The sequence below is a fragment of the Prunus dulcis genome, chromosome 4 (assembly GCF_902201215.1).
Source record: "Prunus dulcis chromosome 4, ALMONDv2, whole genome shotgun sequence".
NCBI lineage: Eukaryota > Viridiplantae > Streptophyta > Magnoliopsida > Rosales > Rosaceae > Prunus > Prunus dulcis.
The window spans coordinates 22,776,897-22,881,822 of NC_047653.1; the positions used below are offsets into that span (position 1 = coordinate 22,776,897).

The window sequence follows — 104,926 nt, forward strand, 5'->3', positions numbered from 1 at the left end:
GTTTGAGAAGGTTCAATTGTCCGAAATGAATTTCTAGATCCGCGGATTTATCAACATCAAGCTCTAAAAATAAACAAATTTTTGTTGGCAATTATGTTATGTAATTATGTATAATCAAAAAAATTTTGCTTGTTTATATTCTTTCTTCTACCGGATTTCGGGAATTACTTATACCGCATTACTGGTCATAGTATATTGTGAAGAAGACTATTTGATTTTACTTAACTCTTCTTTATTTATTTGTTTTTTCAATCCAAATTCAAACGGTATGATATAGAACGAATCCATAGTTTTATATTTGAATAGAATCAAAACAAAAGATAAATAAGCGGAGAATATAAACCAAAGTATAAATGAGAGGAACAAAGGATTTTAGGGGGGATTGTTCGTCTACTAGTCCTTGACACAAGAAACGGAATTTTCCACAACCCTTTCTTGTGTCGAATTAATAATAATTCTTGATCCCGTTCGTAAAAAATTTCTATTTTTAGTTTAAATTTTTTTATAGGTTTATCATAATCTTTTTTAGATTTATTACGTAAATAGTGGTAGTGGACAAACAAAAATAAATATAGGTAAGTTTATTGAGCAAATAGAACTTCTTCAATTTCAAAAAAAAAAAATTTTTAACTTTTATTAGATTAAATATTTGTTAGATTAAATAGAGTAAGGTTCTATGCTATTAGTATAGAAAGGGTTTGCATGATATCTGATCGATAGAAATATATAGTATATATAATTGTGAGTCATCCAAAAAGAGTAAATAGAGTGATTCCTTCTTCGTTTTAAGTATTGACAGATACTATTGAGTAACAGATGTTCTGAATCCCTTAACGAAGTTAATTTTTCAAAAACATTATCAGAAAAAGTGGAGGTTTTTGAAACATCTATAAAAAAATATTATGATTATTAAGAACTCAACGGGACCTACCCCCTCTTTCCTTGTCTGATTCGAGGGGGATCCCGTTGAGTTCTTATGCTTTCATGTCTACAACTCAGTTCATCCGATTATTACAGGGATGAACCTAATCCAGAATAGGAACCATAAAAGAAAATACCGATTAAACCGATCACAAGAATACCCGCTACAGTACCTATTATCCAAAGAGGAATCCTTCCAGTAGTATCGGCCATTTGTCCTACTTTCCTCCACATTTTATCAAGTGGTCATGCTCGAGACATAAACAGCCATAGATAATTATGAGATGATATCTTTCCGAATGGGATAAGAGAATTCTTATATTCTTTTTTTTAATTAAAGAAATAATTGGAAAATAAAACAGCAAGTACAAAAATGAGTAATAACCCCCAGTAGAGACTGGTACGATTCAATTCAACACTTTGTTCGTTCGGGTTTGATTGTGTCGTAGCTCTATGATTCGGATTAGGTTTATCGTTGGATGAACTGCATTGCTGATATTGACCCTAAAAAAGAAACGGTAGGTACAGCTAGTCCGTGAACAGCCAACCATCGCACTGTAAAAATTGGATAGGTTCTATCTATAGTCATTGGGGCCTCCTAAAAAGATCTACTAAATTCATCGAGTTGTTCCAAAGGATCAAAACGGCCAGTTATTAATGAAATTCCTTGTCGGCTTTCTGTAAAATCCTCGTTTGGACGAGGGCTTCCAAATACATCGTAAGCTAAACCCGTGCTGACGAATAACCAACCCGCAATAAATAAGGAAGGTATAGTAATGCTATGAATGACCCAGTATCGAATACTGGTAATAATATCAGCAAAAGAACGGTCTCCCGTGCTTCCAGACATGCTGAGCTCCGCATATTCTTGTACAGTCAGGGGGGGGGGGGGGCGATTCCGTAAAAGATGAAATCAGTAAATGGAAATTCACTGAAAAAAAATCTTTGTGAGATCGTCAATATTGTACCAAGGGAGTCTTTAGAGTATACCGAATCAGTATAGCTATCCTTCTTCTGACACAGCAATGCAATTTCACCATCAGTATCGAAATGAAGTGTTAGATCATTTGTTTCTTTTTTTCTTGTTGCTTGTCGATGTAGAATTTTGTACCATTTAATAGAAAATTCCTCAAATTCCTGTAGTATAAGGATTTTCTTCATTATTGACTTCGGACTAGAAACTGAAGATCAGGTAAAAAACAAAAATTGTAGAATTACTTCAAAAAGGGATAATTCATAAAAGCAAGTCACCTTGGTCCTGTCTAGCTTTTTATGTTCAGAAAAATGTTGAATTAGAAAGAGGGGCCCTAAGATTAGTCATTAATTATAAACCCCTTAATACGGTATTCGAATGGATTAGATATCCGATCCCCAATATGAGAGATTTAATCAATAGATTAGATAAAGCAGTCATTTTCTCTAAATTTGATATGAAGAGTGGATTTTGGCAACTCCAAATCCAAGAGTCAAATATAAAACTGCTTTTCTTACCCCATTTGGTCACTGTGAATGGAATGTCATGCCTTTTGGTCTAAACAACGCACCTAGTGAATTCCAGAATATAATGAATGAAATATTCAACACATTCAGTGATTTCTCCATAGTTTATATTGATGATGTCCTTATTTACTTCCAGTCAATAGAACAACATTGGAAACACCTGTATAAATTCCTTCACATAGTCAAGAAAAATAGTTTAGTTATCTCAGCCAAAAACATCAAGCTTTTCCAAACCAATATTAAATTTCTTGGATTTAATATATGTCAGTCACAAATCAGCCCAATGGATCAAGTCATTCAATTTGCCAATAAATTCCCGGATCAAATTCTTGATAAAAGTCAACTTCAAAGGTTTCTAGGATCTCTTAACTATCTCTCTGATTTTTATCAGAATCTGCAGAAGCAATGTAAACCCTTATTTGATAGACTCCAAAGTAACCATCCTCCATGGACCTCTACTCATACAGAAATTGTTAAACAAATCAAAATCCATGTCAAAACACTACCCTATCTTGGTTTTCCTTCAGCCAATTCCTTCAAAATAGTTGAAACTGACGGCTCAGAAAATGGTTATGGAGGTATCCTAAAACAGAAAGTCAATCCAAATTAAACAGAGCAAATCGTTCGATTCCATTCTGGAATTTGGACACAGTCACAACATAATTATATACTATTAAAAAAGAAATTTTATCTATAGTATTATACATTTCAAAATTCCAAGATGACCTACTAAATCAAAAAAATTTAGTCAGAGTTGACTGTAAAAGTGCAAAACATGTTTTAGAAAAGGATGTTCAAAATATTGCATCAAAACAGATTTTTGCACGTTGGCATGCTATTTTAAGCATTTTTTATTCTGATATTGAATATTTGAGAGGTAGTGAAAATTCTATCCCAGATTTCCTTACCAGAGAATTTCTTCAGGAAAAAAACAATGGTAGAAAAAGAATCAAAAAAGCAAGGCAAGCAATCAGCCAGACAACTCCCAGCTTCAATGATCCCAGTTAAAACAGAACAACCTTTCCAAGTCATCCCTCATCCAGGATATTCATTTATTCAATAGGTTTACTACTTTAGGATCTATAGTCAGTAACATTCGTCCCAATTATCAGTCAGCTCTTATTTCCAGTTATGATCCATTTCAAGTCTTGACCCCCTCACCATCCTGTTCCCCAAATAGTCAGAAAAATCCTCTCCTTATTTCCCAAAAAGTAGTCACACCCTTTTTCTCATTGAACCATGCTTTAATCACTTATCTAGCCCAGTCAAAATAGCCAAAACCTATTTTCCCCATAATTTCCATTACATACCCCCATACCCTTCTATGTCACTTAAATATTATTGAGATATTCTTCTCGAAACCCAAACCTTAGAAATTAGACCAATCAAAGATAGAAATGACTCGAATATCATTCTCTACCACTCCATGTATAATCAAAAATTCTTAGTGAAACTGAATTGGGTGAACACCCTTACTCTCTTAAGACACTTAACTCCAGTCTTCAATATAATTACTATGATTACATTGAAGCATGGCACATTATTCTCCTCCACCAAACTGAGGATTTTAGTCATTCATGGTTTATCAACTTTGATTTGCTAGTGGGAAAAGCATGGTCCAACCCTTGAAATTCTTCCCCCCAACCTTAAAGAGTCAGTCATGTACTTTTCCAATAAATACAAATTTAAAGAAGAAAAATCAGTTTTTCCCAGAACTTTTAATTTTCATAGCCAAATACAAAGTCTCATGGATTTTAAAATGGTCCTATCAAGTCAACTAGTAATCCCGTATCCTCTTTAGGCAGATCTCCATCAAATGGTGGGACAAGTTCAAGTCAGAAAGAATTGTTGATCAGGTCAATATTGAATTCCCTCCAGTCAAGATCCTCAGTCAAAGCCTTCTTGCTGCGGCACATCTCATTCTTCCCTCCAAATTGAAGGAAGATCCAAGTCAGAAATAAAAAAATTGGCCAGACAATTAATGATTCAAGCCTCCCACCCAGATGGATGATGATGAAGATGCTTCCCCAAGGTCTCAATCCACTCAAGCCTCCTCTTCCAGTTAGACGCAAAATCCATCAATCAATCAAAAAGATTCCACGCAAAAATTAAGATGGGCCGACTACACTGACAGTCAAGAACCCAGAGATTTGAATGAAGACTAAAATAAAGTAAATATAAAAGCTAGAATAATGTCCTCAAGCCTCATGCCTCTACAGTCAATATTCCCCGACAGTCAAGCCCTGTGGCCAAACAATTAAATATTCTAAACCCTAATATTCCATATTTTTTATCACGGGGCTTGACTGTCGAGGAATATTGACTGTAGAGGCACGGGGCTTGAGGACATTATTCTAGCTTTTATATTTACTTTATTTTCATCTTCATTCAAATCATAGGGGTCTTGACTGTCAGGGTAGTCGGCCCATCTTAATTTCTGCGTGGAATCTTTTTGACTAATTGATCGATTTTGTGTCTAACTGGAAGAGGAGGGTTGAGTGGATTGAGACCTTGGGGAAGCATCTTCATCATCATCCATCTGGGTGGGAGGCTTGAATCATTAATTGTCTGGCCAATTTTTTTATTTTTGACTTGGATCTTCCTTCAATTAGGAGGAAGAATGAGATGTGCCGGAGCAAGAAGGCTTTGACTGAGGGATCTTGACTGGAGGGAATTCAGTATTGACCTGGTCAACAATTCTTTCTGACTTGAACTTGTCCCACCATTTGATGGAGATCTGCCTACAGATGATACGGGATTCCCAATTGACTTCATAAGACCATTTTAAAATCCAAGGGACTTTGTATTTGGCTATGAAAATTAAAAGTTTTGGGAAAAACTGATTTTTCTTCTTTAAATTTGTATTTACTGGAAAAGTACATGACTGACTCTTTAAGGTTGGGGGGGGGAAGAATTTCAAGGGTTGGACCATGCTTTTCCCACCAGGAAATCAAAGTTGATAAACCATGAATGACTAAAATCCTCAGTTTGGTGGAGGAAAATAATGTGTCATGCTTCAATGTAATCGTAGTAATTATGTTGAAGCTAGAGTTAAGTGTCTTAAGAGAGTAAGGGTATTCACCTATTCAGTTTGACTGAGAATTTTTTGAATATACATGGAGTGATAGAGAATGATATTCGGGTCATTTCTATCTTTGATTGGTCTAATTTCTAAGGTATGGGTTTCGAGAAGAATATCTCAATAATATTTAAGTGACTTAGAAGGGTATGGGGGTATGTAATGGAAATTAGGGGGAAAATAGGCTTTGGCTATTTTGACTGCGCTAGACAAGTGATTAAAGCATGGTTCAATGAGAAAGAGGGTGTGACCGCTTTTTGGGAAATAAGGAGAGGATTTTTTATGACTAATTGGGGAACAGGATGGTGAGAGGGTCAAGACTTGAAATGGATCATAACTAGAAATAAGAGCTAACTGATAATTGGGACGAATGTTACTGACTGTAGATCCTAAAGTAGTAAACCTATTTGATATTTGAATAGATGAATATCCAGGATGAGGGATTACTTGGGAAGGTTGCTCTATTTTGACTGGGATCATTGAAGCTGTGAGTTGTCTGACTGATTGCTTGCGTTGCTTTTTTTAATTCTTTTTCTACCATTGTTTTTCCTGAAGAAATTCTCTAGTAAGGAAATCTGGGATAGAATTTTCACTACCTCTCAAATATTCAATATCAAAATAAAAAAATGCTTAAAATAGCTTGCCAAAGTACAAAAATCTGTTTTGATGTAATATTTTGAACATAATTTTCTAAAGAGTGCTGCTAAACGAACCCATTAAATTAATTAAGTACACCCTACTATAAAAGTATATATTAAATTACTGATTTACCCTAATATAAAATGACCAAAAAAGATATATGGAATTATGAAACAAATATAATTTTAATAAGTATACCATACTAACCATATTCAACCCTAATCAAGAGATTGCTTGTCCTATTATGTTTTTAACAAAAGAGGTGGTGATTGCAAGAACTTAGAATTGTAAAAAAAGTGTTAACAATTTTAGTAGAAGCATAAATTCATATGAAACGTCAAAGATTTATAAACACTATTAAAAAAATAAAGCTGAAATTCAACTATAAAATAATGCTACAAGTATTAGGGTGTATTATGGGTATTTTTGGTAGTTTTATAAGGTGTACTTAGTTAATTTTATATTTGAATTAAAATATTATGGTGTTCTTAAATCATTGGGTGTACTCAGTTAATTTTAGGGTTCATTTAGCAACACTCTTTTCTAAAACATGTTTTGCACATTTACAGTCAACTATGACTAAAAAATTTTGATTTATTAGGTCATCTTGGAATTTTGAAATGCAGAATACTACATATAAAATTTCTTTTCTCATAGTACTATAATTACTTTGTGACTGTGTCCAAATTCCATAATGGAATCGAAGATTTGCTCTGTTTGATTTGGATTGACTTTCTATTTTAGGATACCTCTATATCCATTTTCTGGGGTCTCAGTTTCAACTATTTTGAAGGAATTGGCTAAAGGAATGCCAAGACAGGGTAGTGTTTTGACATGGATTTTGATTTGTTTAACAATTTCTGTATGAGTAGAGGTCCATGGAGGAGGATTACTTTGGAGTCTATCAAATAAGGGTATACATTGCTTTCGCAGATTCTGATAAAAATCAGAGACATAGTTAAGAGATCCTAGGAACCTTTGAAATTGACTTTTATCAAGAATTTGATCCGGGAATTTATCGGCAAACTGAATGACTCGATCAATTGGGCTGATTTGTGACTGACATATATTAAATCCAAGAAATCTAATATTGGTTTGGAATAGCTTGATTTTTTTGGCTGAAATAACTAAACCATTTTTCTTGACTATTTGAAGGAATTTATACAGGTGTTTCCAATATTGTTCTATTGACTGGAAGAAAATAAGGACATCATCAATATAAACTATGGAGAAATCATTGAATTGGTTGAATATTTCATTCATTATATTCCGGAATTCGCTAGGCGCATTGTTTAGACCAAAATGCATGACATTCCATTCATAGTCAACAAATGGGGTAACAAAAGTAATTTTATATTTGTCTGACTCTTGGATTTGAATTTTCCAAAATCCACTCTTCATATCAAATTTAGAGAAAATGACTGCTTTATCTAATCTATTGATTAAATCTCCCTTACTGGGGATCGAATATCTAATCCATTCTAATACCGTATTAAGGAGTTTATAATTAATGACTAATCTTGGGGCTTCTCCTTCTAATTCAGCATTTTTCTAAAAATAAAAAGCTAGACAGGACCAAGGTGACTTGCTTTTACAGATTATCCCATTTTGAAGTAATTATACAATTTCTTTTTTACAAAATTCCATAATTTCCTGACTCATTTGAATTGGCCTGGCCTTAGTAGGAATAATTTTTTCATAAAAGGCTTTTACATAGGGGAGACTGACTACGTGTTGTTTCCTGTGCCAAAAGGCATTGAGAAGATCATAACAAACTTCTTGTTTTAACTTTTCTTCAAATCTCTGAATCTGTGACTGTAAAGACAGATTATTAAGTTGTTCAATTCTTTTGAATTTGGCTTCTTCTTTAAGAAAATCTGGTTGTTTATTTTTATTCTGGATTATCTTCAATGTTTTCGAAATTGCATTTTTCTGCAGATCTTTTAAATTATGCAACTCAAGTTTAGTTAAAAATTCAAACTTGACTTCCTCTCCCATATGAGTGGATGTGACACTATCGTAATCTACTCGAAAGGGGTACAGGAGAGCTATGAAGGGTAGACCGAGGATGACTTTATCTGTAATATTTTTAATTAATACGAAAGAAGTTTTAAAATAGATCTTATTTTGACAAACATGGGCTTTTGAAATTTCGTAGTCTAAATGAAGTGGTTTCCCAGAGGCCGTGCCTAACGTTTCTTTTGACTTTTTGTAATATTTGGTGGGGATTAAACCTTCTTGTATACACTTGAGGGTTCATCATCTGAATTTGCTTGACTTTTAGATTGACTCCTAGAATTGGAATTTCTTCTTTCCATTAAATTAATTAAATCCTGTTTAATTTCAAAATTTTCATTTCGTAATTTATGACTTATTTGTCATAATTCTATTATCTCCTTTTTGACTGTTTTTACTTCCAATTGTAAATCTTGTAAAGTAACTTCTCTCTTTCTATTAAATCTTTATGAAGTTGTGTTTACGCTTATTTTGGGAAATTACTTTGATTTGCGTCTTCTTCTCCTATAACTTTTCACAATTTTCTTAGATATTCATATTTCAATTCTGGATTGTCAACCTTACTAATTAGATCTATTAATAACTCGTCTTGTTCTTCATGTTTCTTGAGCACACTTATTGACTTGGTTAAGGTATTACAACATTTATCATTACACCTAAACTGAATTTTTGGAGAGCTTGACTGAGAGTTTGAGGATCTATAGTCTTCTGTAATTTCACTAGACTCAGAACTTTTTAATTCTAAAACTTTGATCAACTGGGCTTTGTCTTCTTCTGAAATCTTTAACTGCTTTATTGTGTCTTTTACTTTGCATTCATTAGCATAGTGACCAAATTTCTAACATTTCTAGCACTCAACTTTTCTTTTGTCTGTATTTTTCTTAAAGTTACTTTTCTTGTCTTTTTTGGGTGTTTTTGACCAAAATTTTCGAGGGTTAAATTTCTCTTACCATAAAATTCATCATTATGTCTAAAGGATTGTTTCCTACATGAATAATGCCTATTTTTACTAGTTTGTCGGTCATTATTCCCAGTCTTGACCTTTCTAGAGGGAGGAATAGATACAAAACCGTATTGTTCACAAAAATCTCCTATTTCATATTTGGCTGACTTTCTATGTGACTGTATTTGTCTTCCTCTTTTTAAATCAATGCACATTTCCATGCCTGCTTGGTTAATCGTACTAATTATATTACCATAAGTTAGATTATCGAAATTTATATGGCCTTGGTCGTTGCTTAAAACTGTTCGAATCTTATAAGCAAACAAATTGGGAAGACCATTAATGAATTTTTCTTTCCATAATGGTTGATTACTATCATTTCTTAACATAACTCTAGAAATAAAAGACATCTTTATACCATCTAAAATCACTTAATTTGGGGCATCTGAGATTACTGAGCTGGTCATGGATTGGAACTCTCAGATATTGGTGGGATAAACATCTTACCCCTGAGTCTAAAAATCGATTCACATATGCTGTAAAACTTAATGAAGACGGTCTCCCTATATTTGACGAACAAATAGGTCAAGGTATAGAAGACGGTGTCAACACTCTGTTTTACACTATAATTGAACATTTCATTGGAACTCCTAGTAATACCACTGCTAGGATACATGATTAGTTGAGTAATCTTAGATGTCCGAAGTTGTCTGATTTCAGATGGTACAAAGATGTCTTTTTATCCAGAGTCATGCTTAGAGACGATAGTAACCAACCCTTCTGGAAAGAAAAGTTCATTAATGGTTTGCCAAATTTGTTTGCTCACAAAATACACACAACTCTGAGTAATGAACAAGGTCAAATAGATTGGAATAATTTGACGTATGGAAATATTATAAGCACGATTAATCAAGCCGGTATGAAAATGTGTATAGACTTTAAAATCAATAGACAAATCCAGTCTGATAGGAAGTCTGCCAAATACGAATTAGGAAATTTCTGTGAACAATATATTCTTACCAGTGTCCCTCCTTCCAGGAAAAATAAGCCTAGTCATCTTAGAAAAGGTCATTATCTGAAGAAACAATTTTTTCGAAAAAATGAATTTTATAAGAAAAGAAAGTTCTCCCCCAAAAAGAATTGGTCGAAACACCCAAATCGCCAGAAGAGTCGCCCTAAGAAAGATAAAAGCAAAGTCAAATGTTTTAAATGTCAAAAGTTCGGTCATTATGCTTCTGAATGCAAAGTAAAAGATGTTATTAGACAATTACAGATCACAGAAGAAGATAAAGAAAAGTTGATACAGGTTTTAGAGTTGCGAGACTCTGAAACAAGCTCTATTGAAACAATAGTACCCAGTTCAGAATCTGAGTCTATCCAGTCTTCAGATTCACAACCCAGTTCTCCTGAAGTCCAATACGGTTGTACTGACAAATGTTAAAGGTCCTTATGAGTCTATCCTTCAGTAGTCGCCCTTATGAGTTAAAGGTCCTTCAGTCAAAAATGCAGTATAATTATTCTGATTATATTGATGCTTGGTATACTATTTTTCTTCACCAATCTGAAGATTTTAGTCATTCCTGGTTTATCAATTTTGACAATAAGTTCATATGCTCTTTCCCATATTGGTTCCTCCACTGGTGGGAAAAACATGGCCAAGTTGACGAAATCCTGCCCATTTCAGTCCATGAGTTAATCCGCCATTACACCAAAATCGCCAAGTTCTCCAAAGTTAATTTATTTTTCCCAAAACAGTTGCTTTTTATTGCTAGATATAAGGTTTCATGGATCCTCAAATGGTCCTACAGAATCACTAAGGATGCCAGAATCTTTGCCCGCCAATTTTCAGTCAAATGGTGGGACAAATTTGAAGTTCAACGAATTGCCAAATATGTCTACAATGATCTCCCTGCTGAGCCCCAGGCAACTTCTCCCACTAGTTCTGTCCGATCTTCCCTCTCAGTCGAAGGAAAGTCCAAATCAGAACTCCAAGAAATTGCCCGCCAGTTGATCATTCAAGCCTCCCAGATGGATGATGATGATGAGGACAATGACTCTCCTGCATCGTCCAGCTGCCAGCCCATGCAAAATCCTGTCAAGCCCAAATCATGGTATGAAGATAGTCAAGACCCCTATGATGCCTACGATTTGCACTCTGACTAGGTCCTGCAGACAAAAGTCAAAAGTTGCTATAATTTCCGCTGATCATTGCATATGCCCTTTGCTTTTCGCCGAAAGTTGCCATCAGTTCAACCTACCTGAATGAAGACAAAATTGAAAGTTTAATCAATCCCCAAATTGCTTCAGCCGCCAACATCATTATTGCTTCAGAGCATCTGCTTTTTACTTTCCGCCGAAAGTTGAAAGTTGAATCAGGTTGCATGTGACTTCACTGCAGCAACCAACCACACCAGGAAAAGGGGAAATGAAACCTTCTACTCAGATGCTTAAACCAGCCACTTGGGCGGGGATGAGTAGCAGACTTAGACAAAGACCGTAACACTTACGGCTCTGATACCAGGAAAAGGGGAAACAACAGAGAAGAAGTGAAGAACTGGCTGAATATAAACAGAGAAGAACAAATAGTATTCAGATTGAATGCAACCTAAACAACTTTCAGACTAATGCAACAAAATAATGATAATGCATCAAAATAATGCTTTTCAGAAAATAGATAATTTGAAAATAACAACTTTTATTTATACTCACAAAGATTGCTACTGCAACTTCAAACACAACTGCACGCTATTTACAAGGATGATTTCTCCGAAGGATGTATCAGAGAGAATCTTTAAAACTGAAGAAAAGGAAAATTACATTCTGATTACAACTGAGGCCGAAGCCTGCTTATAAAGAGAAAATTAACTAAGGTTCATTCAACTATGGTAAACTAACTGTGGTTGGTTGCTGCAGTGAAGTCACATGCAACCTGATTCAACTTTCAACTTTCAACTTTCGGCGGAAAGTAAAAATCAGATGCTCTGAAGCAATTATGATGTTGGCGGCTGAAGCAATTTGGCAATTGATTAAACTTTCAATTTTGTCTTCATTCAGGTAGGTTGAAATGATGGCAACTTTCGGCGAAAAGCAAAGGTCAGATGCAATGATCAGCGGAAATTATAGCAACTTTTAACTTTTGTCTGCAGGACCTAGTCAGAGTGCAAATCGTAGGCATCATAGGGGTCTTGACTATCTTCATACCATGATTTGGGCTTGACAAGATTCTGCATGGGCGCTGCTGGATGATGCAGGAGAGTCATTGTCCTCATCATCATCATCCATCTGGGAGGCTTGAATGATCAACTGGAGGGCAATTTCTTAGAGTTTTGATTTGGACTTTCCTTCGACTGAGAGGGAAGATCGGACAGAACCAGTGGGAGAAGTTGCCTGGGGCTCAGCAGGGAGATCATTGTAGACATATTTGGCAATTCGTTGAACTTTAAATTTGTCCCACCATTTGACTGAAAATTGGCGGGCAAAGATTCTGGCATCCTTAGTGATTCTGTAGGACCATTTGAGGATCCATGGAACCTTATATCTAGCAATAAAAAGCAACTGTTTTGGAAAAAATAAATTAACTTTGGAGAACTTGGCGATTTTGGTGTAATGGCGGATTAACTCATGGACTGAAATGGGCAGGATTTCGTCAACTGGGCCATGTTTTTCCCACCAGTGGAGGAACCAATATGGGAAAGAGCATCTGAACTTATTGTCAAAATTGATAAACCAGGAATGACTAAAATCTTCAGATTGGAGAAGAAAAATAGTATACCAAGCATCAATATAATCAGAATAATTATATTGCAATTTTGACTGAAGGACCTTTAAATCATCATCCATCTGGGAGGCTTGAATGATCAACTGGCGGGCAATTTCTTAGAGTTCTGATTTGGACTTTCCTTCGACTGAGAGGGAAGATCGGACAGAACCAGCGAGAGAAGTTGCCTGGGGCTCAGCAGGGAGATCATTGTAGACATATTTGGCAATTCGTTGAACTTCAAATTTGTCCCACCATTTGACTGAAAATTGGCGGGCAAAGATTCTGGCATCCTTAGTGATTCTGTAGGACCATTTGAGGATCCATGGAACCTTATATCTAGCAATAAAAAGCAACTATTTTGGGAAAAATAAATTAACTTTGGAGAACTTGGCGATTTTGGTGTAATGGCGGATTAACTCATGGACTGAAATGGGCAAGATTTCGTCAACTGGGCCATGTTTTTCCCACCAGTGGAGGAACCAATATGGGAAAGAGCATATGAACTTATTGTCAAAATTGATAAACCAGGAATGACTAAAATCTTCAGATTGGTGAAGAAAAATAGTATACCAAGCATCAATATAATCAGAATAATTATATTGCAATTTTGACTGAAGGACCTTTAACTCATAAGGGCGACTACTGAAGGATTCTCGGCTTATGATTTGATGAATATACAAGGAATGATAAAGACTGATCTCAGGATGATCACGATCCTTTATCAGCTTAATTTCAACTGACTTGGTTTCAAGTAATATATATATATATATATTAATATACATATATATATCACATGCACAAATGAATACTTCAATTCCTTCTTACTCCCATACAGTGCCAAAAAAACCCTTATAATTCCCGCATGCAAACATGCATAAATTTCCAACATTTCCCATATCCAAGTAAAAACAAATATAAGTTTAAAAATACTTTTTTATGCATGAAATTTAAACTTTAAAACAATTCTTATTTAAAACAAAGCCCACTCACAGAAAGTCCAGGCTGGTACTGCCAGATGGGGGTCTCGCCTGCTCGCTAGCCAGAGCCTGAGCACCTATTGAAGAAATATCGAGATATGTTAAAAATTGTATTTCGAACACGAACTTTAAGTTAGAAACAAAACCCTAATTCCCGGGATTTAATGCGTAATTCCTGTTGGAAAGAATATGAAAAATAGGAGTGAGAGATGGATACCTGGAGAAGATTGATGAGAATAACCTATTGAGAAGATAGCAGAGAACCCTAGGGAGAAGAATGAAAAGAGCGTTTAATTTTTCATGGTAGAACGCGTGTTATTTTCCGTAGTCTTATAACTAAGCGTGTATTATCTAAACTGGAGTGTGTGAGTTGAATTAATTAGTTAGATAAGGAGAGTATTAAAAATCCAACCCGATTAAAATAGTCAGGTAATTAAATAATATAAGTTGACACCAACATAACATGGACTATTTACTCCTATCCAGAGTCTAATACGGTGTATCAAATGGGCCCTTGGTACTCTCCTCACCTGACTAACTAATACAATCCACATACTCCGGTTTAAATAATACATACTTAATTATAAGATTAGGGAAAGAAAGAACACACACACACACACTCTCTCTCTCTCTCAAGTTGATTAGCAACTGATGACTATTCTGACTAGCCTATAAACCCAACAGGTTGACTCTTCCTCCAGCCCCTAATGATCGAAATAATTTGTTGTGCCATAGACAACTCAATCAAATCCCTTCATCTCCAACCACAAATTCTCACAATTTTGGTTCCCTTTCAATTTTGATTGCTACCCATCTTAGTTTCAAGTATGTGTTGTTCAATATCTTCAATTGTGTGAGAAATTATTTGCTACACAGATTGACAGATTTGGTGGACTCTGGGTGTGGGCGTGGGGGTAGGGTTTAGGGCTGCTCATGGTCCAGATTTAGGGTTGGGTGTGTTGAGAAGATTTGGGGATGGACTATGATTGAAAGAAATCGAAAGGTGCTCCTACACCCAAAAACCTAGTAGAATTTGGTGAATCTGATAATAGAGGTTCAAAAATTAGATTTCTATTATTGGGTTGAGTTATTGATAACAGAGAAACATCAATTTCTATGGTTCTTGGTTGTAGGTGGTTCAACGCTCCCAATCAACAAGATAACCTTCCTTAGCGATGATCCAATTGATGAAGGCACCATAGTTTTCTTCTTAAAAATTCAACAATTTATGGAAAAAGAAAAAAAAGTGGATAATTGTGGAGGTCATAATGGTGTCAAAAGCAAATGGAGCCCAATCAACAGTATCCAACTGAGCACCAAACATAATATAACTTGTATTTATCCATAACAGAACAAAACGCCTAATAATATTATAGATAAATTGTTAGTACTCTCCAAAACAGTTTTAGTTTGTATTTGGTTTTGTTACAGCTAATGTTCTCTCGCTGATGGATAAGTTGGGCTCTACTTCAAAAGCAAACACCATGAACGACCTCAGAACCCTCGTGGCTGCACAATTGAGGATGGTATGCTTAATGATTTGCTTGCAAGCATTTTTGGTTTTATCTTTCTTTGTGTAAGTTGAAGTTGAGAATTCTTTTTCCGTTGTAGAATTATGTTGGATAGCAGCAGCATCAACAAGGGAGAATCGATGATGCTGTGATGCTAATCCCTCGACTTGATACTCGGATTGATGTCAATTTAAACTAAGGTGGTTGTTTTTGTTTATTTTAAGTTTGAACTAAAAATTTATTATTTTGATTTTCAATTGTAACATACAGAATAGCTGCGGGATACACGAATTTGACATTTTCGAGGAGCATGAAATTTTCAAGCCCTTAAGGATTCCATATTCCATGCTTAGAAAGTTCCACCTCCCAATGTTTGCACATTTATTTCTCTTATCTCACATAGCATCAATAAAGTAGAATTCTAGCGTTTTTGAGCGAGCTTATGTTTGACCTCTCATAACACATGTATTGATTAAATGATGACATAATCAATGTACTTTAATCATAACTAGGGTGGTCATACAAATGGGTCAAATTCAGGCATCTCTAAAACTGAAAAGGGAAAAAAAGGGGAATGCCAAGAACTTGAGGTCTTACAGAAGGCTGCACAAGTGTCTTTGGCAGAAAGCACTCTCGATTCTCTAGAAGAAAGTTAGTACTAATACCAGATGAGAGTGGGATTTTGTTTGTAGATCCTTTATAAACTTGTTATGTCTGCTACATTTAGTAAATGTTTGAAAGTATTTTGACATACAAATGTTTGAAAGTATTTTGACATACAAATGTTTCTCTAATTTCCAAAAGTAATTAGAGAAAATGATTGAGAAGAAATATACCACTACAAAGTTCACCCAGCATGGATATGTTGAACTGCTAGAGACCCTTTCTAAAGAGGAGCATGGATTGTGTGTTTTCTATTGGAATGTGTGCGTTAACACTACGTTTAAGATCAATCAATAATGAGTGAAAAAACTAATATAAAAACACAAAACTTTCATATTTATTCTTTTCTTTATGTAGAAGTATTATTATTTTAATATCAAAAATTCTAGGCAACACTTGCATATCTCATTTAATATGTTCCATTTGCAAAAGAATGACGAGCTCTATGTTTTGGCTACAAATGAGAAGCCTCTCTTATGGTAAAAAAGCTAGATGAGGTACAACTTTACTTTATGCAATAATACTTAAACACTTTGTCAATTAATACATTAACACTTGGTCACTTTTTTGTGATTTTTCTGTGCAATAATATTTAAACACTTTGTCACTTAAACTATTTCATTACATTTTGTAACTTTCTCTATTTAGAGAAAGTTGTTCTTAAAGTCTGAGTATTGGGCAACCTGAGATCTCAGTAGCAGTTGTTTCTTTAGACTAGTTAGATTTGACATATTTTAAGGATGCCATGCTTTGTGGCAAATTGAAGGATGTAACTCACCCAAGTAAAATGAAAATGGAGATAATGGATAAAGAAAGTCTGGAAGCTGTAATTGACTCGCTCGGGCAGGAGTTTCATTCTGATCTTATTGTTATGAATTATAGCTTCGTGAAAGAAGAAAAGGCTAGAGACAAGGTAAGAAACAACATTTTGATTTTATGATTGTTTTAGTTATTACTATTTCACTATGCGGACTCTAATGTTCTCTAACTACTATTATGATATATGGCAAACATGGATGAAAAGCTTGAAGAAAGAAGGATTCATTCTTTCTTCAAGCTTCAAGTGAAGAAAGAAGGATTCATTCTAACAAGTTTATAAAGGATCTACAAACAAAATCCCAATGAATCCTTCTTTCTTCAAGCTTTTCATCCATGTTTGTCATATATCATAATAGCAGTTAGAGAACATTAGAGTCCGCTAGTGAAATAATAATAACTAAAACAATCATAAAATCAAAATGTTGTTTCTTACCTTGTCTCTAGCCTTTTCTTCTTTCACGAAGCTATAATTCATAACAATAAGATCAGAATGAAACTCCTGCCCGAGCGAATCAATTACAGCTTCCAGACTTTCTTTATCTATTATCTCCATTTTCATTTTACTTGGGTGGGTTACATCCTTCAATTTGCCACAAAGCATGGCATCCTTAAAATATGTCAAATCTAACTGATCTAAAGAAACAACTGCTACTGAGATCTCAGGTTGCCCAATACTCAAACTTTAAGAACAACTTTCTCTAAATAGAGAAAGTTACAAAATGTAATGAAATAGTTTAAGTGACAAAGTGTTTAAGTATTATTGCACAGAAAAATCACAAAAAAGTGACCAAGTGTTAATGAAATAGTTTAAGTGACAAAGTGTTTAAGTATTATTGCATAAAGTAAAGTTGTACCTCATCTAGCTTTTTTACCATAAGAGAGGCTTCTCATTTGTAGCCAAAACATAGAGCTCGTCATTCTTTTGCAAATGGAACATATTAAATGAGATATGCAAGTGTTGCCTAGAATTTTTGATATTAAAATAATAATACTTCTACATAAAGAAAAGAATAAATATGAAAGTTTTGTGTTTTTATATTAGCTTTTTCACTCATTATTGATTGACCTTCAACGTAGTGTTAACGCACACATTCCAATAGAAAACACACAATCCATGCTCCTCTTTAGAAAGGGTCTCTAGCAGTTCAACATATCCATGCTAGGTGAACTTTGTAGTGGTATATTTCTTCTCAATCATTTTCTCTAATTACTTTTGGAAATTAGAGAAACATTTGTATGTCAAAATACTTTCAAACATTTACTAAATGCAGCAGACATAACAAGTTTATAAAGGATCTACAAACAAAATCCCACTCTCATATGGTATTAATACTCACTTTCTTCTAGAGAATCGAGAGTGCTTTCTGCCAAAGACACTTGTGCAGCCTTCTGTAAGACCTCAAGTTCTTGGCATTCCCCTTTTTTTCCCTTTCCAGTTTCAGAGATGCCTGAATTTGACCCATTTGTATGACCACCCTAGTTATGATTAAAGTACATTGATTATATCATCATTTAATCAATACATGTGTTATGAGAGGTCAAACATAAGCTCGCTCAAAAACTCTAGAATTCTACTTCATTGATGCTATGTGAGATAAGAGAAATAAATGTGCAAACCTTGGGAGGAGGAACTTTCTAAGCATGGAATATGGAATCCTTAAGAGCTTGAAAATTTCATGCTCCTCGAAAATGTCAAATTCGCGTATCCCGCAGCTATTCTGTATGTTACAATTGAAAATCAAAATAATAAATTTTTAGTTCAAAGTTAAAATAAACAAAAACAACCACCTTAGTTTAAATTGACATCAATCCGAGTATCAAGTCGAGGGATTAGCATCACAGCATCATCGATTCTCCCTTGTTGATGCTGCTGCTATCCAACATAATTCTACAACGGAAAAAGAATTCTCAACTTCAACTTACACAAAGAAAGATAAAACCAAAAATGCTTGCAAGCAAATCATTAAGCATACCATCCTCAATTGTGCAGCCACTAGGGTTCTGAGGTCGTTCATGGTTTTTGCTTATGAAGTAGAGCCCAACTTGTCCATCAGCAAGAGAACATTAGCTGTAACAAAACCAAATACAAACTGATAAAAGTTAGCATTGAGTCAGTATATTTTTGGTCGAGAATGAGAATTTTATTAGAAGATTACGAGGGAAACAAACACTAGCAAACAGCCCAAACAAAGAAACAAAAAAAAAGGCCAGGATCATACCAATAACACAAACTAAAACTAGGACTAAAACAAGACAAGGATGGATCCAAATCCAGCTGTGTCTGATGTTTCTTCCCCCAATAAAGAAAAAACGATATGCAGCATCAGCAGCACTACAAATAGAAAAGTCAACTACTAAACTCCAAAGACAAGAAGAAATTAATTAGCACAGGAGCACTTGATATTGAGAGAGAGAGAGAGAGAGAGAGAAAATACCAATGGCAACAAGAGCACAGGCATTGCCCTCAATCTTCTTCTGGTAATAAATTAGACTGTAGCGTCCCACAAATTCAAGTTCTTCGCTGTATATTCTCTTTTCCCAGGACGATGCCATTGTATATTATTGTTTGTAAAATAACTATAATCCCAAAAAAAAAAAAAAAAAAAACCAATAATTAATCTTCATTGATCACATAAACCAACTACAAAATGATGTACATGCATTATCATTAAAATATCAATATTAAGTGTCAAATCATGAGCTGATGGTATGCATTTATATGGTAAACGACACAACAAACAACAAAATGATGTTCGTACACTTTCATTAAAATATCAAAATTAAGTGTCAAATCATAAGATGATAGTATACATTTATATGGTAAATAATACAGCTACAAGATCACAAATATTCGAAGAAAAGCACATAATTCAATTTATTGAGCCAGTCTTGAACTTAATGCACCTTCTAAACAATTATGTAAGAATCCGTTACAAATGAAAATTCTAACGCCCCAAAAATATATAACATATCTGTTGCTAGAAATAGAAAAACTGGTTTTTAGCTTCCATTTTTTGTACTTCATAATGAAGTAGACTAATAGGCAACATAGGAAAACAGATGCACAGAAAGTGAGTAAATGTGTGTGTGTGTGTGTGTGTGTGAGTGAGAGAGAGAGAGAGAGAGAGAGAGTGAGAGAGAGAGTTCATTTAAACATGGAAGTCACAATTTTCCAAATACACTTGAAATCCTTTCCATTGACCAAAATGCAGGAATCAACATAAACTGCCAGACTAATTGTACAAAACCAAAAATAATACATTTGATCAGTTTCTTTTCCACTTCACACATCAAGATTCCATAACAATGTCAAGATATGCACGAAACATATTCCCAGAAATAAAAATGTTTACTTGTACAACTCCTCAGAGCTAATTACCAACTTGAAATCACAAAACCCATTAACAAAAGATAGAATGAGTTAAAGAACACCCATCATTCATTCTCCAACATGAAATTTTTCTACTTTGATGCCATATACAAGGCAACATGCATGACAAACAGCCAAGTAATTTTCCTCAAAAACTGTTGGACGATCATACAAATTCCACATTTTGTTTTCCAGTTACAGATTTTCTTCCTTTGACATAGAATCTTAACCGACAATCTTTTCATACACTCTTTAACTAGGCACCCTCTTTTCTTCAGAAATATTTGCCACCAAAATACCTCCTCAACCAAATATCAGGAAAAACACAGATCCACTTTATTTTTCTTTACCTTATTTTCTTAGAAACAAAACAGAGTGCAAAAAGAAGGTTGTTAGGAAAACATAAAAAAGTCCTAAAATTTTCACGAAGTTTTCATGCACAGAAATGTGACGGATCTAAAATTCTAGACAGAGAAGGTTCAAAAAGGGTTTTAGAGAGAGAGAGAGAGAGAGAGAGAGAGTGAAATTAAAAGCACAAGACGCACTGAAACAGATTTTTGTGAACATTATACTCCGATCTACATTGCTACAGCAAAAAAATATATTATTTAAACACAAAATCTCAAAATTACACAGATACTTAAACAAAGCTCGCAAGTACATATCTATTCAGAGAAGTGAAGCTTGAAGAGAGATTACCTGAGGGACAGAGCCGATCGTTGTCGGAAAATGCCGGAAACGGCGGGGTTCGCCGCAATGGATGGCTCAGGCGACTGAGAATCACGCGCTCGCCAACAGACAGAGAGAGAGAGAGAGAGAGAGAGAGAGAGAGAGTGAGATTGAGAGTGAGAACGAGAAGAAATCGCGTCGGACACATGTCTTCAGAAAGACCCCTTTTATTCCGAGTCAAGCCTGCACACTTCTCTTGGGTCCGGAATCCAAATTATTATGAACTCTCGTTAATTGAGGACGTACGTCGAGTTGTTTTTATTCCGATATTTTTATTTTTATTTTTGAGACTGTCCTTGTTTTCTTTTTCAAAAGTTGGGACGATCTTTTTGATAGTTTATTTTGTTTTATTGTTTTATTTTTCGAAAAAATTAGCAGATATGACACTATTAGTGAGTGTAACCCAACGAATTTTTCATAAACATGTCCATCATCACTTGCTTGCTACAACTTGACAACCACTTACCTAAACCCTATAAATCCTTTTGACATTAAAAAAAAACATATAAAAAAACATATAAATACTTAAATGGCCACGCTGCAAGAGTTTCTGCAGCTCATGCTAATCAAATCTTTTTATGATGATTGTGGTGCACTTGGGGGCTGAGGAAGAAATTCGTTCCAATCACCACCACCATCAATTCCAAAACCCCAATAACCAAGATTCAAGCCAAGCAAAACATGGAAGATAATGATGCGCTATACGAGATGCTCCTAAAAAATAACACAAGCTCTATATTCATGCTGTCAGAAGAGTGAACCCTCATGCCAGATCAAGCAATATCTTGATTCAACTCAACCATTAGATTATCCAAATCCAAACTAATCATGCCAAGCCAAATCACTTTTTTCCAGCACCTATTCCATGCCAAACAAAACATCCTTCCAGACATGCCATGTTTCAAATATCCTTCCAGCACATGCCCTATTTCAAACATTCTTCCAACACATGCCCTATTTCAAACATCATTCCAGCACATGCCCTGTTTCAAATATCCTTTGAGCACATGCCCTGCCCTTCCAGCACATGCCCTATTTCAAGCATTCTTCCAATATCTAGCTATCATGTCGCACGCTATCACCTTCGCTGAGGTTTTGTCTACCAAATTCAAGTGTTCTGGAGCTGGTGCTGTAAACTCAATACAAGACAAAGCCAAGCAATACGAAGAATACATGCCAATGCCATGCATCCAAGCATACATGCCAATGCCAAGCATCCAAGCATACAAGCCAATGCCAAGCAATACAAAGCATACAAGCCAAAGCCAAGCATACATGCCAATGCCAAGCATCCAAGCATACAAGCCAAAATCAAGCATACATGTCAATGCCAAGCATCAAGCCAAATACCAAGAATACATGCCAACATCAAGCATGCAAATCAATGCAACTCTTGCAAATCACAACAATGCAAAATCAAGCCTCTCTAGTCACTCAAGCAAATAAATCATGCAAGTTAAGTTATTTTGAGCTAATCCACCAAGCATCTTCTTCTTTGTCATGCCACAAAATAGGCCAACTCTTGGTAACTCTGGTAAGTGACCTCCAAAATTACAGTGTCTATGAAAATTCTTCAGGGCAACACCCTTGGTGTTTAAGAATGATTGGGTTTTAAGTGGGACTATTGCGACCCCTCCAACCTTCCCAGAAAAAACCTAGCTATAATTTCATAGACACTTAACTAGTCGTCCTTGAGTTGTTCCTAAACTCATGCCACTGCCATTTATTTTGGGCTGGAAATTGATTATTTGGGCCATTTCAATACACATTCATAGCCCTAGTAATCAAGGGGGATAATGTTGAGACCCAAAAAATCCAAGACTATGCCCAAATATATTCCTGATCCAATGCGATACCTTACCGAAAAGAAACCCAATTTGGGCACGTGAAAGTTCGTCATATACGCTTGCACACATGCCACGCCAAGCAAATAAGCAACACGCCATGCTACAAGCTTAAGTGGGCCTAAGCCACCCGAATGCCTGGGGTTTGTTGAGCGGTTTGTGGTATGAATGGTTACAAGATTCACGAGGCCCACTGATGGTCAAAGGAGTAGAAGTTTTGGGCTACTTGGGAGCACTAAAACTCAAGCCCGTTCCTTGAGCCCAAACATATGGGTAAGCATGAAAGAAAACCTAATAGCTCATCACCTTAAGAACACCTAATAGCCCATAACACATGAGAAAATCCCACATCAGCCAAAGCTTCTAGTAGTCTGACGAAATAAAAGGGAACTCACAAGCCGTTGGAAACAAAACAACCCAGCCCAGTACCTTATAAAATATTCAACGTCGTGCATCCCTGTTAAAACCAGATCAAAACCAAGCAAACCCATGTGCTGATCACCTTTTTTTACTAGCACCCTTACCCATTCTTTCCAAGCTTTGATTAGAAAACAAGAAGCAAAAGTGGGTGGCACCTCACCCACATGGAGGAGTCCAGCTGCCTGAGGACCTTGGAACCCCAAAAAACTGCGTGCCTATGGGTTCATGCTAGGGAAATTTTACCAAACAAGATTAAATGGAAGAAAGTGAAGAAAAGAGGGAGGGAGGCTTGACAAAATTAAAGTTTCCAGCGCCTATAAAAGGAGCCACTTCCTACCTAGCAAAGGAACTCACCTTGGTTGCTACAAGCCTTCCAGCAACCATGAGAATTCATCGAAGGCAAGCATCCACTCTGGAACCCTTCAATTTGATGCTTTGTTCTTCTAGCTTCCTCCTTTCTCTCTCTCAAAACCCACATCCAGAGAGAGCAAGCATCATCTCTCATCTCTGGAACCCTTCGATTTCAAGCCTTGTTCTTCCATTGCTTCCCATTTTCTCTTCTGTCAAATCACCCAGGAGCCTGACGAAGCTTTCATCAAGCTACTGGATATATGCTAAAGCCACACATGCTTCCATCTTCTTCCTCTCTTTCCATAAACACACATCCAAAGAGCAATCATCATCTCTCATCCCTAAAACCCCTGCAATTTCAAGCCATATTCCTCCATCTCCTCTCATATTTTCTTCTAAAAATTGCAGCTCTTTCTCTCGCTCATGCTAAACTCATGAATACTCAGCTCCCATACCACAAGCTTCTCATGCCAAGCCAAGAATCTATCTGTAAACGACTGTTGGTTTCATTGATGAAGAAGACCAATGTGTTTCTTAAGGCTCAGCTACCATTTCGAAACACTCTTGGGGTCTGATCCTTGAACTCAGACTCAAGGGGCAATTTCACACATTTGACTCTTTACAGCAGCTCAGGGCCATCAGTAGCTGCCAGAACGAAAAAGCCCCCTACACATTTATTTTAACCCTTCGCCTAAGTCACATTACAACCATATTATTTTAAGAACCTTTTTTTTTTTTTTTTTTTGCTTTAGAAAGGCTCTTTTTTTTACTAATAAATTCACTGACATATAAGTTTTTTTTTTTTTTTTGATAAGGAAAAGAAAAATTACAAGACAAAGCCTCGCGGGAAAGAACTGACATATAAGCTAAGTGCCTAGTATCTAAACTATTCTTCTATTAGTACATCCACGTACCTCATATGGCCTATACAGACTAGACGCTGTTCACAGAATTTTGGTCAATACATATCAAAGTACTTTTTTTTTGGGCCCGGAATACCTGTCAAAATACTTATACACAAACACCCAGTGAAATGCAAAAAGAGCATATAGGCCCTCACAAATTTCAATCCTCAAGCAGGCATCATGTGACACATTTTTCCCCTCAAGTGGTGGTGTAAGCCGCAGCCTTTTTGCAGTCGGTTGCTCTTGAGGTTCAGGCATCCGATCATCATCGAACATTTGCATATCATCACATGAGATTGTCCTGTTGTCTACCATATTAGAGTCTTGATGCGTTGGTATATCAGGATTTTCTTGGCAGGAAGAAAGTGGAGCTTCATTTTCATTGCAATCATGCACCTTAACACGATCTCGAGAACCTTCATTTTCATTCCCATCAGGCACCTTATAACAATCTCGAGATTATGAACCTCATTGTGTCTTGAGAACCTCCATTTTAATTGCCATCATGCACCTTATCAGGGTCTCAAGAACCTCCATTTCCATTGCCATCATGCACCTTATCATGCTCTTGAGAACTTCCCTTTCCATTGCCCTCATGTACCTAATCAGGGTCTTAAGAACCTCCATATCCATTGTTATAATGCACCTTATCATGGTCTTGAGAACCTCCACTTTTATTGCCATCATGCACCTTATCATGGTCTTGAGAACCTTCAATAATGAAAGCATCCGGATTGCCTGGAGCAAAAACAAGGCCATCTGTTAAACATGTGACATTTTCCATTTCTTATTTCTGGCTCAGACCCAAATCTTCCTCCCCAACTGGATGGTTTTCCATGTTTCCATTTTCTTCCCTTGCAGATATTCCCAAGTTATAGGAAGTCTCAGCTCCATAAGCTCTCGATGTGTACGGAATGCCACAAGTTTGAGATGTGATTCTAGTTATTTGCTGAAAACCAGAGTCTCATGTAGGCGAAAAAGCAAATGCTCTTCATTTTCTATTGGTGGTATAGCCTCCATTAAGAAGGTAAAAAGATGACTTTTGGTCAAATGACTGATATTGTCCAAATAGTGAGCCAGCGGTGGCCCCTGGCTCAAAAAATTCCCTGAGAACCAAGCCTGCATTACCAACACACTCAGAGTCAGAGCTCCTAAGAGAAGATGTGGATAACAGAGTAATTTCAATCCCCTGGCCTGCTTGAGAATTATATATATTTTCTTGGCAAGCTATAGCTAGACCACATCTTCCTGAAAATGACTGCACACCAGTTTCATGCTCATTGCATTCCAGAAATTTAGCCTGGTCTTCATCACTGGAAGCTGCTGAAGAGTCTTCTCCCGATAACAATTTTCAAGGAGCTCAAAAATTAACCTCTGGATAAGAGTACGCTTGAGAGAAGCCTCAGAAGGAAGAAACCAATCTGGATTAAGGAAGTTGGAGAACTTGGTTATTTTGAAAGGACTGAAATAAATATGAGATTCTACCATAAACAGCTCCAGATAGTGGAGCAAAAACAGGCCACAATCGAATGAATTTTTCCTGTTGCGGTAACTCATCAGTGAATTAAAGCTTCATGTCCATTTCTTCAGTGGGACAAACCAAGTTAAATAATACAGCAGCACCATGATCGGTTGAAGGGATTAATCATGCAACCACTGGGTCTGGATGACTTTCTATCACATCTTTAGTTTATACTGAAATAGACAATGCACACACACACATGCACACAAAATTGTGTGTCTCAACCAAAAAGGGTTATGCATTTACAAAAGACATGAGAGTTTTTTTCCTTCTAATAAAATAAATTTATTCAAGGAAACGAGAGTATACAAAAGGAACACCATATCTAAAACTCATACATTTATAATCAACTGTAATTGTAATCATTCTGTCAACCAAAGGGAATCTACAATTGAATTGACGCTAAAAAATTTCTTATAGCCAATATTTTCTCCAAGGGATCTTGTAACAAATTTAGTATACAAATTCTTAAGACCTTTAGATCTTTGGTGTTGTACGGTTTTCCTGTGGAGATGTGATATGAAGAGCAAGTTTATGGGGTTTGATTTTGTTTTCATGCATTCATTTTTCTTGAGTGAAACACTTAACTCAAATTTTGAGTGCTTTCTTTGTGAGTGACATTCCAAGTGAGATTTGCAGTTGAAGCTTTATTTTGCATATACCTGTCCGTATTGAGTAAGTTGTATTGATATTGGCTATTTCACACACTACACGTGAGAATGTTATGTGCGGTTTTGTTAACTCCTGAATCATGCTTAGAATTTATAAGTTGGTTATTTGATTCTTTAGAATTATATATACATTGTGCAATTCCGTTCAGACTGATATGTGAAAGCCCTAAAATTCTTTTGAGTACAAGTTTTGTTTTATTTTGCTCGAGGGCTAGCAAAATCTGAGTTTGGGGATAATTGATAAGCTCATGATTATATATCATTTGAATACTCTTTTTCTTAGTTTCTCTTATTTATTAGTTATTTAAGTAGATAAATATAATCAATGAAATTGTAATTGATACTTAGGTAAAGGGGGTAAACTAAAACTCCAATGGATAGAACAGACAAGCAGGAAACAGACAACAAGGGGTTCCTAATCAATATGTGACTTGCTAATTTCTAGTCACAAACCTATGAATGCAGACTAACCAAAATAAGCACATTCAATCGTAATAGTCATACCCATGTAGATCTAAAAGAAGACTACATGACAACCTATGCACTCAGAAGGACCAGTCAATCTAGTCATCCCCTGTGCTAGCAACAACTAGAGTGATAGGTGTGTGAACATTCATCAACATTTCAGATATAACACATATAGTATGACTAGGCATATAGATCAGAGAATCACACTAGAAATGTTTACTCAAAAACCCACCACTGGGACCAGACAATCCACTAACATGAAGAAATAGTTAGAGATCAACAGATACAGCTCAAGATTCCTAGTTCTATAAAGGAGCAGCTGTACCTCTCCAAGCTATCTTCTTTTTCTCAACAACGTTGCTTGCAGTTAGTCTATCATGACAATGGCAACTTCATCCTTCAGCTCAATCATTTCATGGCACCAGCAACACACACTACTCAACCAAATGCAATGATGAAATATAAATTTAAGAAAGGATCAATTTTCTCAAGAAATTGGAGAAAATCAATCTTAAAATCTAAACTCTAGATCTAAAATGATGTATTTGTTTTAGAACATCTAGATACATATTCAGTGAGCACAAGCAGATTTTATAAAAAAAACTAATTTTTCCTAAAATCTCATAAATGCAACCTCACAGTCCTCACAAATAAAAAGATTATGCCTGCAAACTTTCCAAAGAAGTACCAATGCTATTTTTTTGAAAGGGTGACGGCTCCTTAAAACTATTGCCTCCTTGTAGCAAGGAGAAGGAAAAGCCGCCCTAGGATCAAAGCTATAGATGCCAACAGTGTATTGGCTATCAAATAGGACAAATAGAATTTCTAGACAGAGGAGAAAAGGTTGGCAGAAACGGTAAAATTGTACCCGATTGTGACGTCATCCGATAGTCTTCTAACTATCAGGTGGGTCAGAGGCTGACGTGCACCCGATGGTGACGTCAGAGGCGGATCCACTAAGGCGCAAGGAGGTGTAGCTGCACCTTCCTTCGTCGAAAAAACCATTGTAGGTGCTTCAAACTGCCCCATTGCTGAACTGGTGTACAGATTACCTTATTTTCATTTTCAACATTTAAGTAAATGTCTTTGTCCTTTTACTTTAATTTATTTTTATATTACTCCATTTACTTAAGTTTACAATGTAAATAAGGAAGTACCCCCATTTGGATTCAAATAAAAATACTAGAAAATCAAATTCCTACCAAATCAAAATATGAAAAATCGGTTTTAGTGCAAAATACGATTTAGGCTAAAAATGATGGCTTATTAAGTCAATATATACTTCATACTAAAATCCCATAAAATCAAGTTTTCTTATTTGATGTGTAAGGAATAAAAGCCGCCAAAAATTATCTTGAGAAAATGATTATTCTAAAAAACCATTTTTCATACTTAATCAATTTTGCACCTCCGCTAAAAAATTTCTGAGTCCGCCACTGGGTGACGTCTTAGTGGATGGCCTTCTAACTGTGTTTTTCTTTGTTAGTTCTATTTCTCTTTGCCTTATTGTTATCTGGATGAGTGGAGGTGTTGTTCCCTCCTTCCTGGAGACTTTATGTTGGTTTCTCTTTATTTCAATGAAGCATCTATTTGACCCCCCCAAAAAAAAAAAAAAAAAAAGGGGCAAAATTGTACCATCCTGATGACAGGTCATTCAGGTGGACCAGCAGCACATAATGAAATGCAATGCATGATTTTACCTTTATTGAGTAATGCCAAAGCCAATCAAGACAGTTTTTCTGTGACGACCGCATTAAGCCAACAACCAAAAACTAATCTTAATCTTTTTTTAGCAAACTTATTACAACATGTTAAACAGTTTCAAGGAAAGCTAAAAACTAATAAATATTAAAACCTTACAGAAATTATTTGGGAGATTTTTAAGACAATTTTTTATGCATTATGCACATTTTCTCAGAAACTGCTTGTGTGAATCAACCAACTTTACAGAATAGTTTGTACTTTCTTAGGATTAATCAGGTTATGTTCCTTATATAGTTGGAAATCTCTGGAAGTCAGCTTTCTATATAATTTTACGATTTGGAATTCAATTTTTCTATAGGAAGTTATGAAGGTTTTAGAGTCAACTGGTCAGTCAGAGAAGTCTGCGAGGGAATTGTCGAGACACTTTACCATGTCGTCATGCCAAATCATTATTTTAGATGTTAAGGGAGATTAATGGAAGATTTTTTAAGAGGAAATAAATCCTAGACATTCAACCCTAGTCCTTGCCACGTTTTTCCTTCCAATTTCCTACTTGAAAAAGGTTTTTCTTGAGTCCTAAGTCTAAAAGGAAAATGAAATAAATCATATTTGAAGAGGTATTCCTACTTGTAGACCTTAGAGGCTTTGAAGCCTATTTATACCCCTTTTAGCCATACAAAGAAGGAAGACAAGCATACACAATATTCACCAAAGTACTTAGAGCGAAATTGCGAAGGAGTGGCTGGTCTCTATTTCATCTTCAGTCAAAGGGTGTAATATTATTTTTCTATGCTTATTTGTTGTGATCCGATGACTATGTCTGGCTAGGCCTCTTGGCCAAGGCTAGGAGGATGCCTTAGTTTAATTATTTGTGTTATTGAATATTGAGTTTTTTATCTAATGAGTTGTGTTGATAAATTTATAATCTCTACTTAAATTTATTCTAAATGTTGAATTCTTTTGACTGGCCATCTTTAGGGTTTGTATGTAGATGATAAGATGGATGCATGTAGACCTAATAAGTTGCATGTTTCAAAGCTTTTTGGGATTATGAATTGTGAATAATTTGATGCTCTAATAAAGATTAAGACTTTATATGATTCCTTGTTTTCATAAAATTAATGAATCTCATGTGTTTAATGTATGCCATAATATAGATAGATTACATAGTGAGATAACGATATATTGCATGGCATGTATGTGGAGTTCACATCAAAACTACCGTGCCGTGAGATTCCATCAAAACTTTTGTTAGATTGATGACATGGCATGTATGTGGAGTCCACACATCCAATAATAACATGCCACGTGGATTTGAATAAAAAATTTATGTTTTTGAAAAATGTTTATGAAATTAAAATTCATTAAAAAAAAACAGAGAACTAAATTTAAACCTAAGAATTATGTTTTTTTTAATGAATTTTAATCTCTTAATTTTTTAAAACATAAATTTTTATTCAAATTCACATGACATGTTATTATTAGACATGTCATCAATCTAACGGAAGTTTTGACGGAATCTCACGGCACGACAATTTTGATGTGTCATGTGTAACATAAAATACCAATAATATCACCTAAAAAAAGCATAAAGAACCAAAGATGATAATTTTAAAAACCTCAAGGACCATTTGTGATAAAAACCCTAAGCATTATTGTATATCCAGCCGCGGAATGTACAAGTTGAGTAAAATCTCTATGATAAAATATTGTTGGTAGCCCTTTCACAATAAAGGGAAGGTAGAGCTAAATATGGGGATTGCACTCTAGTAAAAAAGATAATGTGAGAAAAGTGTTGAGTACTCAAACTAGACTATGTATGTGTTTAAAAGGGTATTGAACACCCCCAACCCTTTTTCCTCCTATCTCCTAGGCTTCTTACTCTAAGTAGTCCACCACTTAAATCACTTTGAAAGATTATTAAGTAAAAGGATGAGACATTATCATGATTTATAAATCAAAGGAAATTTCATTATGAAAAAAATTATGATAATGTATAAATTGAATGGTTATACAATACAATGCATATGTGTTAATAGAATAAGTAAGTGAATCACTGTGTAATTACTATTGAAGAAGGTGATAATAATGAATATGTTTAGGCAAAGTGGAAAGTGAAATAGTATTCAAGGAAATGTGAAGAGGGTTTCCACCAGCTTCTTCAAGCAAGACTAAAAGGTTTTCCGAGGTTTTAAAGAAGGATCGAGGAACGTGGTACCTAAGAAACATAAAAATCAATGATAAAAATTAATAATGAATGCTAACTAAAAAAATATAGTGCGTATGAAAACCCAAATTTCTGCAACATGGAGCTCATTGATGAAACATATGATTTGTGCACAAAGAATTCTCACAACATGAAATTACAACGACAAAAAATTACGTGGGCGAAAGTGAACATTCATATTCAATGAAGGATCAATATATATATATATATATATATATATATATATAAAGTGTCATTGATACTTACATTATTTGCGAAGGCTTTCTCTTTGAAGTAAGAAATGAAACCCAGTAACGACCAATACTTTGCCCATTAATCCAAGCTTCGCCCTTACCCATTGAGCTAAGGTTTAAGGCGACAGGATCATTTCCAATAGGTGCATCGAAAAAAGTCTGCAAATCATCTATGTGTTAGATGTATAGTAATGTATATGAGTTGCACAAAAACATTCAAGGTATGCTAATTTTATACATCTATTAATTTTTCACTTAATAAATAGAAAATAAATTAATTAAATATTTTTTTCCATTAAAAAAAAATTAATATTTATGTACTCATAAATAGGTGTGACAATTGTAATAGCAATGCAGTGTTTTAAAGGTTCAGTAGACGCTAGGAAAAATGCAAATACTTGGGACCAATATGTTGCTAATTGTAATATGTATTTATTGTTTATGTTATTTTTAACATGCATGTCTACTTAAAGTCTATGTTTTTTTTTTTTTTTATGTAAGTTTAATTTGTTGTATAGATGTGACAACTATGCAAACTAAGAGGAAACATCTAAGATAACTTCTCTTGAAATACATCTTAGTCAAGAGCATCTTTACGAGTCTCTAAAGTTTAGCTAAAATAGCTAGAAAGTTCTTAAAATAAACTACTTACAAAATGAATGTTCCCTATTTTGGCTAATCTTTAATAATTTATTATTTCTCTCTTCTCTTCTCTAAATTAAGAGTTCATTAAAAATTCAAAAAGTAAGAGGAGCGAGAGGGTTGTGGGCCTAGGGAGAGTGAAGAGGAAGAAATTGAGAACCCTCAATTTCTCTCTTCTCCTCTAAATGTAAAGAGCCACCAAACTCAAATAGAGAGTTCTCCAAAATAGAAAGCCGGATAACAAGTCTGATGGAGCTGCATTTTGCCCTCATTCTAGCCAAAATGGCTAAGGATCAGAGTATAGCAACTCTGCTAGGGATAAGGATATAAGAAATATTATTAAGGTATGAGAAAACAAAAGATTAAGGAAATGAACGAGGGTCAAAGCAATCTTACTCGGATAGGAATGGACCAACTGCTAAACTTCGAAACGTTGAAAGCAAGAAACCCAAATAAGTTGGTGTTAAATGGTGTGTACAAGCACGAAATCTTAAATATAAGGGGGTAAGCCTAAGAAATCTCAGCCTTCTCCTTTACCATAACCTAAAGTAGAAGTTTCATCTACAAACTAAGAACCCTAAACATGTTGAAATTGGCTCACCATAGATGCAGAAGGAGTAAGAGGAAACGACAGAAAAAGGGGTTGCATATGAGTTTTTTCTGGGCTCTGGCGCTCGAGCGGCAGAGTAGTGATTTTTCGCTTAGTCCTAGGAGCTCGAGTGGTAGTGCAGGCGCTTGAGCTGACATCGCGAATCCAGCTTGGATCCTTGGTGGTTTAGGATAGTTTTTCCTATTATTTTGGGGTTTTCTACCTAATTTAATAGGGTTTTAATTTACTATTCCTAGTTAACTTGTAGCAAAAGTCATATGCATTGTAAATAGGACTTTTAGGGCTAGGTTAAAAATAGAGAGGAAAATTCAAGAGAAAGACACAAGAGAATTGAACGGGGAATTCTAAGATGTTTTTCAAGTGCATCAAGAGTTTTAGCAATGGTGAGAGAAAAGAGAGTTAGGGTTCTTATGAGAGCTACGGGGGGTTCTTGATTGTAACCAAAGTTGTTCTTATATACTAGTGAATTTTTCAGGTGGATGGACGTATGCATGAGGCCGAACCTCTATAAATCTTTGTGTTCTTGTGCGTATTTACTTTCTCTCTTCGGTGTGTGCGCTTTATTCTCTAAGGGATTTGTGTGTGTGATGCTGCATAGTCATCAGTTACAAGTTCTTGGAGTGTTTGTTCACAACAAGTGATATCAGTAGCCTAGGTAGGCAGCAAGTATTGGTTTATACCCAAGTGCTCTTACAATTTTAAGAGCGGTGGTGTGTTCACGATGGCTGGCGACAAGGAGGCAGTGGGGGATCTCTTTTCTACACAAGAGGTCCGGATGGCCCAAGTTTAGCATTGGTTGGAGCATCTTCTCACCTAAGGTGCGTTGAGGCAAGAGGTTTCTTGCCATGGTGGAGCTCTTGAGAATTACTATAATGATTTTCATGACGTTGAAGATGTTCTAGGGGTCAACAATTATCCATAGGTGATTAATGATTCACCAAGGTGGAGATTTTTGAAGTTGACTCACCATAGATGCAGAAGGAAGAAGAGGAAACAACTGAAAAATGGGCTGCAGATGAGTTTTTTCTGGGCTATAGCGCTCGAGTGGATGTCACAAATCCAGCACGGATCCTTGGCAGGTTAGGATAGTTTTTCCTATTATTTTGGGGTTTTTTAGCTTAATTTAATAGGGCCTATTCCTAGTTAACTTGTAGCAAAAGTCCTATGCATTATAAATAGGACTTTTAGGGCTAGGTTAAAAATACATAAGAAAATTCAAGAGAGAGACACAAGAGAATTCAACGGGGAATTCTAAGGTGTTTTTTAAGTGCATCAAGGGTTTGAGCAAGGGTGAGAGAAAAGAGAGATAGGGTTCTTGTGAGAGCTAAAAGGGTTATTGATTGTAACTAAAGTTATTCTTACATACTAGTGAAGTTCTCGAATGGATCACCAAAAGGACATAGGCACGAAGCCGAACCTCCATAAATCTTTGTGTTCTTGTGTGTGTTTGCTTTCTCTCTTCGGTGTGTGCGCTTTATTCTCAAAGGAGTTTGTGTGTGTGTCGTTGCATAGTCCTTCAAAGACAAGGTCTTGGAGTGTTTGCGCACAACAAAACATGCACAGGTTTCTAACTAATTTTAAAATTTCCCCAGATTGATCTTATATTAGTTATGACATGAAGCTCTAATACCACATCTAAGTCCCAATAAATATAAATCCATAAACAACATAAGTACTAACTCGTGCAGCAGACATCATGAAGGAGAAGTATGGTCTTCCTCACTATTCAGTAGGGGATCTTACTTATATGAGTGCCAATTAGGTTTCCACCCATCAAGAAAACACCTAATCCCAAGAATTTGTATTTAATTATAATTGCTTTGATCTTCTAAATTTAATTATAAATTTCTATCACATACCTTGTACCAAGTAAGTGGTTGATTAAGAGAGGTGTTAGCTTTACTCCATTCAACCATTTGTATATTTTCTTCTCTATATATTTGCAATTTTTCTCCAAATAGTCCAACCTGTAAATATTTCATCAAATACAACAATAAATTGATTTTTATTTTATTTTTTAAAAAAGCAACATTTAATCATATTTACTATATATATATATATATATATATATATATATATAAATTAAGCTTAAAAATGATGTACAAGATTTGAAGTCTTTGAAGATTTACCTGATATCCCCAAGCATAATTAGTAAAGTTGTAAAACTCATTCTTGCTACATTGAATTTCAACTCTGGTTAAGCCACTAAATCTTCTTTCAAGAAAAGCTCCTGAATCCTTTACAATAAATAATATATCTTTTTGAGTCAACATTTACGTAGAGAAAATTAATTCATAATGAAGAATTATAATTTGAGCAATACCGGTAGTCCAACCATAACGCCTAGCAGAGAAATATTGTTAATTTCATTGCTCAACACAACTGGACTCTGCATGATGAACTGCTTGGTATCGTGACTACCATGGGCATTTCCTGATGTAATTAAAAAGCTAATTTATATAAATAATAATTTAAAATAGTTTAATTGAGATGCTTTCAAATTTCTTTTCTATTTAATTATTTCTTTTCAAGCCATCTCCTGGAATTCCATAAGCCTCAATTTTACATTATATATATAGAAATTCTCCTATACAGACGTCTGGATGCTATTACCGTTATCATGTCGTGTTTTAGGTTTAGGAACTGAAAATAGGAAATTATCGAATTATTAATACATGTTATTTTGTTACCTATATAGATGTTGTTCACAAAAGCATGTGTTGCATGTCCTTTAGACTCAGCAACAAGTACTGGTTCAGCGCAAGAAATGTTGTGTTGAAACCTGTTACACATATTAGTTTGCTATATAAAGGATAAGATTGGAAAGATTAATTTTGCAAATAAATGAATGTACCTGAGAGTATACCACAGATAATCAGATACATCTTTGGTCACATTCATGTGCTCAAGTAATGTATCTGAATGTAGTGAAGTATTTTCATAGTTTGGAATCACATCTGTGTACCCTTGCCATCTATCCATCGAATCGAAGATTTCGGTTGTTCGTATGATTCTTTTCGTGTAATTTGTATTTACCTATGTATAACAAGAAATACATGACAACACTTAATCTACCATTAGTAAAAAAGAAACTACTGAAGAAAAATTGACAATACAAAACTAATATATTTTTTTTCTTTCTTTTTATACAAGCAATATTAGATAAGGGGGGATTTGAATTCAAGAACTCAAGTGAATGGATAAATACCCTAAACCCTGGCAGAGGGATAAGTTGGGATCAAAAAAAGACTTGGGTGAAAATATGTATGCCTAACCCAAAATTACAGTTGTAGCCTAATAAAAAATTTGTTTGTCACCAAGTGAAATTCTATAGTGAGGGTGCCATATACGGATCTCTTATGGGGACCTACCTATTAGTCACAGGATTATTTCATTAAACTTAAGTGAAGTTCCTATTTAGATGAATCATGTGGCTAATATGAATGTCCATATATGACACTTTCACCATGGCCAAAACCGGAAATCCAAATAACCTTTCCGTATTTGACCCAAAAAAAGAGAGTATCCTTTCCTTAAAGTGAAAACGAAAAAGTATATTTTGTTTTGACAAAAATGGCCCAAATTCATATATTTAATCCTTTTTTTCTTATAACTGAGTGTATAAATTTAAGACCTCGAATGCATGAGTAGATAGGAAAAGAAAAATAAAGAAACGAAAAGCTGTGCGAAATTCAGATAACTTACCGTTGCCGTGTTGAAAATTACTTTTTCACAGTCTGGTAGAATGCTAATTGACTTTGGCATCAGCTCATGTGATGCATTTTGGAACTGAACAGTAGCATTATTTCTTTCATCATTATTTATAAGAAATGCAACACATCTTCCTTCAGTTTCTTCGCGAAAGACATAGGCCTAATTACAAATGACAAATAATGTAATTATTATGTACGTACATTTCATTATTGACTGAGAATACACTACAAGAAACATTATAATCACTAATATTTATGGCATATAATGACGTGGTTTCGGTTGCATCCTTCGTGTTCATTGTTAGTATTCAGTGAGAAACCTAGTTGGGTTGTATTTGGTGAACTCCTGTCAATTTCTAATCGAAATTTAGTCTACGGCTCCCTTCCGTTGATTTCAACTCTTTGTCTATCAAAGCACTATTATTGTCTAATAGCATAATGGGCATGAATCATCGTGACTGTAGCTATTAGGCACCGACAATATACTTTTAGACACCTCATCATAGTGTCAGTGACTATTACTAAAATTTCCCCGTAGTAATAATTGGTGTTTAACTAATGAATTAGGTTAACTATATTAAACATGGAAGGCTATATGATCACCTCTTGAAGTTGACCTAGTGAAAAATTTGTTGGCATTCCCTGTAGTAAAGTTGTAGAGCAACTTTTGATTGCAGCATGCAATGCCTTAAGATGACCCCACTTGGGCTGCCGCAGCAAACCTAAATAATTTCCAAAAAGCAGTTATAAGTGTTCAATTAGTTGGTTGATTAATGCATAAAATCAAGGATTAATTATAATTCATATATGCAAATTTAAAATAATGCACTGACCGTATTCGTCGAGAGGAGCTTGATCATAATAACTTGTTATGACATATGAAGAGCTTGTTCTTCCAAAATTAGTTCCACCGTGGTACTAGAGAGATCAATTATAAATTACAATACACCACATGATTCTTAAATATATATATATATATATATATATATATAGTGAGAGAGAGCTTTTATTGAGAGATTCCTCAAATAAGTTTATATAAAGGACACCTTTGTAGGGCCTACTCTGCATTGTATTTCACAAATCCAAACCGTCTATTTTGTATATATTCATTCAAAAATCATCTCTACAAAAAATCACTTGAATTCGATATTATTTAATCACTCAATTAATTTATTGAAATTGTAGTACTTTTTTGAAGCACCGTGTTGATTGATTTTATAGGACACAATTATATGTCTAAAATGATTTCCGATTTGCGTAAATTTTTACAAGAAATTTACTGTTTTTCTCCCAAAACTAAAAAGGTAATTGCTAAAGCTAAAAGTCATACCATGTAATAGTTTACGTAGCTTCCATTTCTAGCTATAAAAAGTGCAACATGAAATGCAATGTCTTCGGCAGATCTTATGTATGGTTCTCCACCGTACACTTGATAGCTGAAAACAGAACATCATCGTTATACTCTAATTATTTTTTTAAAAGAAACATTCATAAATGAAAGAACGAATTAATAACTAAATAAAATAAAATTAGTTAGGTGTCTCATTTAATTATGATATATACGTAAATACAAAACTTATGTGTAAGAAAATTAATGTAGATAATCAAATTGTTGACGTGAGTTATCCTATTAAGGACATTTACTTCTTAAGTTAATTAGGTGATTTATTTCCTTTTTAGCATAGTTGACATATCCATATATAATTAGGAGATATTTCCTATTTATTCTATATATCTATTTCCTTGTAAAGTGCACATATAAAGCCCTATATATTCCTCTTTACATAGAAGAATACAATCATCCAAATATTCAAACCATATTCTTATTCTTAGCATGGTATTAGATCGGCCGATCTTAGGTCGTCTCTAAGCCCTCAAATCATATCCTCAAATTCAAACACAAACCCTAAATCAAATTCCTAAACGCTCAAATCAAATCCTCTTATCAAATCTCTGAACACAAACCCCTATCAAATCTCATATAGTTTCATTGTGATGTCAGAGGAACCTCTCTCGCTCACAAAAGGTTCTTCCAATTCCAACCCTCAAATTTTCACAATTCAGAGTGACAACTCCCTGCTCCCTACTAGAATCATCCTCAATGAGACCAACTATGCATTGTGGTCTCAAGTTATGGAGATGCGAATTGCTTCTAGAGAAATCGGGGATGCAGTTAAAAAGACCTTTTATGATAGGGGTGATGAAACTTACCTTTATGATCTAAACAAACGGTCGTTTACTATGAAGCAAAATGGTTCACCCGTTCATACATACTACAACCAGTTACAAATTATTTTTCAGGAGATAGATCATCGGAGTATAATCAGTATGCAATGTGCAGCTGATTTGACTACCCGCCAATTAGAGATAGATCGTCTCCGCGTTCATATTTTTCTTGCAGGACTAGACCTAGAGTTGATCAGGTTCGTGGGGAAATACTGCCCAAAGATCCAAAATTGGACTTTGAAAATACATTTGCCTACGTCGGTAGAGATGCTCAACAAAGAATGTCCATGAATGGTGCCAATGATCCTAAAGACACATGAGTCATGGCCGCTCACCATCAAAAGGGAGCACATAATTCTCCCGGTATCTCTGCTCAAAATAAGGCATCGAGAACTCGTCCAAAAAAGAAGTGCACACAATGTGGAGGTAGCAAACATACTCGTGTTGGCTGCAATGAGTAGATTGGGTATCCTGATTGGTGGGACCATTCCAAAGCCCCACGGAAGAATGGAGGAAAAGCACTACAAGTGTCTTCAGATTATGTCCTTGAAAGTCCTACTATTCCGGCTACACCGGCACTTGCATCTGCCTCTATATCCACAATTGGTACCAAAGGTTATGCTTTAAATATCTCATCTAGTAAAAAACACATGAATCATTGACCCGGGAGCGACTGATCATATAACATTTGATCCTAGACAAATTATTACTCACACAATGTCTTCCTAGTTGATGGTGTCTAATACTAATGGTATCCCTCCCCTATGATTGGGGAGGGTTCTCCATCTCTCTTTGACTCCCTAAATTCGGATTATGTGTTGATTGTTTCATCTTTGAACCATAATTTGTTGTCTGTTGCACAAATTACTGCAGCTTTGGAATGTATTGTAACTTTTTGGCCAACTCGTTGTTTTTTCAGAACGTCCTCACCAGCAAGACAATTGGTTGTGGTACTAGGAGGGGCAAACTCTACTACTTGGACTTGGCTCCAGACAGTCAAACTTTCTAGATCGGTGGAGACAATGGTGAGAAAAAGAACGATGAAGTGTGGCTATGGCATAGACCTCTTAGACATACTTTGTTTGGTTATTTACAAAAGTTATTTCTATAATTATTCTCAAGTTTTGATATTTCAAGTTTTTAATTGTAATATTTGTGAACTAGCCAAGAGCCATCGTGTTTCATTTTCCTTAAGTTCAAATAAAAGTTTGGTTCCTTTTTCCCTTATTCACTTGAATGTTTGAGGACCTGCTAAAATTGTCACTCTGGCTAGGGCTCGATGTAAGCTTCAATACCATCATTATCTTATTATCTCTAGCATCAAATCTAGATTGGCCATTACATTAGTTTGATGTTAAAAAGGCCCTCTTACATGGAGAATTGGAAGATGACGTAGACATGGATCTACCGCCATAATGTAATCTAACTCAGGAAAAGAAAGGATCAAGTTTGCAAACTCAAAAAGTCATTATACGTGTAATAACCCAAAACAAAATATCTAAAAATTAGGATTAATTTATTCTAGTAAAAAGATGATTTTGCCCTCGCATTATTTAATAGGGGAAAAGTTGACTTTTTGACCAAGAAGGAATTTGGCAATTCCGCTTGTGCCGTTGCGTAGAGCACGGCGAAACGAGTCCGTAGACATGGAGTAGACTCGAATCGGAATTGTAACGAAGAAAATACGGTTAAAATACCACGAAGGGCAAAACGGTAATTTGGAAAAAAGTCAGATTTTTATCTCTTTCTCCTTTCTCTCTCCTCACTCTCTCTCCTCCTCCCGTCGCGCGCAGCCCTTGCGCCCTCCTTCCTTCCAGCTCCTCCCGTCACCACCACAGGGCATGCCGATCTCCAGCGTTGGTACCATCAGCTTCGTCTCGTCGCCGTCGTCACGCCACTACCCGTCGCCGCCCCTGCACCGGCCGGAGCTCGCCGGAAACTGGAGGAGAATCGGCGGTTTTCACCCGATCTTCAAGCTCTTCGTTCTCCTTCGTTTCTCAACCAAATCATTCGAGTAAGGTATAGATTCTCACCTATTTTTCGTGCTCTAACTGAAAGATGGATGGGTTTTGATCGATTTTACCTCTAGATCACTCGATTTTCGAATTGAAAATTGGCCGAACTTCGGCCACCGTGATTGGCCATTTCCGGCCACTTTTTGGGGTATGTCCAAGAACAAAAGTGACTCCAAATGGGGTGTTTTACCTAGGATAAGAGTTTGGAGTCTCGGTTTTGAGTTTTTCCGGCGACCCGTTATCGCTTTGGACACCCAAGCTGCCGGTGCGTGTGGCAGCGTGTGGGTGAGGGTGGTGAAGTGACTCTATGTAGTTTTGCGATCCTCGTGTTGTCACAAGCGCGTAAGATTCCGCGGATCTCGATTTGGAGCCCGTTTGAGCCCCGAACGGATTTTTCATATTGCGCGATCCTTGGGTGCACTGTCGTCAAGCAGTTGGATCGCACCCAAATTCAGATATGTCGTTCTACATGATTTCAGGATCGTGTAGGATTCGACGGATTTCGAATCGGAGTCCCGGATACTCCGAAATCGCGAACCCTGGGGCTAGGGTTTGGATTTTAAGCGATGACGCGATTTTGGCTAATCCGACCGTCCGTTTCGGACCAAACTCGCGGAATCTTTCTCTATAAGGAACCTTTAGAGAATCCCAAATTGGCCATCGGAGATCGTGGACCCCACGGGTTTCCGGATCGGCCGGTCTGACAGTATATCGCTTAGAACAGCTTCGGATCTTGCAAGCCGTTCTAATTGTCTAAAAGGTTAAAGTGGGCATAGGAGTGACTTTAAAATGAGTGCACGCATTTCTAGGAGCTGGGGTCAGAGTTTTTAATTTAATATTTTATTGAGCAGTTTTATTAATTTAATATTCTTGGTTAATCAGGCACCAGAGGCCCGACCGACCCACAGGAGGGACCTTCAAAAGGTCCAGCTAGCTCGGACCAACAGTGAGTGGACTTTTCTCTTCTAAACGATATTTATAATTAAATTTCATTATTTGATCTTGAATAAATATTATTGCATGTTTTTCCAAGCTTGAATTGTATCGTAAACTATCTTTATTTCTATACTGCTTAGTCGAATATGTTAAAGTTATATAGACAGCAGACTTTGAGATCTATATAACAGAAATAGCAGCAGAATTGAGATTACAGTTATTTATCAGACTTTCCTATAGTAAATTAGTTAAGACCACCATGTACCCGTTTTTTTTTGTGTGATTACCCTCAGACGGACCGATGTCTACAGACATCCAGTCTGTTTACAGTTCTGTCAGTGTACTTGACATTGCCTCACGAGTTTCGGGGACGCTCGGACAGTGAGTGCCAGGATTTTGCGGCTCGGCAGACTTGGTGTCCCGAGACCTGCCAGGATTTGCGGCTCGGCTGACTTCGTGTCCCCGAGACCTGCCAAGATTGCGGATCAGGCTGACTACGGTCCCTTAAATCCTGCCAGAGCGGCTCGAATCGACTTTGTGTCATCGAGACCTGCCAGCGGATCAGGCTGACCATAGTCCCCTGAATCCTGCCAGTTTGCGGCTCGGATAGACTGTGTGTCGCCGAGACCTGCTAGGGGATTTGACGGATTTTACAGGGGTACACCTAGGTGGTAATTTTGAAGGAATTTCAGTAGTTTTATATCATTATTGCTTTCAGTCATTTTATATCAGTTTCTTGATATTCATGCCCTTTCATATCTGCTTACATACCTATACATATACATGTTGATTTGAATGCCTTATATTTGAATACAGACGAACTTTAGATTTACGTCCTTATTTATTTTTTTATGGGGGTTACTATGTTATAAATTGTTTTTAAGAATATTATTTTTGTCCACTCACACCTTCAAGCTTGTTTTTCGCCCCCAGGCCGTAGAAGTGCGAAGGAATCCACCACGGGCCATCCCTAGCTTCCGCGCCACCAAGAAACGTAGGATTTCATTGTAAAAGCTCTTGAAATCTTGTAAATTAGTAGAAAATGCTCTGATATCTAGTTTTAGTGGGAAACTTGAACTGGTGAATGTTTATTTGAGTTATTCTGGCAGTTGGTGTAAAGTTATTTGCTTGTTTAGCAGGTGGAAGATTTTGAGTTTAGACAAAATATAGGGAAGACTCTGCTGAATTTTCGGCAGGAGTCTAAGGGAAGTTTTAAAAGTAATTGTAACAGGAAGGGTAAAAAGGTCATTTATGCCCGACATTCGCCAGGTGTCGGACACGCACAGGACTTGGCTCGAATTCCAAAGTGGAATTGGGATCGAGTCCTGTCAATATGGGTTGAAATAGTCTCCTAGAGCATGGTTTGATGGTTTACTAAGTCCATGAAGAATTTTGGATACATTTAGAGCAATTCAGACCACACTCTATTCTTAAAGCATGATGGAGACAAAGTCACTGCCTTAATTGTTTATGTAGATGACATGGTTGTGACTGAAACTGACACAAAGGAGAGACAAAAGCTACAACAATACTTATCTTAGGAGTTTGAGATAAAGGATCTAGGTCCTCTGAAATACTATCTCAAAGGAAGTATGTGATGGATTTACTGACTGAAACAGAATGCTCATATGTAAGCTTTGACTGACACATCTATTGACGTAAATCATGAGTTGGTGTTCATAGCATTATTTTTTTGAAGAAAAAAAAACCCCCTACATTTAAAGTGACTTCAGGAGTAAAAATGTGGAGATTTTTTTATTTTTTATTTTTGAAAAGTATGTGGAATCCCCTTATCCTAAATTGTTAAATTTGCATGTGAATTTCTCTTTTTTTTACATATATATTATATGATTTTTGCAAATGAGGTCTAGTCTAGTGGAAAATGGCATTGACTTGTAGACCGGTAGTCTCAAGTTCAAACCTTCATGACACCTTGGTAATGTGTGTGTGTGTGTGTGTAAGAAAGAAATCTCCCTCCCCCTTCTAGTTTAGACTATTACTTATATTCGGATATACTACAAAAATTTTAAGTGAGAGTTTACCAACTAATTATCTACCTTAGCTTAATACCACTAAATACTAATTGAGTTAGACCTTGAGGGGACGCATTAATTACATGTGTATTTGATTAACATATATTATCTAAATACAATTAATATTCTATGAAAATTAATATAGATCTAGATATATGTGGATGCATATATATATACAAGAAAACATACAATGAGGTCCAATTCTCTGTCCAAAGAGAGGGCTTATTGGGTGAGTTTGGTCCTCCAAAAGTTTGCCCACACCGCATACCGTTGCATGTATTGATCTGCATCTCATGTTTATAAATTTAAATAATTTATTTAATTTAGAGCTGAGGATATATATGTAGTGAGAAAATTAAAAAGACCAACAACTATTTACCAAAAAAAAAAAAAAAAAAACCAACCACTGGATCAGGAGCATCGGTTTGCTTGCACATGACCCATGGTACACCAGTTTGGAGCTCAACGGCCATTTTTGCTGCCCAACGAACGTAGGCGGGTCCTTTCTCATGGAATGCTGCTTCTATGTTTTGATATTCGTTCTCAATCTAAATATGTTATAGATAGATTAAATTCCATTAATTATATATTAAATTGAAAAGTACTTTTAATTAATCATTATATATGTACCTGCGATAATATGATTGGGCCTCCTTGTGATGCATATAAACCCTCTGACTTCATCATGTTCACTATTTTTGTAGTAAAATTTTGCATATAAAACTACAAAAGAAGAAAGAACACAATAGACAAGACATCAAAAACAGAGGAAATAACGAATTATTCTTTTTTTTTTCTTTTATACATGTTTACTTATTAGGAATGAAGGGTACAAACCTTGAATGGTTCATTATCTGAGCGATAAACTATGTCAGGGACATCATGCAACCAAAACGGAAATCCCCTGAAAATATAAATTAAAGAGTCAATTACCAACCTCGAAATTAATCCCCCTCTTTTACCATAAACAAAAATAAAAACAAAATGATATACAGAAGAATATCAGGGTGGCCCTGGGCTTGGGCCCTTAGGGCAATGGCCTAGGGCCTCGGATAAAGAGGGCCCCAAATTTTTTAATATCCATATTATATATACAAAGAGTTTCAGTTGAGGGATCTCTCAAATAAGTTTATTTGAAGGACACTTTTGTAGGACCCACCATGCATTGTTTTTCAATGATCAGAAAAATCTAAAGTTTAGAGATTCATTCAAAGATAACCTCTACAAAAAAGTCACTTGAATCCAATATCATTTGACCACTCAATTAAATTATTGAAATTTAAGTACTTTCTTGAAGTACCGTATTCATTGATTTTGTTGGTCTCAATTAGATACCTTTGTGATTTTCAATTTGCATGATTTTTTGCAAAGATGATCTTTGAATAAAGATGTGAAAGAAAATACATACATGTGCATAAAAAAAAAAATTTCTTTCTTGCTAAATTATAATTATATACAAAGGAAAATGAGCTTCATTTTAATTTATGCCCTAAAGAATATATGAAATGAGAAAAATTAAACATACCCATATGTCCATTCACTCTCAATGAATGGTCCGATTCTAAGGCAAGCATAAAGTCCTTGTGCCTGGATTTCCTTCATGAATTTTACTAAATCATATCTTCCACTGAAATTGTACTGTAAATAACACATATATACAAAACAATATTCACTATATCAGCCAATGAGAGAGAGTGGACTAGAAAGAGAGGGATGGAATGTTAAATTACCAACCTGACCCGGTTGGGGCTCATGAAGATTCCAAAATACATAGGTTTGAATCACATCAAGTCCTCCTTCCTTGGCTTTCCCAATCAAAGATCCCCACATCTACACCAAGTCTTTAATTTCACAAATAATATACATATACGTATATATATACGAACAAGACGGTGTATGAAACATGTTACATGAAAGTTTTATTTCTAACTAATGAAAAATATATATTATACAATTTTTCTTGGGTTTTTACTTGCCCTTTTTGTTTTTATATCCAGCCCACGACAATTAATTTGTTTGAATCCACTCCACCCCACAATCATTGTAGCTTATTTATCTGTATATATGCAGGCTCACATTCATTACAGTTCTCGAATCTTGCATCAAACAAAATGGACACATAAGATATGTCCAAAAGATACGAAGAAAATGTGATATGTCCAGAAGGTACGAAGAAAATGTGAACCAAGCTTCTAGCCGTGACATATATAATCATAATAAAGAGGGATTTACTATTATGTCCAATATAGGAGTTTAAATTATAAAGAAAAAAAATTTACATGAAATATACTTTACAAATACACCCAAAGACCATTTACAATATAACAAAGATGCTTTAAACTTCCTATAAAATACAAAATTGCCATCGATTTCCTAAAACGAGGCCAACTCCAAAACCTCATTAAAAAAACTCAAAACACTCAACATGGCATCAAAGTAATTTAATAATCAAAATTAAATTCAATAGGGTTAGCTGTCGTTTTTTGGGTTTGTTTATAGGAATTAAATGGTGTTGGATTTATCTATATCACTAGTGCTAAGAATGAGTATATAACTAAATATCTAATAAAGGAACATGATAAACCACCAAATATATGAAAATGAATGTTAATTGCAATGGAAAACAAAATAAATTAATATTTAGTAATTATTTATGCAAACATCTAAGACCTCGGGTGCATGAACTCTTCACCACTTAAACTACAAACACCTTGCTTAATATTTAGTGTTGTTTGAATATTGCACTTGAGCTAGAAATATTCATGAACTATAATTGTTTAGTGACATTTGAATATTGCATTACGAACAAGTAAATGTGTAGTGATATAATTACCTCAGGTGTACTCCGAGGATAGTGAATAGAACCTGAAAATAGAATTCTTCTTTCCCCTTTAATGATGAGAGATCTTCCATCATACGTGACATCTCCTCCACAAACACAACCTTCTTGTGTAATAACTACCGCCGCCGCCGCCATAACAAATAAACGTAGCCACGGCCTCCACGACTGCCGCCACTCCATCTCTCTCTTTGTCTTTCTCACGATCGCCAATTAGTGTAGACTGAAATTTTGTATATGATCACCAAAAGAAGGTTTATGCTTTAACTACTACGTCTTTTGGGAGAAGAAGATAAAGATGAGAATATATAACAGATGACAATGTGCATATAGAATGGATGAGTTGGGTTAATTAAAGCATACATACATGGCACGTGACACCTCAGGGTTTTTAGACCCATACCATTACAGCATAGGTAGGGGCAACTTGGTAATTGAAGTCCATCTGTCTACCACATTGCAAATGAGATGATGATAGGTCACATGCACCTTCTGTATGTTCACTTGTTTACGTCATAGCTTAGCGTGGCTGGGATGGCAAGGCAAGACAAAAAGAGCCCAACCACCGCACCACGCCAACACGCTACTGTGTATGTGTGAGGAGTGAAGAATCACCGCTACCACGAAACCTGGGCAGCTGTTGCTTGCTTTGCTTGTATAATTAATTTTTCCTCTGTTTGTTTGGGCCTCTTTTGCACCAAACCAAGAAGACATCGCAATGCAATTTGGTGATGAAAAGCCCAAACCAAATAACCCAGCCATTTCCACCCAACCTTGTTCATCGATTCAATTGCAAATATATGAATGTTACCAATGACTTCAGGAAAGGATACAACCTTGTTCATAGATTTAGAATATGCAACTTGTTGTAAACTAAAGAGATATTGGAGAGGAAATTGAGATAGAGAAAGTAGAGAAACTGATCTCATTATTGAATGTTTTGATCTCAGTAATCAATAATTGTTACAATGAGAAGGAATCCTTTTGTAGGCAAAGTTTTCTTCCAACGTGTGGGGGCCCCCTTCCAACATGTGGGCTCCACACCTAATTATTTACAACACTCCCCCTTGGAGACCACAAATGGTATGAAATATGTCTCTTTAAAAACCTTGCCAGTAAAAACCCAGTGGGACAAAAACTGGTCGAAGGAAAAAAGAGTACATAACCATGAGTAAAATAAAATTCTGTGTATATGGACATGCGTGCGACACTGCCTCGTTAAAACCTTGCCAGGAAAAACCCAGTGGGATAAAAAACCTGGACAAAGGAAAAAGAGTACAGTGTGGAAAGGTCTGTTTGGATGGCACGCTCCCCCTGATGCTTGGCATAATATCTTGAAGCCATACTGTTGATCATCTGTCTGAATATCATAGTTGACACTGCTTCTGTGAGTCAATCTTTGAGCGACACTGCCTCGTTAAAACCTTACCAGGAAAAACCCAGTGGGATAAAAACCTGATGAAGGAAAAAGAGTACAGTGTATGAAAGTCTTTATGAATACCATGCTCCCCCTGATGAATATCTCCCCCTGAAAACTTCATGACTAGTTGTTTCCAGTAAGCGACCATAGAGATTTCCAGAGTCCGCATATCTAATAACACTTGGGCTATTTATAATTTCACTCAAAAATATGCCCGTATATGGTGTTATGCTTAGATAGCATCAAATATGCCTCACATCATCCAAAATGATGGAGTTGAGCTCTATCTGGAAAATACGATGTCCGGTCCAATATACTTCCGGAAAATCCTTCAAGTGTCCAACGAATAATCCGCATAAAAATGCTTCAATACTTTCTTAGTATAAGCAATAATCTCGTTGGCATAATGCTCGATCTTTCAGTCGAGACAAATATTTCTGGAACTCTTGAGAAGCTTTAATGTGTTTGCAAACATATTAATGTACTCACTGAGGCAATTTATGCATATTAGTATTGAGTACGGATTTTGTGCTTCAGGCACATGTCATTCAGGGACTTGCTTCATGCAATTTCAATCCTTTCAAGGATTTTGTTTAAAGGGATTAAACTTTATGACACATTATATAGCTTTAACCCAGCTATTTATACATCTTTAGGGAATCACTTCAGGTGATATGCTCTGTGCATTTAATAACCCTTAAAGATAACATGTTGGTCTCCGTAAATGTGCAATAAAGGGGGGCACAATTAAATTTGAAAATATGGAGAAAACCCAACATTCCTTGTTTCTGCCAGAAACATTGTGTCATACAAAGTAGGTATATTCCCTTTTATTCCAACACCCAAGTATAACTTTCAGTATTAACAATTTTGGGGTTCGTACTGTGGGTTTGTTCTTTCACGTTCATTCTCATCTATAATGGAATTGCCTCATTCCATTTTGGCCAATGATATTGTCGACATTTAATAATTGAACGTGGTTCCAATCAACACAGCCCATTGATGATTTGAGTAGCTACTCCAAAATCAAAATTTGTCATTCATCAATTCATGATCCCACCATTCTCATGTGCATGCGCATGCATCAATTATAAGCATTTCTTTGCTTTTGGGTACCCAAGCCACTGCAGGGGGCTTTTATTATGTGAGAATGTGGATTATAACCTCCAATGGAGCGTTATGTTATAGTAGGGCGTGGATAATCTCCATTTAGGGAGTTGGAACATTTAGAACCATATATCTGTCATGCTGCAGGCATGCTACAGATTAATATATATACATGTCAATTGATTTCTGGGACTTTAACCCATACAATTTGCAACGCATTAGGCGTGCACAATATCAATATTGACATGTCAAGGGATTGTCCTTTCGGGACTTCAATCCACATCATTTGCTACGCAACAGGCGTGCATCATATTGATCACTGCTATACCCATATTCTGTTCTTATGGGACTTTAATTTGTGCAGTGTATTATCAATGTATCCAACTTGCAATTTGTAAAATTTGCATTAATAATTCATGGATACATACAAGCCATTCTTTTGGAACGGACTTATCTCCCCATTTGGTTACCTTTCAAGATAAAATATCAAATAAGTATATAAGCATAAAATAACACAAGTATTGCTTACATCCTTAGGTGGGAGAAACTTTTCTCAAGTATCATTCAAGCTTGTATCGGCCCAGTAAATGTAGTGCTTGATGATCTAGTTATATCCTGCAAAAGCAAAATCACAATTCTTTTCTCTGTCAAAAACAAATAACTCTCAGAGTTAGGATCACTTCATGGATTCTTTCTTCAGATGTTCATTCTAAAGAAATAAAATCTCTTATGAACAGAGAGTTATAAAAAGAGAAAAAATGCAAAAAAATTGTGATATTGATTGCAAGATAAGGTAAGCAATCAGGGAAGGAAGCTGGTGGGAGCAGACAAGCAGCTCATCAATCAAGGAAGGAAGCCGGTGGGAGCAGAAAACAAGCTCTCAATTCTCCTAGTCTAGAAGGACCTCAGGAGATTAGAGCACAAGGCCGCCTTCACAATTCCCTGATCTTGCAGAAACATGATCAGTGATAGTCTTGCTTCCTGAATGGATGATCAGAGATAGTCTTGCTTCTCAAGCATATTAAGTGCTTAATGATAAGAAAAACAAGTAGATATAGCATCATTTTGTATGGGAAAACTGGATGTCTTCTGCAAAGAAAATTTCATTAGTAACACATTTATACACAAATACAATGAATAGATAGAACCGGTGAATTTCAAATTAACCATAGGAAAAATTGCGAGATTCTCGGGATACTTTTGAAAAAGTAGCTCCGTGAAATCCGTAAAGCAAGATCGGCTTTGAAAATAATACTTGAAAACGCCGAAAGTGCCGACAGGCATTATCAGAGGCCACGTGAAGTTTTGGACTCTTGCGAAAGAAAAAGATAATGTGGGGATTCGAGAAGATATTGGAATCCTGAAAAGTTGCCACATTTTCGTCTATAGATATTGCCTTTGCAAAACTTGATTGAGCAACTGCGTTTCAACTCAACTTTGTTTCAACTCAACTTCCTTCATTTTCTGAAACTTTAGTTTTGTAAGACTTTCTTTGAAACCTTCTTAAAATGGCTTCCTCTTCTTCCTGCCCAAATAATTTCAATTTAAATGATGCTCCCACAACAACCAGTGACGCCAAAGTTTGGCGTCCATCCTTTGTATCCCAAAATCGTCATCTCACAGTTAATGATTCTGTGATGATGAATGATGCTACTGCTGTCACAGTAGCTAGGAATTTCATTATTCCAATGGATGAAATGTTGTTGACAGGGAGGTCTGAGGAAGAGGCTATTGAGGACTCAATGGCTTTTAGCATTCAGAGTGCTGCTTCTGTTTCTAACATGGCTGATCGTTTGCGTGCTAGAGCAAACGAGGTTCAGAAGCTAACAACTGAAAATTATTCTCTTCAAAGAATGCTTCATGAGTCTCAAAAAGAGGTTGAGAAACTCAAAGGAGAGAATAATTCCTTGTTGAAACTGGTGAGTTCGTACTCTGCTGATACACTGAGAAAGCTAGACATGCTGCAGGTCTCAAATGAAAGAATTTTGGGAGACCATGAGAGGCTCATGGCTAGGCTTAAGAGGCGCCGTCCTCTTCCTTCAGAGGCTTCCAGAACATAATGTAATTTTATAGATTTTACAGGGCCTGCACCTTCATTGCAGGTGTAAAAATCTATCTGTTGTATGTTCCTTTCCTTTTATAATAATAATTGCGCACATTCTTAAACTTGCATATGTGGTTTGTACGTCTTTTCAAAATGACGGTCTGGAACCTTGTGCCTTATAGGTTCAAATAACCACATCAAATCTCTCATATTTCCATGCATGTGAGCCCAGAACTTTTGGTCTGGGTTAAACCCAAACTCATAATTTATTCGCCATTTTCAAATGGACATGAAATATGAATTGAGTAAAAGCCACGATAATATCTCAATATAGTAGTGGAGAGCATTAACTACTATGTACCCACAACTTCAAGTTTTAGGATCTCTCATATATTTGGATCCATGGGCTTCCGCCCCAGATATAACAAAATATGTGGGGAGCCTCAATTCATCATTTGAAGTTTATACTGATATTATCCATTTCACGGTGTATTCTTAACAACCGGATTCACAAAATATATTTCTTCCTTGAGGTGTCGATTATAACAAAATCGAACTTTATTAAATTCATCATTTCTTATGCCAAAGAAATATGTGGTGTACCACAATTTGCAATAATACCTCAAGGGTTGTCCATTTAATTGTTGGAACTTTAGGTTCTCAACACTGTTAGATTTTGAACTTCAGGCCAAAATCACATATTCTCATGGTATGGACATTTTTACAATTTTCTATACATATTTCGGGACTTCAAGCCCTTACATAATTGTCCATATTTTGAGGAACTTCTGGCATCTCATTTAATTGTTCATCCATGAGTTTAAGGAACTGCAGGTTCCCTTTTGTATATAGTGACGGTTTACCCAAAATGGTTAATATTTATGCATACGTCACTATTCATGTGAATAGTACTATTCATCAAGTCATGAATACATATCTATTCATATGTACAGTACATTTGCCAGTACAGTTATCATCCATGTGTACGGCACTATGAACCAATACGGTACTGTTACATCATTAAGGAAACCCAGGTCCTTATTCACATGTCAGGGATCAAGGACTCTTAAGTCCGATCACATGTTTACAAATATAGTACCGGAGAGACTGCCAGCTCTCATATTTAATATCATCATCAAGGATCTTCAAGTCCTGATGTAAATGTATGATGAGGATCAAGGAACTTCTGGTCCTGATCTGTATACTGTAAAAACTCATCATACAGCACAATTAATCCATAAAATAAATTTACTGTTAAATAAATTACTTGTATGGACGTTAATCCCGCACCATACTTTAAATGTGCGGTAAAGTAAATTCATAAATTAAATTGTTGTATGGACGTTAATCCCGCACCATACTTTAAATGTGCGGTAAAGTAAACGTGCTTGTATGGGCACTAATTCTGCTCCATACATTTAAATGACAGTAAAGGCGTGGACGATAAACCCGCAGATAAAGTAAATGTGCTTGTATGGGCACCCTTTGTAAATGACAGATACGATGTTGTATGGGTAATAAACCTACACCATACCATAAATAAAATAAATGTGGAGATAAAACCACCACCAAATAAAATAAGAAAAGTGTTAGTATTACTAATGGTCTCCCATTGATAATATCTTTAGTATTACCAAGGGTCCATTTTTTGTTAAGGGTTAGTAATAGAATGGCAAATAAATATAGCATATTATATTACCATCAACTTTTCATATATATATATATATATATATTATAGAAGTATGGCCATCTGCAACTTGAACGTAAGATGAAATACGCACTGAGAGGAAATAATATATATAATTAGAAAGTGGGGACAAACCATAGGGCTAGTCTTCCTATAATTTTGTAAATAAAGTGGATGAATGTGAATCTGCACAAGTTCCTCCTGTACACCTTTAATTAATATAATTATATAATATTAAAATAATAGAGAAGATAAAGGAGCAGAGATCTTATCGCTTATTCTTTCGGTGGGTTTTGCTGTTCTCATCAAAAGATGCTTTAGCACTTTTCCTCCTGTACACTCAAGTGTAGTAATATTGGTGAGCCAGTGAAAGCCCGAGTCTGGTACCATGGAACTGTTGAGGGGATCCAAGCCTGAATTTGATGAGTTACCACTACTGCTCAGTGTGGCAGAAGGGGTCCAAGCATGCTTGGTTCCAACTGCATAGCAAGATGGGGTAGCTGCTAAAGAAGAAGACCCAACAAGATTCTCTTGGAGCTGGTGATGTTGGTGATGGAGATTTGCAAACTCCATATATAATGATATAATTGTTTTCGAAAAAGCTTTGGTGGTTGCTTTTAGCTAAGCTAGCAACTTTTCTCAGTTTCCTCTTTCTTTTATGCATTATCTTCAGGCAGGGGAAAATAGGAGGTTCTGTGAAACCAGCCTTACGCAGTGCCCACCACTCTGTAATTGCAGAGGAGGACGACTCGTTTTTCAAGCTCATTAACCATTACAGGGAGCTGAACAGGACGAGTCAAAAACCCAGTTCGGGTTTCTTTGAAGATAGGAGTTTGCAGAGGTTCATCATCAGTGAATTCAGCTGGTATATTTTTGAGAGCGAATTCGTGCTGATAACGTGTTGTAAACTAAAGAGAAATTGGAGAGGAAATTGAGATAGAGAAAGTAGAGAAACTGATCTCATTATTGAATGTTTTGATCTCAGTAATCAATAATTGTTACAATGAGAAGGAATCCTTTTGTAGGCAAAGTTTTCTTCCAACGTGTGGGGGCCCCCTTCCAACATGTGGGCTCCACACCTAAGTATTTACAACACAACTACAAAAGAAATAAGGTTTTTGGTTCTAGGAACAGTTATCTTCTCCAGTTGATAGAGGTTGGCTTTTATATAGTCTTTAGGTGACTGATTTATCGTCGTTCACGGCTATATGATGTAAGCTTATTGGACTTGGGATGTAGGGGTAAGTAAGGGGTTTAATGCACGCACGGGAGCATAGGTTGGGTTGGGTCGGTTTTTATCCCAACTTGATATATAGAGATTTATGATTTATTGGACCCAAAACTCGCTCATTATTAAGCAAATTCAACTCGTTTGTGATCGGGTTGGACGGTTCAGTCGGATTAACTCAAAATTAAGCCCACATAACGGTTTATAATTTTTTGAACCCAAGACCCGCTCATTATTAGGCCAACCCAACCCTCTAATAATCAGGTTAAACGATTTGGTCTAATCCGATTGACCTGAAATTGTGTCCACCCCTAATATATTTGCACCAACAATCACGTAATGGTTATAATATCTTGTGATTGACTTGGGGCCACTAATTCGAGGATTGACCATGTTGGGTTTGCCCTTATACAACTATGCTTGGGCTTTAGAGGTATTGGGCCTAAACGTGGCCCAATTTCCAGACCGATTTGATAGAGAAGACTTTCTCTGTCACCTCTGCCAGTTATTGAAACGGTGTGCATTTAATTAGATGCGGATCTATTTCCCTCGTGTGGTTGACGATAATTTCATCCAATTATCATGATTGTGTCCATATGTCGTTATATTATTGGTTAGAGAGTTCTTGTATGTCATCAGTGCTTATGAAAAGTGGCTTGACCATAGCCCAACAACAACTGTAAAAGTATAGGACCTGAAGCTGTAACTGGATTCAAGTCAAACCACTGCCCACCAATAAACTACCCCAGATATATATATATATTCTTTAATATGTAATAATAATTTGGTTTTGGGAGGGGAAGGGGTTGGGAGTGGGAAAGGACCGGAAAGCGGGAGATGTACTAATTAATTGGTCAATATTGACAGCTAGTATGAAAAATACAGAAGCTTCCCAGCAAGTACCCAACTGAGAACGACTGAACAAGTGCCCAACATGTTCATTTCACTTGGACCTCTTTACTATAACCCCGCCATTCACTGGTGAGAGCGATGTTTTCAAGCAACATTCCTAATCACCAGCTCCAAAAAACAAAACGGCGGCCATTTTAAATCATTAAAGACAACATGAGATCTTCATCATTACAATCCATTAATAGCAACTTGACATCTTGTGTTCGTATGGTTTTGGATAACATGTGAATAACCTTATTTTGATATCATAAAGAAGTTAAGATTTCATTTCAAAATCAATTAGCAATCGATAATAAATTCTCTCACATCACGAAACAATAAAATTGAAACTTAACGTAAAGCCCTCGTTATGTTCGCATTTAATTTATTAGAAATAAAAATGAGACTTAACGTGAATTCAAATTAAATAAACCTTAACATAAAATTTATGGACGGAGGAAGTTAGATATGGATATCCTGTTGACCAAGTTGTGGAAGAAAGTCGTAGCAATTGGACAAGTTGAAAGAAATTGAAGAAAAAGAGCACTAATCTGAATATGAATCGATGATGGTGGGTCCCTTTGTCCACATAAATCTTAAACAAAGCAAGCCAAGCAAGCTCCAAGTAGCTTCCTGCTTCCACATGCATTGTTTATCCATAAATATATATACGTCAGGCACCACGTCACGCAACACCTTTCTATGTTAAGGTGCACATGCATCGCGCCACGTTTTTCGACATTATGAACCCGGACAAAGGTTCACTCCTTGCTCCCCAAGTTTCCCGGTCGACATTTTATTATTATTATTATTATTATTTTGTCGTGTCCTTTTCACTTTTCAATATTCATATGGAATATTCTATTCACATGGCTGCCTCAAATTTGTTTTACTCTCGCTCTCTCTCTTTATTTTAAAGATTTGTCTAATATTCTATTTATATTATACAAAAATTCATATAGAGTCTATTTAGACAAAAAAATTTAAAATTAGTAATTTTTCATTTTCTAAGTGGTTTTTAGAAAATTATAACACATTAAAAAACAATTAGAAAATAACAAATGACTAATTTTGTGTTTTTCTTCTCTCAAAATGGATTCTATAACGATTTTTGTATAATATATCATGTTAGAATGGGTCTATTTGTCAAAAGCTCTTGTCTTAAGTCAAAGTTCATAAGAAGAAACGTTGCGACTTATGCCAAATCTTTTTTTATTTTTTTTATTTTAATCTTTTCGGGCATGTGTGTCTCAGAAGTTTTCTCTTGTAATGTGAAATCTTTTAAAATTATTTTATTTATTTTTTGAAGTTTACTTTTGTTTGTGGTAGAGCATACAAATAAAATACCAAATGAGAGTTCCTTACTTTCTTTTAGACTGCAGAACATAGAAAAAGAGCACTAGAGAAGAAACAGTGCAGACTATAGTTGAAAGACTTTTAAAATCAGGAGTTGAGGAAGGACACATGTGGATGTGGTGTAGAAAAAATAAGTAGGAACCCCGTCTAACATCTTAAAAATCAAACTTCAATGGCCATGGACGTGAAAAGTTTTAAAAAAAGTTGCGGCTGGATTTTTTTAAAATTTTTAATTTTATACAAATGATATCATATTTTAATATAATATAAACTACGAAGACGAAGATTCACTTTATTATTAAAGATCATATTGCGAATGTTAATACTGATGGAACTTACCCTGTTAGTCATGCTTACGTCCTTCAATTTGAAGTTGCAGCCCTTGAGCATGGTTGCATGGTTTATTAAAGGGCAATACGTTTAAATTATAAAAAAAATTAATTATTGCAGGATATTCTACTACAGCTTTGAATCATATTTTAACCTCTAGTTCTACTAATAATATTCCTTCGCATATTTTGTCCACGTAAGAAATATCCGAAGGCTTCTTTTTTCAACTTGAGCAATTTCAATTTTAACATGTTTATAGAGAAGTAAATATAGACACATACGGGCTAGCAAATTCAAGGTAATAATCATATGTTTATTTACTAGGAATGGAGGAATTCATGAATCTGTGAACTTAGTAAAAAGGGAATTAAAAAATTGGAATTAGATTAATTATTCTCAAGTTGATAACATTCATGATTTTGAGAGTATTTAATTATAGATTTTAATATAGAATCCACATTATTTTTAATTCACTATGTGTAATAAAGATATGGGAAGTATGAAATTAGAATAATTCTAATACCAATATTCTACTAAATACAAAATAAGTGAGAATCATTTAAATATGCGTTTCTCATAAGTAAAATGTTATTATTAATATAAATTGAATAATATACTCTTACCATATTGATTTAATTGATGTGGCATATGATATGTACCACATCATGTAATATAAAAATATAATAAGTATAGCATTATTCGTATTCACGTTGAGATTTATTTTGATATTGAAAATGTCGGCAGTTCATTCATAAGTATCTTCCCTGTAATTTTGTTTCTTATGCAAAATAAAGAAAAGGATTATGTGATGCGGCAGAACGCAAGTTCCAGATAGAGAGAGAGAGAGATGATTTGTTTGGTGAGTCGTAGAATTTTGGATTAGTTAATTGTGGATCCATCCTTGATCCAGCAGCGCCATGACGTTTTGTTCCATACGTCATGCGTGGGGGCTAAGGAAACTCCAAATCCATGCAGTTGAACGGTCGTCCTTCAGTTTCCGCTTGGACCAAAAAGTCTTCCACATACCGAACGTGGCAAATGGTGATTCGCTGACCGCACAAAATAAAAACTCCTCGCGGAACAGGAGATCGAGAAAGACCGTCAACGATGCAGTAGAGGCAGGATTTAAAAAAGCGGAGAGAGGAACGTCCAAAATAGGTGACGAAAGCAATGACACAATTAGCAAGTTGAAAGTGGGCCATGCACACGTGGCACCTTCAGGTTAGACCGTCGACTGGCTGCGGTCAGCCTCTCCACCTCCTTTCTCTCACTCTCTCTCTCTCTCTCTCTCTCTCTCTGAACCCATGTGTCAAAATTTAAAAAAAAGAGAGAAAAAAAGAAAAAGAAAAAGAATAATGTTGTGTCTTTATTGAGCGTGCGGGCGGGTCTATAAAAAGGCTTCGGAGTCTTGTAAAACCCATCGTTCCAAATCCGAGAAGAAACTAGAAGCAGAGGAGCTAAAACCAGAAGAAGAAATTCAAAGCGATCTACAACTAGCAAGATCGAGGGCAAGCAAGAACAAGGGAGCTGTAAAAAGTAAACGCTAAAAATGGGAAGTGGAAGTGAGTTGGAGTTACCGCCAGGGTTCAGATTTCACCCAACGGACGAGGAGTTGGTGAATTATTACTTGTGCCGGAAATGTGCTGGGCAGCCTCTTGCTGTTCCCATCATCAAAGAGATTGATCTTTACAAGTTTGATCCTTGGCAGCTACCTGGTATAAATAAATTCCCCCATTTCCCTTTTTTTTTTTTTTTTTGGTCAAATCCCCATTTCCAATTTCACCATTTCTGATTGAATCACTGGATTTCATTGGGTTAATTTAATGGGTCACCTGGATTTCATCTCAATTGGCCCCAACCCAACCAAAAAAAAAAAAAAAAAAAAAATTCTTTTATGAACTCTGGATTGGTTGAAATTTTGTCTCTGATTCGTTTGATGTGATTTCAATTTGGGTACCTTGAATTTCAATTTTTTAAATTTTTTCCTGCAATTTTTGTCGTTGTTTTTGCAGATATGGCTCTTTATGGAGAAAAAGAGTGGTATTTCTTTTCGCCAAGGGATAGAAAATATCCGAACGGTTCAAGGCCGAACCGGGCAGCAGGAACCGGGTACTGGAAGGCGACCGGGGCAGACAAGCACATTGGAAAGCCCAAGGCACTTGGGATTAAAAAGGCACTCGTGTTCTACGCTGGCAAAGCTCCTAAAGGAGTTAAAACCAATTGGATCATGCACGAGTATCGCCTTGCAAATGTCGACAGGTCGGCTTCCAAGAAAAACAACAACAACTTGAGGGTACCTAACTTTATCCTTTTGCACCTTATTGACTTTTACCTAATTATTCAATGTCTTCAAATTAAAATGGTTCATTTTAATAAACGATGCGGTATTTGAAAATACTCTATGTATGAGGTCGGGGATTAAATTCGGTTACAAGTCTATTACATTGTCTTGGTCAACTGATCTAACACACGACTGCAAATTTTAATTTATATTGTGCTAATTTGATTTTATGTATTATTGCAGCTTGATGATTGGGTGCTGTGCCGAATATACAACAAGAAAGGTAGCATAGAGAAATATAACGTTGCCATGGAGCGCAGTAAAATGACCAAATACCCAGAAATATTGCATGAGCAAAAACCAGAAATGACCCAAATGCCACCACCCCATACGGATATGTCGTCGATGGATTCAGCACCGAGGGTGCAGCAGACGACGGACTACTCTAGCTGCTCGGAGCACGTGCTGTCGCCAGAGGTCACGTGGGAGAAGGAGGTCCAAAGTGAGCTACAATGGAGCAGTGATGAATTAGAGAATTCCTTTAATACCCTTGATAATCAGTTCATCAATTACATGGATGGCTTCTCAGATATTCTTGAACCTTTTGGCGCTGCTCAGCCTCAGGACCAAATGGACCAGCAGAACATGTTTGCCTACTTACAAACCCAATTTTAAACCAAACTTGTTGGGTTATGAAAGTGGCAGGACCAGAAAAATTTGAGAAAAAAAAGAACGGGCTGAACTCGTGCGGTGCTATTGGACAGGGCCCTTGACGTAGGTCCATTATTATTTTATTTAGTACCTAATATTCTTTTAAAGTTGGTTTAGAGACCAAATGAATTTATGATGTCATAAAAGGACCTGTGGTTAAGGCTCTTGCTCAGTGAGAAAAGCATCAAGCTGATGGGCTCGGGTTAGATTCTCCATAATATGTTAATACGTAAGGATTACGGTAGAAAATTGTTACAATTTCCAGGAATTATGTAGCAGAAATTTTTTTAATTTTTCTTTTTAAGTATGCATGACGTGTAATTATAGTGCATTTGATTGATGTTAAGAGAAACAAATGTGTTTGAAGTTTTGTAGTGGGAATTGAGCCCACAGGTTGTTTTGGGTTGGTGAAGCCCTTTCACTTGTATAAATAGAATTCTTTATCACATGAGGGTAAATTTTCAACCATGGATACTTGTAATTTCATATTGACCTTACATATGTGGACTTTCGCATGATTTACATAGATTTTCCCTCCATATAACTTCTATAGGAGAAAAACTTATTTATTGGTTAAAACTCGATCGAGGAAGATCCAATGAAACAAAACTGAACGAAGAAACAGAGATAATATTTTTTTGATGCTGAGATAAGTGCTCAAAGTTGTAACTCAACAAGGAAGATCTTTGAGTTTTCACATTCTAATAATGTGCCCTAACTTCTTGATTGTTGAGGTTGGTAGGGCATTGGTAATTAAGTCTGCATGATTGCCACACCAACAAATATGTTGGACATCTATATTGTTGCTCTTATCATGCTGATGTGTAGGGAAAAAAACTTCTGGGTTTTTCTTCTCCTAATTAACCAAATGTGAAGGTGTGTGAATGAGGAAGTATGTCCAATATATCAAAAAAGGAGAAAGTGACAACTAGAGGCTGGGTGTACGAATAGGAGATGTATAAGCACGGGTGGAAGAGATTTTGGTTTTGGTTTTGTTTATCTTTTTTAAACAAAAATGAACTTACGTTAGTCACCAGTTAAGTTGGAAATATATGTTAAATATTATTACGTGAGACACAAATGAGACAAGAAACTTCATCATATCCGAACTCGAAGGTGTGTAGCATGTTATATTCCAACAAACTACATATCTATAATTAAAAATAAAAAACTCTTTTTATGAAATTAAACATCTTCCTTTTGTCGACCTTCTTATTGCTCCTCCTCCTCTCCTTTAGGAAATTGGTAGACTTCGAAAAATTTCGAAACAGGTATTTCCGCCCAAAATGGGGAACTTTGTACTTGTAGTGCAATGATACCTAGAAATTTCCAAGAAATAACGTTATTTGGTAATTTCCTCTGAGCAAAGAAGCATTTGGCATTTGGTATCTTCGTTAAAAAATTGGCATAAAAAACAAATGCGGGTTCCAAAATCCAACTAAGCAAAAATTCACGCAAGCAATTCCAATGTCATAGGAAGAAAAGAATAAAGAAGTTCAAATGTGATGGATTAGAAGGATTCTGCAATAACTTGGAGGGAAGAAGAAAGGTAATCAGCAGAAATCAAAGGAAGCAAGCAATACCATGAGTCCTGAGTTGCATTCACCCAACTCCGTCATTGGAATATATTCCATTTTCTTTCAGTCATTTTATCGAACACCTTGTGAAGTTTCCCATAGAAAAAAGACAAAATAACACTTTTATCTTAAATTTGTTCCTTCGTTCATTCGTTCTATTGCCTACTGTGAAACAGAAAATGAAAACGGAGGGAAAGTCTGGGTGGTTGTTGCTGTTGATGTCGCTGTTAGTGATGGGTTTGTCTGCAACTATGTCATCAGCTTCTTTTGGTGATCAGTACCATCGGGGTAGAAGGAAAACTATGCTACCGGATGAAGCGACGTCGTCTTTGGGGCTCAACCGCGCAGCCTCCTCCATTGTCTTACCGGTTCATGGAAACGTGTACCCTATTGGGTAAGTCTCGTTGTGTCATTTGTGCAAGTCCATGTGTTTGCTTTTAATCAATCATCATGATACAAAAAGTGTGTTTGTTTTCAACTATCTCAAGTCAATGGGGTTGTTTTGCAGGTCTTATAATGTCACTCTTAACATTGGTCAGCCTCCAAAGCCCTACTTTCTTGATCCAGACACTGGTAGTGATCTCACATGGCTCCAATGTGATGCTCCCTGTGTCAGATGCACTGAGGTAATTAATTATAAATCACAACTTCATATTGCACTAACTTTTCTTGTTAGAATGCACAAGTTGTTGCTTGTTACTGTTTTGTGGGCATCTAGCTTGGAACTAATGCTTGCTTCTAGTTCAAATGGAAAACAGAAAAAAAAAAAAAAAATGTATACTAAAGAAACCAACATTTCTCCTGCTTAATTCCTACATGATGATTCTGATACGACATCTATCGCTTCCCTCTCTGGCTGAATTTCTTGTTCATATCTTGCATTGTTCAATTACTGTCCTCCAATTTAATGAATCATGGTTTTTTTGGAGTCCCATATTTTCCTGAATGCTAAACCTTCTTAATACAAAAAAAATTGTTATGGAAAAAGGGTCCTAACGTATATTTATCCTTTTACTTTGCACTTTGCAGGCTCCTCATCCATTTTACCGTCCCAACAATGATCTAGTGGTCTGTAAGGACCCCCTCTGTGAGGCCTTGCATGCACCGGGTTCCCACAAATGTGATAATCCAGACCAATGTGACTATGAGGTTGAGTATGCAGATGGTGGCTCATCCCTTGGTGTACTTGTAAGGGATGCCTTTCTCCTCAACTTTACCAATGGAAACCAGCGAACAATTCACCTGGCCCTTGGGTTAGTATCTTTTCCTGCTTAAATTATTCATCAATATTATCTCTAACAATGCTTAATTATCTATTCTACTTAAATATTTGTGTTTCTCGAAGTAATCACCTCCTGATTCTCATCCCCATGCCAACGAAAGAAATTGCCATAGCATACCTTAACTTTAAATCCTTACGGAACTATTTATTTGATTTGGCCTACATGGTCTAAGATTTTTTTTTCTGTTTCTTGCAATGGATTAAGCTCAAATCGTGTGCCCATCCCTTTTGTTTTGTTTTGTTTTTTTCCCCAAGAAACTTTGTTTAAACAAACAGCTCTTTGCAACTGCCTAGTAACTAGCTAGATCAATAACTGCGTATAATTGCTATTGCAACTTAGATCATAAAGTCCTCCTGGGAATGGAACATGATTAAGTTAATTGTTGTGGATAAGTAGTTTATTTCTTTGAAGTAATTTAGTGAGAAGAATTAAAGCTGACAGGTTTAATTAATTTGTTTGAGAAGAATTAACAATATGGTGATGCCTCTTGTGATGATTTGGGTCAGATAAAAATGAAATGTATGCACCGTACCCTATTGAACACTTGATGAAAACATAAACTAAGTTTAACAATATGATATGAAACAGAAACCAAGCATTAGATTATACTGAGGCACCACAAACCAATGTTTCCTAGACTTGCTGACATACTTGATCTTGATCATTTAATTGTTTAATGTCATGTCTACAGGTGTGGATACGATCAACTACCTGGTTCATCTTATCATCCCATAGATGGAGTCCTCGGCCTTGGCAAGGGAAAATCTAGCATCGTATCACAACTTAGTAATCAGGGTCTGGTGCGACATGTCATTGGTCACTGTTTAAGTGGCCGAGGGGGCGGGTTTTTCTTCTTGGGGGATGACCTTTATGATTCTTCACGCATAGTTTGGACACCAATGTCACCTGATTACACGTAATAAACCCTTCTTGAACCCTGTTTTTCATCTAACAAAGGTTTTATTTTAATGTATGCTTCATAATTCATGATTCATAATCATCTTTTCCTGCACCAATTATTCTCCTTGTGGTTTATGCAGCAAACATTACTCCCCAGGACTTGCGGAACTTATAGTCGGTGGGAAATCTACTGGGTTTAGAAACCTTGTTATGGTTTTTGACAGTGGAAGCTCATACACTTATCTTAATTCTCAGGCTTATCAATTTTTGACTTCATGGGTGAGTTAAGAGCTTTGTCAAAAACTAGTCTGCATTTTCATTACCTACATCTAGAACTTACAATGCTTTCATTTTCCCTCATATTATGGCTTTTGCCTCACTAAAATTAATCATCCTTTCATTTCCTGTTAACAGTTTTCAGAATGTTGCTGTTATTCAATGTATATAACTTTAGAATAAAAGTTGATTCATGTTATTCTTGTCATATTGTAGTTGAAAAGAGAACTAACTGGAAAACCTTTAAAAGAAGCTCTAGAGGACAGGACTCTCCCACTTTGTTGGAAAGGTCGAAAGCCATTTAGAAACATACGTGATGTCAAGACATACTTCAAGCCCTTAGCACTAAGATTTGCCAGTGGTAGAAAAGATACCACGCAGTTTGAATTGCCCCCAGAAGCTTATCTAATTATATCGGTAAATTTCACCTTCCATGATCTCCCTATTTTTCTTCATTTCAAGTAGAAGCACTTTCTGTGTTAGAAAACTAATGATGTATATGCTGGCAGTCCAAGGGAAATGTTTGCTTGGGAATTTTAAATGGTAGTGAAGTTGGGCTGCAAAATTCTAACATTATTGGAGGTAAGAGTTTCCATGTGTATGTTATGAAGCATGACCTCTGAAGACAATAATGATCATTCTTTTTTGGTCCCGTTTACAGACATTTCAATGCAAGATAAAATGGTGATTTATGACAATGAGAAGCAGATGATTGGATGGGGTCCTGGAAACTGTGATAAGCTACCCAAGTCTAGAAGTTTCAGCTTTTGGTGATGCTTCGTGAGGTTCTCAGACTTGCACGTTTATAATGGCGTATGATCACAGAGAATTATTGTGCAGAAAGAAACATTCTCCGCTGTATACTATATAGGATTGGAGGGGAATAGTTCCATTTCCAATGTACATTTTATATATTTCACATGTATGTATGTAGAATCACGTCTACTTGGTATTTCTACTTCCAACCATATGTGTTGGTGAAAACTATATAGTATTCTTCAGGTTACATATGAAGAATATTCTGACTTCTTTACAATGTGCTGAGCTCAATTATAGTTCTCAATTTCTTTTATCATTTTCGGAGACAATGTAACACTTCTGTTGTAGCCTCTGCCTTGGTCAAGGTGGTAACTGAAGGGGTTTGACAGAGTGATCGGTGTTGAGTTATTCTTCTTTAGCAAAAAAGATTGAAACATAACTAGTGGAGTATAGCTCACACACACTACTAAGATGCCATGGGGGTTCCAACTTGAGAGCACTGGTCTGCAAGTCAAGGCTCTTTTCCATTGGACTAGACTCTGTTAGTAAAACAGAAATTTGTAGGGGAAGGCCTAAACCCCAAACCTTTTAAACTTAACAAAACTGAAATTTGTAGGGAAAAGCAATATTATAACGTAACCAGAACAGCAATTACAGATACATACATTGCAGTGCATATTATTCAGTTGAAGAGGCCTAATAATTACTAATTTTGATTGATCCATATCAACTTACATACAAGAAAGACTGAATTGAAAACATCCTGTCTAGAGCCTGCCTAATTTCATTATTTAGACCATCCAATCAAAGCCAGGATTATGCTAAATATGTCACCGCTGATCACTGCCTTGAGCAATCTTTGCTTTTCAGGTGTGTATGGTGGGTACCTCAGAGATGAATCTCCACTAAAACTTCTGTAAAGAACTGCCTTCTTGTGGCTAAACCCATCAAAGGAGAATTTACCATGGTATGAACCCATTCCACTCTCCCCAACTCCTCCAAATGGTAAACCAGTTATGCTAACCTGCACAGCATGCATGTCAAGAATGAATTAGCTTATTGGTTAACAAAGATGGATATACAGCTAAACTTGATTATCTAGTGTAAAAGCATAAATAAATATAAGCGAGTATCATAAGCTAACTTGGAGATAGTGACAAGTATATGGCTTTAGTCAATTAAATTCAATTTGAGAGGAAATGGCCAACTTTTTTGTGCAAGTTTCAGACTGGTAGCTGTTGGATGCCGGTTTAATTTGTTGACGATAAGGTCTTCATTTTAGTTTGTGAAGATGCAGAAATGCAAAGGCGTATGTATGTATGCATAGAGGAGAAGAATCAGTCACATGTAGAACGGTGTCATTGATGAGCATTCCTCCGGATGATATGTTTTCCACAAAGCCCTTCTTCAGCTGCTCATTGTTTGTGAAAACATACACTGCAAGAGGCTTTGGCCTTGAATTTATGACATCAAAACTGTCTTCAATCTTCTCAACCTTATGACCAATTAATAAAAAGACATAATGAGAGAGGGACTAATAAGCATGACAAAGTTACATGGAAATTAATAGATGAATTAGTTTCAATTTCCATTTACATATAAATAGAGGGCTTTCCTCTACTCATCTTAAGCTCTCATCTCTCCAATTTGCATAGGTTAAGAATTAGCCCAGAGCAGAATGTAATCTCTTAGGTCAATGTTAAGAATAATGATGTAATTCGAGCACTCACAGTGACAATAGGCATCAATGGCCCAAATATCTCCTCCTGCATAAGCTGAGACTCTTCTGGGATATCTAACAAGATAGTTGGAGCTATTTTTCTGCATCGAATACATGATATAAGGAGAATTCATTTAAGAAGAATTGTACATTCTATTTATATACAGTTGTAACATTTCTTAACAAGCAAGGAAGGTCATTGTCACTCACAATTGGTTCTCATCCATTTGGCCTCCGAGGACAATCTTATCAGAGACCTTATCCTCATCCAACATTTTTGCCAAACGTTTAAACTGGGTTGAGCTTACTACCCTGGATATATCCTTTGAATTCATTGGATCTTTCCCAAAAAATTGCTCAAGTTCAATTTTTAAAGCTTCTATCTGTCAAGTAGACATGCTTTCAGAAAAGTAACCTGAAACATATTGAAGTGTGATGCAGAGGCTAAATAGTCGCATGCGCTCAGATATGCACACGTCACATGTGTGGTGAACCTTCCTCTTTTGAGGAGACTGAAAATTCTTTGAAACCATGTTGAGGTAAAGGTCAAAGTATTAGACGGAGAGACTAAATAAGTGTATAGCCACATGAGACAGTTTGCTTATGTAATATGAGACCAATCGTAATAAAACATACAAACTTTTTTTATTCACAATTTTAAGTTTTCCTAGGGGGGAGCATCGTACCAACTTTGGAGCAAAGTCTTTTGTAGTGATAATGTAATCAACACCGATACAAGCTTGTCCATTGTTCAATGCCCATTTTCCTGCTATTATCCTCTTAACTGCAACCTTAAAAGTTTAACACAAACAGTTAAAGCCAAGCCTCAAATTTAGATGAAACTGTAATTCATGTTGCCTGATAAGAGAACCAATTACTTGTAAATCGACATCTGAATGGACAACAGCCGGGGACTTTCCACCGAGTTCTAGAATTACAGGTGTAAGGTGTTTTGCAGCAGCAGCCATCACAATGCGCCCTACTCTTGCACTACCTGTACGGTATACAAATACTCTGTCAGTATGTTACTAGCTAGTTAGGAGTCAACCAACGCACGAAGCAAAGAACTATGTAAGAAGAACGCTAAATATATGTCTACATATAGTGTAACCTTCTCTTGCCAAACTTCTTTTACCAGATTTTGAATTTGAACCACGCATTTCTCTATGTGACTTGTGATACTTAGAATTTAAACGTAAAGTTATTACGTATTAGAAAAGAACTATGAACTTACCTGGGACTGCAAATGTTCACTCACTGATACACGGCACACAATTAAGAAAAGCCTACCAAAATAAGGGCCAACCTTTCATGTAATGAATCTCAAGTTCGAACTATGGAAACCTCTACGGTCAATGTAGATAATACCTCCAAGTAGTGGTGGCAAGAGTAAAGCTATGGTGCGGAAAATCATATAAAATTAAAAATAAGATTCTGGAAGCACCACAGAAATTGATAATGAGGCGCATATCTTTTACCCTGAGTAGAGTAGTATATGTCACTACCAGCCTATTAAAAAGAGAACTCATATAAAATTGAGGAAGATCATCATTTGAAAGATTGATAACCTGTATAGAGTATCTTATCCCACTTCTGCTCTAAAAGTGCAGTTGTTTCTGGAACAGCCCCCTCAACAACTTTTACAGCTGAATTATCTAAATACTCCTCTACTAATTTTGCAAGAAGTGAAGATGTAGCTGGAGCAATTTCTGAAGGTTTTAGCACAACCGCATTGCCAGCTGAAATAGCTCCAATGACTGGATCAACAGATAACACTGGAAAATAAAAATAAAACAGCACGTGTTATAGAAAGACATCAATCTATATGAACATTTGGTGGGGAAGCTTCGACAAGGTGACAAGTATGCAACTTGTGATCTATAACTAGCTAGTTCTGAACTGCGCTGCAACGTATTAACATACAGAAGGGAAAGTTCCATGTTGCGATGACCAACACAACTCCTAGAGGTTCTGACACAATTTCTGCTGATGATGGAAATGTTGTAATTGAAGTGTTGACCTGAAATGCGCACCAACAAATTTACTTTATATTTCACTTATTATAGTAAATATTGGTCCGGAAGAAGAGTGGATGAGAGGACTTGTCATCCTTGACCAAACGGATATTTACTCTAATCACCTTTTGGGGAATCATCCACTGTCTCAATTCTTTCAGTGCCTCGTTACATGAGGATTTTGCAGTAACAATCTGCATTAATAAAAAATCCATATTTATTAGTACAATGCGAAATGAAATACACAAAAATATTTATGACAAACTTATATACAGTGAAAACATTGTATTAAACAATGGGGTAGTCCCACTATAAGCCTTAGAGCCTCTAAATAGGAGTCAAATTTCTACAGCATGCAAACATAAGGGGAATTAGAAGTGTATATAGCGCACTGAGCTTCAGGTCGAAACAAGGCAACAAATATGCATGCCATCTCCTGAGCATTTATGGGGACCATGCCATCCTTAGAGTGGATGATCGATGCGGGACTGTAACACATGCTCGTATAATATGCATACCAACATAATTGGGGTATCACATTGACAGATACTAAATCAGTGTTCCTGTAGCCTCCAGAATAGACCTTTGTTTTGTTTTTCAGATTCCCAATTGTAGTGTATGATATGAACAAGCACTGGAAAACACACTGGGAATATTATGTATGAAGAACAAAGGAAGCAGAACTTATTTAATCAGCAGCATGGAGAAAAGGAAAAGAACGAGACCTCGGATATAAATGCTTCAACTTCAGGCTTCGAGAGGTCCTTGTAGAGAGCTTCAGTAATCTCTTTCTCTTTCTCTTCAAGCATCTTTGCAATGTTCTCCAACTGTGACATTCTCCACTCATAGCTTTTCGTCCTTCCCGAATTGAAACTGTTCCGCAGCTCCTTAACTAGCTCACCAGCTTTGTCAGGATTGAATGTTTGCTTTTCTTCCACCTCCGAGGTTACAGCCGACAGAGTTGCAAAGCAAGTTTTAGTACTGGAAACAGAAAAAACAAACAAAAATGATGTAAGAAGAAGAAACTTACTTGAGAAATGATAATATACACAAACTGAACGAAATGAATGCATGTTTATGGACAAAAAGAGATCTTACAAGTAGGAAGAGAAAGTAAGTTTGGTGGAGGGCAGATGCGTCTGATAGTTGGTTCTCTGAAACCTGTAAGTTAAAACTCTGCTGCTCCTAGTACCCGCCAAACTGGTTGCACTGTAATTAGAAGAACAGGAAGCAAATTAAAATGAGTACTTCCAATTAAATTATAAGTAGTATTCAGTAATAGGTAGCTAGCTTGCAAGGTTAATTAAATTTTTGGCTCTTCAAGGAATTAGGAGGCAGGACAATAAAAATTGAGAACAATAAAAATTGAAACAAACAATAAAACTTACACTGTCACTTGTGGGATCATTTGAACTCAATTAATGCATCTCTACATTAGAATATGATGATAGCAAAAGAAAATAATGGATATAAAATAATAAATGACTTTAATTAATTTGAACAGTAGACAGAGTAAGGAATAAGTAAAAGTAGAAGAAGAACCTGCAATTATTAAAAAGATCAATGCATAGGCTTTTCATGGTTGAGAGAGAGAGAGAGAGAGAGAGAGAGAGAGAGAGAGATTCAGTGGCTAGCTAGCTGATGGCTGTTTCATCAATGGCAGGTCTTTGAAAGCTTTGAAAGTATATACCGCACGCAGGAGCGAAGAAGCCCCACATGCAGGGAAAGGGAAAGCAGAGTAGTACGTGCATATAGCAGCTAGGTGCAGGACCGCAGGGACCAGCGGCCACAGAGAGAGCTAATAGCAACATTACGAGCAAATACGACGCTTTCTCTGCCGCTGAAAACAGAAGCGGATAATGTTTCAGAAACTTGATTGGTGGGTGGGTCTAGGAAATGCGCATCATAAGCTCCCATAGGCTGAGTCGGGCTACAAAGTAGGGGTTGGCATGATCCGAATTAGATCAGTTTTACTTGAAAACTACGGTCGGATTAATTACAATATAACGATTTGGTTCGGTTCAATTTTGATAAAAGTCATGAAGAAAACCAAACCAAACCAAACCAATTTAAGACAATTTAGTTCGATTTGGTTCTGATGGTTTGGGCTTAAGCCCAATTCTCTTTTCTTTTTTTTTTTTTTGCTTTTTTTTTTCAACATTATTAGCCCAATTACAACCAACAAATTCAGAATTTGTTCCATACTTAAATTATTTTTTAAAGTACGAAACAATCCTAAAGTTCAACATGCCATAAAACTTCAAATTTCAATAACTAATATAGCTCAATTCAAATATCCATATATAGTTATTACCTAATTAGAAATAAATATACACATAAACGGTCCGGTTTGATTTTGATCAGTTTACAAAAGCTCAAAATTAAACCAAACCATATATAGTCCGGTTTGATTTTTAAACTGTTTGACTTTTTCTTGGTTAAAACCAAACCAAACCTATAATTACAGTTTGATTCAGTAGAATTGATGCCACCCCTCCTACAAACTCCCCTACACGAGTGCCATTGCATTCGAGAGGCAATGGCGGGTCCAAGCAATGTCGGATCCATGAATTTTGCTCTTGACGGTACATGTATAGAAGCCCACAAATTTTTGTTAAACAAAAAAAACTGTAAAAAGATGTGTAAAATCAATACTAATTTACTTACTATTTACAAATCATCTTAATAACCACTTATCTTTCCCTATGAGACATTCCATATTTAAAAAAAAAAAGAAAAAAAAGAAAAGAACATGCTTCTAAATAGGCACATAATCAATTTATGTAGTAATTATTTGTATGGCTAGTTAAGATTGTTATGTCTTGCTTCAAAAATATAATCCAAGGTTTATCATCTGTTATAAAGAAGTGAAGCCCACATAGATAAAGCTAGAGGGTATTAGTCAAAAGATAGAATTATGATGTTGGGGAGAAATCATTATGTCTCCCTTAAAAGTCATTTGCTTTGCCTATAAATAGGCATTATATTTGCTTGTAAACACACACGAATGAGAGAAGAGAATAGAGTGAGAGTCAGAGAGAAGAGAAAGAGTGAAGTCTATCTGAAGAGAAATTCTGTCAGTGTAAACACCACAAAGAGAAATATAATTCCACTCCCAATATTACAATGGTACTTCTCATACTCTGATTATTCTAGTTCTATAACACGTTATCAGCACGATAGTCTTTCCTTTTTATTTCTGAATTTTTCTCAACTCAACACTATGTGGATATTTCTCTGTCTCCTCTCTGTCATATGTCTACTCTCACTTTACTACTACGACGACATGCAAACTTTCTTTTTTGTGTTCTCACAATTTTTATGTTGTTTCATCCATGCTTGTTTAATTTACTTCTTTGTAACGTAATTTGGAATGGCGCGGTTTTTATACCCCATCCTGTTATTTTATGGTGGTGTAATTTTTTACCCATCGCGTTGTAACACAAATTATTGTAATAAAATGATGGTGTGATCTTAAAACCCATCTATTATATCTTGAATAGTGGCGCAGTTATATTGCCCACAATATATGATATATTATGCACTTCATATATATTAGGTGGAGGTTTTTATCCCCACATTTATTTTATTTATGGTATGGAGTAGGTTTATTACCCATACGGCAATATTTATTTAAAGGTGTGGCGCGGGTTTATCGTCCACACAGCTGCCTTTACTTTTATTTAAAAGTATGGAGCAGAATTAGTGCCCATACAAGCACATTTACTTTACTTAAAGTATGATGTGGAATTAACCCTCATACTTTATGAATTTACTTTACCGCACATTTACTTTTATTTAAAGTATGATGTGGAATTAACCCTCATACTTTATAAATTTACTTTACCGCATATTTACTTTTATTTAAAGTATGGTGCGGAATTAACGTCCATACAGCAAGCAATTTACTTTATGAATTTACTTTACCGCACATTTAATTTTATTTAAGGTATGGTGCGGGTTTATCGTCCATACCAGCAAATTCATAGCACTTTATTTTTATCATCAATTAATATACCTGAATAATGAGGGCCTGAAATTCCTATTAATAAGTGGCTTAATGTCCCAGATCTCGAGCCTAAAGTTTTGGATGGCAAATTTGGCAAAACTAGAGTTTGCTGCCTTGGACCTTTCCGGGGACAACTATTTATCATGGGTCCTGGATGCCAAAATTCATCTACGAGCCAATGGCCTCGGACAAACAATTGTAGATGAGAATGATGCTTCGCCTGAAGAGAATGCGAAGGCCATGATCTTTCTTCGCCGCCACATCCATGAAGCGCTGAAGAGCGAATATGTGGTGGTTGATGAACCGTTGGTTCTATGGAAAGCTCTAGGTGAAAGATACGATCACCAGAGGATGGTGACTCTCCCAAGAGCTAGATACGAATGGACTCACTTGAGATTTCAAGATTTCAAGTCAGTGTCCGAGTATAACTCTGCTATGCACAGAATTACCTCATTAATGAGGCTATGTGGGGAAAATATATCTGAGGAGGATATGCTCGAAAAAACTCTGAGCACTTTTCATGCTTCAAATGTCCTCCTTCAGCAGCAATACAGACATAGCGGTTTCAAGAAGTACTCGGAACTTGTATCTTGCCTCTTGTTAGCTGAGCAGAATAATGAGCTCTTATTAAAGAATCACCAATCTCGCCCAACGGGCTCAGCACCACTTCCTGAAATAAATGCTGCATCTCAGGAAGTGAATGCCACTTCATCTCGTGGCAGTATCCACAAACGTGGGCGAGGGGGCAAGCGTGGCCGCTGGCAAGGAAGCAGAAAAAGATCGTGGTGCTCGTTCAGAGGGTTTAGGTCCAAGGAGCAGTCCATCCACGAATGGCAAAAATGCATCCCGTAATAAGGGAAAGGCACAGATGAGCCATGTGCCTAGAAATGTTGAAAGCACTTGTCACAGATGTGGTGCAAAGGGACATTGGGTGCGCGCATGTCGTACGCCCAAGCATTTGGCGGATCTCTATCAAGCTTCACTTAAGAACAGGAAAGTGGAGATAAATTACATTGATCATGCTCCGCCAGCCACAGATGGCTCATCAGAAATATCGCGTCAGCTAAACAAGACGCATCTGGATGTTTCTGATTTTGTTACTGAAAGAGGGAATGAAGCTTATGAGTCCGAATTAGATTAAATTTCTTAATGTACTATTTGTATTAGCTGAAGTGTTGTTTAAATTTCAATCCAATAAAAGTGGTAATGTTTTCTTCTTTATTGATTCAGCTTATTTTACTTATTTGAAGGCATGGATGTAAATTATGGATGCCCTCAAAACAAAGGCTATGGCAAAGATATTTGTCTCGCAGACAGCGCGACTACTCATACGATCCTTCAAGATCGGAAGTATTTCTCAAAATTAATGCTTACAAAAGCAAAGGTAACAACCATATCAGGTCCTGCAGATCTGATTGAAGGCTCAAGAATAGCCCAAATTATGTTACCAAATGGAACAATACTGTCCATTCCAGATGCTTTGTATTCATCTAACTCCAGAAGGAATCTGTTGAGTTTCAAAGATATACGTTTGAATGGCTACCATGTTGAAACAAAGAAAGAGGAAAACATGGAATATCTTTGCATTACCTCCAGTGATACCCAAAAGCGTATACTGGAGAAGCTTTGTGCGCTCTCATCAGGGTTGTATTATACAACCATACGGACAATTGAGGCACATAGTGTCATGGACCAAGAGTCCATTGACTCAAATGCTTTTAAGCTTTGGCATGACAGGTTGGGTCATCCTGGATCCACCATGATGCGCAGGATCATCACCAACTCTAAAGGACATCCCTTGTTGACTAAACACATTATGTTATCAAGTGACATCTTTTGCCAAGCTTGTTCACAAGGGAAGTTGGTGATCAGACCATCACAACCAAAGGTTGATGTTGAGTCTCCATCATTTTTGCAGAGAATTCAAGGGGACATTTGTGGACCTATTCATCCCCCATGTGGACCATTTCGGTACTTTATGGTCTTGGTGGACGCATCTACCCGATGGTCACATGTTTGTCTTTTATCTACTCGGAATATGGCATTTGCTAGGCTTTTGGCTCAGATAATTAAATTACGAGCCCAATTCCCAGATTATCCCATTAAGTCAATCAGACTCGATAATGCTGGTGAATTTACATCTCAACTTTTGATGACTACTGCATGTCACTAGGCATTGATATTGAACATCCTGTTCCCCATGTGCATACTCAAAATGGCTTGGCAGAAGCTTTAATTAAGCGCCTTCAATTGATAGCACGCACTTTGCTAATGAAAACAAAGTTGCCAGTTTCTGCTTGGGGATATGCCATTTTACATGCAGCATCACTTGTGCGATTGAGGCCCGTCGCCAACAATCAATATTCTCCAATACAACTCGTATTGGGAAATCAACCAAACATTTCACATTTAAGAATTTTTGGGTGTGCGGTATATGTGCCCATTGCACCACCGCAACGTACTAAGATGGGCCCTCAACGCAGATTGGGAATTTATGTTGGTTTTGATTCACCATCTATCATCAGATATCTGGAACCCCTGACGGGTGATATTTTTACCGCACGGTTTGCGGATTGTGATTTTGATGAGACAATCTTCCCACCATTAGGGGGAGAAAAATCTGTGTCTAAAGAACAAGGCAAACTCATTCCTGAAAAACGACATGAATTATCATGGAATGTATCCACATTGTCTCATCTCGATCCTCATACTGCTCAATGCGAAAACGAAGTGAGAAGGATCGTTCACCTCCAAAGTATTGCAAATCAGATGCCAATGCATTTAATGATGCAGCAAAGGTGACGAAATCTCATATCCCAGCTGCAAATGCACCCGCACGGATTGATGTCCATAATGGACAAAGCAATGTGCCAGCAAATGGTTCATCTGCTGCACGCCTAAAACGTGGCAGACCACTAGGCTCAAAGGATTCAGTTCCTCGAAAGAGGAAGTTGATGGACAAAATGAATCCAAATGAAATAAATAGAGAGCCCACAATTCATAATTCAAATGCCCCCAAAGAGGGACAGGTACTTCCTGAAAAGGAAAACGTCATTGGTGAGACAAGTGCCCCTGGAGTGGCAACTGTACCTGAAAGTCAAGAAATCTCCATAAATTATACGTCCACTGATGAATTGTGGAATAGAAATGAGATGATCATCGATGATATATTTGCATTCTCAGTGGCTGCTGAGATCATAAAAGATGATGATATTGAGCCGTGCTCTATTAATGAATGTACACAGAGGCAAGATTGGCCTAAGTGGAAAGATGCAATCCAGGCAGAATTAAATTCTTTGGAAAAAAGGAGTGTTTTTGGACATATTGTTCCAACTCCACCCAATGTGAACCCTGTAGGTTACAAGTGGGTATTTACAAGAAAGCGCAATGAGAAAAATGAGATCTCAAGGTATAAAGCGCGACTCGTTGCGCAAGGTTTTTCACAAAGGCCTGGAATTGATTATGTGGAAACGTACTCTCCAGTAATGGACACAATTACATTCCGTTACTTAATAAGTTTGGCGGTTTCAGAAAAACTTGAAATGAGACTCATGGATGTCATTACCGCATATTTGTATGGAGAATTGGATACATATATATACATGAAAGTTCCAGAAGGATTCAGGCTGCCTGAAGCAGCCAGAAATAAACCACGGGGCATGTTCTCAGTTAAATTGAGAAGATCATTATATGGGCTAAAACAATCTGGACGAATGTGGTACAATCGTCTCAGTAAGTATTTATTGAAGGAAGGATACACAAATGATCCTATTTGCCCATGTGTGTTTATTAAGAAATCAGAGTCTGGATTTGCGATAGTGGCAGTATATGTCGACGACATGAATCTAATTGGAACTTCTGAAGAGCTTCAAAAGACTGCTGATTATCTCAAACGTGAGTTTGAGATGAAAGACCTTGGAAAGACAAAATATTGTCTTGGCTTGCAGATTGAGCACAGTGCTAATGGAATTTTGGTGCATCAATCAACTTATACTGAAAAAGTATTGAAACGGTTTGGCATGGATAAAGCCCATCCACTTAGCACTCCAATGGTCGTTCGGTCGCTTGACACTAAGAAAGACCCATATCGTCCAAAAGGGGATGATGAAATGGTCCTTGGTCCAGAAGTACCATATCTTAGTGCAATAGGTGCTTTATTGTACCTAGCACAATGTACCAGACCAGACATATCATTTTCAGTAAATCTGTTAGCAAGGTACAGTTCTGCTCCAACAAGGCGACATTGGACCGGCATCAAACATGTTCTACGATACCTTCGTGGGACAACAGACATGGGCTTATTCTATTCCAGTGAATCGACCAACGCCCAGAGTATTGTTGGTTATGCTGATGCAGGATATCTCTCTGATCCACATCAAGGACGATCACAGACTGGGTATGTATTTACATGTGGAGGAACTGCAATCTCATGGCGCTCAACGAAACAAACACTAGTGGCCACATCTTCCAATCACTCAGAAATACTTGCCCTCCATGAAGCCAGTCGTGAATGCGTTTGGTTAAGGTCGGTGATCCATCACATCCGAAGCACATGTGCCCTACCCTCAGCAACAGACACTCCAACAATCCTGAATGAGGACAATGCAGCTTGTATTGCTCAGATCACAGGAGGGTATATCAAGGGTGACAGGACCAAGCACATATCACCAAAGTTTTTCTATACACATGAGCTCCAGAAGAGTCAAGAAATCAAAGTCAGACAAATCCGCTCAAGCGATAACCTGGCAGATCTCTTCACCAAATCATTGCCAAAATATACATTCCAAAAGTTAGTGCATGGCATCGGATTACGACAACTCTGCAAGCAATCAAGTTGGAGCATGCAAAATCAGGGGGAGCATTCAAGAGTCCTCTAACACAGGACATATGCGCGTTGTACTCTTTTTCCTTCGACTAGGGTTTTTCCCACCGGGTTTTTCCTAGCAAGGTTTTAACGAGGCAACATGAGCGCATTACCCTTATGTCCCAAATAAAGTTGTACTCTTTTTCCTTCGCTTAGGTTTTTTCCCACTAGGTTTTTCCAAGCAAGGTTTTAATGAGGCAACCAATCTAGGGACATGTGGTCTTCAAGGGGGAGTGTTATAAAGAAGTGAAGCCCACATAGATAAAGCTAGAGGGTATTAGTCAAAAGATGGAATTATGATGTTGGGGAGAAATCATTATGTCTCCCTTAAAAGCCATTTGCTTTGCCTATAAATACACATTATATTTGCTTGTAAAAACACACGAATGAGAGAAGAGAATAGAGTGAGAGTCTGAGAGAAGAGAATAGAGTGAGAGTCAGAGAGAAGAGAAAGAGTGAAGTCTATCCGAGGAGAAATTCTGTCAGTGTGAACACCACAAAGAGAAATATAATTCCACTCCCAATATTACAGTGGTACTTCTCATACTCTGATTATTCTAGTTCTATAATATCATCTACTTTTATATTACATATAGATTTCAAGAAATTAACCATAATGCACCCTCACAGACACGTATAATAACCTTACATACATGGGTGGGTTAAGGTTGGGGAATTGGGGTGCTTTGGGGGAAGTATGCTTTCAAATTGAATTTTAGGGTTATCGGGTGCAGCTAGCCCTCTTTTTTATTTTTTTTTTTCACAAGGGGAAAAGCGTTGCTCATATAACTTTTAAAAAAAAAAGAAAAAAAGAAAAGGACACGCAAGTTGTTGTCTAGCTTTCTCTAGGGCAATATATAAAACAGATGGTGAGCATGGCTTGCCCATCCATCCACCACATGCAGGGGTCAATATTTTTTGCTCTCGGCGGCAATTCTAGATTTTTGGGGGTCACTTGACCACATTTGCTCTTATGTGGATTTGCCATTAGATCTAGGAACTTTTTACTAAAGAGTTAATTTTTTTTATTTTTTTAAACAAAAGATTATCTTAAAATCTAAACTGATATTATTATCATTCATTAGTCAAGGAATGCATAATATTACAAGCAAAAGTTTTCCATGACGAGTTTTCATATTCAAATAAAATGTCATTGTTTATATGTAGGCTAGCAATACAACATCAAAGGAAAAGCAACTCATGATTCGAACATTGTTCGAAGTATTATTTTGTTCACATATTCTTATTCTATTTGCTACAAGTTAATTGTGTTTATACCCTCCAAACGCTAGGTCTATTTTCAAGTTCATACATGAACTATTAATAATCTATAAATGCATGCACAAACTTGAATAAATCATAAAAAGTGCCCCAACCGTTAGCCAAAATGTTAGTAAAATCGTTAAATGCCTACGTTGATGCTTATTTTTGAATCAACACTAGAATGAAAGGATCACAATCACATACACATAAAACAAGTGTTTGAGTGGTTGACCAATAATTGGGATACGTCTACTATAGTCGTAATTGTATTTGTATAAGAGCTATATACATTTATTTGAGGGAGAAAACCTAGCAAAAGAAAAGTGAGATAGAGGAGGTTTAGAGTAGGGCATCTCAACTATTATAGGGTCCCTATTAGAAATATACAGCCCCGATCTCCAAGAGACTGTGGTCACTCACCGTTGGATGTAACATCCAACGGTTCAAAAAATTTCTTAAAATGAGTGCAAGAGTGAGTGAACCGTTGAATTTACATGTAACGGTGAGTGACCACAAATCTCTTGGACCCCTATAGTCCAAGAGATCAGGACTGTAGAAATATATCCTAAAGTCAAACATGTATCGTAACTTTATTGATATTTAATGTATTACTTTTATAGTTAACCCATCATCGTTACAATTTTTCCTAGTCAAACGTATCTAATTTGAGTTTGCTTTTTTCCTTTGTGCATGATTGAGAGGATATGTTTCCATAATCCTTTTTAAAAATATACATTTAAAAAAAAATTATATGATTGAAATAGTACGTAAATTACTAAATATATTCTTAGGCATATAGTTCTGGGTAAATGGATGATGATGGAGGTAAATTGTTGTGTTTATAGGTAAACTATTCCATGTTTGCAAATGGAAATGAACAAGAGAAAGTTTGGAAAACTGTCCTGCCCAATGTTGGTCATCGAGAGATAAATTTAATAAACGGAGTTTGAAAAATGAGGCGAATTTTGAAGCCATTAGAAGGGTTAGTATGCAAAATATTGAATATGTAATGTTTAAAGTAGGTCCCGTTTGTAAAATAATAATTTTTTTCAATTCAATTGTAGTTATTGATAGGACCTGACTCAAATTCTCTTTTGGAATCCGAGTCGAACTTTGTGCGTGTCCGACACCTGTCGGGTGCTGGGCACAAATGACCTAATTGCCCTTCCCTTCAAGGTTCGGTAAAATACTAAGCTTGACTCCCACCGAAAATTCGGCAGTCTCCCCTAAAATTTGAACAATTCCCAAAATTTACACCTGTCAAACAAGCATATATATACAATCCAACTTCCATCATGCGTAAATATATACATTCCAACAATTAAATCTAAGTTATAGGGCAGGTTATCAGAGCAACCACTAAGAATTTACAAAAAGAGTCAACTCAATTCAGAAGAGTCCTACATCAGGAAGGGGGAAGTGCGGAAAGTGGGAAACAGCTCTGTGGTGGATCATTGTGCGCTCCTACTGCCTGAGGGCGCAAAACATTGAAAATGTGAGTGGACCAAAAACAAAGTCTGTAGAAAATATCATAAGAACATACTAACCCCATTGTAAAAATAGTTATAAAAACTGAATCAATATCCTCATATATACTCATACTAAACTCATGCATTCATATTTATACATATAACACAAAACAATATTCCTGCTGAAAGATATTGAAGTAAAGCTCAACCTACCACATAGGTATACTTACTTATTCTCCCCAAAACCCTTAATTACTATCTATTCCTCATGTCACTGTGGTGACACACCCTCACAGGACTCAGGTTAGCCTGATCCATCCTCCTCGCAAGACTTAAGGGGCACGAAGCCCACCTGAGCTGCATCTCTCGCTCCCACAGGATTCGTCCCGGGTTCCGAGGAATTCGGGCGGGTCGTGTCACATATATACGGTATTCTCTAATTCAACAAAAAGGTGGAATGTTTTACTTGATTATATTGATGGTTTAACTTTGAAATCATTGCCAACTACACGCTGGGAAAGTCACATAGAAAGTGTTAAAGCAATAAAATCTCAAGCTTCTAAAATCAGAGATGCTTTATTTAAATTAGCTTAAATTAGTGAAGGTGCTAAATTGAGTAAGGATGCTGAAAGTTTAGCATCATGAGAGCTTTTAAGTTTCGAGTTTATATTAAGCTTGGTTATTTGGTATGACATTTTGCACAAGATTAACTTAGTAAAAAATTAAAATCTGAAGACATGCGTCTTGATGTTGCTGTAAGACAATTAGAAGGACTTGTTTCATTTTTTGAAAACTATAGGATAAATGGGTTCACTTTTGCCATGATTGATGCTAAAATAATTGCATTAGATATGAAAATTGAGCCTATATTTCTTTAAAAACGTCAAACCTGTAGAAAGAGACACTGATGAAATTTCCAATAATGAGAGGGAACAACAATCATGTGAAGAATACTTTAGAACTGATTACTTTCTTGTCATAGTGGATATTGCTCTTGGTGAATTGGAAAGTAGGTTTGAACAATTGTATATCCTTGAATCTATTTTTGGGTTCTTATTTGATGCTGCAAAATTGACTTCTTTGGATGAAAATGAATTGAAAAGCTCTTGTGTGAATCTTGAAAATGCTTTAAAAAATGACAATGATACTGATATTGATGCAAGAGATTTAGAGTCAGAATTACAAGCGTTGCAAGTGATATTACCAAGTGAAGCAATTGAAACAGATAAACCATGGACATCCATTAAAATTCTAGAAGTTGTAAAGAGTGTGGATATGTTTCCAAATGTAATGGTTGCTTATAGGATATTATTGACTACAACTGTGGCTGTGGCATCTGTTGAAAGAAGTTTTTCTAAATTAAAATTATTAAAATCTTATTTGCGGACCACCATGGCTCAAGATAGGCTAAATGGACTAGCTATAGTATGCATTGAAGAGATATGTTGAAAAATATTAAATATGATAGTATAATTGATGATTTTGCTTCTAAAACTACAACAAGAAGACATTTTAAATGATCTTTTGTGATTAGGATTTCATTGCTATTTTTATTTTGTAGGTGCATATGAAGGTGAAGCATAGGGACATGCAAGTTAATTTATTGTTAATTGTAATGTTTTCAATCGGATACTCTTTTTCCTTCGTTTGAGGTTTTGTTCCCATTGAGTTTTCCTCAAACAAGGTTTTAATGAGTCTCAAGGTGTTCTATATTATCGGTTGAAAACTCTTATAATTTTAATAAAATTTATTATATGATAAAAAATTGCCATTATATTTATTTATTTGTTTATAAAGGGCACATTCTTAAACCTTGGCCCTGGGCCTTAAATCACCCAGGGCCGGCCCTGACTTGTGGCACTATGGTTGCCTTAGGAGTATGTCATTGACCTTAGGTTATGTCGTATAGTCGAACCCAACTTGGGACTTGACTTAAGATATCAATGGGTCCTTGATTGATAACAGGAGTTTGTGAGTGTACAATAATGAATCTCGACTCTCAATAAGAGCAAGTGTAGCGCAGCCCCCCAGCCTTGGCAACAGGCCCCCCTATGCCCGATTTGGACCTCCAGCGCTCAAAGCAGCCAGGGCAAGCCCACGAGCAATTCTGGACTGGGCTCAAGTCTGAAGGCGCTGACATCAGTAAGGCAAAATCAAAATTTTTTTTTACCGTTGGCGTGTGAACGCGTGAAATTCACACGCCAATGGTAAAAAAAAATTTGATTTCAGCCGCTGACGTCAGTGTGATGTCACGGCTGACACTGGACCTGACAAGCCCCAACAGGAAGACGCCACGTGGCACTTCCCGGATGCTCCAATCGAATTTTATCCAGAAATCCGACGGCCTACCAAAAAATTCTGGATTTTTTCCCTACAAATACCTAACAATTTTATTCATTTTCCACACCAAATCTTCATACAAACTTCTTCCAATATTTTTTACTTTCCACTCACATTTTTCTACTACTTTCCATTTGTATCAAAAAACAATTGGCCTCTTCCATTGAAGCCGGAGGGTCGTGGAAAAACGTTCGAAGATGTCAAAACCTTGGAAATGAGGTAGAAAAAATTAATTGCCGTTTTATTCAATTTAATGTATTTTTAAAAAAAATATTTCTTGCATTTTCAATTTCATTTTTTTAATAGATCATTCAAGGCAAAACAAAACAGAAGAAAACCATTACACATGGCTCCTCAAGTGAACAATGCCCGTAGTCGATTCCAGTGGTGCGTTCTGTGTTGGAAATAATGACATTATTACGTCCTCCGAAGGAAAATACTCTCCCACGTCGTGATCCGGTGGAACCGCCTCCTTCAATGATTGAGTCGTCCTTGTACTCAATTGTGTCAGACTATGAGGACCAGGAGTATTTCAATTGAATGATGAGTGAGATGTGAATTTTATAATAAATATGGACACGTGGCAATCGAAAATCCTATCCAAAAATTTAATTTGAAAATTTTATCCAAAAATGTTATCTGAAATTTTAGGGGAGAATTTTATAATAAATAGTGACACGCGGCAACCAAAAATCTTATCTCAAAAACTTATCAAAATGAATGGTTTAAGTATAAAAAATAGAAAATAAATTAAAGTGAATAGTAATTGCATTTGCTCTTGCCTTTTGGGGTGAAACTAAAAAAAATAAGGCTGTCACTATTCACGTAATTTGGCCTTGCCTTTTGGGGTGGAGGTGCACTTAAGAAGAAGAAGGAATCCCCAATAGTAACTCGAAGTATTTATCATGAAAATCAACACAAGATCCTCAATAACATACTGAGATTGAGCTAATTATCCTTCCCTATATTACGGCCGGAGCTAATTATTCTTGCCCTGTGGTAACCAAAACTTGTTGTAACTTGTACGAAAAAATTAGTTGAGTCGGAAAACCAAATTTACTGTTTTCCTCCTCAAAGCAAAGAAAACAAAGACAGTTTGTCGAAGATAAGAAAGAGGGCTTAATAATTAAATGGAAAGAGAGTGACAGAAAAGGTGAAGAAAGATGCTCCCGCTAAAGCTGGTACGCTCTCTAGTCTTTGGAGAAACCATCAACAACAACCCTCTCCTTCTCCCCCCAAATCAACATGACGAAGATCCCCACCACAACAATGACGATGGCTACGATGCTGACTCTAATGCCAAAGATGGCCATCACAAACCAACAGAAGGAAGAAGCAAAACCAGCAAATCGAGAACCCCATTTCTCCTCTTCCTCCCAACCAAAGAGCTTGTCGCAGACACATACAGACTGGCCACCATAGCCAGAGACATGGGCATGGATTTGCACCCAACCCCATCTCTCTCCCACATCATTCTCTCATACCCACCACCGCCATCATCATCGTCATCATCTCCATCTTCAACATCACCATCAACATACTCATGGTCATCGTCATCACTCTCATCAACATCTTTGCCCGACGACACTGTTCCCCTCCCTTTCCCTTCTCTCTCCACAGCCTCCATTTCCCATCTTCGCGCCTTTGTCAAGCTCTCCAAAGGCCTGTTCAAGCTGGTATTTGTGCTCTCCAATTGTAAAGCCACTGAGGCAACTAGTGAAAGCAATTGGAATTGCTCATCAATGTCGCTGTTTTCGCGGCTCACCGGAGACCGAATTGACACAATGGAAGGGTTTTCTCGGGCTTTGGCCGGACTGGGGTGGACCCTTTTCAAGACTAAAGAAAACCCATCAGCGGATTCGGGCCATAGGCGAGTTTGCGGTGGCAAATCGGTGTATCTGTTTCGGAAGGTCGATACAAACAGAGTTAGGGCTTGCACTGCTGGGGAGTGTAGGGTTCGGGAGTTGAGGTTGCCCCCATTGGATTTTAGTAATGCCCCTTTGAGGATTTTGCAATACATTCTCCTTATGACGGATGATATCTTCTATCTCGCATAAATCTGATATTGGTATGTGTTTCCCTTCATTTCTTTTCAAATTTGTTGTTTTAATTTGATGGTCGCTGGTAATTTCCTTACATTTTATGTATATTGATTCTGTACTAAGATATTGGCAGTAAATCATATATCTTTTCTGTGGAATTTTTGGCCAATGTGTGTCAACCGTTGCCTTGAATTGGATTGTTTGTTTTTTGTAACACAAAATTTTCTAGCAAGGATGAACTGTCTTTGCCTTACGAAAAAACAAAATGAAAACAAAAATGAAGTTTGTATTTGTGTAGTTAGATTAAGGAATTCATTAATGTGACAGAGTTTTATCGGAACGGACAAAAGAAAGAGATTTAAATTGGATGATGAGGAATTATCAGTGCATTGTGTATTACATTGTTGGTAATATTTTATTGATGTGATCATCAGCTTTACATTTTTTTTTCTTTTTCCATTTCAGCATTCCTTTATTAGATCCTGAGTCCTGACCTTTTTATACTTTTTGTTATACATGACGAGAATCCTTAAGGCCAATAATAGAAAGGAAAATCTTATCACCCTGTGTATGCTTATTTGTTATACATGATTGTAGTTTGTATATTTTCAACTCCAAAACAGTTTCCAAAGGAATGTTAATTATGACCTCCTGAAGGATGCTTAAGGCATTAGTCACATATTTTATTTATTTTTAATATACGGAAAATGGACATAGTGTATTGAAATATTAATACATTCAATAAAATGTTGCAACTTGATGTGTTCCAAAGTAAGTGCCAGCAGGGAAGATTTAACAGAGAAATTAGAGTGAAATTTTCTCTAATTATCTTCTATGTCAACTCTAACATAATGTGAACTTGAAATTATCCTTCAATTTTACATACGAAGTATAGATGATATAGGGTACTGTTGTCTTGCCTGGCTGACTGACAACTAAGATGCTTGTGTTAACAGAATGTACATTGTTCAGGATATTCTGCATCTATTGTGAACCTTAAAACTAAGAGATGGTCTTTGCTATGATGTATGAGTGTCATTTTTGCTGTGCACCTTTGCAAGTACTGTGGAACTTTAGCCACAAAGACTTAATTGAGATCAAAACCATGCATATCATTTTGGCACTCTTGCTAATGCATCTGTGTTAGGCTAAGTCTCCAAAGTCCTTATCTGGAATTTGCAAACGCAGTTTGATATTTTCCTATTTGAGCACTCCCTATTACGGACACATCTAGTTACAATTTCCAGAGAAAATGAACTTTTTCTTTAAATCTACCTCTCCCAATTGATATTTGTTAAATCATAGGTATCTTCCACTGTTGTTCCTCATTATGCATTTTGGGTTACTAAAACTAATAGCATGGATGAAATCGGGAGATATCAGTACTTGGGGTCGTTGCTTTGATGTCTCTTTGAAGATGTGGAATAGAATGGAGTTTGTTTTGAGTCAGGCTGCCATTCCTGCTATTTTGTATTAAGGATTTTGCAATAAGGTTACTAATTTCCTTTTCTATTCTGTGTAGCCTGGTCTGCATATTAAGAATTTTCTTCTTTTTATGTTCCCTGTTTTTTTGGGTGTGTATGCCTGTGTGTATATGTGTTTGCTATATATGGATTTACAATCTTGCGAAGAAAAGAATATTGGTGTATTTCATGCTAGTGTCTTTTTTTTACCTGTCTTTGATTTAGGAAGGATGGTTTGCGTTTTCATTGTAATAATTTAATACGAGGTTTGGTATTGGGTAGTGATTTTCACACTCCCATTTTCTCCTTCTGCACTCCTCTCCTTGTTTTTTTCCCTTGATTATCATTTGATTTATTCAGTTTTAAGGCTAGAAAAAAGGAGGAGCGTGTGGGGAGAAAAGGGGAGTGTGAAAATCGTTCCCCTTGCTATTTTTTGGATATGAAGGGTGATGGTGGAAAGGATAGAGCAAACCAAGCCTTTCATTTCTTGTTTTCAGTAATTTACATAATTCCTTCAACTTTGGCTTGTGTATCAGCAAGTCCCTCAACTTTTAACTTAACTCATGTCACCCTTAAACTATAAACTAGTTTCATATCAGCCGTCATGTGACTAACATCCATTAATTTCTCATTCCAAACGCATCACACATGAGAAATTTTGAAACCATTGTATAACTTACCACGAAACTTTAAATGTCAAGGCTCTCACTCTCTCTCATCATAGATAGTGTTTGTGCAAGGGTCCTTCCTCATGATATCTCTGGTTCTGACAGGGAGAGAGGAAGAAAGAGACCTTTGAGGCAGTGGAATTTCCTAATGCAGAAAAGAAAGGTGGCTTCTAACTTACACTTCAAGGGGTGGGTGGGAGGGGTCTTTTGACATTGACAGCCCACGGGTGACTTATCCAAGCATCCAAACAGTGGTTTAAATTTTCATGTGTTATGTATTTGGATGGCGAGCTAATGGATGTTAGTAACATAGTTATTCATTGGCCACTAGTTCATTGTTTAAGGATGACAATGCTTAAATTAAAAGTTCAGGGACTAAATTGAAACAAGGGCTAAAGCTGAAGGGGTTTTCTTGTAATTTACTCTTCCCTTTTCTCCGAAATTTGAAATATCATGTGTATATTAATTATTTATAGTACGATAAAGTCTAAATAGATTTTTATGTTATTTTTCGAACTATTTAAAAGCACTGGCTGGTTTAGCATTCATTATTTTCTTCACCCTGTATTTGACTAATGTCTTAGAGAGCTGATTGTTTTTCTTTCTCTGCTTTGTCTATTCCCTTTTCTTGCCCCATTCTAATAGGAGCAAACTCATAACCTGTTCTAATCCTAATCCTTTTTCTGCCCCTCATCACTACCTAGGATGTGAGTTTAGACCTTTTCAGTGTTTTCATTGCTTCTTTGAGATGAATTCTTGAGTGTGTGCAAATAGGGAACAGATTTCCAAGGCTTGCTATGCACAAAACTAAAAAGAGGAAAATCTAAGGGAAAGAAAAAGACGGGCCTGCTCACCTGATGTCTGTGGGCATTGAGCAAACTGCAGCCATAAGATTCAGTCCACCGGTTGCAATAAGTTTACGACTTAAAAATCAAAAACCGTATGAAAAGGAAAATACTTTGGAACTGTTAAGGAAAAATGCCAGTAAACCCATTTGAAAAATTCCATGATTTTCTGCACTGAATTAGCTAAGTTTTCGTATCTATCTCCTTTGGTTATCTTACTTTCTCTCTCTTTCTAGGAACATTGATGGAAGCTTAACTCTAGCACTCTATGATGATGGGTCTCCAAAATGGATCACCGTTTGTTCCTTCAAGATATGATGTCTCGTCAAAGGTACTTATTTTGTTTTTCTAGAACCATTTGAAAATCTATGATGAGTTTTATAAAATTTTGCTGGCCATTTGTAAATGTAACCTGTGAATGGCTGAGGGAGGGTTCAGTGAATGAAATTTGTGTTGTGTTTTTGTGTACAGCTCACCATTTGTAAATGTAAATTGTGAATGGGTGAGGGGGTTATTTGAATGGAATTTTTTTTCAGTTGATGTTGTAAACCTCAGCATTCGCAGCATCTCTCAAGGATACACAAAACAAAAAGGTGAGGGCTCAACAAGTTATGCCACCATTGTTTTTATTTAAAATCTTAGCAATCCATCTATGCGTATGCGTGCTCATTTTTTTATGCTTACAAGAGAAATTGTCAAACTCACATATTAGAAAGATATTCTACATGTTAAAAAGATTAACAGAGGCAAAAAGAATTGGAGTTAGACTCTGAAATGTAATAAGTTGATGTCTATGTCTTCCGGAAGCCTACGCTGAGGAGGAAACTTGGGCAAGAGATTTGCTATGCGCTTAGCAGTTTCCAAATAATCAGAAAATTTGGCGAATTGATCATGCTTTTCTGCATTGTTGTTGCCATCTTTAGATTGGTCATGGCTAATGTTCATTCCCTGTATAGCATTGTCCAGTAGGTCTTGATGTGCCTTCTTCTTGAAAGTCCAGCTTCCACTTCTCAAATTGAAGTGATACAGAGGAAGGAACCGCTGTCCGTAAATAGCTATAAACTCCAACGCAGTTAAAATGAACTCGAATTCATCGTTTGAAATGTAGTAGGGAAAGCTGATTCTGGTCCATCCAGGTTTCATTCCGAGATAGCCCTGCACTTAAAAAAGAATTTAGAATACATGCTAATTGTAAGGCTTAATTATTGTTTTGCCATGTGTTAAACATTGAAAATAGAATGAAAATGTTCTCTTGTCAGACTCTCTTACGTTGCCAAACTGTGAATTTCATCTATATTTTATTTAGATCGATAATATTTGGTTTGAATTCACAGTCTATCAACACAAGTTTGCCAACAGAACATTACCCAAAGCGTTCAACATTGATTGTTTTCATAATATAGTGAGGTATGAAAGGAAGAAGATGAATGGGATTAGAACCTTTTGAATGGCAGATCTATAGTAATGTGAAAGAGTGTCATCAATTTTGAGCAGAGTGTGACCGTAGGGTCCAGCGCAAGCACACCCACCTCTAGATTGAATACCAAATAGATCATTGAGCAGAGATGCAACAAAGGCCCCATGAAGAGGCTTACCTTTGCTATTTCCTGTCTCCCTCCACATGTAAAGCCCTTCCTTTGGACCCTCTCCACCACCTTCTATTTTCGTGCCAGGTGTTGACGGACGATTGGTGGTGGAATAAATGAGGAAAGAGAAAATAGCTTGTCTCTTGGCACTTGTATTTCCTAAAACCCATATGTTGTTATTAGGAAGAAGCCTCTCTAGTGCCCTTTTGACATAGAAATCCTCATGTTTTTCTATCACTTGATAACCAATGTATTCCTTCACCCAAAAAGCCAGTGCTGCTCTAATGGTTTGAATGATTTGAGGAGTACCACCATTCTCCCTTTCTTCTATGTCCTCCCAATACAGAGTGTCCTGCATTGATCATATATATTTATTACAAAATTAATTAACATATTTGTTTGCTATCACCATCTAGAGTTCCTTATTCTCTTCTTTTCATTATAGCATGTATGTAGGGACGTGACAATGACATAATTAATTTTATTTTAAATAATTATAGTTTTATTAAAAAGGTATTTAGAATTTTGGTTGGCAACCCACATTGAAGACTCATACCAACAATCAGTAGAATTCATGGTGATGAACAAAACAGCAAAAGTTTTGAAGGCCTACCTCATCGCTGAAGCCATTGACATAAGCAACAGTTCCACCTCCGCAAGTTGATGGAGGGAAAGATCTGAGCTGATACAGAGCCTTGCTCATAATAAGGATGCCTGGGCTTCCTGGCCCACCAAGAAACTTGTGTGGGCTCAGGAAAACACCATCGTAGCCATCCATCTCTCCACACCTCATCTCAATTTCCACATATGGCCCACTGTATTTATTCATTTATACAAGTTACAACAACAAAGATTTAAAAATTCAATTCAATTAATTCAAGGTGCATCTACAACAAGTAACCAAGTGCATGACCTAAATCATATATGCTACGTTGCGTCATTCACATATACATAGATTATTCTTTATCATTAAATTTCATATGAGACCCACATTATATTGATATTTAATTAATTTTGGCACCTATGCATACGTAGATCATTTTTAATTGCTCACAATATATTAATGATTGACGTGTCCAAGACTACTATAAATAAGGAATCTTTAACTCAAGTGGTTAAGAGTCATTATTTTAAATTGAGGTTGCGTTTTCAAACGTCTTTCGTTTTGAGAAATTTTTATATGTTCCGAATACACCACGTGGCTAGTGTACCATCCAATAAACATAGAACATGTAGAATTATTGTCTAACTTACTGCATTTTTTTTTATAACATGTGGCGAGTTGCATTGCAAATATTTCATATGTCTTTCGTCTATTGGATGATATACCAACCACGTGGTGTACCCGGAACACCCAAAAATTACTCTTTTGCTTTCTTCTTTCTATATTTTCGCTCGCACGTATAAAGAAAAGAAGAAAGAAAAACAAAAAGACTAATTGAAAGTAGTACACACCTTGCTGCAAAATCAAAGCAGGCAAAGCCCCCATATCGATGAATAAGTCGAGCAATGGCTCTTGTATCAGAGTAAATCCCAGTGACATTGCTGCAAGCTGAGAAGGAACCCAGAATTGGCCTGTTGACATATTTATATTTCTCAAGTTGCAGTCTAAGAGCCTCCAAGTCCAGCAAGCCATCATCATTTACACCAATCTCAACAACTTCAGCCAAGCTTTGCCGCCATGAGAGGAGGTTCGAGTGGTGCTCGTAGGGCCCAACAAAAACCAGCCACCTTTCTTCTGTGTTCAGATTATTTATAACTCTGTCTCTCAAGATTGAGGGCACAGCAATGCCCATCACCTCTTGGAGCCTTTTAATGGCTGAGGTGGTGCCTTGGCCGCAGAACAAGAGTGCCTCTTCTGGTCCACCCCCTAAGCATTTTTTGATGTACTTTGCTGCCTCATGCACCATTTTTGAAGTCCGGTTTCCAACGTAGCTGTCACACGTGTGAGTATTCCCTATAATAAGCAAAATGAAATGTAATTAGATTAGGCGGTTATGCGCATAACAGATTGAATTGAGAAAAATTATTGAGTTAAGAACATTTCAAACACATGTTTAGCAATATTTTAGCCAACATTGGAATCGAAAAAGAGAAAAAGAAAGAAGAGTATACCGTAAAAGGGGAGGACATTGTTGAGGATGAAGTTTTCGATGTAGAGAAGAGAGCGTCCGGAGGCAGTGTGATCGGCATAAATGAGTCTTCGTTTCCCAAACGGAGAATCGAATTCCGCAGCTGCGCCAATGACTTGAGACCGGAGCCAAGACAGCCTTATCTCCTCGGACTCGGTCCTTGGCATGGCCTCCTCCTCCTCCACCTCCTCCAGTGTACCTCTGAATGAGATTTCAGAACGCTTGCAATCCTCATACGAAGAGGAGGATTGAATTTTAAGGGTCTTGCTCAACATGGGTTGCTCCGAATATTCAAATTCCATGTATCAATGAGAAGAAGGAGGAGTTGGGAGGTAGGGAAAGTGAAATGTCCTATTTATATGCCTGCATATGCATACAGTTTTAAAAAGACTAGAGAGAGTTCTGGTGGGTTTATAAACTAGGTGTTGCATAAATGAATGGTGGGTTGTGTCCAATTCTGGGAGCAGCGTTTTTAACACATAGTAATAGTAGTGAAGACCAACTAAACCCATTGTATTTTATTTGTGCTGTGTTGACCAGATGCGTCGTCTGACCTTTCTTCAAACTTGAAAAAGGTATTGGATGGACGCCAAATTGCATCCATAGTATATGTGTGATAAGTTTGAACCAAACAAAAAAATTGTGACATTAGTTTGGTTGGATTTTAAGCCATGGCTTAATTTCTTTGGAAAAAATACAAAATAAAACTACTGGTTCTTTTGGTTGAAAAACAAAACTACTGGTTACTTGCCAATTATAACGTTCAAATAAAAGTGTTTATGAAGGAATTGAAAATTGCATAGAATTTTAAAAAATTTATGTCAATTAATAATTTTAGTGTTTGAATTTAGGACAAACTACATAAAACCCCCCCAAATCTATAAGGTCATTTACAATTTCATATCCGATTTTATGGACATTTACCAGTACATAATCAATGTCATGGAAATCCTACAATTTGCCCCCTCTGTTAGCCGAACCGTTAGTGAGTCTGTTAAATACTGATGTGGCATTTGTGGAATCCATTTTTTAATTGACATAGAGTTTCACGTAGACAAATAATAATAATAATAATAATTTAAAAATTTTAAAATATATATATACATATATATTAAATTAAAAATTAAAAATATTAAAAATCCTACCGAGATTCTCTCTCTTTCCTGATTTCAATGCGGGTCGTGGAGACCACCCAAGGATGAAATTGAGAAAGATGAGTTCATTCCAGATAGACGGCAGAAAGGGGAAGTGGCCAGAGATGACTACGGTCACAGTAAAATGCGTAGGTATGATATGGGTAAGCACAAAGGCTGGAAATTTGAGCGTGAGAGGACGCCACCTTCTGGGAAGTATTCAAACGATGATGCTTTTAGAAGGAAAGAATTTGATACAAGTGGAAGTCAGCAAAGCAAGAGTACTGCCAGGTGGGAGATTGGTTCAGAGAGGAATATAAGGATCACTTCAAACATTGTTGACGAGGACGGAGTGTAGAAAACTCCATAATCCTACTTTTCATGACAGATTTGAAACTGAAAAAGTAGAATGAAACCAGAGCATGTTTATTAACAAACTACACTGTAAAAAACATCTCCAAAGCAGTCGAATTTGCAGCATCTACTGTTGAAACCATTCCTCGTTTTTCAGAACCATTGCCACTCAAGGAATTCATAGCTTCTTTACGGACTTTCAAAACCAAAGGAAAACCTACAAAATTCCAAGAGATCAATTACTGTCAACTATGATGCGTATCTTCTATCAAGGGCACAACCAACTAGACTATTATGCTAGAGTTCGGATTATATGAAAATAATCCAAGCTTGACAACACGTTAGTGTAATGTACTTCATAGAAACATGACAATCAATGCAAACAATTAAATTCTTCATCACCATTGCTAGTGCACTCTCAGGAGTGTTCAAAAAGCCAAAAGCAATGAAACCAATGCAGAACTCGTGAACCTGTATGGTGTATAAAGTGAGCTATGAAACCTATTTCAAAATTCAAAACAGAATGAACTACATAAAAAAAAAACTGTCCTTTTACTCTCATATTGCAAATTATTTGCTTGTGAAATTTTTTTCCAGAAACTTATTTCCTTTCCTCTCAAACAAACAGGATTGTAAAAATCAAATTTGAAGCAAAAACTAACCTAACTAACCTATTTCTATGCTAGAGAATATCAAGATTTGAATTTTATTTTTCGTGTTATTTTGAGCAAAATGATTCCTGTGTATTGAAGAAGGAGAAAAATAGCTTACAACTCAAAATTACAAAAACAAAGTGACAAAGGATCAGAAGAGAGCACCTGGTGGCAACAGGTCTGGCGGGTTCCTGTTGTTGATGCGTCCTTTTCTATTCCTTCTGTTTCTCCTTTGTGTAGGCTTTTGGGGGGTGTGCGTGGTCTCCTCCTGAATTAAGGTGCTGGTCTCAGATGCTCTACGTGCAACAGAGGAGAGAAGAGCTAGAGAGTTGGGTTCAAATCAGAAATGAATTTTTGTGAGTGGATAAAAGGTGAATATTGAAGTATTTATAAGGAGGGTAACATGGTACTTTCAGGTTAGAAAGTGAGTATTTGTGCTTAAGTTTTATAAAGTGATTATTTCTGATTAAGGTTTATCTTTAGAGACTATGTAAGTCAATTTCCCTATTATTTTTTAGGCCATGTGGAAGTCCACATCATCAAAAAAATGGGTCTCACTTTTGACACGTCAGCATTTAACAGAACGGTTTGGCTAACGGAGGGGGCAAATTGTAGGGTTTTCGTGACGTTGATTATGTACTGGTAAATGTCCCTAAAATCGAGTATGAACTTGTAAATGACACTATAGGTTGGGGGGTTTTATGTAGTTTGTCCTTAAATTTATATATGTCGAATTTTGTAAATGACAGAAATTACATAGAAAAACAAATTCATTCTCAATAGAAATTGTGAAATAACTCATTTTTTGACGAAAATTAAACTCCGAAATCTCGATCCCCAATTTTCACGATTTTTTCCCATGTCATTTAATAAGTTCCATGCTTGAGTTGCCAAACAATGTAATTCTTGGCTTTTGACTAAATCCTGAGTTATTTTCCTTTGTTGAATTTTTAGGAGGTGTCTGAGTGGCGCTCTGATACCACTGTTGGAATTTAGAAGAGTGTGATTGTTTCATACCGTTGGTTTATGTGGTGAAGGAGAGTTTAGAAAAGTAAAACAATAGTTGAAACAAAGTAATGTCATTACATTGGAGGAGAATAGTACATAGCTTGGTGTAGGCTAATTGGTCTTCTTCCTAGGATATTGGCTTATTGGCCACCACACTTGATTTAGATTCGTTTGGGCTATTTGGCCATTCACTTAGATTTTTGAGCTTATTGGCTCCACAACATAGTTTGGTTTTCGGTAGCTCTTAGCTCCCATATAGATTGGGAGTTCTATTTGTTAACTCCACCTTATATGAGTGCATTCATGCTGTTGTAAATAATGGATGACCCATAGATTGAAAGTGAGGAACAAAGTTGGAAATGAAATACCATGTGTAGGGGCTTTTTCATTCCGGCAGCTATTATGGGCCTGAGCTGTTGTAAAGAGCCAAATGTGTGAAAATTGCCCCTGGGTCTGAGTTCAAGAATTAGGCCCCGAGAATGCTTCGAAAGGGTAGCTAAGCCTTAGGAAGCACCTTGGTTACTTTCACCAACAAAACTAACAGTCGCTTACAGATAAATTCTTAACTTGGCATGAGAAGCTTGTGGTATGGAAGCAAAGCAATCATGAGTTTGGCATTAAAGAGAGAGAGGGCTATGAGTTCCTATGAGAAACAGGGGTTCTAAGGAAATGGGAAGGGATTCTAAGAAGGTTTGTTAAAGAGAGAGGAGGAGACAAGGAGAAGGCAATGGGTGGCTTACGTGATTTTTTGCAGCTCGACAATGGTTCTGTCAAGTACTGGAACAGTTTGCTAGGAGAGAAAATGGGGGGAGAATGATGAATAGAGCACGAAATTGCTAGGTTTTGGATATGAGAGAGGAAGCTTGCTCTCTGGATGTGGTTGTTGGTTGTTGGGTAGGAGGTGCCTCATTTATTCCAGCTCCTATTTAGACATTATTTTAGAATGGGATTTGGGCTTTACAAATCCCTCTTCCACATCCCAAGTCATTTTTGAAGTTCCTCCTTTTGGGCTTGTCAATCAAGACATTTGGCCCATGTGGATTTATAAATCCCATGGAAGCCCAAATTCTATGCCCAAATTCCTCATCCAAACAGGCCCTTAGAGTTTTTCACGAGCATCATAGTTCACCTACTCATCGTCAAGTTGGGTTTCTCATGACCTTATGGGCATGTTTGGTAGGCTGGACTGGCCTGGACAATGTTAAATAATACTTTGAAAATCATGTTTGGTAAGAGGGGGACTAAATTAAATAGGATTGTATAGTACAACAGTAAACAAAAAGCCTTACTCGCCCTTCCAATTTAGCGAGCCTCAAACACGGTTCGCAAAATAGCGATTTCTCTAAACAGAGAAAGCGAGTCCGACAATAACCAGCTTCTTCTTCTTCACCTAGAACTGTAACCACCATAGACCCAGCCAAACCACCAGAATCACCACAGACCATCGTCAAACCCAGTCACCCTAACCAACCACCACCAATTAAAACCCAGTCACTCGAATCAACCACCACCAATTCAAACCCAATGGAACCACAACCCAATTGAACCCAAATTCAACAACCATTGTCAAACCCAATTGAACCTTCCAAGAAATCATCCACAATGATCAGGACAACTGCAAAGGGAGACACCGTACGGAGATGTGGGCTTTCTTGTACGAGACTGAGAGAAGGAAGTCATGAATTCCCAATCTTGAAGTGGTTTGACAAAAATTCTAAAAACTAATTGGTACCTATTAAAGGATTCTTTCGGGAAATGACATAGAAGCCATCAAGTTGAACTTATGGAATAAATAGCTGGTATTGAATTTTCAGCCTCTGTCTCTGTCTCTGTCTCTCTCTGCATTTTTTCTCACCAAAAACCCTTGACCATTCTCTCTCTCTGTCTCTCTCTCAGTAAAGGTTACAGTTTTCAATCTAGACAGTTGATTAAGAAGGAAGGAAGGAAGAAGAAGAGAGGAAGAAAGGAAAAAAAAAAAAAAAGGGATGGCCTGGGAAGGAAGAAGAAGAGAGGAAGAAAGGTATTAAAAAAAAAGAAGGGATGGCCTAGGAACTTGGGAAGGAAGAAGAAAATAGGAAGAAAGAACCAAAAAAAAAGGGGGGGGAGGGGGGAGGGGGAGATTGGAAGGAAAGGAAGAAGAAAAGGAGAAAAAAGAGGAAAAAAGAAGAAGAAAAAAAGATAAGATAGTTTTAGCAATCTTTAATTAAAATTAAATTTTAGAATTTTATTTTTAGAATTAAAATTAAATATAAAAATAATTATTTTTTAGTCCGACACAACACCAAACATAGGTCTTCACTATTTTGCAATCCAGCTTCTTAGTCTGATGCAGCACCAAACGTAGGTCAGTACTTAATCCAGTTTAGGCCAATCCGAGCTAATCCAAGATAGTCATAGAATTTGGTTCAGTCCATGACAGTCCGCCGTACCAAACAACCCCAAAAGACTGTCTAAGTCCTTTAAGTGGCCTGGAATGGAAAAAAAAAAGAAAAAAGAGAAAAAGGAGGATATCGTAACTATGGTAGTAGAATGTCCCACTTGACAGCAGCACAAATATTGAGACTTTGGCCCTCCTGGTTTCTCCTCAGTGGCTCATTCAAGTCTCATGGAATTCCTTGTTCTACAATCATTAGTGATCGTGATCCTGTTTTCATCAGTGATTTTTGGATGAAATTTTTTGCTTTACAGGGTTCTAAGTTGTGCCTGAGTTCCGGATACGATCCACAAACGGATGGCAAACTGAAGTGGTTAATAGATGCCTGAAAACCTATTTGAGAGGTTTTGTAGTTTTCAGCCTAAGCAATGGCTAAAACGGTTGCCTTCGGCTGAATGGAGCTACTACACTTCCTATCATTCTTTTGCCAAAACGGCTCCTTGTGAGATTGTTATGGACAACCACCTTGTGCCCTTCTTGTGTATGAATCTTTCTGGAACTACTCTGCTTGATGTATTGCACAGAAGCTTACATGCTAGGAATCTGCTCAGGTTTGTTCCATATCAGCATATGTCCTTATCCAACCATTCATTCCACAAGCTTGCCCCATTTGAAAGTGTTACCTCAGCTGCCAACACAACCGTATGGACTAAATTACAGGTTTTAAGAAGAACAAATGAATTGCACGTTATGCAGTACGAAGATACGAGTCTCTTTACCGACATGGTTCGAGATCCTGCAGCTCATAGCTATACTTCCACCAAACATGCCTTCTTCACCATCAGTCTCAAGGACTGTTAGCCAACGCGAGGTTTGTTTTCAGCACAAAGGTCTCTAATCTGTTTAGTTCATTAGTGATTCTAAGGTTTTTTTTTTTTCTTTCTAATCTGATTATTTCATTGGGACTGCTTGAAGACGCTTGTAAGTTCTTTCTGTAACTAGATTTAACTATCTGTGCTAAGTATCTATTTAATTATGTAAACTCTAAGAATTCAATACAAATTTGATTTTCCTTTTCGATTGTATGAAGTAAATAAATGTTAATGCATATGATACCTTTCACTGACCACATTGGAAACTAATAGGTCACACCTGAGAAAAAAATGTTTTCGTTTCAAATACAAATCAATCTCTTATTAAACAGACAAAATAAAAAACAAAAGGAAAAACAGATCAGCTAGCGATACAGACTACAAACTAGGTAGTCTGTACGCTTACTGATCGCTATATGCCATCCGAATTTCACATGAGGGTTCATATTCCAATAAAAAATTAAATTCAACCCTGAGGAAACTATTTGGCCATAGACAGGGTTCTGGTTGAAATGCGATCCATATCTGCAAATTGAATCTTCAATTAGAGATGCTTGATGCCCAACTAACCAACATCAGCAGCAGAACGGCAAGCAACAAGATGAGCAAGTTCCAACTTCAGTATTATAGAATAGACTCTACAGAAGCCTGAGCTACTAGTAAGTCCAAGTCAGCTCCTAATTGACGGTATGCTTAACGACTCACTCTAATCTTATTTGATGTCGAAGAATCCTAAATCCTTACTCTACTATATAAAGACAAGTCTCATACTAGACATTATAAAGAGAATTGCCATACTGATCCCTCCTCTCTTGCATTTTCATTCAAGGTTTAGTTTTTTTCATCAATAATTGTTATCAGGATAACATCCAATGCAGCTTGCAAAAAACCTTTTTACTTTAATGATGAAATAAATAAATAAATAGACCGGACGACCCAAAAACATCACGAATACCACAGAAAGACGCCCCTGCTTTTTCTGCTAAACAGCAATCCATATTTCCATCTGTTTTTATTTAAAATTTTTTTTTCTTTCTACCTACCCTGTGACCATTTTTGGTTTGGACCACTGGATCTGGATAATAACACGTGGTTTAAACCTCTGAGCTTAACATCTGAATCTTCGTGAACAATATCCAACTTATATCTTTGCATCTGCGAATCTCAGCTTCAATCTGTTTGAAAACTATTTATCTAGTCAGCCCTTCTCTTTCTGCAGTGTATAAGTGCGCACACACACAAATGCACAATAACAGAAACCCATCAAACATAAACTTCTTTTAAATGACAAGAACAACATCAACTATTTGAATTTAACACTTCTCTATCAACACAGTTGAATAAGTTGACAAAAGATAGTCTGGTAGAGAGAAAAGATATAGGAAGACATATAAATAAAGTAACCGATGAACGTTTTTTTGTTAAAATTTTGGATATACTTTTCTTTCGAAGAATATTATTTGAAAATATTATCTCTCAGATCTCGCCCCAAAAGAATTGCCAAAACATCATTCCAGTATTAAGTTAAGGAACAGAACAACAAATAGCATAGAGAATCATGGATTTCCTCAGAATTGTTTTTAAAATAGAAAATGCACAAGTTTGCAATCCTTAACTTTTAGGAAGTAAAGGTTAACCGTCCTTTTTCCCTTTTGGGTGATGAAAGCTCTATCATTCTCTCTCGTGCAACCATGAATGTATTTGAGAAACCAATTTATCCAAATTTCATGTCAAAATAATACTCACATGAAAAGTAGGCCGCAGTACAAATTTACCTCTCAGGAGTAGTTTTCCAGAGTTTTATCCAAACTGTTCTTAATAATGCTAACCAGTTACCCTGCCAAAAGTAACAGATAGATTTCAAAAATTGTTTCCAAAATATGAAAAAGACGAAGAGAAAAAATAATACAGATGTTCTTTCAGTAACATTCCAAGAGCATCAGTTCATTTAATGACGCAAAGAAAATACATTAACACTATCACAAAACAGAAAAAGGGAAATCTATTAAATCAGTTGGAATAAGAACAGAAACTCACATTGGGCCCATCAACTGAAGAAACCAGTGTGGCTGACAGTTGACTTTGAGAAAATGTTTCTGGACTTGTCCAGTCATACATGAATATGGCAAGTTGTTTGTTTACTACAAGTAGTGTCTTCCCATCATACACACAGGCAGAACCACTTTCAGTCTAGCAATGCAAGGCAGTTGCAGGCTAGTCAGTCAACTTTCATTCAGATTCAACATTACACTTCAATATTAATAATCTCTGCTTGGTATAGCAGGCTTAACAGCCCAAAAAAACTGTGTTTACATAATATGGCTAAAGGGGGCCTCATTCATGGTGCTGACCAATATGCCAATCCAACTAGGATAGTTCTCTAGGTTATGTCATTTTCAGTAGCCGGTTTCTAATGCAATATTCGAGCCACTCGAATTTTCCACCAAAGCTTCCTTGCTTCGTCTGTAAACCCTGAACTATAAAGACCATCAAAGACAGCCCGTTGGGTAGCCTTGGGTATTTTCTTCCCATGTCTTAAACATTTCATCATAAGCTTGGATGCCAATCGAAACCTTCCAGCCTTGCAAAGATTGTGCACCAAGGAGGTGTAGGTAAATGAATCTTTAGTCTCCATTGATTTGTACAATTCCATTGCACGATCAATTTGACCAGCTTTACATAAGCCATCAATCATGCAGTTGAGGGCAACCAAGTTTTCATGGAAGCCCATCATTTTCATATAATGTAAATGTTTTTGAGCCCCGCTAATATTACCGGCCTTACACAATCCATCAATTATAATTGTGTGGGTATACTTGTCGAACAGCAGACCTCCATTTTCCATTTCATCCAACAGCTTATAGGCAGCTTCAAACTTACCTTCTCTACAATACATATTGAGTAAGGTGTTGTAAGCTACTAAATCAAGTTCAACGCCGTTCCTTATTGTCTGTTCCATGCAAGCATTTGCCTCTTCTATCCTCCCAGTCTTAACCAAAGCAGCAACGACTGTGCAGTATGCATAGCCATCAAAAGTATACCCTTTACCCATCATAACTGACATAATCTGAAGCCCTTTGTCATACTTGTTGGACCTAAAGCAGCATTTCATAACTGTAGTGTAGGTTATGAGACTTGGCTCATGGCCTGATTCCCCAAGTTCCTTTAGAATTCTCCTTGCTTGTCTCAATCTGCGTGTCTTGCATAGCCAGTTGATAAGAATATTGTATGTCACCAATTGGGGAACAAATCCATGGCGTTGCAAATTCCTATATAACATAAGGGCATTATCGATGTATCCATTGTTACAAAGGCCATTAATCATTATGTTAAGCGTAGCTGGGTGGGGAGTAAGATTGCTAAGTAAAATATCCTGAAATACTTTGTTGGCTTCATCAGGTTTTCCTAATTTAAAGAAACAATGCATCAGAATGTTGTAGCTCCATAAATTAGGATGTACACCTGCTAGTAACATTTCCTCAAACAAATCCAGGGATCGTGACAATAAGCAATTCTGGGTCGCCCCGGACATCAAAGAATTGTAAGTAATGACATTTGGACTTATCCCAGCTTCTTTCATTCTATGAATAACAGAATAAGCTGCATCTAAGCTAACAAACCGAGAATAGGCACTAACCAAAGTATTGTAAGTTACCACGTCTGGAATCAACCCTAATCTTATACCGTCAATTACAATGGCTTCTGCTTTCTCCAATAGCCGGACTTTACAAAATGAAGCTATGCATATGTTCAACAGCTTAGTCGATAATCCACCAACCATCATTTACATCATCACACATAATGACTTCCCACGAGAAACCCAAGCCAAGCCTACAATATCCCAAAATACAACAAACTCGTTTTTGTTTTTTGTTTTTTTTTTTAAATCAGTGAAACAACACAAGAGTGTTATCAAATCAAATGATGTGAATCCCGAAATCCCTAAACTCTAGCTTAGCTGAATCCCTAAATATGAAGTTAGAAACAAAATCAGAAATTAAATGACAACACGAGGAGGCTAGGAGCTCACCAGGTCCCGTGGAGTATGGAGACTACTGACGGAGAAACAAGAAGAAACAGACGAGAGGAGGCTGGACCCTGGAAATGGAGCGGCTGCTGCTGCAACCTGCAAGATAGGGCACTCTCGGGTCGGGTCGGGCTTGGTGGAACCTACTCAACTGGGGGTAAATTTTAGGGGGGTTTTTTCAACATTTTTTAAATTTTAATTTAGAGAATTAAAAATATGGATCCCGTGGATGACATGTGGATACTAAATAAATACACTAATAACATGACTCAAGGGACTTCTCCAAACGTATTTAGTACCTGCCTCTCCCTCCATCTCCTACGATCTCATCTCTCTTACCTCTCCTTTTTCCGACGGCTTCTTCTTCCTCACCTCACTTCTCCGGCCGCTGCATCTTCCTACCTTTTACTCTCGCATTTCGTTTTCTCAATCCCAAATCCTTGCCCCTTATCTCTCCTCTTCTCACTGTTCCTTCTCGATCTTCAATCTTCGCAACTCAGCTACTACTTCTTCAGTCGCTTCTGGTACACCCAAATTCAGCTCCTTTTTCGCTCTCTCTTGCTCTTCTTCAAGATTTGAACGCAAGCACACACGAACGCACATATGTATATGCACTAATTTCTGTGTTCTGCTTCTTCAGTGTACTGTGGCAGCAGAATAACAAAATTGAAAGAGGCAAGCTTTCTTTCACACTTATGGCAATGTAAGTATCGTTTCATCATTTTTGCTTATTGATTTCTATACATTATTATTTTTGCGACTTATACATAGTTGTAGTCTTGTGCTGTTGTTCTGTTCGCAGGTTTCGAATTTCTGATAATATGGGTATGATTTTTAATAGATTGTGAGATTTAATGGATCTTCTGGTTGTGCTAATTTCTAAGTGAGGGATTTGGGTTGGTATGTTGGGTTATGAATTTGTTTGGAGGGTGAAGGGGAAAACTATGTGTTCACATGTTTGACTCAAATTGTGACAAGGCTGTGGATTTTCTGAAAAAGGTGGTTTCTTCATAAATCAGCACTTTCCTTTGTTTATCTGTTCTATTTATTGCCTATTTTCGTATATCATTCTTTTCCCTTCTGCGTCTTCTAAGCTGACTTTTCATAGTGCACTTACTGAGAATAAAACATTTAAGGATAATTCTTTTTTGCATTTTTTTTCAATTTGCAGTGCAGCTGTTTATTAGTGCCTTTTGTTTCTTGGCTGGTACTATGTTCTTTTTAATGTTGTTGGTTCTGTTTCTGAGTGCTCTAGTTCTTTACTCAGTGGATATCTTGTCCATTGTTTTGTAGTTTTCCTAAGCTGACTTTTCATAGTGCACTTACTTAGCATAAAACATTTAAGGATAATTCCTTTTTGCATTTTTTTCAATTTGTAGTGCAGCTGTTGTTGGTTCTGTTTCGGAGTTCTCTAGTTCTTTACTCTGTGGATGTCTTGTCCATTGTTTTGTTGTTTTCCTCTCTCCTTGTTGAAAATGTGGTTCTTATATAATAAATTGAGGTATGGTATCTAGTTAAGAATTGATCACCTTACAACTATAACAGTGTTGGGTTTTCCAGTCCATCATGAGTTTCCTAAGCTTATGCCTTCTTTTTGTGGTCATCTTGACCAGCTCTGTATTTTATTGTTATATGCAATAAAATTTTGTTTCTTTTTTCTTAAAAAAAATAAAATAATAACTGATAGGCTTGGAGGATATGAATCCTTTTCTCAATTGGATTTGCTTTCCCAATCAAAGAAGGTTTTATAAACATGTTATTCAGATTCCTTTATGATTAGAATTCCTAATTGATGAAGCCCACTATTGTGGCTATACAAGGAGATCTGTTGTGCCAGTTCACAACATTTAAACTGAATATCAGGTATTTGATGAAATGCCAAATCTATTACCTTGATGCCTTTTTAAATCTATTAACTGGTGCTTCATTTCGTTTTTTGGATCTAGACATGCTTCTTCTATACTCTAAAATAATTGGAAATATGGAATGAGGGAAAGAAAAACCATTACATAAGAGAAAAGGCATAAGAAGAATGGAAATAGTTTCTAGAGAGAAAAAGAATTATAGAAGATGCATACAAGGACTCTTAAGCTTCTACCTTTAGTACTGAACCTTTCTCAGCTTCACCCATTTGTGGGGAGGAAAATTGGGTGGAGAGGGAGTTGGCTGGTGATTTAGAACAGTAGAAGGAACGTAGGTGCTGCTGATTTTATTTTATTTTAAATAAATTTTACAGACTCATTTTTAAAGCTGTCCAATTTTTTTTTAAATGAACTTGCTCTATTTTAGTATTTGTATGCAGATTTTTGTTCTTTTGGGGTTTTCGAAGTTTTCCGAAGGGTAGTTTTGACTTCAAATTCATAAAAGTGTGAAATGATATGCGAGTCAGTTGCTGTGCATTTACTCAACATGATTTTTATTTTAGAATGGTCCGCGTTTTTACAAGCACATTTGAAATTGTGTTATTGGTTACGTACATTTTTTTGTTTTGTTTTTTCTTTGCTTATATGTTATGATTTTGATTTTGTGTGTGCTTGTTAAGTTGATGTTCCATTAAGTAGATTTTTCGACCAAAGAAAATTTAAGTGGATTTTCAGTTATTATGGTAGCATGCTTTTATTTTGTTTTGTTTTCTCATGGTACTGCCTTTTTTGCATGTCAGTGGATCTAACAATAACAGGGTCTACAATGACTCTACATTGGAGCAATAATTAGCTTAAAGTCTCATCAGAAGCTACAATGAATGAGATATGAAGTTGGATGTTTTTGTCTTCATAGGGTGTCTTTACCAGCCTCTTCTCTGACACCAAGGCATTGTATTATGCTTGGAGGGTTAACTTCCTTTTACAGCTGGAACAAAAGCCTTTATTAGCTGCCATTTTCCTATTGGAATGGTAGTTCTTGTCTTACGTTTCGTTTAGTTGCACAATGGAGACCTCATTAGCTTGGATGTCGGAACTATACCAAAGTAAAGTGGTGCAATAACTCAAAGCACAAACTGCACTCTTGAACTAAAAGCCAACTGACTTGATGGGTAAGGAAAACTTATCGGAAGCTAGCATCGGAGCTAGTGAGGAAGGTGACTCACCTGGACAGAGTGATTCTTTAGGTACTCACTCACGCCATAGTCTTGACAATGAGGCCGGCTTATCAACTTGTCGCGTGTGCCAATGTGCTGAATCTGACAAAAGGGGAGATGCAGCGTTAGAGTTTTTGGGTATCACTCCTCCTACACAAGAAACATGTATACGCCATGGGCAAGTCAAGCCTGATAGCAGGGTAGCCCTTAAAGATGCTGAAGGTGATATGTATGTCAAGAAAAAACCTGGAAAAGAATCTGGGTTTTTGGAGTTTATAAGCCCTGATGGAGAGGTTTTCATTTGTGGTGCTGATTTAGAGACAGGTTCAAGTCACCATGAAGACACATTAGTTGAGCTTGGTTGCTCTTGCAAAAATGACCTTGCTTTGGTACACTATGCGTGTGCACTCAAATGGTTTATCAACCATGGGTCCACTGTTTGTGAAATCTGTGGACGTCTTGCAAAAAATATCAGAATTTCAGACTTCAAAAAGGTTATGATTTCCTTGAAGGAGTATGAAATATTGAGGGAAAGAACAGCTAGGGGGGAACCGGATGCCACACAGGTTAATACAAGTACAGATATAGATCCTGATGCTGTAGCTGCTATCAGAAGGCAACGACTGAGTGAGATTTCACTATGGTTTACCCCGCATAATAATAGTAACAATAATAACAATACAAGTACCAATTCTGTTTCAATTTCACAAGCTGTATCAGAACAACCTCAGAATACTGTTGTTGCCCCTGCTGAAAATCCTGCAACCAAGTGGGCTGTGGAAGGTACTGGGATTCTGCTTGCTACAGGGCTGCTTACTGTTACTCTTGCATGGCTTATAGCTCCTCGTGTTGGGAAGGTATGTCAAAATTGGTG

The 104,926-nt window shown here is 36.6% G+C and overlaps 9 protein-coding genes, 1 long non-coding RNA gene and 1 pseudogene across 36 annotated transcripts in view; 4 read left to right on the top strand and 7 right to left on the bottom strand.

Moving 5' to 3' along the window:
* Nucleotides 1-9,525: 9,525 nt before the first annotated feature.
* Nucleotides 9,526-21,151, bottom strand: LOC117624122. 16 transcript variants are annotated; one of them, XM_034355260.1, is made up of 7 exons: nucleotides 20,898-21,151; nucleotides 19,264-19,405; nucleotides 19,048-19,182; nucleotides 14,053-14,100; nucleotides 13,849-13,912; nucleotides 10,119-10,273; nucleotides 9,526-9,878 (listed from the first exon to the last, which is right to left on the bottom strand). In XM_034355260.1, the coding sequence occupies exons 2-7, from the start codon at nucleotides 19,379-19,381 to the stop codon at nucleotides 9,838-9,840; spliced, it is 561 nt and encodes a 186-aa protein (XP_034211151.1). In that variant the 5' UTR covers nucleotides 19,382-19,405; nucleotides 20,898-21,151; the 3' UTR covers nucleotides 9,526-9,837. The 16 variants fall into 16 exon arrangements, 2 of the variants coding, with proteins under 2 accessions (XP_034211151.1, XP_034211152.1); XM_034355261.1 differs by lacking the exon at nucleotides 19,048-19,182; XR_004585292.1 differs by lacking the exons at nucleotides 9,526-9,878; nucleotides 10,119-10,273; nucleotides 13,849-13,912; nucleotides 14,053-14,100 and adding exons at nucleotides 15,090-18,546; nucleotides 18,617-18,716; nucleotides 18,802-18,896 and having other exon boundaries at nucleotides 19,048-19,160.
* Nucleotides 21,152-24,889: 3,738 nt separating this feature from the next.
* LOC117625628 lies at nucleotides 24,890-28,137 on the bottom strand (annotated as a pseudogene).
* A 2,711-nt stretch (nucleotides 28,138-30,848) lies between these two features.
* Nucleotides 30,849-46,548, bottom strand: LOC117624412 (beta-galactosidase 6). The gene is made up of 18 exons (XM_034355629.1): nucleotides 46,281-46,548; nucleotides 45,182-45,277; nucleotides 44,973-45,085; nucleotides 44,285-44,351; nucleotides 44,078-44,170; nucleotides 43,852-43,995; nucleotides 43,637-43,731; nucleotides 37,568-37,673; nucleotides 37,071-37,155; nucleotides 36,841-36,959; nucleotides 36,230-36,397; nucleotides 35,379-35,560; nucleotides 35,215-35,306; nucleotides 34,848-34,957; nucleotides 34,654-34,761; nucleotides 34,384-34,491; nucleotides 31,286-31,431; nucleotides 30,849-31,030 (listed from the first exon to the last, which is right to left on the bottom strand). The coding sequence occupies exons 1-18, from the start codon at nucleotides 46,467-46,469 to the stop codon at nucleotides 30,880-30,882; spliced, it is 2,172 nt and encodes a 723-aa protein (XP_034211520.1). The 5' UTR covers nucleotides 46,470-46,548; the 3' UTR covers nucleotides 30,849-30,879.
* An 11,210-nt stretch (nucleotides 46,549-57,758) lies between these two features.
* On the top strand, nucleotides 57,759-59,822 carry LOC117624799 (NAC domain-containing protein 2-like). The gene is made up of 3 exons (XM_034356252.1): nucleotides 57,759-58,064; nucleotides 58,362-58,642; nucleotides 58,874-59,822. Exons 1-3 carry the CDS (start codon nucleotides 57,899-57,901, stop codon nucleotides 59,303-59,305), a joined length of 879 nt encoding a protein of 292 aa, XP_034212143.1. The 5' UTR covers nucleotides 57,759-57,898; the 3' UTR covers nucleotides 59,306-59,822.
* A 910-nt stretch (nucleotides 59,823-60,732) lies between these two features.
* On the top strand, nucleotides 60,733-64,413 carry LOC117624716 (aspartic proteinase Asp1-like). Of its 2 annotated transcripts, XM_034356133.1 has the most exons (9): nucleotides 60,733-60,890; nucleotides 61,095-61,312; nucleotides 61,427-61,544; nucleotides 61,948-62,171; nucleotides 62,893-63,117; nucleotides 63,242-63,380; nucleotides 63,594-63,794; nucleotides 63,887-63,959; nucleotides 64,039-64,413. In XM_034356133.1, the coding sequence occupies exons 2-9, from the start codon at nucleotides 61,098-61,100 to the stop codon at nucleotides 64,149-64,151; spliced, it is 1,308 nt and encodes a 435-aa protein (XP_034212024.1). In that variant the 5' UTR covers nucleotides 60,733-60,890; nucleotides 61,095-61,097; the 3' UTR covers nucleotides 64,152-64,413. The 2 variants fall into 2 exon arrangements, with proteins under 2 accessions (XP_034212024.1, XP_034212023.1); XM_034356132.1 differs by lacking the exon at nucleotides 60,733-60,890 and having other exon boundaries at nucleotides 60,905-61,312.
* Nucleotides 64,414-64,745: 332 nt separating this feature from the next.
* LOC117625871 (aldehyde dehydrogenase family 3 member I1, chloroplastic-like) lies at nucleotides 64,746-69,753 on the bottom strand. 5 transcript variants are annotated; one of them, XM_034357455.1, is made up of 12 exons: nucleotides 69,414-69,749; nucleotides 68,970-69,080; nucleotides 68,597-68,852; nucleotides 67,997-68,065; nucleotides 67,780-67,876; nucleotides 67,425-67,631; nucleotides 66,735-66,850; nucleotides 66,543-66,647; nucleotides 66,067-66,239; nucleotides 65,867-65,957; nucleotides 65,482-65,631; nucleotides 64,746-65,160 (listed from the first exon to the last, which is right to left on the bottom strand). In XM_034357455.1, exons 1-12 carry the CDS (start codon nucleotides 69,449-69,451, stop codon nucleotides 64,924-64,926), a joined length of 1,650 nt encoding a protein of 549 aa, XP_034213346.1. In that variant the 5' UTR covers nucleotides 69,452-69,749; the 3' UTR covers nucleotides 64,746-64,923. The 5 variants fall into 5 exon arrangements, 3 of the variants coding, with proteins under 3 accessions (XP_034213346.1, XP_034213348.1, XP_034213349.1); XM_034357457.1 differs by lacking the exon at nucleotides 69,414-69,749 and adding an exon at nucleotides 69,260-69,349; XR_004585456.1 differs by having other exon boundaries at nucleotides 65,044-65,160; nucleotides 65,281-65,631; nucleotides 69,414-69,753.
* A 13,106-nt stretch (nucleotides 69,754-82,859) lies between these two features.
* On the top strand, nucleotides 82,860-87,451 carry LOC117624850. Of its 2 annotated transcripts, none has more exons than XM_034356331.1 (2): nucleotides 82,860-83,884; nucleotides 87,071-87,451. In XM_034356331.1, exon 1 carries the CDS (start codon nucleotides 82,980-82,982, stop codon nucleotides 83,871-83,873), a length of 894 nt encoding a protein of 297 aa, XP_034212222.1. In that variant the 5' UTR covers nucleotides 82,860-82,979; the 3' UTR covers nucleotides 83,874-83,884; nucleotides 87,071-87,451. The 2 variants fall into 2 exon arrangements, with proteins under 2 accessions (XP_034212222.1, XP_034212223.1); XM_034356332.1 differs by lacking the exon at nucleotides 87,071-87,451 and adding an exon at nucleotides 86,095-86,176.
* On the bottom strand, nucleotides 87,429-90,905 carry LOC117624849 (probable cysteine desulfurase). Its single transcript, XM_034356330.1, has 5 exons — nucleotides 90,536-90,905; nucleotides 89,876-90,377; nucleotides 89,034-89,235; nucleotides 88,275-88,772; nucleotides 87,429-87,989 (listed from the first exon to the last, which is right to left on the bottom strand). Exons 1-5 carry the CDS (start codon nucleotides 90,852-90,854, stop codon nucleotides 87,597-87,599), a joined length of 1,914 nt encoding a protein of 637 aa, XP_034212221.1. The 5' UTR covers nucleotides 90,855-90,905; the 3' UTR covers nucleotides 87,429-87,596.
* Nucleotides 90,906-92,002: 1,097 nt separating this feature from the next.
* On the bottom strand, nucleotides 92,003-93,007 carry LOC117626675. Its single transcript, XR_004585612.1, has 2 exons — nucleotides 92,858-93,007; nucleotides 92,003-92,256 (listed from the first exon to the last, which is right to left on the bottom strand). It is a non-coding gene; the product is annotated as an uncharacterized LOC117626675 (long non-coding RNA).
* A 4,233-nt stretch (nucleotides 93,008-97,240) lies between these two features.
* LOC117626455 (putative pentatricopeptide repeat-containing protein At4g17915) lies at nucleotides 97,241-101,159 on the bottom strand. Of its 6 annotated transcripts, none has more exons than XM_034358165.1 (4): nucleotides 100,977-101,159; nucleotides 98,984-100,802; nucleotides 98,722-98,783; nucleotides 97,241-98,121 (listed from the first exon to the last, which is right to left on the bottom strand). In XM_034358165.1, exon 2 carries the CDS (start codon nucleotides 100,728-100,730, stop codon nucleotides 99,357-99,359), a length of 1,374 nt encoding a protein of 457 aa, XP_034214056.1. In that variant the 5' UTR covers nucleotides 100,731-100,802; nucleotides 100,977-101,159; the 3' UTR covers nucleotides 97,241-98,121; nucleotides 98,722-98,783; nucleotides 98,984-99,356. The 6 variants fall into 6 exon arrangements, with proteins under 6 accessions (XP_034214056.1, XP_034214054.1, XP_034214053.1 ...); XM_034358163.1 differs by having other exon boundaries at nucleotides 98,693-98,783; XM_034358162.1 differs by having other exon boundaries at nucleotides 97,241-98,132; nucleotides 98,693-98,783.
* A 102-nt stretch (nucleotides 101,160-101,261) lies between these two features.
* Nucleotides 101,262-104,926, top strand: part of LOC117626324 — a 9,097-nt gene continuing 5,432 nt past the window's right edge. The window contains exons 1-3 of the mRNA XM_034357993.1: nucleotides 101,262-101,497; nucleotides 101,614-101,676; nucleotides 103,636-104,909. Of these exons, the coding sequence (XP_034213884.1) occupies nucleotides 104,004-104,909 (906 nt within the window). The 5' untranslated portion in view covers nucleotides 101,262-101,497; nucleotides 101,614-101,676; nucleotides 103,636-104,003. The remainder of the gene's footprint in view (nucleotides 101,498-101,613; nucleotides 101,677-103,635; nucleotides 104,910-104,926) is intronic.

Bases quoted from the DNA above. Each gene is read 5' to 3' on its own strand.
- LOC117624122 (XM_034355260.1), bottom strand. From the start codon at position 19,381: ATGGCATCGTCCTGGGAAAAGAGAATATACAGCGAAGAACTTGAATTT. The intron at 10,274-13,848 runs GTGAGTGGGCTT...TATCTTTCTTAG, and splicing joins AGTACCAGCCTGGACTTTCT to GGCGACTCTTCTGGCGATTT. The intron at 9,879-10,118 runs GTAAGAATATAT...TTTTCTTTCCAG, and splicing joins TCCTGGAAGGAGGGACACTG to AAGGGTTGGTTACTATCGTC.
- LOC117624412 (XM_034355629.1), bottom strand. From the start codon at position 46,469: ATGGAGTGGCGGCAGTCGTGGAGGCCGTGGCTACGTTTATTTGTTATG. The intron at 43,732-43,851 runs GTTGGTTTTTTT...CATGAGATGCAG, and splicing joins CCGATGCTCCTGATCCAGTG to ATCAATACATGCAACGGTAT. The intron at 35,307-35,378 runs GTACATTCATTT...TATGTGTAACAG, and splicing joins TATCTGTGGTATACTCTCAG to GTTTCAACACAACATTTCTT.
- LOC117624799 (XM_034356252.1), top strand. From the start codon at position 57,899: ATGGGAAGTGGAAGTGAGTTGGAGTTACCGCCAGGGTTCAGATTTCAC. The intron at 58,065-58,361 runs GTATAAATAAAT...TTGTTTTTGCAG, and splicing joins TGATCCTTGGCAGCTACCTG to ATATGGCTCTTTATGGAGAA. The intron at 58,643-58,873 runs GTACCTAACTTT...GTATTATTGCAG, and splicing joins AAAACAACAACAACTTGAGG to CTTGATGATTGGGTGCTGTG.
- LOC117624716 (XM_034356133.1), top strand. From the start codon at position 61,098: ATGAAAACGGAGGGAAAGTCTGGGTGGTTGTTGCTGTTGATGTCGCTG. The intron at 62,172-62,892 runs GTTAGTATCTTT...TCATGTCTACAG, and splicing joins ACAATTCACCTGGCCCTTGG to GTGTGGATACGATCAACTAC. The intron at 63,795-63,886 runs GTAAATTTCACC...ATATGCTGGCAG, and splicing joins AAGCTTATCTAATTATATCG to TCCAAGGGAAATGTTTGCTT.
- LOC117625871 (XM_034357455.1), bottom strand. From the start codon at position 69,451: ATGAAAAGCCTATGCATTGATCTTTTTAATAATTGCAG. The intron at 65,958-66,066 runs GTGAGTGACAAT...TATTCGATGCAG, and splicing joins CAAATGGATGAGAACCAATT to AAAAATAGCTCCAACTATCT. The intron at 65,161-65,481 runs GTGACTGATTCT...CATGCTGTGCAG, and splicing joins TCAATGACACCGTTCTACAT to GTTAGCATAACTGGTTTACC.
- LOC117624850 (XM_034356331.1), top strand. From the start codon at position 82,980: ATGCTCCCGCTAAAGCTGGTACGCTCTCTAGTCTTTGGAGAAACCATC.
- LOC117624849 (XM_034356330.1), bottom strand. From the start codon at position 90,854: ATGGAATTTGAATATTCGGAGCAACCCATGTTGAGCAAGACCCTTAAA. The intron at 90,378-90,535 runs GTATACTCTTCT...TGCTTATTATAG, and splicing joins CAATGTCCTCCCCTTTTACG to GGAATACTCACACGTGTGAC. The intron at 88,773-89,033 runs GTAGGCCTTCAA...TGATCAATGCAG, and splicing joins TCAATGGCTTCAGCGATGAG to GACACTCTGTATTGGGAGGA.
- LOC117626455 (XM_034358165.1), bottom strand. From the start codon at position 100,730: ATGATGGTTGGTGGATTATCGACTAAGCTGTTGAACATATGCATAGCT.